The sequence below is a fragment of the Melozone crissalis genome, unplaced genomic scaffold, assembly GCF_028551555.1.
Source record: "Melozone crissalis strain CALT ecotype California unplaced genomic scaffold, PUWL_Pcris_2 ptg000086l_1, whole genome shotgun sequence".
In the NCBI taxonomy this organism is placed as follows: Eukaryota; Metazoa; Chordata; class Aves; order Passeriformes; family Passerellidae; genus Melozone; species Melozone crissalis.
This window is the reverse complement of record NW_026535863.1, coordinates 300,234-410,488: the sequence shown is the minus strand read 5'-3', so window position 1 is coordinate 410,488 and position 110,255 is coordinate 300,234. Positions and strand designations below refer to the sequence as shown.

The 110,255-nt window shown below is 48.1% G+C and overlaps 4 protein-coding genes across 6 annotated transcripts; 2 read left to right on the top strand and 2 right to left on the bottom strand.

Moving 5' to 3' along the window:
* Positions 1–12,820: 12,820 nt before the first annotated feature.
* Positions 12,821–25,105, top strand: DENND2D (DENN domain containing 2D). Its single transcript, XM_054290637.1, is given in 16 exon segments — positions 12,821–12,872; positions 12,875–13,031; positions 13,033–13,203; positions 13,205–13,278; positions 13,281–13,472; positions 16,551–16,735; positions 17,241–17,353; positions 17,473–17,542; positions 18,616–18,693; positions 18,782–18,922; positions 20,812–20,960; positions 21,079–21,256; positions 21,717–21,758; positions 22,381–22,471; positions 22,878–23,117; positions 24,372–25,105. Coding segments are annotated over 16 exon segments (1,995 nt in total). The 3' UTR covers positions 24,434–25,105.
* Positions 25,106–30,209: 5,104 nt separating this feature from the next.
* CEPT1 (choline/ethanolamine phosphotransferase 1) lies at positions 30,210–62,600 on the bottom strand. Of its 2 annotated transcripts, XM_054290644.1 has the most exons (9): positions 62,528–62,600; positions 60,678–61,078; positions 57,267–57,414; positions 56,065–56,206; positions 48,431–48,515; positions 34,927–35,058; positions 34,115–34,273; positions 32,759–32,884; positions 30,210–31,085 (listed from the first exon to the last, which is right to left on the bottom strand). In XM_054290644.1, the coding sequence occupies exons 2-9, from the start codon at positions 61,014–61,016 to the stop codon at positions 30,966–30,968; spliced, it is 1,251 nt and encodes a 416-aa protein (XP_054146619.1). In that variant the 5' UTR covers positions 61,017–61,078; positions 62,528–62,600; the 3' UTR covers positions 30,210–30,965. The 2 variants fall into 2 exon arrangements, with proteins under 2 accessions (XP_054146619.1, XP_054146618.1); XM_054290643.1 differs by lacking the exons at positions 48,431–48,515; positions 62,528–62,600 and adding an exon at positions 39,789–39,873 and having other exon boundaries at positions 30,211–31,085; positions 60,678–61,039.
* On the top strand, positions 62,592–79,905 carry DRAM2 (DNA damage regulated autophagy modulator 2). Its single transcript, XM_054290648.1, has 9 exons — positions 62,592–62,652; positions 67,275–67,366; positions 70,770–70,927; positions 71,882–71,949; positions 72,505–72,644; positions 74,814–74,991; positions 78,293–78,375; positions 79,057–79,149; positions 79,606–79,905. The coding sequence occupies exons 3-9, from the start codon at positions 70,797–70,799 to the stop codon at positions 79,711–79,713; spliced, it is 801 nt and encodes a 266-aa protein (XP_054146623.1). The 5' UTR covers positions 62,592–62,652; positions 67,275–67,366; positions 70,770–70,796; the 3' UTR covers positions 79,714–79,905.
* Positions 79,906–89,448: 9,543 nt separating this feature from the next.
* Positions 89,449–100,411, bottom strand: LRIF1 (ligand dependent nuclear receptor interacting factor 1). 2 transcript variants are annotated; one of them, XM_054290635.1, is made up of 5 exons: positions 100,305–100,384; positions 96,424–96,494; positions 92,805–94,329; positions 91,189–91,464; positions 89,449–90,002 (listed from the first exon to the last, which is right to left on the bottom strand). In XM_054290635.1, the coding sequence occupies exons 3-5, from the start codon at positions 94,314–94,316 to the stop codon at positions 89,535–89,537; spliced, it is 2,256 nt and encodes a 751-aa protein (XP_054146610.1). In that variant the 5' UTR covers positions 94,317–94,329; positions 96,424–96,494; positions 100,305–100,384; the 3' UTR covers positions 89,449–89,534. The 2 variants fall into 2 exon arrangements, with proteins under 2 accessions (XP_054146610.1, XP_054146611.1); XM_054290636.1 differs by lacking the exon at positions 96,424–96,494 and having other exon boundaries at positions 100,305–100,411.
* Positions 100,412–110,255: the final 9,844 nt, after the last annotated feature.

Here is a 110,255-nt window from a genome sequence, read left to right as displayed (position 1 = left end):
ACCAACCCAGCTGCCCACACCCCTAACCCACATTTCTGGGGAAGATAAATCACTCATCAGCCCCATGCCATGCTCTCCAGCCCTCGTTCTGCTCAGTCAGCCATCGTTGTCCAGGGAGCATGTAGACAAGGGGCGTTATGCCACCCCAGAACTCGTGACCAGACACCCTACTGTTACCCCCAAACTCAGATTCACCCCAAATCCCCCCAGTGACCCAGGAAAGCCCCATTAATTCTATGGGTCATAAACCACTCACCCTCTCCTTGCTCCTGTTCCCTGATTTGTCCTCATGCTGTGCATGACACTACTAGAAGTGTCTCTGTATCCCTAACCTTCCTGCAATTAGGGTTGAGAGAGTATTTTTCCCATTTTCCGGCTAGTTCCCATCTCCAGGGATGCTGCTCTGAAGTGGCCAAGCAAGCCTGGCTCTCCTGGGTGCTGGTCCATGGGCTCACAGTTCTGTGGTCCCCAGGAAACATCTCCAGACATGGACAGGAGGGTCAAGAGGAATCTCCAAGACAGCCAAAGCATGAGGCACATTCTCTGCCAGGGCCAGACAATCCCAGCTTTGCTAACAAGGGGCTGGTTTTCCAAGCTGGGGGAGCTGTGGTCACCCAGGAATGGGAGAGAGAGAAATAAGAGCAAAGCCCCATTGGCCAGGCTGGTCTTTAAATGCATGGTGACCCAAAGACGAGCCTGAGGAGTGCACCCCAGCTGGAGCAGCATGACCCTCGTGCTTCAGGAGGGATTTTGTTTTTGTCTCCTGGTTATTTGGCAGCAGGACAAAGCCAGGATACCATGAGATAAGGTTGGTGCCTCAGGGAGGGTCTGTTTGCCCCAAACTGTGTGATAACCCAGATGTTCCTTGATTATTTCCCCAGTGAGGAGGAATTTGAGTAATAAAAGTTCTGCATTACCCAAAGTTCCCTTGGAATGCCTGAGGGATGAAATCCTTGAGGCAGGAGGGAGTGGTGTGGGGCTCCCAGGCATTTGTGGTGCCTGCATGAATGGATCCTGGCAGTTCCTTTTCTGCCCAGAGCACCTTGGAGTGGCTCAAAATTGCCAAGAGGGTCATGAACCAGAAAATTCCCTGCAGCTGCTCCAGCCAGAGAGAGGACAAGTCCTGCTGCCCAGCAGGGCAAGGAAGGCCCAGAGAGGATCATCCATCCATCCTGCTCCAGGTGTCTTGGGCTCCAAGGGGCCAAGTGGAGAAGCTCTGGTTTCTCCACACCTTGGCCCACCAGGATTCCATCGTGCCTTGGATGACCTTGGCCTCCTCCTTGGCTCCTCTGCTTGACCCCTCCACATGGACCATGCCTTGATGACTCTTTCCATCAGCTCACAGGTGGCCAATTCCAGACTCCCCCAGACATCTGCTCAGGTATCTTCCCTGTGTCTTTCTCAACCATGATGTCTAATCTGAACAAAAACCCCACTTCATCGCAAAAAAAAAGGGCTTGTTTTGATTATATCTTAAGAGAAGCAATTTTAAGAGCTCAGAAAGAAAAATTAACCAATACCAAAACTCCAATTCATAAGGAAATGAGCACTCAGATTTCTCTCTGATTTCAGTTTGGGGGAGTGCAGCTGAAAATCACATACTTCCCCAGGAAAAATAAAGAACATCAATGCAATAATTTCCCTTGAAGTTCTTGATTTGAAAGAAACTTGGGTCTGTCAACCTGCTCCATGATGTTTGGATGCTTCTGCTCTGTTGACTCAGCGGATGACTAATAGGTTATGAGCAGATGAATCAACATGGTTTATCACCCACTCTTATCTGGGCCATGTTACTGGAGTTTATTGGCATCTTGTTTATTCACATGTTGGGCAAGTGCTGGGTGCTGAGCAAACCCAGCAGGGAAACACTGAGGAGCTGCTGCTGTTGATGGCAAAGGTCCCAATTCCAAGTCTAAGGGTTTCCCACAGGCTCCAGAGGTGGGATTGACCTTTCCTTGCCCACCATGATGGCTTCACTTGTGGATTCTCAATGGGGATGGAGAAACTGCTGCCAGGAGCCGATTTCACCTCGGGACAGAGCGGGGCTGTCCCAGGCCCCTGTATTCAGTGAGGAAGCTCAAATCAGTCTGGTGATGGAAATGAAAATCACATGGAAGGGGCTGTCCCTGCAGGCAACTGGGAGGGTTGAATATTAAAAATTTAGTGATAATTTAAATATCAGCACATTTTTGCCTGAAACTCGAAGTATTTCAGAATTTAGCTGAAATACAGGTTATCCATGTTTTTCAGTGAGAAAAAAAATCTCTTCCTACAAAAACTGGTACTTTTATAAATTGGCTTTGACCCACATTTCCAGCCCACCAAGTCACTGATACATTTCCTTACTTATTTTCCGAGTGAGTATAGGTCTAAATATAGGAAATATCATTTATGCTAGAAAGGATCAGATCCTCCTCATGCCACTGTTATTCCAAATCCCCCTGATGATGCATCACAGTGGTCGATCATATTCCAGCAGGAAAATGTTTGTTTGACAGGATCCCATTGCAAAGAGGTGAATTTGTTCCCCCAAAACATCAGATGGGCCCATCCAGCCAGAGTCCCAGTTCAGGAGAGCAGAATTCCATTGCAGATGGGATGGGGGAGGTCCCCACCACGACAGCTGATGTGCTGCTGCAGGGAGACAGAAGATGCCTCTGACAGCTGGGGCAAACCATGGAAGCCCCCAGAGATTAGGACCATCCCCTAAAGAGGGCTCCAGGATTAGGCAGGAGGTGGTGAGACCTTCCCATTGCACATCGTAAAGCAAAGGGAAGATCCCAAAGGCCTGGAATAAACAAGGAGCTCCCTGAAGCTGTCACGTCTTCTGTGCTCATCCTCTCCTGTCCCTGTCCCCATGAACACCTCTGGAGATTCTGGTGGGCTCTTTGTACCCCAGCAAGACTGTGAAAGCAGCAGTGGATGTCACACCTGGGCCACCACAGGCTCTGGGCATGGCATCATTGGGCCCTTGTCACAGCCATGGGTTTGGCCAGGGCAGAGGACAGAGCACCAGGGCATCAGTGTGGCTTTCAGCAAGGAGAGCCACCCACAGCTGGATCAGGGGAAACCTGGGACTGACAGGGCCCCCACTGCCAGCCCCAGTGTGATAAATTCAGAGTCACCCAACAGGACAGAGGAGAACCCTGCCCACCTCCCTTTGGCCACATCCAACCCTGCACACATTGTGTGGACTGTGAGTCCATGGGAGACATCACAGAAGGCCAGAAAAATGCCCAAATCTGAATTTCAGCAGAAAGGAGGTGTCCATGCCCCATCAGGGAGGCTGTTGCTGGTGGTTACTGGAGCTGATTCCTGTGTGGGTCTGTGCCCTCCCTTCAACTGCTGTACCTGCCTTTGCCTGCCCCCTTCCAGGGTTAATTCAGATCTCCAGAAAACTAGAGAGCTCATCTGAAAAGCACACAGTGGCCAACCACAAATGCCAGCAGGTTGTTTAGGTAGGCAGGCTCAGTGCCCTACCTACCACCTCCCAAATCCCACATCCCTGCTCAGCATTTCCAGCCTGCTGTCACTGCGATATTCACAGAGCACTGAGTCAAGCAGTCAGGGCAGGCAGCAGGTGGGCTGGGACCAGGCTGGATTTCCATTTGTCTGTCACACACAAGTGGACACTTACTTCATCCCAAAGCAATGACTGCAGGCAGGGGCTCCAGCCCTGAGCTGGGACACAGCCCCAGTTCCCCTCCCAAAGCCCCCCAGGACAGGGCCTGTCTCCTTGTCACCCTGGGAAAATAATTTTAAGCAAGTATTGCTTTGAAATATCCTTGTCTGGTCCAGAAAAGTCAACCAGGTAACAAAGAGACATCAGCAGGAGCATCTCTGAGGTGCTGAGGGGCGTTTCTTGCCTGATGGACATCCCTTGGTGGGCACAGGCCTCTAACAGCCACTGGCTCCAGAGCCGTCCCTGTCACTGGGTGCAGCCCAGCTCACCCCAGCAGCACTCAGCAGCACCAGTTTGATTCACTGACTCTCCAGTAACCCTTTCTTCAGGGAAAATGTTGTTCAGCCCTGACACAAGCTGCCCAGGGCAGTGGTGGAGCCCCCAGCCCTGAGAGATTTCAAAAGCCATGTGGATGTGGCAGCTGAGGACAGGGGTTAGTGGTGGTCTTGGCAGTGCTGGGTTCAGGGTTGGAGTCTTTGACCTTAAGGGTCTTTCCCAACCTAACTGATTGTCTAATTCCATGATCAGTCAGGGTTCACTCACCTCCAGGTGCCCAACATCAGCTCATGGAGCAGCAGGGTGGGTGCCCAGACCTGCACTGTCCCTGCTGGGATCAGGAGCTGCCAGATGCAGGCAGGGGATGCAAACACCCAGAACCACCTTTTGGGCTGCTATTTTGGGGCTGTAATGGGATCATTCTCTTCCAAGATGGATGAGGTAGAAAAATAAGAAAACTCATGCAGAGATGTCCTGATTTTGCCCCGTGACTTGCTGGGAGCTGAGCCAGGGAGCTCCATGTTCCCTCCAGCCTGAGACAGCACTGCAGTGGAAAAACCATCACAGAGAGGCATCAGCTGCTGCCCACAGCCAAAATGGTTTCCCCAGGGCCACCTGTGGGGCCACCACAATTACAGTCACTGCAGGAGGGGACAGCAGAGCCGAGCAGGAGCTGCAGGGCAGGAGCTGCAGGGCAGGAGCTGCAGGAGCTGCACCCAGGGCCAGCTGGGGCTGAGCGTGCCGGGCCAGCAGGAGCCCTCACGCACCTTGGCACCACAGCTGTCACCTGCAGTGCCAGCCCCGGGGCAGTGCCAGCCCTGGGACAGTGCCAGCCCTGGGGCACTGCTCTGCCTGGGGTGGGTTTTTTCCAGCCCTGCTTTACCTCTGGAGCTGCCAGCAGGAGCTCACCTCGGACAGGGAGCCTGCAGGGACAGGGCTGTGTCAGCCCCTGTCTCTTCAGCCTGTGCAGAGTCACCTCTACCAAGGCTTGGGGACGGCAGCTGGAGATGCCAATAAGGCTCTGTCACCACCTGTCCGGGCTGGCCCTGCCCTGTGTCATGGAGAAACTGCAATTAGCAGCTCAGGTTTTCCTTCTTTATTAAAACTAGGAGCTCAGGAACGCCTGAATTGTTTCAAAGCCCCTTTGCTGGTTTATTCTGAGCATTTGCACCCAGGGACCAGAGCCACAGCAGCTGCTTCTCTCTCCTGAGCAAGGAGCTGGGAGGCTCTGCAGGAGAAGGGGGAGGGAAAAGCTCAGCCCCAGGCTCCTCCAGCACCAAGGACGAATTTCAATATGGATTGGGACCAGCAGGGAACTCAGTGTTTGCCCTGCACAGGACAGGCACCACTCCTCAGAGCCTGCTTTGTTCCTCTCCTCGCTGCAGCCCCAGGCAGGAGCGGGCACTGCTGCTCCCCAGGAGGGTACCCAGCCCTGCCCGAAGGACTGTGGGAGACTGAAACCCCTGCCAGGATGCACGGTGACATTGGCCACAAACAGCCCAGAGTCAGACACTCATTTGACCTTCAGCATCCCCTTCATCAGGTCCCTGCTCCTCCATCAAGGACTTAAGGCCACCTTGAGTGTCCTCGAGGCCACTGCTCCTACCTAGTCCCTCCTGTAGGACCAACACTGGTGTTTCCACTTCCCCTCCCAGCTCTTCCCGTATTTCCTCTCATCCAACACCTCCTTTCCTTGCCTTACCTGCTTTCACTGGCACCCTCACCTTCCCTGTGGTCTCCCCATCCCCTCCTCCCCCCTGCTCCCTTCCACCCACTCCTGGTCCCTCAGGACTCTGCCAAGCTCCATCCTGAGCACCCCTGTTCAGCTGAGAGCAGCAGAACCAGCAGGATGTGCTGCAGCCAGACCTGCCCCAGCCCTGGGGACACTGGAGCTACTGGGACCAGCCAAGTTCCAGATGGGGCACTGATATCCCAGGGCAGTCCTTGAGGCCAGTGTGGTGGTGTCACAAGGGCTGCCTGCACCTTGCTGTGCCCAGGGTGTTTGGGAAGGGCTGTCCCTTCCCAGGGTTCTTGGAAGAAAATGAGATGTGCTCCCTTGTTGGGAAAGCATGCCCTGGCCCAAACCACAACCCTCCCTAACCCAACGACCTTTATTTGAGAACTTCCCTACTGTTTCCCCCTCCTGGGAAGGTTTTCTGGGTTGGAGGGACTATGAGAGGGTTTGGAGCATCCCCAAATCCCAGTGACTTCCACCAGGTCCCAACGAACTGGGAATGCACACCAGTTTGGGTTGTCCAACAGGGCCCAGCTGCATCCTTTCCCTGCTGCCACCAGGGAGCATCGTGGGGACGTTCAATCCTGCTGTCCCTGGGCTGGGGGACGCCACTGCAGACAGTGAAATCCTCCCAGCCAAGCTTTGGAAATGCCGGGTCCTTGGAGCCCCTGGTGCACCCAGAGCCAGCTGTGGCCCAGCCCTGTTCGAGATGCAGGGGTTTGCACCCAAAGCTGCTCCCTGCCCTGTTCAGCACAGTGTGACAGCCCCATACCATCCCTGGGGGAAGCATTTCCCCAAAACACCTCCAGAGCAGCTGGGCCAAGAGATGGTGCTCAGAGAACAATGAGGGGTTGATCTGTTGATCCAATAATCTGCAAAGAAACAGCCATGGAAGATGCTCCAATCTCATCCTCCTTGTCCATGAGCAAGTCAATGCCAAAAGGACACTTGGACAATTGCATGGAAAGGCCAAAACCTCCAGGTGGACGTGACCAAGGACAGTGAGAGCCAGGGATGAGGCTGGAGGTGGCTTTGGCTCTTACCCAGCTCCTGGCAGAGATCTCAGGGCATTCAGAGACAAGAGGAAGAGGCGGGGGATCTTCAGCCTCCCAAGTGCTGACTCTTAAGAAGGAGGAGAAATTCTCAGTCACACAAAATCTGAGAGCAGCCCTGGGAGAAGGGCTTGGGGTGTTGGTGCTCAATGTGCCCCAGCCGTGTGTGCTGGGTCTGACAGACCCCCCAAGCCCTGGGCTGATCCCCCAGGGGCAGCAGGGGAAGGGGAATTCTGCCCCTGTGCCCCACTCAGGTGAGGCCCCACCTGCAGAGCTGCCCCAGCCCTGGGCCCAGCACAGGAAGGAGCTGGAGCTGCTGGAGAGAGCCCAGAGGAGGCCACGGAGCTGCTCAGAGGGCTGCAGCCCCTCTGCTCTGGAGCCAGGCTGGGAGAGCTGGGGATGTTCACCTGGAGAAGGGAAGGCTGCAGGGAGGCCTCAGAGCCCCTTCCAGAGCCCAAAGGGGCTCCAAGAGAGCTGGAGAGGGACTGGGGACAAGGCACGGAGGGACAGGACAAGGGGGAATGGCTTCCACTGCCAGAGGGCAGGGATGGATGGGCTGTTGGGAAGGAACAGGGACTCCACCTGTGAGGGTGGTGAGGCCCTTGCCCAGGTTTCCCAGAGAACCTGTTGCTGTTCCATCCCTGGCAGTGCCCAAGGCCAGGCTGGACAGGGTTGGAGCAGCCTGGGATGGTGGAAGGTGTCCCTGCCCATGGCAGGGCTGGGAATGGGATGAGCTTTGAGGTCCTTTCCAATGCAAACCAGTTTGGGATTCTGTGGCACAGGGAGCTGGGTGCAGGACCCGGCCCCTGCTCTGTGACACAGCAGATGTGCTGAGGGAGCCATCCTGGGCATTTCCATCCTTTCTGCAGGCTGGAAACGCCCCAGGATCCCCCTGGGCAGTGGTGGCTGGAGGCACCGTTCCTGCCCAGCACCTGTAAAGCCCTTGGGATCTCTTGGGGTGCTCTAACATGGCAGGAATGCCAAACGATGTGCAGGGCTCTCACCCGCCCCCGCTGGCACTGAAGGTATGAAGCTGATTTATTTTCACAACCTGCAAAGCCCTGGGGAGGTGGACATGGCCAGGCTCACCACCAAAGTTGGCTCTTTTCTGTCCCTGGCGCTGTGTAAAGCGTTGGGACTCTCCAAAAGTTCACATCTTCCTGCAAGCCAGAACAGGACCCAGCCCCATCCCACCACCTGCACAAGGAAAAACACCTTTGCTGGTCCCTTTTTTAATGCTACTTGTGACCGTGGTTGGCTCTTCTTTGGGGTACAGGAGAAGCTGTGCTGTCCTTTGCACCCCAGCACGGCAGCCAGGAGGGGGGACAGGAGGGAGCTGCCAGGAGCAGTTATCTGATCCCAGCAGCTCCAGTGTAAACTTAGCATGGCCTTTTGGAAAATACTTGCTGTGGCAAAACACGCAGTAAATCACTGCTCCGAGTGCCAACAATATCTTGAGATTAGCAAATCTTAAACTCGCTTTAGGGTCGTGGGTTGGAGCCCTGCCAGTGTAACTGGGGGGGTCTCCCTCACCTCACACCCTCCAGCGCCCAGGGATTGCACCAAGCTGCAAATCCTTGCTTTTGGAAGAAGATGGGATAAAGTCCAGGGTCAGCAGTGAATGTGGGGTCCTGCAACCCTCTCCTGTGGATTCTCACCCTTTGCTCCCAAGGAGCAGGACTGGCCCTCTGATTTCTTTGCCTTTTCCTTTCCAGACTACCTTGGAACATCCCCAGTTTCCTCTCTTATTTTATCAAACAAACTCAGCTCCCACCAGTTGCCCCGTCCCTTTCCAGCATCATCCTGTGTTCCCTGGGACAAATCACTGTGACCTCCAGCCCCATCACCCTCCTCCTCCTCCCTCCCCAGAGCCCCAGCACCCCAGCACTTCCCACTGTGCTTCAGGGTGAGAATGCCCAGGATTTAAAAACACCCAGGAGCTGGGACCCTGGTGCTTCCAGAGAGGCCACAGATTGTCCAAGCCCAGCTGAGGGCTCATTCAGCCTGTGAGACAAAAAGAAGGGAGAAGCCCTTGGAACTGAGCAGGAAAAGGGGCATCAAGTACCTGGGAGCAACCAGGTGTATTCCAATGGAAAATCACTACAGGCTCTGCATCCTGCAGGAGACTGACCCCTGAAACACCTTCCCAAGGACAAAGTGTCCTGGAGATGGCATTTTAACCCAGGATAAATCACTGGGTCACCACAGGAGGTCCTAGGGAAATCCCAGGCCACACCTGAGAGTTGTGTGGCTCAACCCTTTCCAGGCCATTTTGTAGTTTGGATGCAGCTGTCTGTGTTGAGAATGCCAGGGAGGAAACCAATCCAGAGCAGCATTCCATCAAAGTTCTGGAGGAATGTGGGACTGAAACCCCAACTGCTGCTTTCTTCCATCCATGCTGTTTGAGTGAACACCCTGATTTTTTTCAGGTTTAGAGCTGCTGTCACTGAGTTCTCAAAAAGATTTGTGTTGGCCACAGGTCATTCCTGTTTGTATCAGGGAGAGCAGAACAAGTTGCTTGTCAGAAGGACATTGTCAGTGTAGCTGAGCTCCCATTCCTTGTGAAAATATTACAGAATAAAAAGCTGCCAAGGTCAAGTGCAACAGGAACACCGGCTGATATTAAAAATAATGTTCCTGCTTATTGGCATTGTGGGACAGCTCCCACCTGTGATGCTGTATGGAACTGTCCTCAAAGTCAGGGAAAATAATTCAGCAACAGCAGCACAGAGCTGTGCCAGGGCAGGGTCAGGCTGGATTTCAGGAAAGGCTCTTCCCCAGAGGGTGCTGGCACTGCCCAGGCTCCCCAGGGAATGGGCACAGCCCCGAGGCTGCCAGAGCTCCAGGAGTGTTTGGGCAGCGCTGCCAGGGATGCCCAGGGTGGGATTGTTGGGGTGTCTGTGCAGGGCAGGGGTTGGGCTGGATGGTCCCTGAGGATGCTCCCAACTCAGGAGTTCCTGTGATTCTGGGATCTGTGGTTGCCCCTGTGCCAACAGCAATGCCAGCCCAGCTGGAAGCCTGTAAGCTGAGATGTCTCCTGGCCAGCAAACAGCCTTGGAGCATTTGCCCTGCACTGTATTTGCAGAGGGGCTGCAGCCCAGCATGAACCTTCCCTGCCCACCCATCACTGCACAAGCCTGTCTGCCCATCACCACGTCCATGAAATCCCAAAGGTGGGTTGAAATATTTGGGGTTAAAGCCATGAGGTGCAAGGAAAAGTGGCCAGACTGTCTTTGTTTTCCGGTGCCTGGGAGCTTTGGAGCCTCCTATGCAACCACCATGGAAAAATTGGGCCCAAATCTTTTTCCATGCAAAAATGGGCCATTTTTGGGTACGTGACTTTCACATGGGGGTCTCTGCACCCCAGTAATTGGAACATGGAGGGCTTTGGGCAGATAAGGGATGTGCCTTACTAAGAAATTGTGATTTTGGTGTACCGTGAGGGCTGATATCTCTTTTCCTTGCCCAGTCTGGGTCTGATATGCTCCTGGTTGTGGCTCAAAGTGCCCCAACTGAGCCCAGCAGGTCCCTCTGCACCCACAGGGAAGAGGAGCTGGCAGAGGATGCTCCATGGCTTCCTGTTTGGGGTTCTGGAAGGGACCATGGAGCATGGAACAGGGCAGAGAGCCAAGCATCAATGGTAGGAACAGTGCAAACAAGAGTGTGCTGAACTCACACATCCTCAGCCCGAGAACCAACGTCCCGGGAGCCAGAAAACCAGGGGGGAAAGTCCCTCCAGGGAAGGTCACCTCTGCCAGGGAGATTTCTTTGCTCTAATGCCGCCATCCAGTGGGAGAAATTCCCTGGCATGGAAAGGCTGGAAAAGAGGGCCTTGGGTTCCCCACCACCCTCGGGCTGCCCTCCCTGCCGGGGATGATGCGGCTGCGATTCCACCCGGCGGTCCCGAGCCCCGATCCCAGCCTGGGGGCGAAGCGGGAACCGGAGCTGCCCCGGCACCAGCGAGGGATGGGGAAGGAGGGAGGGAGGATGCCCTGGGCGGGGGCTGCCAGCCCAGAGGGGAGGAGGGAGCCGAGGTGCGAGCAGGGTCCGTGCGGCGATGAGGAGCCCGGGGCGGAGCGGGCGCTCCCAGCGCTCCCGTCCCGTCCCGCGGGTGTTTGCAGGCTGAGCGCACCGTGCCTGCAGAAAGCCGAATTCCAGCGCCTGTTCAGCAGCACCGGCACTTCGAGGAGGGAAAAGCAGCCAAACACAAAACTCCCTGGGGCTGATCAGGGGAGCGAAATGACTTTGGGAGCGGGGGAAGCGGGGCGGCCCCGGGGCCCCACAATGCGCCCGTTTGTTGTCCCAGGGGCGGCCGGATTCCCGCAGAAAGGAGCTTTCAGTGGCAATATTCAAAAGTTCAACCTCTCTCAGCAACGCAAGGTTGGCTGGATTGTGCGATGGCACAAAGGGACAGTGTTTCCCCGGGAGCGGGAGGTTCTGCGGCTGGAACGCGGCTTTTGCTCCCGCCTGAGCGGAATCGCGGCGTTATCGAGGCGGGATCTCAGTCAGAGACTTGCCTTAAAGGGAGAAAGCAGAGGAAAAAAATCTGTTTATGGGTATAAAATGAAAGCATTTCGGGGGTTTTCTTCTGGCTGAAAGCAGCAGTTGTTTTCCTAAGGTGGCGCCAGTTTCCAGGAAGCAGGCCTATGTCTCCAAAATCCAGGGGAAACCCCCTAATTTTTTCTTTTCCCTTTGTGCCAAGAGGAAATTTGTCCTGGGAACCAGCCCTGTGCACAAACAAACACACTGTCCTCTCCTCCGAGAAGCACAAATGCTTTCCCACCCACTCAAAATTAGCCAGTAAAATGACTCCTGCACCAGCAATTCCCCGATAAGCCCAATGAGGAGGCAGCATCCTGGTTGAATCAGAGGCACGTGTCCCGGTGGGGATGAATTTTGGAAGCATCCACCACCTCTGCAAGCTGGCAAAGGCCCTTCCTGGCAGCTGCAAACCCATCCTCAGGCTCCAGCCCACACTCGGCAGAGGAAGGGGGGATGTTGCAAAATAAAAGAGATGAGGACATTTGGTGTAGGGAATCTGCTCTACAGCTGCAAACGGCCTCATGCTGGCACTGGGGCTGAGAACTGGGCTCATCACACCTGCAGTCTGATAACCCATAGCTGTGCCCGAGGTTCCTCTGCATGTTTAATTAAGATCACAGAAGATACTCATTACTTCAATTTTTGGATCAGAGAATTGTTTGGTTTGGAATGGATCTTAGTTACTGCATAAGCACTACCCAAAAACAGCGGAGGAAATGCTGATGGATAGGCTGAGAATGGGAAACCGGGATTTTTCTTTTAAAGATATCATTGTTTTTTAAGGGACTTTCCCTGTTGGTGTGTGCAGAGAAGTGAAACCACCCAGCAAAGCCGAGCAGCTCCACAGTGTCCTGGCATGCCCAGGACAGGGAAACCCCCGGATGGCAGCACCAGGACACTGCTCCTCCTTCCTTCAATAGAGGCAGAGGGCAAGGAAAGGGCAAGGACACAAGCACCTCTCAGTACCTCTGGGAGGGAGGATGAATCTCTGAGCGGTGAGGAAACGCCAGCCCGAGGCAAAGCACAGCCCAGCTGCCATGCCTGAGGGGTCAGGACGAGCTCGCAGCCCATGGCAGGGGATTAAAGCACGGTGGAGTCACCGGCGGGGGGGGGGGGGGGCGGATGGGCTGGCTGCAGAGCGAGAGACACCAAACATCTGTACCCTGGAGACACACCTGAGACACATCTGTACCCTGGAGACACACCTGGGACACATCTGTACCCTGGAGGGGACGGGTCAGTGCCATCTCCGACCCCGCAGAGGCTGTGCTGGGCACCACTCCTGGCACCGGTGGGGTCCCAGGGAAAAAAGGGCTTGTAGGAGGCCGGGAGGCTGGAGCAGGGTTTGAGCAATGCTGCAGCACTGGGGAATGAGTGTTCTGTCCCCTGTAATGGCAGGGCAAACCTTGTTCCAGGTGTCCATGCCCTGATGCCCACCCTGTGCCCCAGCCTATGCCGGCTCCCCACTGGGATGGCCAGCTCCGTTTGAGGGGATGCTCAGCTCCCTCTGTGTCCGGTGCTCGGGGTGTCCCCATGCCGGACTCTCCTGGATGTCCCACGTCTGGCTCCTCCTGGCATCCTTATAACTGGGGTGTTCCCAGCTCCCCCATTCCCGCTGCCTCCACGACCACCGTGCCCTCTCAGACCCAGATCCCAGAGCTCCCTGTACCCCCGTGCCCGCTGCTCCTGCTCCTCTGCACCCAGCTCTTCCCGCCTGCCCCATTCCCGAGGCTCCCAGGACCCCCATCCAGGTTCCTCCCAGGACCTCCGTGCCCGGCGCTCCTGGCTCCTTCTCCCCACGGACTCTCATTCTCAGTTCTCCCCTTACCCCCATGTCCTGCACTCCCGGATCCCCCATCCCGAGTTCCTCCTGGCATCCCCGGCTCCCTGCTCCCCCCATGCCCGTTTCTCCCGGTTTCCCAGATTACCCCGTCCCCAGCGCCCGCTCTCCCCGGACGCGTGTCCCGTGCCCCGCCGGTGCCAGGTGTTGCCCGGTCCCCGCTCCTCCTCCTCCTCTCCGCCCCGTGCCGTCCCTCCTCCCCCGGGAAAGCGAAAGCGCGGCGGGCGGAAGCCGAGCCCTCCGCGCCGGGCCGTGCCGGGCCGGGCCGGGGCCGAACCGAGACCACCATGGCTTCTTCCCTCGGCAACTTCTTGCGACGGAGCCTGCGGCGCGCCGGCCGCAGAGGTGAGGGGCGGGAGGGGCTCCGGGAGGTGCCGGTGTCGGTGCCGATGCCGGTGCCGGTGTCGGGACAGGTCCATCTCCGGTGCCGGTGTCGGTGCCGGTGTCAGGACAGGTCCATCCCCGGTGCCGCGGCTGCGGGAGCCCTCGGCTGCCAGCAGAGCGGGGACGGTTCCGGGGGAGCGGCGGCGGCGGCGGCTCGGTGCCTCAGCCCTGCCCGTTCGCTCCGCACCGCACGGAGCCCGGCTCGGGCCGGCTGCCCCGGGACTTGCCGCATCTCTTGCACCGTTCTCGGGGGCTCAGCTCATCCCGAGCGCTGCCCGCCATCTCCCGGGAGCCCAGCCCTTCCAGCTGAGCCCGCCCCAGCCGCAGGGATCCCCGGCCCCACAGATCCCCTGGCTCCCCACAGCCCCGCTGAACGGGGGTCGCAGGGCATGCCGTGGCATCTGGGACAGCCGTGAGGGTGTCCGTGGGGGGACCCACGAGGGAGACGGTGCCCCTCAGGACAGCTGGGAGTTGCAGAGCCTTCAGAAGGCGCTGCAGAAATTGGTCCTTTGGGATTTGTGTTCTTTTCCGAGATACCGAAATGTTCATCAGAGTTTTCTGGCTGCCGTATCTCAAGGCACAGCAAAGCAGGTTGGAGCAATCCATGGACTGGGGGGCTTACAGCGCTCCCCTCCCCGTCTGTTTTGCACTGGCTCTGGCTCCGCAAGTGCTCGGCGTTGCCCGAGGTTCGATAAAGCCAAAGCCGGGGCAGGTGGGCACCGGGCGGCGCGGGAGACCGAGCTCCCCCGCAAACCAGGTCGGGAAACCTTGGCACACTAGAGGTCGGGAGTTTTCCGGGAGGAAAGGAACCGGTTGTGCCACAGGCAGAGCGGGGCTGAGCGCAGCCCTGGGCGATAAGGAGAGCCCCGGCAGCCTTTGCCCTCTCCGTGCCCGGGGGATGGAAGGTGAGGATCCACGTCACCAGAGCCACTTTCCATCCGGGAGCGGCCACAGCACCCCTGGCCACCCTCCTCCTTCCCTTCCTCGCAGGAGATGCTCCCACCCACTGCTGGGGGGCTGGGGGGGCACCCCGAATCTTCCTGGCACTATGGGCTATGGGAGAGTCATCGGCTCTTGTGAGCCCTGCTGGGCTGGCACAGCGCTGGCTTCTCTGGTGCCACATCAGCCTGCCTGGCAGTTCACTCCTCTCATCCCTGGAGCTCGCCTGCCAGCCCAGGGATGGAAGTTGTGGTCTTGGAGGGATTCAGGCTCTGCCAGTGAGGGCTTTGCAGGCAGACCTGGCGCTGCTGGGGGATCCACGGGGGAGAGGCAGAGCTGTAGCCTGGCAAGGCCAGGCTCTCCAGAGCAGCAGGTTTGGCTTGTTTGCTTCTAAACCCCATGGACAAAATGCAAATGCAGTCCTTGCTGAAGAGCAGATCTGTCTTTCTATGAAATGCAGAATGAGACTGGATTGGCAGGAGTTAACTGCGCTTTCATCTTGCCCTGGTGATGGGAAAACAGCCAATGCCAGTGTCCAGCATTGATGGGGGACACCAGCAGACCCCCATGACACAGCCTTCTTCCCTGGGGTCCCCCCAACAAGAACCCCCTGCCTGGGCCACAGCTGGGAGCAGACCAAAGCCATTGCTAGAGCATCCCAAGGAAGAGCAGGAGAAGCAATCTTGTGAACCTTTTTCCTGGCCTGGAGCCCCTCATTGGTCAGGTCCAGGATGATTCCCAACGAGGATAAATCAGAGGTGTCCTCAGCCAGGTCTCATCCTTCACCTGCTGCAGAGGGTCCCCTTGGGGATGGATTTCACCTTGCCAAAGGGAAAGGACTTTGTGTGTGGAGGTGGGGCAGCCCCAGGGTGCACAAAGGGGGGGCTTTGAGCATTCCCCCACCCCAAGATGGAAAAGGAATTTCTGGTCCCTGGGAAGGAACACCCTGATGGGACCATGAGTGTCACCTCCTCCTCTGAGCCTTCTGTTCCCATCAGCTCCCTGGAACAAAGGCTGGACAGGTGATTCCAGACTGAAGGAAGCAGCTCTGGAGCTGGAGGGACATGTGGGCAAGGTGTCCACCAGCACTGCTTTTGGAGGAGGATGCCATACATGGAGAAGGATAATGGGAATGGCTGATCACAGCCATGCCTTGCCCTAACCAGCTCTGGCACAACTAGAAGAGCTCAGGGACAAACTCTGGGGTCTGGGGACAAACTACAAGTGCCACTAATCTCATCCAGCCACATACTTATTTTCCTTGCTGTTCCTTTTAGGAGCAGCTCAGCTTTTCTGCTCCAGCTCCCCACCATAATCAGAGATGGGGCAGTTTCTGTATCAAGGACAAGGGAACAAGGTATAAAGGGAGGCAGAAGTGGCCTCTGGCAGAGGGAAGAGCTATGGCCTGGCCTGGCTCCAGCCTCTGTCCAGCCCTCGGATCTCACTGTCCCACCGTGGCCATCCCAGGGCCCTTGGATGTGCTGGATGGGGCTCTTTTCCCTCCTATTCCTGGTTGTTCAGGGTGTGCCTGCTGATGCTTCCCGGCTGCCCTCCCCAACCAGCCCAACAAGAACTGGGCTGTAACCTCCAGGAACTGCTTTGCTTTGGTTTAGGGAAAACCCTCCAGCAGCTCATTTGCAATCTGCAGTTCCCAGGACTCCTGGCAGGGAGAGGCTGGGATTCACCTGGCTGGAGCTTTAGGAGGTGCTCAGACAAGATCTGGGCTGTTTACTTGTTGCTGTTTACTTCTCCTAAGAGAATTAAATTAACTGCTATGAACACATTCCCACACCTCCCTGCTGATGTTTAATGCAGAGCCCATCTGCTCTCCTCGTTCCTGGTGTCTGCTTTGCTCTGAGCATCCTTCTGCCCTCACTGGGCTGGGGCAAAGGAAGGCTGGAGGTGTCAGGATTTTCCCTAAAAGACTCATAAAAGCCATTTCTCTTTCCTTTTCATGTCCCCATTTTTGGGGGCCAAAAGTCCTGGGCACCAGGGCCTGGTTCCCTTCAGCCAGTTCACATGTAACTGCAACTCCTCCCTTGCCCTCAGACCTGTCATTGCACTCTGATCAGATTTTTTTGGGGATCTTTTTGGTTTCAGAAGGAAAAGATGGGGCCTCTGCTGCAGAAAACACCCCCCCACAGGCACCACAGGGGAAGCAGGGGGAGCGGAGCTCAGTCTTCTACTCTGCTGGACAGTTCTTCTTTGAGTACCTTGTGGTGGTGTCGCTGAAGAAGATGCCAGATGGACGTTATGAGCCCAAGATAACCTACCAATTCCCAAAGGTATTTAGTCCTGTGTTTCTGATAAGATTAGTTTTCCACATTTAGAGGAGAAAGGGATGTTGTTCCTTCCCCATCATTAAAGCTATGGAAGGAGAAAGGTGCCCATGCTCTTGAGTCACAGTCCCAGACTTTGCCTGCCCTGGGTTGGGGTTGCTGGGACCATCTGTCCCTCCCCGTGATCCCAGCCCAGGAGGAAACTCCAGGGGCTCTCCGTGGCCTCCTGTCCCAAAGGGGAGACCACAGTGGGGAAATCACGTCTCAGGGAGGTGGCACAGGAAGAGATCACATTTGCAGAGGATCCCTCTGCTTTGCCTCACTGTCCATGGGGTGAAAGTCAAAATTTGGATTTTTGGGAGGTGCTTGTCCAGACATGTGCAGGCCCCTTCTGCATCACTCAGAGGCAGGGGTAGCTTTGGGACAGACCTCATTCCACTGAATCCCACCCCATTCGGGGTGACAATGGGGACCCTCCATCTCCCTGACTCTTGGCATCGCTTCCACCCAGCGTGAGAACTTGCTGAAGGGCCAGAAGGAGGAGGAGGAACGTCTCCTCCAAGCCATCCCCCTCTTCTGCTTCCCCGACGGCAACAACTGGGCGCCCATCACGGAGTTCACCAGGTACCTGCCCCACCGCAGGGTCTGGGCTGGGGTCCCCACCCCTGCTGGGCTCCTGAGGGCTGGAGGGAGCAGCCCAGCCCAGCCCAGCTCTCCCAGCCCCACGTTTTCTCTCCTTGCAGCGAAACCTTTTCCTTTGTCCTGACCAACGTGGATGGCAGCAGGAAGATTGGCTACTGCAGGCGGCTGCTGGTGAGCCCTGCCCTCCCCACACCCACGGGGGTGTCACTGTCACCCCCTCCCCACGGGGGACGCGTCACCTCCCACCAGGTTCAGCTTCTCAGAAAGCCATCGGCCTTGGCCACAGTGATGGGGAGCAGCAAGAGGGACCCAGAGGGGTTTTTAGAGCTCTCTGCTGAGCCATAACTCAGATGGAGGAGACAATGAGTGTTCCCAAAGCCTGTGGATGTGGGGATACGGTTTGGGGGTGGATGTGGTGGTGCTGGGCTGCTTTTGGACTTGGAGATCTTGGAGGGCTTTTCCAAACTTAACAGTTCTGTGATTCCCCACTGGCTTCCACAGCTTCCCTGGCTCCTTTCCCATGGCTGCAGTGGTCAGGATGGCTGCAAATCCCACTTGGGATCAGGATGGGAATGTCAGTGCAGCCATCCAGGTACCAAGGAGCTAGGAGCCCTCAGCCCCATCCCCAAAGGCTGCATCTGAGCAGTGGCTGTTTCTCAGCTCACGGGTTTGACCAGCTCAGGGGCTCTGAGATGCAATGGTCTTCCGTGGCTGCTGCTTTGAACAGGGACATAAATCCAGGACATCCCTGTGCCACAGCTGGATCAACCACCCCTTCATCCTGGAGCACCTTCCCATTTCAGCATCCAGGGATGAGCTCAGGCTGTTGGAACTGGATGTCTGGAGGGCTGAAAAGAGCAAACAGACCCAGGATAATCCAGTTGGAAAGGGAAAAAAGAAGCCAAAGAACTCATCCCAGTGGCCCCTGTTGCAGCAGGAGGCAGGATTAACCCCAAGGATGGTGGGGCAAGGTGTCTTGGAGAATGTGTGCCTGGGTGGGAGGACAGTTTGCAAATATGCCAAAGGATTTTGCACCAAAATAATTAACAGCTTAGGCACCCAAATCACCTTCTCTGGGCATCCCCTGCTTTTCCAGCATCAGCTGCATCGTTGGCCTCGGCCCTAGCTTTGAAAATCTCCCAGTCAGTGACTGGGAATTTGAGGGGAGCAAGTGAGGATCCCTTTTGGAGAGTTTGGTGCAGGGGGCTGGGAGATGCTCAAATCCTTTTCCCACACTCTTGCAGCCATCCGGGCGCGGTGTCCGACTCCCTGAGGTTTTCTGCATCATCAGCTGCCTGGGCTGCTTTGGGCTCTTCTCCAAGGTAGGGACGTGGTGCTCTGGCCTCGTGGCGGCCGTGGCAGCTGCTCCTTTATCTACTGGGGATTCCCAGCTCACATCTCTCTCACCAGATCCTGGACGAGGTGGAGAAGAGGCGCCAGATCTCCATGGCAGTGATCTACCCCTTCATGCAGGGCCTGCGGGAGTCGCCCTTCCCTGCCCCGGGGAAAACTGTCACCATCAAAAGCTTCATCCCGGAGTCGGGCACAGAGGTGGGTGGGGACCCGGGGGCACCTCCTGGTCCACACCTGGGAGCATCTTCCACCCTGCAGCACCCAGGGGTGCTGGCCACAGCAGGGCAGGGCAGGGCAGGCTGCCAGGGGCCTGGGAAGAGGGGAGTTACCTCTCCCTGATCCAGGAGGAGAGCAGTGAGGATGAGGATGGAGCCCATCCCTCTTTGCAACCTCTGCAGCTCCCCCAGCCTGAAGCTGGAGCTGCTGCACAAAAGCCTCTCCATATTCTGTGCTGGGACTTGCCTGGCCCTGATGCCAGAGCAGGATTTGTGCCAGGGGCTGGGAGCTGCTCCTGAGCCAGCGCCTGCTCCTCGGGCAGGCTGGGGAGCACAGTGGTGCCAGGGCTGGCTTGGGCTGCAAATTCCTTCCCAAAAGAGGTGGTCAGGCACTGGCACCGCCTGTCCAGCGCAGTGGTAGAATCACCATCCCTAGAAGTGTTCAAAACATGTGAATGTGGCACTTGGGGATGGGAGTTAGTGGTGAACATGGAGTTCATGGCCTTAGAGGGCTCTTAGAGGGCTTTTCCAGCCCTGATGATTCCATGGTTGCATGATTATACTCTTCTCCATACCACTCTGCTCAACTCCCAGGCTTGATTCCTGCCTGGTTTAGCCCCCAGGCAGGTGCAGGTGTGTGACAAGCCCAGTCTGCTCATGTAGAGAAAAGATCTGGTCCAGGCATGGATGAGATGATCTCATTGCACCCACACAAAGCCCAGACTCGCACAGGCAGAGCTTTTTAATTTGCTTTTTCTTTTCTTTGGCAAAGCCAAGCTGGAAAAATAGGTAAGATCCACTCTGGCACTGGGTAAAATCTCCTCAATGCTGAGCATCCCGTGGACGTGCCAGGGAGGGCCTGAAAGCAGGATCCCTGCTCTCCAGAGCAATTTAGCAGCTGGTGATCTAAGCGATTTCCTAATCCAGGGAGCTTGTGCAAGACTTTGCAGGTTGCTCAATGCTCTGTCCCAGGGCCATGGTTGGAAGCACAGCCTGGGCTGCCAGAGGGAGGAGGAATGAGGATGTTCTTCGAAAGAGCTGCACTGTGGGGCTCTGGGCCGGGTCTGGAGCAAGGAGAGCACTGAGACCAGGAAAGGAGGGGAAATAAATTCTGGGTGCTGCCTGGGCTGAGGTGGGGATGGGGCAGGGTTTGTGCTGGAAGGGGCTGTGGAGCACAGCCAAGCCTGATGCTGCTGGCTGGGAAGATGCTGCCTTGCTGGAAAAGCATGTGGAGAAGGGAATTTTCGTCCTGAAAGATGGGGAGAAGGGCCAGGACTGTGTCATAAGCTGCACATTCCTGTTAACCCTTCAGTACTCACCAAGTCTGGCTGCCATGGGGATTGATGGAATTGGGAGGCTCGTGGGCAAATGCAGCTGAGTAGCCAGCCTGCCTGCAAACATCCATTAGGTCCCTCACTGTTGGGGCACCTTAGCCAGGAATTGCCAGGCTGACCCTGCCAGAGAGACTTTAGAAGAAGTTTTGTGGCATTTGTAGGAGTCCTGCCCTCCCCACTCCTCCCTTTGCTGGCAGCTCACAGATGACCTGTCAGACACTGAGATGGGACACGTCCCTGCCACCCTCTGCCAGGCACTTGGGAGCACTGGAGAAAAGAGGCATTTGGGTTAAAAATCCAGTGCCCAAATAAAGAGCCCCACAGTGCTCATCACTGATGGCTTCCCTGAGCTCTCAGTGCTGCACAGGCTGAATCCCCTGGCAGGGTGAAATGGAGTTTGTCCCTTCTGCATGGACACGGTGCAGATGCTGCCACACTGGGTCATGAATTGCTCCCAAATCACCTTCTCAGGAGGCCAGGGCAGGACGGGGGAGTGTTGCTCCTCCTGAGCTGGGCTTCCGTGGTTCTTCCTCGGCAGCTCATCGAGCTCACACGGCCTGTGGATGCCCACCTGGAGCACGTGGAGTTCCAGGCTCTGCTCCAGCGGCTCAGCCCTCACCTCATCCTGCACATCTTCGCCTCTGCCATGCTGGAGCGACGGCTCATCTTCCTGGCCGAGGAGCTGAGGTGGGTCCTGATCTCTTGGTTATAAAAACGCCCTTGCAGTGGCACAGGGCACAGCAGAGCTGGGGGTGGGATGTTCCCTCCTCGCTCCGTGGTGTCACTGCTGGCTCCTGTCCCGCAGTGTCCTGTCCCAGTGCATCCACGCCGTGGCTGCTCTGCTGTACCCCTTCACCTGGGCTCACACCTACATCCCCGTGCTGCCCGAGTGCCTGCTGGACACCGTGTGCTGCCCCACGCCCTTCATGGTCGGCATCCAGATGCGGCACCTGCAGAGGGTCCTGGAGCAGCCAATGGAGGAGGTATTTCACCTGGAGGGGAGGGCAGCTGCGTGGAGCCATCAGTTCATCCCTGTCCCCAGGTCTGGCTTGGCCCTGGGGCTCTCATTGTGCCCTTTTCCCATCCAGGGAGGCTGGAAATGAGGGTGTCCTCCCTGTCCCCTCCTGTTGGCACTTGGGGTGTTACCTGCACGTTCTCCTGGGGGCTGCTCTGCCCCTGTGCTCCAGGAGCTGCTGTCGGGGTCATCCCAGTCTTGAAGCAGAGGAAAGCTGTGTGGGGACAAGCCACCAAACCTGCAGCAAAAATTGTCCTTGTGGGAAATGCCCTGGTCCCCCTTGCCCAGGTCCCTCCTGCAGACAAGGGCTGATCCCTCTCCTGCCACCCTCACGGGCTGGTGACACACCAGTCCCATCCCAAAATGGGTGGGAGGAAGCCCAGGTGCCTTGGCAGGGCTAAAGCTGCTCCCTCCCCTCTCTCTTTCAGGCTCTGATAGTTGATCTCTGTGAAGGGAAGATCATCCGGGCGGTAGGTCCTCCCTTCCTCCTGGCTGGGGCTGGGGGTGCCTGGATAACCCCAGAAGGACCTTTTCTCCTTTGTGCCAGCTACCTGGCAGCTTCCACATCTTTAAATGGCTTCAAACTGCCAGAGGGCAGGGTTAGATGGGGTTTTGGGAAGGAATTCTTCCCTGTGAAGGTGGTGAAGCCCTGGCACAGGTTGCCCACAGAAGCTGTGGCTGCCCCTGGATCCCTGAAAGTGTCCAGGGCTAAGCTGGCTAGAGCTTGGAGCAATGTAGTCTAGTGGAAAATGTCCCTGCCCATGGCAGAGGGTGGAATGGGATGAGCTTTAAGGTCCCTTCTAACCCAAACCTCTCTGGGATTTTGTGGTTCTATGGTTTTGGGGGCAGAGCCATCTTCAGTGCCACCCTCCCAGGGGGAACATCCCAAGTGGGGATGTCTACAGCCACTACTTCTGGCTTTGGAGGCAGAACAGCAGGGTCCATGCCCTGGATACCCCACACCCACATCTCTGCAGAACATTGTGGTGATGATTAATTGATGAGCTTTGAAAGCCCCTCTGATGAGCTGCACCATCCCTGGCCCCCTGAGCTGGATTCTCTCCAGTGCTTCATGGCCCCATTGCTTTCCAGATGGGGGATGAGGAGGAGATCCTGCCTGGGAAGCTGCAGAACGAGATGCTGACATCTCTGAACAGGCACAACAATAACAACAACGTGCACAGTAAGGATGTCTGTGATGGTAAAAGAGCCCTGATCTGCCCTCTCCATGGCTAGAGACTTCAGCCAAGGGATTTTCCTAAAGTCACCTGGTCTGGGATGTTTCTGCCCCTATTTGCAGGGGTAATCCCTTGGGTTTTCCTCTGTCCTTTTAAACACGAGAGCAGGAACAGATAATTCTGCTGGAAAAATGGATTTTTGCTAATATTTAGAACATTAAGATGCTGCCACCCTGGAATGGTTCCCTCAGCCAGGGTTCCCTCAGCAAAATTATTCTGATCCTTGATTAGTGGCGGAGAAAGGCTCTAAGCAAGTGACCCCTGGGGATGCAGGCACAGGCCAGGATAGCAGAAGGCCATGCTGTGTGTTCAGGGGTCTCATCCCCACCTCTCGTGCTCTGTGTCCCCCAGCCTCGGAGCAGGTGAACGCCCTGGTGTCGGAGGCCTTCGTGCAGTTCTTCGTGCGCCTGGTGGGGCACTACGGCTCCCACATCAAGTGGGGCAGGAGTGGCTCTGGCAGCTTCCAGGAGCGAAACTTCTGCAAGGCCATGGCCTCCAAGAGCTGCCGCCGGCTCCTGAAGAAGTTTGTGAAGACAAACATGTTCTCCCTATTTATTGAGGAAGCGGAGAAGAGCAGGATCCCCCAGGAAGGTAATGGTCCCATTTCTCACCCCTGCCCTGTGGGGTGGGCTCTGTGGAGCCCTGGGCTGGTTGGTTTGGGGGCAGAGATGCCTCGTGCCTGGTGAGGGGTGGGATGCAGCCTGAGCTGAGGTGCTCAGGGTGCTGGGCAGATCCTGTTTGCTCTCAGCGCCCTCATTTCTCCATACCTGTCAAGCAAAAAATAAATCCTTATTTTGTGACTCCCCATCCCTGGAAGTGTCTGAGGCTACTTTGCATGGGGCTTGGAGCAAACTGGCCTAGTGGAAGGTGTCTCTGCCCAGGGCAGAGTTTGAAATTGGATTACCCTTCCAACTCAAACCAGTGTGGGATTCTGGACTCTATGATTCATTTTAGATCTTGTCCCTCACCTGGAGCTGGGGCTGGCTCACTGGGAGCTCTGTGTTGAGGCAAACAAGTGGCAGCAGCACCAACATTTGCCTTGGGCACAGCAGCAGCTGCCAGGTTCCTGACTCAGCTCAGCCCCTAACTCTGTGGCAGCAGGGCTGCTCCTTCCCCCTTCCTGGGGATTTGCAGGGCACAGGGCAGAGCTGAGCCTCCTCCCAGCCTGGCACACAGACAAACGGGCAGTGCAGGTGCAGGAAACCACCCAAAAACTGTATTTCTGGATGGAGACATCCTGGCCTGGGATCTGCCACCCCACCTGCTGGTACTGCCTCAGGTGCTGCTTCTCTGCCCTTTCATGTGAGACCTTATGGGGCAAACCTGGGGAGAAAGAGAGGGACAGCACAGTGCCTGTTTTCTTATTGTATTCCCAGTCTACATCACCATTCTGGTGTTTTGCTGGGTCTGCTGCTTTCTCCCTCCCTTGCTGGTGGGAAACACAAAACTGAACAGGAGTGAACACATGGGTTAAAGCCTCTGGCTAACCCAGCATAATAAAGCCTATTTTGGGTGAGAGGGATGGGTGGCATTGCAACCACCCCCATTTCATAGACTTACAGAATCCCAAAATTCCAACAAACTGGGTTGGAGGGACCTTTAAAGGGCATCTCGTTCCACCCCTGCCATGGCAGGGACACCTTCCACAATCCCAGGTTGCTCCAAGCCCCATCCAACCTGCCTTGGACACTTCATTTCCACATTTGCCCCAGGTCCTCTGTGGGTGCAGGTGTCCGTAACCCAGGATGGCTTGGGACAGAAACACTTCCAGGATTTAGGCTGGGCAGCCCTGTGTCCTCCATTCCAAACATCAGCACCTCACCCATGACCTTTTTTCCTCCACAGCATATTTCCAGAAGAAAATAATAGAGTACCATGAACAGAAGAAGCACAGAAAGGACTCCTGAAGTCCAGAGTGGGAGAAGGGGAGCAGGATTGGGATTAACACATCCCTGCCAGCAGCACCATACTGGACTCTGTTCCTGCTCACCTGGCACTCCTGGGCAGCACTGAGCACCCTTTCTTTCTCAGGGCATCATTGCACTGGAAAACTCTTTGCACAGAACCAGCGCCAGGCTGGGATTTCCTTCCCACTCTTGGTTGCTCCAGGGACAGACTGTGACTCCCAGTGCTTGGCCCTGCACAGCTCTTGTCCCCCCAACAGCTCACACAGAGCGAGGGCAGCCAGGGCTGGCTGCAGGACAGCAGGGGTTTGGAGTAATTATTAGAAGGGAGAAAAAAAAGGGATGAGTAGGAAATAGTGTTACTTCTCATTAAAACAAACCAGGGGTTTGCAAATAAGGAACATCCCATTGCACAGTTCCTGAGGGTTTTTTATTAACAACTGGTTTATATTGTTTTAATTTATATTGTTTTATTAAGCCATTGTTGAACACCAGCAGGAGCAGGTGGGGGGGATGGTGTTTGTGGTTTCCTCTCTTGCAGCTGCTGCATCACTGGTGCCATATAGAGCCAAGTTTGGCTTTCCAAGGAAACAAAAATACTCATTTCCAGGAGGTTATTTATTTGTGCTGGAGCAAACTGTGAAGGCCACATGGCTGTGGGGGGTCAAGGGGAAACAGCTGATCAACAGCTTCAGGGAGGGAGGAGGGATTCGTTCCATCCCAGAGTAAAACGTGTCACCATCCTCCTTGGGTCTGATTTTGATGCCAGCTTCTCTTAAAACCTCGCAATTCCTCTCTGAAATGTGAGGCCAGCAGCAGATTAAAGCTAAATGACAGTTCTCCTTTCTGAACACACTCACCCAGGAAATACATATTGCAGCAGGGAGGCTGGGCTGGGGCTGCAGATCTGACTGGTCCCATCCACAGAAACCCAACCCAGGTACTTCTGCCAGCAAAGGCTGGGAATGAAGGCAGAGCTTCATTCTTCTCCTCTCTGGGATGTTACAGCCAGGCTGTCACATCACTTGGTACCCACCAGGCATCAAAATATCAAAAATATCCTGGAATCATGGAATCTCAGGCTGTTTTGGGATGGAAGGGATGTTCATGATCACCCAGTTCCACCCCCTGCCATGAGCACACCTTCCACACCTTTCACTAGCCCAGGTTGCTCCAAGCCCCATCCAACCTGGCCTTGGACACTTCCAGGGATCCAAGGGCAGCTGCTCTGTTGTGCCAGGGCCTGCCCACCCTCACAGGGAACAATTTCTCCCCAATATCCCATCTAACCCTGCCCTTTGCCAACGGGAATCCATTCCCCTTGTCCTGTCACTCCAGGCCCTTGTCCACAGTCTCTCTCCACCCTTCTTGTGGTTCCCTCAGGTACTGAAAGCACACACTGAGGTCACCTCAAAGGTTCTCTTCTCCAGACTGAACAACACCAATTCTCACCTCTCCTCACAGCAGAGCTGCTTCATCCCTCTGACCACCTTGATGCCTCCTCCCCTGGCTCCAAATCAGTTTAACACAACTTCTGCAGTGCTACTGGAAGCCCCAGTGGGGGATTTAGCACAAGAAGTAAAATCCACCAGGCTGCCAGTTGGCTTTTACTCTCTGAGCTGGGCAACATCCACCCAAACAAGAGAGATAAAGGATATTTATTTTTGAACCCTTCGTCCAGTCAGGCTCAAATGTGACAGAAACACAGCTGAACATAGGGCACAACCAGCAGTGAAAATCTCCAACCCTGCTGAAAGAAAATTGTCAATTTGTTGTTCAGCCTCCACATGTGTTTGGAGGGGGAGCAGGAATTATATGTTGGAAAAAAGGGGATTTTTGGCACTGGAGGTGTCTTCTCTGGCTCCACAAGTTCCCCCTCATGGGTGGAGAGAGCACAGGGTTAACTACAGGAAATTAAAGGTTAGTGGTTTTGTTCTGGGGGGTTTTTATCATATTTATTTTTCAAAGTTCAACTGACAGCAGAAAATGGTGTGGAAAATCAAGGGCACATACCACAAACAATCCCTTTGTAAAAGGCCACTTTGCCTCACTCTTCTCCTGCTTGTTCATTATGTTGTGAGGAGATGTCAAACCTTTTGTTTGTGAAGCCAAACACCATCTCATTGAGAAATTGGGAAGTGGTCATCGTTTTGGGAGTAGTTCTTTTGGAAACAATTACAAATCACCCAGGGGACTCGACTGTGTGATTGCTTAATTCCTTCTAGAGAAAAAACTGACAGTTTACTCCTCAACTGCTGAAAACAGATAAACAAAAATGCATCCTTAAATCAAAAAATATATAAATTTTCAAATGCAGTCAGTGCTCCAGCTGCTAGGCTAGGGTTTACTTCAGCTTCAGAAGGGCAAGAGCTGCCTTAGAATCATCAAGTCCCAGAATGGTTTGTGTTTGAAGGGATGTTCATGATCACGCAGTCCCATGGCAGGGACATCTCCCACCACCCCAGGGTGCCCCAAGCCCCATCCAACCTGGCCATGGGCACTGCCAGGGATGCAGGGGCAGCCACAGCTGCTCTGGGCACCTGTGCCAGGGCCTGCCCACCCTCATAGAGAGGAGTTTCTTCCTAACATGCCATCTAAAAATCTCCTATTTTAATTTAAATCAATTCCTCCTTGTTATAGCACTGTTTCCTTGTGTAAAAAGTCACTCTCCTTTTTTATAGGTATTTGCTGAGTTCTGGCTTTAATACCCTCCCTTTAATGCCCAAAGGCCGGACAGACTGTTTGCTGGGGACACCCTGGCAAGGCTCAGCTGGGACTGCTGGGAGCAGGGACACTGGGGCTGGGTCACATTGCAGCACATCAGCACAACCCACTGTGTATTTTTAAATCCTTCTTCCTGCTCGAGATTTGCTCAGCACTTGATCCAAGCCTACAACAGTAAATAAAACAGCGCCAAGAAATGTTTCCCTGAATTGGAAAGAGCTCATTTATTCTGCTAAATTGTTAACATAGTTCCCAGCAGAGCACTGGCCAACTCACACCATCCAAACAACTTGGGGCCTGGCCGGCAGGCAGCTCAGCCCCTGCTGCTGATTTGGGACTCAGTCCCTGCTATGCAGCTGCTCTGGGGAAGATAATTTCATGCTCTGGCATGTGTCACCCTCTGCCAGTGGCCTCGGTGCCAGCAAACAGTGCTGGGAGGGTTCACCCTGCTGGAGCCAGCACAGAGGTGACAGCCCAGTGCTTCCCACTGCTCCCACCCTGTTCCCAGCCCACCTGGCCATAGCCTCTGAACTGCTGTAGTCCTCACCCTCTGGAAATGATTAAACTCCTCTGCAGCTCCATTCCACACTCACAGCTAGGTCACAGCAGCACTGGAGGTACCTAGGGCAAGCTGGGTAGGATGGGAAGAGAAAAACAGTGCTTTGAAACAAAGCTGAGGCTTTGGTGACACGGAAAGAGGCCCTGAGGTGTCCTGACCTGCCCCTTTCCTGTGTTAAACTTCTTATCAGAGCAAGGGAACTCTTTCAGCAGCTCTTAAAGAGCCAACACAAAACCCAGTGGAAATTTCCAGCTTCTCTTTACAAACTGAGAGGAAAACCTGAAGAGCAGAACTTTGTTGTTTTAGCAGGGCATGTTCTCATTCCCAGGTGCTGCTGCTGCAGAAGTTCCCCCTCAGGTCTTCTCAACACAACAGAAAGTGAAAGGGCCTCATAATGAGATCAGGCTGAGCCCACAAATCCCCTGTGCCCATTCTCAACCCCACAAGCACATCTGAGGTGACCCATGGCCACAAACAAGGCAGGTGGAAAGGTTGTTTATTCCATTATCTGTCACCAAACTCAGAGCCATAGCAGCACTTTAGAGGGCTTGGATTGCTAGCAGTGACTGTTCCCTGATATCACTGAAACTACATCAGCAGAGAAATGGAATTTTTTCTTGGCTGGAGGCATCCAAACTTCCAGGGAGTGAAAAACTCAGAAAAAGATGTCCTACTGCATTTCTTGAACAGCAACAGGCTTTAGCTTTGCCCATGGAAGTCTGGGCCTGCGCAGCCTTTTAAAGGCTTTGGTTCTTCTCCAGTCTCAAGTATTAGTAACAAATTATTTGGAGTGGCCTAATCTTAAACCCCTGAGGACTGAGAGCAGGAATCTCCTTGTTTACATGGCTAAGTGAGCACGGAGGTGTTTGGTTAAAGGCTGGACTTGACGAACCAGCAGATTGATTCTGATTCGAGGAAACTACTCACACTCCAGGGAGGGACTTTCCAAGCAACAGTTCTGCACCCACTCTATGCTGATGAAAGGAAACGCATGATTTGTAAAGGGCACGTTCAAACCCTCCCACTCTTCCTTTGCAGACTTACCTGCTGCCCTTGAAGGACAGTAGCAGAGGCTGCATTGTCCAGATCAACCCTTTCCTGCTCACTGCTGTTAAAACTCAATGAGTTCCCTGAATTCCACTTATATCTAAAAATGTCATTCTAGAGCTGTCACCTCATGCATGGAGATGCTCCTGGCACCAAGGTACTTGGAGCAGAGCTCCAGGACACTTGGGAGCTGCCCCAGGTGTATCAGGATGCAGGAATCAAACCCCCTCCCAACACAGAGCCAGGTCCCTCAAGAACCCTCAGCTGCTCTTGCCATAAAACTGCTGCTCACAAGATTCAAAGTGGGAGGGCAAAGGTGGAGTGGGGAAGCCTTACAGGAGTCTCCTCCTCATCCCAAGCATGTTCCTGATTCCCCCAATGCCCCCAGGCTGACAGATGACCCCCACCTCACCTGCTGACACGGTGCCCCTCCATGGGAAGGAACCAAGACTCTCCCAAGCACAGAAGACACAAGACTGGGCACCTCCTGTGCCAAGGCTGAGCCAAAGGACTTGGCACCTCTGCTCCACGTGCTAGCACAGCCCAGCAGGGCCAGCCTGGGCTCTCTCCACAAACACTGCAGCCACTAAAGCAGACTCACCTTCCTTCATGCTCCCTCCAGTCCTGTCCCTGCCAGGACACAAACAAGCTCAATCTCTCAGTCCACAGCAGCCAGACACTGAGCACTGCCCAGGGAGAGGGCACAAGGGTTTCCAACCTCTCCAAGCACTGCAGGAACTGAGTTTTCTCTCCACTTCCTGAGCACAGTTTCTAATCACTGGGGTATCACAGGAAATCCACATCAGCCCTTACAGGAGCTCAGTGAGGTTGTGATTTACTGAAGTGTGAAGTTTTTTGGTTCGGATTTTTTGACCATGAGCTGTGTTTAACTCCTTCAGAGCTATGTCATTGTCCACATGCACTGCTTTGGCCTGAGCTCCCAGTACAGAGGATTTCCTTCCCACCTTCAGAGGGACGCTCCATGGTTAGAGGGCTGGCATTTCAGAAATGGGATCCCAGCATTCCAGCTGTCCACAGCAGCTTCCCCACAGCCAAGGCAGATCCTGCTCAGAGTCACTCCCTGCTTGGTACTTCAGCCCCTTTGCTCAGGGGGGAAGTTCCCCTCAGTGCCAGGGCCTGTGGCACCACATGAACTTCATTATCATGCAATTAAACCCTCCATTAATCTTAGTGGTCCTCATGCAGTTCATGACAGTTAAAATTGTATGAAAACAATGACAGAAAAAAGAAACCCAAACTTACTGCATTATATAGCAAGCAAAACTCTCAGAAATCCTGGAATGACATGATCCACATAAAAGCACTGGAAAACTACTCTCTAAGCCACAGGCAGGTTTGTCATTCACAAGTCTAAGCACAACAGAGCAACATATACATCTCAAGACAACTGTTGCTCTCAGAATTCTTATTTATTAAGAGCAGAAAGGAAATTTTGCTTAAGTTTTATACATAAAAAAGTAAACAGTAAATTTTTTTTTCTTATAGTCTTTTCCACTGAAGAAAATTGAGAAATAAGTTGTCTTTTTAGATAATGTTTATTTAAAAAAATAAAATTAATTGACAAAGATACCACACTATTTTGCATGCCGGGCACCCCTTGGCTCGCAGGACCCTGTTCAGCATGAAACCGCTTTGTCAGCAATGCACGAGCAAAAACCACCCCAGCCTGGCTCCCACCTGGCAGCTGCTGCAGCCACACAACTTAGTGAGATATCTCTGGGTTTTTACCAGCTCAGGTCTTTAGTAAATAAATTCCAAGTGGACACTAAACAAGTATTTCACTAAGAGATGATGAAATATTAAAATTAAAAGCAAGTCAGATTGCAGCTGTAATTATACTACATTAGAAACTTCAGTTGGTGGGGATCCATTCACCATAGAGAGATTAATTTGTAATCAAGGTAATTACAAAGACAGAGCATTTTCTTCCTGCATGCTTTCCCAGGCTTGGAACCAACAGAGTTGACTACATGGAAAGTTGACTAGGGTGTACTTAGAATTCACTCTCTCAGGCAGGAGACTAGTTAAGGAGTGTTACTGATAACAAAGAAGAAAAGTTATACAACATTGATTATTATAAATTACTTTGTTCTTATCTGCTTTTAGCCTTAGTCTCCTACAAGTCTTCATCCACTCCTGTAGAAACCCAACTCCCCCTGCACTCCCCCGTGGCAGCTCCCATCCCTAGTGGTGGTTCGAGTGCGTGGGGCAGCCCTTGATGCGGAACACGTGGATGTGCAGGTGCGCGGCGATCTGGTTGCACACGCTGACGCAGTATCGCAGCAGGTCGAACAGCGACAGGATCTGCACAGGAAAACATCACCCACAGTTATCCCACATGTTCCTTACGTGCTGTTATGTGTGTAACAGCCCACACTGCACAACCACAGCACTGTGGTCCATTGAGCTGAATCTCAACTCCAGGAATAACCACAGAATCCCAGACTGGCTTGGGATGGAAGAGACCTTAGAGCCCATCCAGCTCTGCCCCTGCCACGGGCAGAGACGCCTTCCACTACACCAGGCTGCTCCAAGCTCTGTCCAACCTGGCCTTGGACACTTCCAGGCATGGCGCATCACTCCCTAAAGAATTTCTGAGAACTGTGGGCTTTCTTCCAGCCTAAGACAAGACAGACTCTTAATTCTACAATCAGAAAGTGGAAAAGAGTTACAGCAGCTACAGAGATACTGTGAAATGCCCCATTAACTCAGAATGGTGAAAGCCACACACAAAATATCTTTTCCCATCACACCAACACAATTTTACCAAAAGGTTGACACTGTTTTTGTACATTAAACTTGTGCATTTAATAGGCCCAGACAAGTTGAAATTATGATGTTTATCCCGATGGGTGCTGGAGTCATGACAGATATTCCAGACCTTAAGCCACAGCCAGAGCACCCTGGCATTGCCCATCACAAGGACCCTGCTAATGAGGCAGCAACACTCAACTGCAAAATATTCTAATCTAAGCTTTGAGTATTTGCTACAATGCTTTGAAATTTTAAACTATCACAGTCATCAAGGCTGGAAGTGACCTTCAAGATCATCGAGTCCCACCATGACCCCAGAGTCACCATAATCGTCCTTAACCCATGTCACCAGGTGCCACATTCAGACACCTCTTGAACTCTTCTAGGTATGGTGACTCCATCACCGCCCTGGGCAATTTATTCCAATGCCTGATTAATTCTTTCAGCATTTTTTTTCAAATATCCAACCTGAACTTCCCTGGTACAGCCTGAAGCCACTTCCTCTTGTCCTTGCCCCTGCTGCCTGGCAGCAGAGCCTGACCTCCCCCGGTGGCACCTTCCTGTCAGGAGTTGTGCACAGCCAGAACTTTGCTCCAGGCTGAGCCCCTTCCCAGCTCCCTCAGCTGCTCCCGGTGCTCCAGACCCTTCCCCAGCTCTGTTCCCTTCCCTGGACACACCCCAGCCCTCAGGGTCTCTCCTGTCAGGAGGGGCCCAGAGCTGCCCCAGGGCTGGAGCTGCCCCAGCAGTGCCAGCACAGGGAACCACACTGGGCCTCCTGGACACACCATGGCTGTGACAGCCCAGGTGCTGTTGCCTACCTGGGCTCATGTCCAGCCACTGTTACCAGCATTCCCAGATCCTTTCCCAGCTTTTCAGCCACTCTTCTCCCAGCCTGGAGCATTTCATGGGGCTGTTGTGACCCGAGGACAGGACCTGGCACTTGGCCTGGCCTCAGCCATGGATCCAACCTGTCCAGATTCCTCCAGAAGATCTACATCCCACCCAACCTGATGTCCTCTGCAAACTGACTGGGAGTGCCTCGATCCCCTCACCCAGACCATCCCTAACGACAGTGCCCAGGACTGTCCCAACACCAAACCAGGGACACTGTGACCCTGTTCAGCTCTGCACCAGCTTCAAGTCTACTCCAGGGGATTCAGCTGGGCACAGCCAACACAATGAATTAGTGGCAGAGCTAATTAATAAAATTAGCTTGGACTCACCAGAGCAATCCAGAGGACAATATACTCATCAATAAAGCTGTTAAAATACTGGTCAAGGAACAGCAATGCTGGGCCTATGAATGCTGTGTCATACAGATACATCTCACTCTTGGTCATGTGGGCAACCTGCAGTAAAACAAAAAAAAAAAAAAAGAAAGAAAAAAAAAAGAGAAGTTTAAGAAATAAATATATGCCAGCCAAGGCAGAGTGATTTCAGAACACACAAAGCCAAAACCATACAGTTCAAGCCACATTACTGAAAAATACCAAATACTCAAGTGGCCGCAACAATATTGTTTGAACCATGGTGCTCCACAGCTACAGAGATGCAAGGTTTGCAGAGAGGCATCTTTTATTAGAGCAGAGAATGTAGCACAGGAAAAAAACTAATAAGTTTTCCAGCTCACCTCTTCCTCCTCCCAGAAACCAAACAGTGAAATGGAAGCAGACTGGTAACTTTTAAAGTTGAGCCTGGAAACAAAAACTCACAGCTGCTGGAGCTCAAAAAGCCAAGGACACTTGGTGTTCCTCTCCCTCCACCTCTTTTTCTCCCATTCCATGAGGATCACCACCTCTCTCTGGTTACAATTTGATGACCAGTTTTGGTGTTCATGTGTGCCCTTCTCACTTCCCTAGGTGCAGAGAACCCAGCCCACACTCATCCTCACTGCACAGCACAGCTGGGATGGGACTGAGCACCAAAGCAGGCCTCGTAAGAAAGAAACTTTTCTTCTACTGCGAGCTTAAACTCTTCCTCCACTATGAACTGAAACACTTTCACTGTGAGCTAAGTCCAGCATTGATCCAGCTCAAAATAGCCCTCCAGAGGCCTGCAGAACTGGGATGGCCTTTGAGGCAGGAGCTATTTAACCCTCATTCAATGACACCTCTGCCCTTGTATAAACCTGTTAACTATTTTAACTCCTATTTTCCTCCAATTGTTCAAGTCAAACCTTCACGAAGTGTTCCAAACCTCAGCAGCTCCATCACCTCCTCTCCTTCTGCCAAACCTTCCTCCCCTTTGCGTCTGAGGGGGATTCCAGCCCCCTCTGTTCCAGCCCAACTCTTCACACGTGCACAAATACATTGCAAATGTGTGAATTAACAGCTGGAGAAGGGGGAGAAACAGCTCTGAGCTGCCTGGCGCTGCCTGTGCAACCACAGCATCAACTCCACATTTACACTGCCCTTTCAAACACAAAAAGACTCTGCTATACCTCCAGGCCACTCAAAGCAAAGCACAAGTATCTCTTCAGTGCACACCAAGTGCCAGTTACTCAGTGGAATACCCAGAGAGCTCCATAATCTACAAAAGTTCTCCTGCAACAAGACTGGGGAAGGTTCTGGCACACTCACCACCAGTTTATTTGTGATCTTGGCAGACACAAAGCCAAAAGTTAGGATGTAGAGACAGGGGTGCCTCTCAAAGAGCTGCACAGCAGATTTCTTGTAGATCATTGCAGCCAAGGCGATCACTGAGCCAATATGGAGAAAAGGTGAGAGGACACTTGTTCCCTGTGGTGAGATTAAAGCATGAGGTTAATAAAATGTGCACATTGCAAAGAAACCTCAAAGAGCCCCTCATGTGGTGTGCAATGAGGGGTTAAAAATAAAATCACATTAGAAACATCTTTCTGAATGCTGGTGGTAAAAGGAACAAAAAGTAGTGAAACTTGAGCATGCAGCAGCTGAGAATGTGGTGGAAACTTTCTGGTTCTGGGGAAAAAATCATATTTTAGGCAGCAAGAACACTGCAACAGAAGGTGCTTGTGCAGACACATCCACTCATTCTTTTATATTGGTAATATAAACAATATAGACCTGTCAGAAGGATCAAACCCAGAATCTTTGTGAAAGATTTCGTTCTGAATGGATTTTTGCACAGGATTTTTCTAGGAACTCCTCAGTGACGGGTGTATTTGTATAACTTCATTTATCTCATTAATTCAAAAACAAATACCAAAGTACAATGAGTACTTTTAACAAAAAATTTTAAAACTTTGACTCCTAAATCTACTATTCTTACACACTCAATATTAACTTGTTTTTCCCAAGCCAGCAAGGAGCTAATGGGAAAATATTTTCCATGGAGGAGGGATTATGTTAAATAGAAACTGTGGCTGAAGAGCCTCTGTGCTGAGGAGGAACTGGCAGCCCAAGGTACTCACTGCTATAGTGGATCCATTTTTGCCAACTCCACCCGTGAAGATCACACCAAAGTAGTTTGTACAGGAGAATATAGTTCCTGCCACAGTACAAAGAGCTGGGAATATTTTCACCTGAATATTCAGTATTGGAATCTTAATGGAAGAGAGACAAGAAGTTACAATATGTACAAACTCAAATTTGGGTTAGTATTTCATGTGCACTCAAACACTCCACTTTTCAACATATTTGCTCTTCTCTCTCTGCTATACAGAGATTGACATTTCCAGAGAGAAAAATTTATTTTCCAAAAGCTTCCATGAAGCTTCCCAGAAAGCCAGACTTATGTTCAGTTACCAGAGAAGAGACACCAAAAGCAGAGAAATGGAAAGAAACCAAGAGCTTGCTCTAAATCACCCCAGGGGAGAGAATCATCACCTTTCCTGAAGCTGCAGTCAAGATCAAACTGGGCAGAAGAACAGCCACTTGGGGATGGTCAGATAAACCCTTTCAAGCACTGGATCCAAACTTTTGTGCAAGGCAAGGCAAGGCAAGCAAAGAGATCAGACAAGTCAGAACAGAGTGACCTGGAGAGGAAGGATGAGGTTGCTAAAGAAGGAGAGAACGATCACAGGCAGTTTCGAAAGTTTCCTTCGTTTTTTAACAGTCATGTTTCAAGCAGAACAGGAAAAACTAGAAATGAAGAATAGTCCAAAGTAAACCACAGGAGATATGTTATGGGAGCAAGTGTTTAGAGATAACTACCCAAAACCTCCCAACTGTATCTATTCAACTACTAAAAGCTCTTTATTCAGGAACTGAAGTCATGGCACTCAACTGAATAAATGCTTGGCTCCCCAATGAGTCCAGCCAAGAACAGAAGACCAAAGGAGGTCAAATTGCTTCTCTTTTTCTTTAATTACACTCTCAGAGTAGCTTTCAGCAGATAAACAATGAAATGCTATGAGTTGGAAGGGACCCATCAGGAGCATCCAGTCCAACCCCTGTTCCTACACAGACAGCCCCACAATCCAACCCTATGCCTGAGAGCGCTGTCCAAACCCTACTAGAGCTTGAAGATTGTTCTTGAAGATCCTAAGTTTTCTATTCCACTCAATAACTCAATGTCTTCATCTTTCCAGGTCATGATCAAGAGGCAGAGGAGCTTTACCCCTTCATGCTTTGTTCAGCCCACTCCCCAAACCCTGCCCAGTTGCATGACACTCAAATATATTTCTCCCTTGCTAAGGCTACCCTGTTAAGACAAAAAAAAGGCATTTCCTACAAGATTGTACAGAAAGAATAAAGACAAATAAAGAGAAGGCCTGAACTGCCAGACTAGAGCACTACTTGTAATCATTCATTAATGTCAGGAGGCTCAGGATTCCTCAAGCTCTTCTAAAAGCAGGTACCCATGCTGGCCTCTGCCTCAGAACTTTGGTATTTAAAGAACAGGGTGGATTGACTTTTACAAGCAAAAGGAAACAGTAGCAAACTCCATTACAGGAGTCAAAAGACATTAAGGTTGACATTTCCCCAAGACAAAGGGAACTGGCTGGGAAAAACACCCTGTGAACCCCCAGCTACCACTCAAACACTGGAGAAGGATGCTCAGGGAAGGAGAAGATAAGGCCACACTGTTATAACACCCAGTTTGGCCAATTTTAGGTTCTTAACACCCTCCCTTGGGCCTCCACAGCAGCTGCATCAGTGCAAAATATGTCAGAAGAAAAAAATATTGAGAAGCAGCCACATAGAGAAATTTGGCAGAGGAAAGCCAGGAGTGGATTAAAAAGTCAGCACCTGCTGAATTTCTCTGTGTACAAAATGGGATCAACAAAGCCAAAAGTGGGAAGCAGCAAAACCATGCAAATATCAGATTACTTTTATTTCTTCCCTCTGACTGGAGGGAGAGAGGGAAATGTTCCTAGAAAGTAGCACCACAACCCCTGAATTTTAACTCAGAGGACACTGGAAGACAGCTGCAAGGCTTCCCTGTCTGGTATTCCATGTATCGCTATAGTTCCTGCAATTATTCTGCCTTTCCTGGCGATTCCAGGGGCTTCATCCAACGCCACGTGCAGGCAGAACTTCCCAAAACCATGTCAACAATGCAGGGAATCATTACCAGCAGTTACATCTTTTACGGGCAAATGTAAAAGATTTTTCTCTTTTAAACCCTTTGAGACTGATCACAGACGGAAAGCTGCATTGCCCAGAGAGCTGCAGAATCCAGGTAAACCCTGGGAAAGAAGCATTCCAGGCTGGACAGGGCTTGGAGCAACCTGGTCTAGTGGAAGGTGTCTCTGCCCATTACTGGGGGTGGGACTGAATGAGCTTTAAGGTCCATTCCAAACCAAACCATTCCATGATTGCAGATTTGGTTTGGGAAGAGCCCAGGCATGGCAGTTACCAAGTGGCAGCAGGCAACGATGGAGTCGGGAGCGGCTGCCAGAGCCAGCATTAAAGCAAGTCTGGAACATTTTGCCAGAAAAAACTCCCAGGATTCCAGAGTACATTTAATCAGTTTTGTGCAAAATTAATTGGGATTTAAAAAATAAAATTATGAGGGAATAGGCCAGAGCAGAGCCCAGCTAAGGGCTCACGGAAGCAGCAGGGAGGGAGCATGGAAGAGTCTCGCTTCCTCCAGGAACTCCTCCTGTCACCAATCCCACAATTACCAGAGCCAGCTGGGCAACTCAGACCCTGGAGCCTTTCTCACAGGGCTGTATCCCAGCTGTCCAGATAAACTACAGTCACATCTGCCCAAGGAACAACTTCCAGAGGGCTGAATTCCATCTTCATATTCCCAAAGTGTTTGTGCTTTTTCATATTCCAGACCCTACGGGAGAAAACTCCAACAACTGTATCACTTTTCTTGCTTCAAGCAGGAAAATCAACTCCAAATATACAATCTATTAAACAAGTTACCCTAAACTTCCTTGCTTTACTCACATGTCCCAAATGATACAAGCTGAGCCATACTCAAGAGTCCCACAGGAATTACCCAGCTCCAGGAGCATGGGGAGCAGCATTTAACAGGCTTTGAAGAGAATTTCCACTGCCAGAAAGGAGGGAGCCAAGACAGGCACACACAGTTTCATGGAATAAAAGAAAGGTAATGAAAGCAACAATTTCCAAAATTCACAACTCTACATTTTGACTGTTCAGAGTATTTTGCTTTTCCCATGAAAAGTGGAATGTTTGAGCACACAACCACATCTACTCCCCATTTCCCCCACACAGAAGCAAACAGAAAATACCAAACCACCAACTTTGCAGTCACATCAAGTATTAAAGGATTAGAGAGGGCTGGGTGAGAAGGGGTTGTGTGATTTATTTTGCTCTGCAAGCAGTAAGATTTATCTCTAAATGAACACAAAATCTCACTCATTGAATTAAACAGAATTGTCATGGGAGACCTGATTAATGTTGTTCTCTGGAGAGATGCTCCTTTAAACTAACCAAAATAGTTTAATATTTTTGGGAGCTGCCTTAGGCAAATGCTGCTCCAACCCAGAACTTCTGATAGATTTCAAGATTTTGCTGAAAAGGGTTATTTAAAAGGCCATTTTGGAGTTATTTAAGCTATTTAATAACAAGAGATCCATTTCTAAGCTCACACAAACATTACTGAACTGTGCCAGAGGTTGCTGTAGCAGCATCCCCTCCCCCCCCTACTTTTTGTTTTTTAAAGGAAACTGAGAACAGGAATTGATAAATTCTCTTGATAACACAGAATATTAAATTATAGCTGTATCGGGATGTTGGCCACATTAATATTTCTAGATATTAATGTCACCAATAAGGTTACATGTAGCCTTATTTTTATTCTGTAATCAATCCTTCCCACCCTCATTCCCTATAGATAGTATTTGCAGTTTATAGAATTAATTAAGGGCTTTAGGGTTTTAAGCCTGAAAGCATAAGCAGCAAAATCAGGATGGCCACAATCAGCTCATTTGGGATCCTTTCCACATACTGTGGGTTCATTGCACAGAGCACATTAGAAATTCATCCATTTGGGGTGAAGCTTTTCAGGGACTTTTGACCATCTCTTGGTGTTACTGAAATCAAGATTTCTTTCTCCTTAAGAATTGCATTTACCAAATACAGAGAGAGGATAAATAACCAGGAAGGAAAACTAGGAAAACCTTTCAGGAAATCAATGCTTTGGATTTTATTTCCAGTAAACTTATTTAATTTATGTATGCGCATACATGCTTTTCTGTGGAAAATGTAATTTTGATAGCTCAATGTGGCTTCAGTAATACTATTGTATTACTATTATTATAATTATTATTATTAAACTGTCAGCTGACATGGCCTGGCAAGCCTATATCAACATATATATATATTATATATAGAAAAATACATAGACATAGATATAAATAAAAGTTCTGCAGCCAGGCTGTGCCAGCAGCTCATTTAATCAGGATCATCTTAGTTTAAAAGGCAAAACCTGACAAGTGGGAGTTGTCCCCTTACACAAATCAAGAGTCATCAGCCACATTCAGGCCTAATTATTTACTGATGGCTCCCAAGAGTTCCCCCAAATCCTCATCTCAGTTTAATATTCCTCCACTGTTTATTGCATGAAATTCATTCAGGTTTTGGCCAGGATTTCACCAAAGGTTTAAGTTCATTAAATGTTTGATAGCTTTTCACCAGCACGCACAGGGTATAAAATAACCTTGTTTTAATGACTCTGGTACAGACAGAACCCACAGCTCATTCCATGGGATCTGAATTCAAAAACCTGTTTCCATTTATAAGGAAAAGTGAAACCTTCCTGCAGAAGTGAAACTGTCTCAAGATGTGCAGGAGTGCTTCAGTGATCACTGGATTATTAAAAAGGATAAAATAAGAACACAAGCAAAATTACCAGAGATTGCCAAAAAGGTGGTCCTCCAATCACTGCCAGTAAATGCATGATTATTATGAAGATTTGTACTTCAGTCACATCAATTCTGATTAGGTATAAAAAGCCAAAAAAAAAAGCAAAATTATTCAAAGCAATTTCAAGTCAGTTATTTGCAAGCTCAGCAGCACAGCTCTGTCATGCACTGTATAAAGGCTGAGGAAAAGAGGAAAAACTCACCAATAAATTAGAAGGCAAAAATGTATTTAGCTTTATTGTTCAAACTAAGAGCAATGTTGTACTATAATTTTGTTTTACTTCACAGTGCAATAACAGAAATCCATTTTATCAACCAGAAACATTGGAACTCTTCCCTGCCCAGTGGCAGCTGCAGAAATAAATATTCAGTTTTAACCTTGTCCACCAAAAAAAAAAAAGAATTTAGTAGAGATGATAAAATTCTAAAAATGTATTTTTAATCCCTATTATATTCCCTACCCTATCTTAATATGAATATCCTGTGAACAGCATCAAGCTTTGAAAAGAAACACAAATCCCTAAAGGGTTGATGGAAATGGTGCAGTGGCAGCAAGAAGAGAAACCACTTCTGGTTCCAGCAGAGCCAGGATGTGCTGCAGGAAGAATGGGAGAAAACAGAAAATTTATGGCTTTGTTTTAAGGAGCATGTAAAAATCTTGGAGGTAGAAAGAGGGGAAAATGGGTGTACAAATGAATGCCAGAAATAGGAGTATATAAAAATACAAGTGAAATGAAGAGGATGGACTTGCTGGTGTGAGATATATATAGGTGTGTATATGTATATATATATATATATATATATATATATATATATGTGTGTGTGTGTGTGTGTGTATATATATATGTCTGTGTGTGTGTATATATATATATATGTATATATGTATATATATATATGGGGTGTATATACACTATATATGTTATAAATAGGGACACACATTCTATACATCTATATATATGCATATAGATGTATGTTATATATAACTTACATATTATAGTCACATAATAGTATCTTGCCCTGAAGTGCTGCATCAAAAATAATCCTTCAAGTCAGTTTGAAACATTTCTGGTTTATCCATATTTCCAGTTAGATAGTTCTACCCAAAAGACTCCAAATCCCTTCCTGCACACACAAGCTTTGCTGTGACAAAACCCTGCTGATATCACCTGCACAGGGAAGAAGCATTATGGGCTGGGTTTTCCTCTGTCTGCCTTAAATGAGCTACAAGACCATGGAATTGATTTTAGTATCAGCTCAGGGTCTCTCCATAGACTTTGCTTCAGTTTGGGAGTGGATCCTCTCATTTGAGGATCTCCAGTCTGGTCAGCAGCAGAGCCACATGCACAAGGAATCATTCCAAGGCTGCACCTAAATCCCATGGTGGGTATCTCCATGGCAGGGGTTGGAATGAGATGAGTTTTAAGGTCCTTCCCACCCCACTCCATTCCATGATTGCTTTGCCAATTTGCTTTCCACTACACAAACCTGGAGATGGAACACCCAGGAAGCAACCTTTGGAGCCCTCCTATATTCAATTTGCTCAATAACAATCCTGCAAGGCAGTCACAATTGGCTGGGGAAAAAACTGACTTCCACTGAGGAAAGAATGCTCTAAAATATCTCAGGTTTCAGTCCTGATACAAACAAATAGAGCCACTGACATACCTTGCAAGAAAAAAAAAAAAAAAAAAGGTTAAGCAGAGATACACAAATCAACTGATTTAATGCAAATTACTTCCTCCCAGCCCTTGGAGTCAGCATGGAAATGTGTTCTCAGTGTGTCCAGCCAAGGAAGGACTGGAGCAACTCCATTCCAGGAGTGCAGGAATGCGTTTTAGCCCGTTTCACTACTTCTGACAATCTCCTAAAGAACAGAAAGAAACTGAGAAAGTTCACAGAAACAGTGACTAATAAGTCATGGAGGTAACTTACAGCTTTCCTGGGATAGGAAACCAGGTTTCTTTTGGCAGCAGAAATCTTATGCCCAATAAAGTCATGTATGGAAAACCAAGTTATTCTGCCAGACAAACCTCTGCACAAGACTGAGAGCCCAGCAGATACACGAGGAGCAGTGCCTGGATTGAGGTAGGGAAACAGTTTTATCTTTACACAGCCATGGCACAACCTTTACTCCCCTGCCCAGGGCTCTGCCCTTCCAACTCAAACAGAAACAGTATCAGGCAGCCAAGGATATTTGTTAAAAACTTGCCCCTGACTTACAGTAAGAATCTCCTACTGAAGAACAAATATGAGTTTTAACTTCAGTTCCACCTTAATATTCTGTATTTTTAATACCAAATACCTCCTTAAAACAGAAGACAAAAGCATTAAGACCTACTGAGGAGAAACTAAACACCAAACTATCACCTAAAGAAAGCATAAATTCTTAATCCCAAGGAGGAAAACGGCCTGGGAACATCCCATGCCCATTAAAACTACTGTTAGATGACTTAAAATGATATGCTTGATATCAGTAAAGCACATGCCTGATGTTGGAATTATTCAGTGAATCTTTTTTTTGCAGGATGTCAAGTGGCCTCTGGAAAGAAATCTAAGAATCCAGACATCCACAGGCAGCTCCTCAAAGCTGGATCACAGCTTGAGAGCACAAAGTGTGAAAAGGGGCACATTGTTCCTCTCTGGGTTCAACCTGAATTCAAGATAGCTGTGCAACCACAGCATGAACCAGATACATCCATGATGCTGCTACATGCAGTAGTCATCCCAAGGTCCTTAAAATCCAATCACTTTCTTCCCCCAAAAACACCTGCTCAGCCCCACCTTCTCTCCTGCCATCAGCAGGGTCAGGACATTGGCTTGGCTAAAACAGTCCAACCAAAAAAGAAGAAATTCCTGTCCCAATTGCCAGCCCATCAGCTTTCCTGGTGTTTTTTGTGACCTTGGGAATGCTGGGAGCCCTGAGGAGGCAGCAGGGAAGGTCTGCTCAGCCCCTGGATCCACACAACCCAGCACTGAGCCAGTGGGACTCGGCAGCTCCAGAGAGGGGAGGAATAAATGGAAATGGCAGACAAGTTGATTGCTACTTGCCTTCATAAAAGTCCTAAACAGCTCCCTAAAATGAAAAAGAAGTGAAAGAATGCCATTTTAAACCAAAGCAACAATGGTTTTGTCAAGACAGACGTGAGCAAAGCAATACCTACAGTGCCTGGAAAACATTAACACATCAGGTGATCCAGAGGACATTCTTACACCTAAATGATTAACTTCAATTTATGCATTGTATCCAGGTAAAATGAGCTAGCAATCAAAAAAATCCATAAATTGCCTAGGTCACCATAATGCTTTTAAACCCTGGTAGAGCTGGGAACTTACCCAAAAAATGGGAAGGCAAAAGCACGGCTGCAGGAAAGCACTTGCTCCACTTAGAGGGATATTGGAACCCAGGGCACAGGGAAAATTTCTCTGCCTGTCCTGAGATGTTCTGATCCTCAGGAAAACACTGCTTTTAACCTTTGTCCTTTTAGCTTTGGAGAAAGCTTCCAAGACTTTGGGATTAATTGGAACCTATGAGTGTGTAATAGTGTAAAACAGATAGCAGTAGAGTTTATCACAGGGTGAAAAACTTAAGAGTTTTAGGTTTTTAGTATGGAGGTGGATAGGATACAAGACAGAAGATTATGGGCATTGTCTGATCTCCTTCTTGCTCTTCATCTACTCCATTTTCTACAGTGTTGGGAGCACAGAGCAATTGGTCAAAAAAACCCCACAACACAGATGTTGTGTAGACAGAGAAATAATTAGTTATTGGTAGAAAGGTTGAAATAAAGTACATTCTAAGAGTTAATTGGACAAAATAGCTTTAAAAGTCCTTGAATCTGTGTGTCTTGTGCCTTTTGGTGCCTTCTCTTTGTATGCTAAGTCTGAGATGTAGACAGCATGCAGAACTTCTGATAAGACAAAAATAAACAACAACCTGAAGACCAAAAAGCCAAGTGTTCCATCTGTGTCTCATTCCTAGCACAGAACTTTTTAGGGGTCTCCCCATCAGGGGGCCCCACAAGGGAGGTTTCTACAGAGGGAGTTTGATCAATCCCTTTCTTTTTGAGGGAAAATACATCCAACTTGCTTTAGTGGATGGGGAATTTATTCACAAACTAGGGTGATAATGTTCCTGCTTAGATATGACATCATTAGTACTGTATTTTATTCTACATCAAGTTCCATTGCATATTCAAGTGACTCTCCCATGGTAAACATTAGACAAAACATAATTTTGGAGCAATGGATCATGTATCAAACCATAGTAAAAAAATAAGGGGAAAAAGGCAGAAAATTTAGAAAGGCCTTTGTTCTTCCAGACTGCCTCATTTAATTACTATAATCACATTTAATTACACAGAAGCAGGTACCACACACAGAGCTGTAAGAAAGCAAAACCATTTCAAAGCAAGAAGAAAATCAGCCAGTTCAAAGATTCTATTTTCAACTTGTGTTTGTATTTATTTACTCATTTAAATACTACAGTGGAAATCCTAAGAAAAAACAAATGGGAAGAGCAAGCAGCATGAATTCTGCAAGAGGTTCTTAAAGCCTCTGAACTGGGATATTTTTATTATGTGGGTTATCTTCAGGCACCACTGGAGCCACACTTCCCCCCAGCCTGACAGGTTTGCTGCCTGATGTTTCCTGACAACTGAGTCATGGCAGCACTGCCCTGACTCTGTGCACATTGTGTGGAAGATCATTAAGGCCATGAAATGAAGAAAATGAAACAAACCCTTTTCCCAAGACATTCCCACACGACAACAGATGGATGGAAAGTTATTGTACAAGTTCAGAGGACACAAAGAATCAAGTTCCAAAAATCTCTTCTTCAAATAAACCAGGGGCTTTTTCATCTTCTATAAAATAAACAGAAGACCCTGTATTGAGGTTTAAGATCAGCAGGAACATCCAGGCAAAGAAGAAGAACAAAGGGCTGATGCTGAAAACAGAGCAAAGAGCCCAGACTCAATATCTGACAAACTAAAATGCCCAGACAGAACATCCTGTGGCAAGGCTGGGGAGAACACTCACAATAATGCTCAGAAGTACTGATTCTGCAGCAAAGTGATGCTAGGGAAGAATAATAACCAGCAGCACTGTCGAAGGCAGGGACAGGGTCAGGCAATGTCAGCACTGCACTGGGGGTAACCACAGCCTAAAAACCAGAACACCCAAGGATTTAATTCAAATGAAGCCAGAGAAACATAGAAGTTTGAGTTTTTAAATGCACATTTCAACCCTCACTCCCTATCTGCCTAAATTCACAAGACAGGAAAATTCCTGCAGAGTTTCCAGGGGCAGCTGCAATTCCTGTGGTGACACTGCCATCCATGGATTCTCCTGCACACACTGCAGGGTTCTCCTCTATTGATCCTCCTTTCCCTGTTGTGACAAATTGAAATGCAGATTATTTGCCTGTCTTCAAAGCTGTACAGTCTTCCCAGATAAAGAGAAGATCCAGAGAACCCCCAGCATGGTTTGAGTTAGAAGGAACCTCAAAGCTCATCCCATTCTACCCCTGCCATGGGCAGGGACTCCTTCCACCATCCCAGGGGGCTCCAAGCCCTGTCTAGCCTGGCCTCAGACACTTCCAGGGATGAGGCAGCTGCAGCTTCTCTGGGTAACCTGGGCCAGGGCCTCCCCACCTCACAGGGAGGAATTCCTTCCCACTATCCCATCTATCCTTGCTCTCTGGCAGTTTGAAGCCATTCTGCCTTGTCCTGGCACTCCATCCCTTGTCCAAAGTCCCTTACCAGCTCTTCAGGCACAAGAAAAGGCTCAAAGGTCTCCCCGGATTCTTCCCTTTTACAGGTTGAACATCCCTAGCTCTCCCATCCTTTCCTCTTAGGAGATTTCCATCCCTCTAATCACTTCTGTGACCAAATATTGTTAGGAACAGTATTATTTTAACATTTTGTTTTCTATAAAATGATGAGCAGTCTCCAGATTGACTCATCCTCAAGACCTTTATTTGCAATTCCTCTATACTGTTGTGCTAAACTGTATTAAAACAGCCCAATTCTGGTCTTTGAAAAATCACCAAGGCAAAATATTCCAAACCAAAGTCACATTGCATCAGTACAAGAACTGCTGGGTGACACTGCAGAGCTGCAGGGAGAGGGAGGCAGGGCTGAAACTCTGGCACTTCAAGCATGAATGTGGGGAATAATGGACTAAACCTATTTTGATTCCCAAAATATTTTTATTTTCCAGCTTTTTAAGCCTTCAGGTTATTCTAATTAATTTCCCATTGGTTACAGGGATAAGTAAACTTCATTAATTTAAGATATTTTCCCCTCCTTGGTGAACATAAAACTTTCCTGTCCAGCCAAGTACAAGGTTTAGCTGTGCTGCAAGAATTTGAAGCTACTCACTTCATACTGTCCCAGTACCTGTATAATTTTCAAGACAAGTTTATATTCTTATTTTCTGAGTACAAATGTTTGTCACATGAAACAGCCAGAGTATGAATACACATTTTCTGTAGCTTACCCATCTGAGATGTGCAGTATTGACCTTAAAAATCTGTTCTGCCTCACATCTGAGTGTGTAAATAAGTCAGTGAAGCCTGGTGTGTCTGAGTAAACCACTTGGAAGCAGCAGCATCTTTAGTTATGAGTTAAGACTAAAACTAAAGATGCCAGAAGGCATCTGAAATTACTCATGAAAGAATTTAAATAGATTTAAAAGTCTATCCTGTAACTCAGTGCCTAAAACTGGGTTAAAATAAGTGTGTGAGGAGACCTGTCAAAGGCAACACCTGGGGTTCTGTCTCAGGAGCCAGTGACAGGAGCCTGAGGGACAGGAAAAGGGGGAAGTGCTTTCCCAGTTCCAGAGGGCAGGGACAGATGAGACATTGGGAAGAAGTTCCTCCTTGTGCAGGTGATGAGACTCTGGCCCAGGCTGCCCAGAGCAGCTGTGGCTGCCCCCATGCCTGGCAGTGCCCAAGGCCAGGTTGGACAGGGCTTGGAGCAGCCTGGGATGGTGGAAGGCGCCCCTGCCCATGGCAGGGGTGGGATGGGATGAGCTTTAAGGACCCTCTAAACCAAACCAGTCTGGGATTCTGTGAAAATGCCCTGCCTGGCCCATCCCCTCAGAGCCTACTCCCCAGCTGGCTGTAAACCAGTATCACCAGCATCTCCTGGAATGGCAAAGGCCTCCTTTGCAGGGGGGGTACAGATGGACATCCTCAGCAGCTCCAGGTCCTCTGCACCTGCCCTTCCTCTCTCTTCCACCCCATGGTAATTTGTCCTACTCTAGTTCAAAGAATTTCCTTTCATCACCCAATCTGAGTTATTTCCACACTACAATCATCACACCAGGGAATAATTTCAGACACTCAGATTCTCTGAGTGTTTCAGAACTATGTGATTTTATAATTTTTTCCGCCCTAAGTGACTCCTTGGTCAGTTGATATTACAGGCTAAAATCTTGATTTAACCTCTCCCTTCCTTTGCATTACTGTTTGCTAAATTACCACTTCCTGACACTATTTCCAGCCTTTCATAGACTATGAACAAAGTATTTTAAAAATTAAGTTACTGCTGTTACCTGACTCCCTTTAGAGCCACCCAGCTCTCAAGGTCAGCTGGAGACACATCAGGATTTACCAGATTGCTGATGGTGCTGCACCTAAAGCAGAGCCAGTAATTCATCTTCCTAAATAACCTCCTGGAAGCAGAGATTTTGCTGAGCTATTACATGAAAAAAAACAAAAGAACTATTAGAAAATAATTAGCATCCACACAGGTTTAACAAAGGCTGTGCAAACCAACCATCAAGAAATAACCTCACTTTTGTTTAACATCTGATGCAGTTCTAAGAAAGAGATCAAAAACCTATTATTATATCCTCAAATATTTCAAGGAAAAGTCCAGACTAAAAATGCATCAACAGTAATCATAATCTATTATATATTTCAAGGAATCCACTTTTAATGATAACATTTTATTGGGTGGGGACCTCATCCACATGCAATGTATTAGCAAAAAAAGAAAAAAAAAAAAAGGAGAAAAAGAGGTGAAATAAGGAAGAGAAAGTCTTTAAGGCTAGCAAACTAGAGGGGAAAAGGACTTATTTAGCACAGACATAAGGAAAAGCATTTTAAAAATAAAGACAAGCTGGAAAGGAAGTTACTTCTTCATGAAGCTACAAGCACAGGGATCAAGCTGCACAGCTTAAACCAGACATTTTTAACCAGACTTTTTAGAGTTATTACACAAGACACAGTTCCCTGAAAGAGCCAAGAAATTCTTCTTTTTTTGGTGGAAAGGTATTGAAATGGCAGCAACAAAATAATTTTTAAAAAGTAGTTCCAACAACATTCTACACCCACACTTAGAGCTGCTTCCACAGCCCTGCTTGGCTTTTAGGTGAAGCCAAAACCATGATAAAAAGTTTAAATCAAACTTCTGTTGAACAGGCAGGTTTTGCTTTGGTTTTAAACAAAATGAGACGCTTTCAAAAAATTTGTTTCCAGTGAAATCAAATTTTTCCCACTCATTGAAATCTTTTTCCTCCTTGTGTGAAGCACGAAGACATTGTAGAGGCTGCTTTGCCCAGAGCAGTGCATGACAGAGGTGCTGTCCTGGCCCGTGCAGGCGCTGCCCAGCGAGGGCTTTACCGTGAAATTCCAGAACGAGGGCCCCAGCACGCCTGTGAGGAGCTGGATGGCCACAGTGCAGAGCATGGACTCTGTCACATCAAATCTACATGTGAGGGAGAGAAACAGTTCAGAGCTCTGTCCTGAGCACTCCTCTGAAGGGGAAGGAACCATTAAACAACTTCAGTCAGGATAAAGGACAAAATCCAGGATGGGGATGACTCAAAGGGCAATTCAGGGGTGGGATTAACAATCACAAAACCCAGGGGTATTAATGAATTAACAAAACCATTCTAACCCATATAGTATTTTACACATTTAAATCTTCATTCAGAACTTCTGCAGTTTACAGTTTTACCGTATCACTCCAACACATGAGAAAAAACAATCATTCTGTGTGTGCATGAGGGAATAAATGAAATTCCTTGCTCTGAGTCATGGTGAATAAAACCCATAACCAAGCACAATCCACAACTCTCATCTCCTGACCTCATGCTCGTGTCTGCAAACAACACTGAATATATGAATTCTTTAGCTGAAGATGCTCCTGCATGTTTCAGTGGAGCAGAAATGCAGATTGTATTTCAGTTTGACACCTCTGAGGAAAAGGAAGAAGTTTCGCCTCCCTCCTCATGCAGCTTCTTGTCAAATAATGCTCCAAGAAGTGAGCTCTGGACCCCTGCTCAGGGGTAATCACACTCCATTCTGTATCTATTTATTTCTCACCCCTGACAGAAAGGGATAAAATTATGCTGGAGCCAACAGAGCCACGGAAACCACCCTTTCTCCTAATACAGTGCCATAAATCTGCATTTTATCATAACAAAAAGATTTTTAAATGGGTTCAAATTTAAAATTCAAACCATCTAGTTTAAAAAGAAAATAACTCAGCAGCAACAGCAGGGTCAGCCAGAACACAGCTCCTGTTTATGGCTGTGCTTATCAGAGTGTGCTGGAACAGACACCCACCATGCCAAGGGATTTCAAATGGGCAGCACAGAAAGGTCATTGCGGCCCCATTGCAGGGCTCAGGTGCAGTGATGATATGCAGACACCAGGCCTGAGGAGAGGGGCCACTGAAGTTCAGCCTGATAAGCATTTTCAGTGTAATTATCACAGTACATAACACAGTAAATAGCTAGGAGAGGTAATAGTTGGTATTTTAGGGAATACAGGAAGAGAAAGCCCCATGCCCAAACCCCACAGCTAATTTGGTGCTTCACAACAGCTGCAGTTTCTATTCCTTTTTTCCTATGTTATTTTAGGTGATATTTGTAATTCAGACATGGATCCATCTTTTAAACATCATCTGGCAAGTTCAAGAAGGGGCATTGACCTTGGCATGTGCTTCACCCCACAGAGATACTGGCACTGACAATCCCTGGGCCTGCTCTGCTGGGAACCCTGTCAGGCTCCTGAGTCTGGAGCCAATTAACACACAGGGGATTAGTGCTGCATCCAGAATATTCCCTTGTCAGTGCTAATTTATTGAGTGTATTCCATGGGCAATTCTTAAAATGCTCTGTTTGACTAAACAAATCATTAGGCAATTCAAGAGCCACCACTGGCTCAGGGCTCAGAGACAGCTGCAGTCAGTCCCCTCCTTGTGCTAACAGGGAACCCAAACTGAATTCAAATGGAGAAATGCCCTGAGAAAATGAGCCAATGACAACAGGAAACAGACACTTACACTGAGGACAGCCCTGAAATCAAGTCAATCTCCAGACACACGGCTGATCTGATACAGCTTTTTAAGGCTGTGTAAAACTACGGTGGAGGTTTATGCATCATCCTCCTCCTCTTCTCCCAACACACAAAACCCCATGAAAAAGTCCCAAATCACAGCAGACAAGAAAAACACTCCTGCCTCAACAGAAAACAGAAGTTAATAGGACTGGAAAACTTACAGGGATCCATCTACCAGTTAATTCTCTGGTCTGGAAAATGATGATTCTTCCATCTGTCTTGTCCATATCTACTGAGCGTGCAAGTGGGATTACTAAGGCTGAGCAATGAACTGGGAATCTGAGCAGGAGACAAAGGACTGTTTTCTTAGGGGAACTACAGCAGCAAGAAAAGAATGTTCAATATCAGAACACAAGAGAAAGAAAGGCTGAGAGTCACATGCCAGAAGTGCAAACACTTCGTTATAAAGTTATTAGAGTTTTATCCTAACTCATTCCAACCCCGCAGTTTCACTTGGATGCCATGAAATACAACAGTGTGAATAAAGCAAACTGTATAGAAAAAATGAGAACATGAATTAGAATTAATTCCAGCACCAGGAAATTCATGTTAAGGAAAAAATAATACTAAAAATTAAGGGAAAAATAATTTAAAATAAGCCACCTTCCTTGTTATTATACACATCACTATGTAAATTTTTCCTTCTGTTGCTCCCAGAGGCACACAGAAGTTGCATGGGTAGGCAATAGCCACATGCTTGTTATGCTGCAGTTCATTATTTCACAGGAAAGTGAGAACTCCAACGATTTATCAGAACAATCAGGAGCAGCATCTCCACACATGACCAATGGGATTGTGGCTGAAAATGCTGTTGAAGGACTTGTGGGAGGAAGAGGAGGAGGATGTGGAAACCACCCCCCACCTTTTCTGTGAGCCCTCACCAGCTGCAGTTTCTGTGATGCTGCCAGTGCGACTGAGGGAGCAGGAGGTGCAGGTTACCAACACCAAACTTCACACCCACCACAAAGACACTTCAACACATCCTGCTTGCAAGTACAGAGAACCCAACATCCCCTGACATCAACAGAGGCTCTACTTAGCCTCAGACTCTCCTCTGTAAACAACCTGGGTGTAAAAGGTCTCCGAGAAGCGTTGGAAAGTTTTAAGCTCTACAATCATGGGAATGATTGCCTTATCTCAGAGTGGAGATGCTGAGGCTGTTCCCAGGAGCAAGAACTCAACATGCTAAAGTCTGACTTGGAAGGCTTCCATCCCTGTATGTCAGTATTTGGTGTGTGTTGTCTATGCAAGATAGAACAGCAACTCCTCCTCTGCTGAGGCTGAAGAGGAAGGTTTAGTTTTCTGAAATGCCCCATTTCCTCACCTCTCCTTCAGACTTTAGTGGCAGCAGTGGTGATAGGACTCAAGTGAACCAACCCATTATCCCACAGGACGGCTGCTCCAGAGTCACTGAACAGGAGTGTTTCCCCAAATTCTCCAACTCTCATCAAGAAAGGTTGTTTCATTCAGCAGCCTGAATAATTTTGCTTTCTCTGGGGATTATTATTCAAACAGCAGTGTAACCATGTTTGACTTTTCAGTTATATGAAAGGTGGTAAAAACTGATTCTTCATCTCATATTTATGATATTCCTTTGTGAAACCTCCTTGGAAACTAATTTCCATCTCATTGTGTCTACATTTACCCACATATATACACAGTTATAATTCCTACCATCACAACTTTTGGTATTTTCATTAAAAAAGGTTGTAATAAACCAGAACATGCAGTAACTTGTAGGAGAAATGCTGGAGCCCATGGTACAGCCCTCATGTCTCTGGATGAACCCTTGAGTGTTCAGTGCCCACTGGGTTATTTCAATATTATTCAGCACCTCCAGCACTTCCATCATGAACAAATGCACCAGGACTTCACCTGAGCAGTTTGTGTCTCATGTCTCTCAAGAGTACATCCAGGTTGGGCAAGGGGGAATGGCTTCCCACTGCCAAAGGGCAGGGTTAGATAGGATATTAAGAAATTCTTCCCTGTGAGGGTGGTGAGGCCCTGGCACAGAATGCCCAGAGAAGCTGCAGCTGCCCCATGCCTGGAAGTGTCCCAGGCCAGGTTGGACAGGGCTTGGAGCAGCCTGGGATAGTGGAAGGTGTCCCTGCCCATGGCAGGGGGCAGAATTGGATGAGTTTAATGTCCCTTCCCATTCAAACCAATTCCATGGTTCTGTGATTCTGAGCTGTGCTGCAGAATCCAGCTCTGACAGGGATAGACAGCCCCTGCATGTGGGACAGCCCCTGCAGTCAGGCTGTGCTCTGACCTTGAGCAGCTGGAACATCCTGAGCCTGCACACACTTGCTTCTCCTCCTGCACTTCCTGCAGGGACCAGGACCACTACTGAATCCAAATGAGGTAACCCTGGTTTGGGGAAGAACCAGGTGATCACACCTGGGCTCCAGATAACATCAGAAAAATCCTTTCAGGATTTGTACTCCCTAATGATCTGTTTTCTGCAGCATGTTCCTGAAGCACCTCTCATCTGCTTCCACAAGGACACACGGAAGTCCACTGCAGCTTGGCAGTTTGATTTTTGGGATATGCAGGAAAAAATTCTCTGTTTCCAAAGCAGAGGGGCCCCTGTGATGGCACAGCTGCCCCAATACATGACTCAGCTCATCCTCTGCTGCAGCACAGCAAATCCACAACCCAGACAAACCAGTTCCTGGGCTGGAAACCAGGTCAGGAGAACAAAGTCATTATTTGGGCTGCTTCAATTCTAAGTCTCTCTGCCATTCAAAATCACCTTTCTCTTTTTCAAATGTGCTAAGTACTCCTGGTTTTCCCTAAGATCATTCCCAGATCAGGTGTTTTAAGTAAAACTTCTGCATTTAACTCTATCCCTGCTGTTCCCTGCTGCCTTTGCACTGCTGATATTGTTACAGTGACTTTCCTGGAGCCTGCCCTACTTGCCTTGAGACACTTCCTGCTTCCTGCTGGGGAATGTTTAAGCAATACTGACCTCTAGCTATTTGAGCTGTTCAATCAACACCAATTGCTTTTTGAAGAGTGGTGGTTGCCAGGATCATAATTAATGGAATTATGTGATCAATTGAAGATGGAGACAGATCATAGAACTTTATTGACTCAACTGATTATTCTAAATCCTGGAGTAGCACAGGGACATCCCCTGTCCCTGTGCTGTCAGGCAGAAGATGAAGAACCCACACAGCTGATGGATTCATTAATTGGGCCCAACTGAACAAAGTTTTCCTCCTCCACCTGCAGAATGTGTAGGAACCTCACAGAATGGATCCCATTTCCTCCTCCCTCGGGGGAACTGATCCTGCCCTGCAATCTGACAGGCTCTGCTCAGCTTCAGGGACTTGCCAAGGTTGGCGCAGTGATACCAAAGAGAATAATGGAATTGTTAAGGTTGGAAAAGCCCTCCAGGATCAACGAGCCCAGCCTGATGGATCCCCACCTTGTCACCAGCCCTCAGCACCACATCCAGCTGTTCCTTGGGCAGGGATGGGGACTCCAGACCTCCCTGGGCAGCCCCCTCCAATGCCTGACCACCCCTCCCTAGGAAGAAATTCCTCCTGATGTCCAACCTGGCCCTTCCCTGGTGCAGCTTGAGGCCGTTTCCTCTCCTCCTGTACTTTGTTCCCTGGGAACAGAGCCTGACCCTGTCCAAGCTGCCCCCTCCTGTCAGGAGTTGTGCAGAGCCACAAGGTCCCCCCTGAGCCTCTTTTTCTCCAGGCTGAGCCCCTTTCCCAGCTCCCTCAGCTGCTCCTGGAGCTGCAATCCCTTCCCCATACACAAACCACACACTGTTCCACGAGCACACGCCTTGTTTGACACACTAATTTCCCTGGGTTTTTTTAAGATAGATTTTTTCAGCAAGACAGGCTGATTCTATAACTCAACAGTTTAGGCCTGTGTGGAAGGAGGGAAATACAATCTCTCCCTTTAGCACTCTCTGCTCTTCTCCAAGCCATTTCATTACCAAGCTCTCTCTGCACTGAAATACAATTTCTTGGACATAACACAAATAGAGTAAGTGATAACCAGCTGTCTACTCTTTCCTGCTGCTTCAGAACTCAGGCAAGTCAAAACCACTGTCACATTCCCTAAAACAGCACTACCACACCCTCTCTCTGAGGATCACAACAGGGGATACAGACAGGAAAAAGCTCCTGTGCACAAGGATTTTTTGGCTCCTTTCAACAGCTGTCTCTGAGCCCACTTATTCAGGATTAAGGATACCTAAGTGTGTGCACTGCAGTGAATCTGAAAGAGTTGATAAAATACTGTTTTTTCAGTTTTAGATTAGTGAAATGAAAGCTTCATAAAAAAGGTGTCAAACAGTGAGAATCTGTTAACTGGATAAATAGTCTCATGGTTTAGCCATTAAAATGAACATCAGCTTATGACAGTCTATTAACCTTGTGACAGAGGGCAAAAGAAGGAACAAATATGTTTACTACACAGCGCTGTGTTATCTAAATTAATGTTACACACATTTAGGTGCTTATTGCCTTATATGAATTAGCTACATATTAAAGGTCACCACATTCTTATATTATTATAAGGCCAGGCAGAAAAATCAAATCTGCTGAAAAATGCCTCCAAAATACAGACTCCTCACAAAGGAATGTCCCAGTCAACACCAGCACTGACCCAAACACTTCTCTGCAGCACAGCAGCAGTTTGGGGGGGGCTGATACTTCTATCTGTAAAGTCAAGCAGATGCCAAGGTCAGGCTTTTATGTTCTTTGATCAATATCCAGAAATCTTTGATTATCAGGGCCCTGTAAAGTCTGAAGGGAGCTAAAAGCATTCAGACTTCTGGTACAGCATGAAAGTGAGACTCCTAAAACAGGAAAGTATTTGAGCCACATGTCTTAAAGATTTAAGTACCAGAAGGGGATAGTTTCAGTCAATATGCTTTAGCGTAGCCAGAGTTGGAACAGAAGCCTAGATATTCTTATTTTCTTCCTCTAATAGACATTTAAAACTGATCCAACATCTTAAATTTTTGAGCAGAAACACATAAGTTTCTCAAGAACATCTGCATTATTGAAACAGTATCCTGCCAATAAAAGCTGTCATATACAGGAGACTCACATTTATACTGTTTCAGCCTATAGACTAGCAATTATAGACCATAAATAGCAGTCTAGTAGACATCTGTATGTAGTTGTTCTAGAATTGTTTCAAAATCCCACAAACTAAGGGCAAACTTCAGTTTCCAGATGAAAAAAAAAAATCTCCAGTACATTTATTTGAAATATGTTTGTTTACTCTGCAAACACAGAATAAAAGAATAAATTCTCACCATAGAATACATTTATTTCCTTATTAAGGTTAGAGAATCCCACAGCTCACCAAGCCCTTGTGTTGCACCTCCCACCCAGCCTCATCCAGCAGGAAACAGGATTTCTGCTCCTGACCTTCTTGGCATTGCAATTTTGGTTCCATTTATTGACAGAACCATGATCTGCACTAACCAAAAGGGATTCTGAACTCTAAATTGGAGGCACAAGGGTAATTAATACAGTATATTTTAAGGGCTATGGTTAATATTAACGAATAACTGCACATTACAATCAAGCAGTATCAAGACAGAGTTTAATGAATGCTAAAGCCAGACTGCCACCATCTGACCAAAGCATTCCAGTCTTAGGATAAAACAGCAGGTACTTTCCATTACTTATTTAGCTTTACATCACAACAAAAGCTCTAATTAACTAACAGGCCAAAATTATATTTCTACCACTCCTAACACAAGCTAAGGGACGTTCACTATTAATTACAGATCCAACACCTGCCAAAAGCTCTAAGGGTGTCACTATGGATAAAAACAATTTGCTACTGCTCTGAGAAGATGCACTATGGGCACACAAGGTGCAATTCAGGAGAACAGGGTGCCTTTCCCTTTCTCTCAGCCAGGTACTTACATGCCAAAGCGCAGCGTCCCCGAGACGTACGTCTGCCAGTGCGCGCAGTAAAACATGAACGTCCCAGCAAAACAACAAAAGAACATCCAGTCAGGGTTGGTGCCCAGCTGCACAGCAATACAAGTTCCCAAAACCACAAAGACTGCAGGAGAAAATCAGTCAGAGTGAAAAGGGTGGATGTGTGTAAGCATCCTCACCAGAAGCAAAGCTAACAACAGGGCCCACAGGAGGGACAGTGGGAAGGTTTATCCTGGCACGGTTATTTCATAGGAATAAGAGATTAATGCTTCCACTTACAAATACACAGGCTGCACAACACAGATTTCAATCCATATCAGTTATTGGAAGTCATCAATATTAAGGGTTTCTAAGTCTCCTACATTTTTATTCCTTATGATGCCTAATGTCATTAATAAACTTGAGTAATTCCTGCAGCTGCAGCCTGCAACACGTTTTGGGGTTTCCTCCTGCGTTTGTCAGATATTTTTCCCTGTCTTCTGAATTTCTCTGATGGCATTAAGAAAATCAATGGTCTGGATACATTCAGGATGAGTAACATATCTAAGCTTTCCCCTCCACCCTTTCCATATACAACTCTGATAAAGAATTCATAAAATTTAAAGCCTAAGACCTTTAGAGCTTAAGGAACCCAAACATCCAATCAGGAGTTGGACTCAATCTTGTGGGACCCTTCCAACTCAAGATATTCTATGATTTTACAATTTTTTTGCAATGGGTTAAACTTCAGACTGGTTCAACAAACTCCACCTACCCAGGAAATTACCTACATGATTAAAATCCTAAACTCTGACTTGTAGAGTCCCACTGCTTAGGCTTAGACCTGCCTTGGTATCACTCTGTATCGAGTCAATATGAAATAATATAGCAGAGTATTATGACGATTTCTTACAGAAAATACTTTAGAACCAAGACTCTGCTAAAGCATCATATAGAAGTGCTGGCTCAGGTTGAATTAGTTACATGCTTAGTTTTGTTTTCAATGTAATACAAGAGAAGACATTCAGATGATCCAGAGCACTGTTCTATGGAAAGAAAGGTGACTTTCTTGGTTGAAATTGATACATTCAACACTATCAGTTGTCCTTTCTTCAGTAAAGAAGCTTTTTTTATTGTATTGCAGATTTGATCCCTGAAACAGAGCAATTTAATCCTCCTACTTCAATTAAAAATGACAACAATACCTGTGGACAATGAATCACAGCCATGATCAAAAAGCTCTCCTAACGGAGTGCTGCTGTTTGTCCTTCTTGCTTGTTTTCCATCTATAGCATCCAGGGACTGGTAGATGAAAAGGCCACAAGCACAAGCAATGTATGCCCAGGGAGGTGCCTAAGAGAGAAAGGCAATCACATTAAGGTTTAAAATAGATAAAATTCTCTTTAAGAAAGAGAAAACCTGCAGCTGTCCCACAGCCTGACAAAACAGTTTTCCCTTTGCACATACATCCTCCTCACCCAGGGACCTTTCAGCATCTGGTCCTTGCAAGGACAGACAGAATGGTTGCTACATGTGGAATGTAAATAAACCAGTGACAGATTAATAGCTACAGTCCCTGTTCTGAAGTAGGAAGTTGCACTGTACAGCTGGAAAAATTGTAATACTACATTTGCAAAGCAGTGCATAACAAAGTTACATTAAATATATGCAAGTTGTCACTGTGATTTCAGAAACTTGGGAACTTTTAGCCCCCAACTTTGTCACAAACACTTCAACAGTGTCCATTTTCACCAGTCCACCACCATTTGAGAGCTGTGTCACTACCAGTGCCCAGACTTTGAGTCCAAGAGCATTTCTGGAGCTCTGCAGCACAGCCCCTCCACCACCAAGTGTCCCCTCCAGTACGAGGCACCAGCAGCTTTGCCAAATCTACATTGAGAATCTTTAATGGTCACATCCATGAGAATTATTTCTGCTCAGACGAAAACACAAACAATGCCAAAGCCCTGCTGGAGCAAAGATTACAATCCAGGCTTTTTTATGCTTTCTGAAGCATAAACCATTAAGAACACAAAAGCCAGGGAGGTGCCATTACTCCATCTGCATTTACACATCCATAAATCAGATATTATTGGCTATTTTGCAATCTTCACATTTGACACACTTTACAGAAGTGAGCATTTACAAGCACCTTTATTTTACAGACCACACCAAGAAAAACCAAATACAGCTTAATCTCAAAAAGCCCTGAAGTCCAGCTGGTTTTGGCCAACACAACCATGACTAATTTGTAGCACATCAATTTCAATGCATTTCCTTCTACAATTTGCATTGCTCCTGCCATTTACCGAAACAGTTCGTTCTGCCCCAAAAGCTGCTGCTGTGATGTGCTTTCAGTACTGTCTGTACAAACAGCACAAGGTGAGAAAGGGGAAATGTGTCACCCAAGAGCAGAGCACCACATTTAGCCAAGGTTCTGATGCCACACAACTCCCTCTCATTTTTATCCCTCTACGTATAGATTTTATCTGCCACGTTTAAGTTAAATGGCATCACCCTGAAGGTTTCTCTATAAACTTAAAAATCAATCTGCTGGCTCTCCTTTCTTAAAAGCTCCTTTCATGAGCAGTGTAGGTGTTTCCACTTAGACCTATTTATATCCAAGTAAGATTTCACAGCTCTCTCCTTATCCAGATTATTTTTCCTTTTTTTTTTTTTTTTGAACTCAGGTACCATTCCATCAGTCAGCACTTTTCCAGCTGGGTCCTCCCAGCTAAGCAGGAAGTATTTGCATCTCCTTTACTCTCTGGTTGCATGAGGCCCTGAGTGACAGCCAACTGCCCTGGCTGCACCTTTCAGCAACAGGAAGGGAGGAGTCACCCTTGAAAAAAAAGCAGAACTAAGGCTCAGCTACAAGGAGGAGAAAATCTACATCAGAAATCAGTAGTGGTTTGGGGGGAGGAGGAGAAATTCTGCTCCTGGAGTTTCAGAGCCCCATTTTCTTCCCCACACAGCTCCTTGACACTTAAAAAGCACCTCCCTGGTCATGCTGTGCCATGTGGCAAATCTGATCAGGCCAAAGCTGCCTCAGCACTAAGTTATTTTTCAGTTCAAGTGAGGAAAAAAAAAATCTCATTCACCTCACACAAAGTACTTCTCAAATTGTTAAACACCAAACAGTGCTTTCATACAGCAGCCTTCAGCTAACACTGAATTTCTGATGCTCTGAGTGCACTCCCTGGGCACTTCAGAAGTTTAGTTATCAACCAAGATACAACTCTTCTCCAAATTCTAAATTCTGCTCTGGTTTAGTGACTCAAACCACCTCTGGGGTCCTGAGAGCTGAAGTCTCTTTCAGACCAGATTTCAGAGTCTGAGCCCCCACATAACCCTGCTCAGAAGTAAACACAAGTTAAACCAACACACACCACAATGCCCCAGCCTGGAAAAGGAGGGGGCTGCTCCAAGTATTCCCTGCTCAAACTGAATAGTCACTGTTTATTTTACACCCGCCAAATTCCACAGATTATTGTGAAACAATCTATTTCAACAGATTTCTAGGAGAGGCAAACATCCCTTTCCCATGTCATACGTGGAGCAGGGATGCAGTGCTGACTGTGCCAACCTACGTGAGATTATGGAGACTGGTGGGGAACAAACTGTGCCCTGCTGGATTCCCAACCTCAGCTGGGAGACTTGGTTAGGAAGGAGTTCAGGTGTTTTAAAAGCTGGAACTCTTGAGACATTCCCAGCCATGTGGTATGTAACACATTTCTATACCAAATAACTCCCTTTCTCAGTGCACACACAAAAAAGCAGCTTTTAAGATTCAACACTCAAGTGAAAACTCTTCCAGTGCACAAAAATGATTCTTCAAGTGCCTTATGAGGTAAGTGGTGCTAGTGGGAAGTTGAAATGCCTCAAAAAGACTTTTGTATCCCTGAAATCAGGTTAAAACAGTTTTGCTCAGAGCAACTGGGGAGTTTTAGAGCATTCAGAACAAAGAATAAAACCACTGACTTTTATGCGGCCTTCTCACAGCACAGCCACAGCTCAGGAACACAACTCCACCATGCTGTGCCAAAGTCCTGACTGAGCTGCCAGGACACCTGTGGGGCCCAGGAAGGTGTCCCTGTAGCTCACTAAGCTGGGTTTGGTCACACCAGCTTTGATATCTTAAGTGGCACCACTCTAGAGCTCAGTGCCTTGGCTCTGGTGCAGCCTCAGCATGTCCAACCCACCCAGCTCGTGTGGCAACTCTGATCCCTGAGCTGAGGGGGAGTTGCCCTGCTCTGGTCACAGAAAGTAAACAGGTGCCAACTCCTCCTGCCATGCAGGCCAGGCAGCTGCAGAGCCACTGCTCCAACTCCTGGCAGGGCTGAGCTTTGTGCAGCAGGTCCCTCATGGCTGCTTCGGTGTCAGATCCTGCTCCATATTGGTGTGCTGGCCCCAGGAACTGCTGGCTCACTCCAGCATCCACACATGCTCTCTCTGCATGCCAGCATCACAGAGAGGCACAAACATTTACAGAGAACAGGTTACAAAGCCGAGGACTGTGGGCTGAACAGCAAGAACCAGCTCTCCCCAAAGCCACAACCCATCCAAAATCAGTGACAGCAACCAAAACAAAAGAGTGCCAGGAGTCCACAACTCACCTGCTCTGTAGCTGTCGGGCAGTAACATACTAATAGCAGAGTTGTAAATATATTTATTAACAGTCCGATGATGGTGATCAGGTTGGGGGCAATCCAGGCTGGAACTCTTCCCACTAACCATTCCCAGTAGCCCTGCATGAGGGGCTCAAGCAGGGAGCGTCCGGCACTCTGGTACTTGTGCTCCTCTAACCGTTTGAGCTGGTGCTTGGACAGGGGCGGCGTGGGCAGCTGCACCAGCTTGCTGAGCACGCAGGCAGCGCTGGGGCCGTGGCCGCAGCCCGCGGGGCCCTCCAGGTGCGACTCCCCGCATCGCCTCTTGAGGCTCCGGTGCCCACTCATGGGTTGGGTGGCCGAGGAATTGTCTTGGGCAGGCAGCAGCTGGGCTGGAGAACCATAAGATCCTGCAACACAGAGGAGCAAGACACGCCTGAGCACACAAATGAGATTTTAGGACATCAAAAGTTCCCGGTTGCTGCCCTAAAGAGCATTTCAATTGCCACCAGCAAAGCAAGATGATTTCATAGGACTACTCCTTTGAAAGAGAAAGTTATTTGGAGAATTGCTGACAGAATGACAAGAAATAAATGCTGCAAATGCAGCAGTAAAACCCTGCAGCCACCAGCTGAAATTTCCAACCCCAGCAGTGAGTTGTGTTACAGACCCCTCACACCTCTCCCAGGAGAGCAGGTGACACCATTCAGCTTCTCAACTGAGAGCACCAAAAACTGCACTAAGACTGAAAAGTCTTAAATTGGTTTGGAGCAGCTTTGTCTTTCGCAGTGATGCTGGACAACCACTTAAAAACAGTTATGTACATTTTTTTCAGATTTCTGTTCCTTATTTCAGTTTTGCTATAGCTTTTTTCTTCTCTAAATTTAATCTAGCTCATTGTCTGTTCAACTTTCAAGAGATACAAGAAAACATGCAGGAGCTGGAGAGCTTTTGTTGGCCAGAGACAGCATGAAGCAGCTGTGAAAAGAAAATACAGGGTCAGGAGCAACTTTTTCAGCACAAACAAGAACCCTCACAATGTTCCATCTCCCTTGAAAGGAGATGACCAGGGACATGTAACTCTCCACAAGAAGCAGAGAAGCAGCACAGAAAGGAGACTCAAAATAAGAGTTTGCTGTTTATCTGTAGGAGACAACCATGGAAAGAAAAAAAAAAAGAAAACTCGGTTGAAGGCCAGCAAATAAAGCAGAGAAAGGAAGACAGAGAGCTCTAAAGCCATCTCCACTGCACGGGTAGAGAAAGCTGCGCAAATCAAAGGTCATCACTGGCCTAAGAACAAGTGATCTGAGCTCCACTCTCCACTCCCTCGGCAAGGCAAATTCCAGCAGTGAAAAGCCACCTCAGGCAGCCCCGTCAGAGGGAGGAGAAGAGAAAGTGACAGGGCCTTCGCTGTGTTCGATAAGCTCGGGAGGAAGCCGAGCTGCACCTCTCCAATGGCCAGGAGACCAGAATTGGTCACCGCGGAGGTCCCTGTGGGCGTTGCCCTGGATGACCAGAAAAATTACTCCCAGTGCATTAAATTGGTCTTTTCCCTCATCCTGAGGGGACGAGCCGGGGAAAAACAGCCCAGGAGCGCCTCATTCTCCAAAACAAACGCCCGGTCCGGCTGCCGCGGGACTCGCCCCGGGCCTGGCACACACCCGGCCGGGGAGGGGCCCAGGGCACCCCCGGCCCCGCCGGCGCTTCGCCCCCGCCCACGGCGCAGCCCCGGCTCCCCCCGGACCGCGGCCCAGCCCCACCTCGGGGCCCTCCCCGCTCCCCCCCCACGCCCCCATTTCCCGCCCGGCCGGGGCCCCGCGCAGACCCCGCTGCCGCCGCCGGGGCACCCCCAGCGCTACCTCCGCTCCCCGCACCGGGCGGCGCTGCTTTTACGCCCCTTTTGCGACAGCCGGAAAGGAGGCGGCGGCAGCGCGCGCCGGGGGCGGGGCCGGGGCAGCGCGAGGACGGCGCGGGAGCGGCTGAGGTGAAGCGGGGGGCGGGGGGACCCAGACACCGAACCCCAAACCCGCGTTCCTGTCAGCCTTGCCACCCCCTCAGAGAACTCACAATCTCCCCAGCCACCTTTGTCACCCCTCAGCGACCATCCCCCGACCTCTTAGCGGCCGCCCGGTGTTCCTGTCACTCCCTGTTACCCCCTCCGAGATCCTCTGTCACCCCCTCAGGGACCCCTCTTTATCCCCCTCAGCGACCTTCCGATGTCGCTGTCACCAGGTCAGAGACCCCCCTTGGAAACCCCTTGTCATCCCCTCAGAGATCCCCCATCCTCAGTGACGCCATGGCCTCTCTGTCAGTGACCCCCCGGTGTCCCCTGACCCCCTCCATGTCACCCACCCCACTGCAGCCCCCCCCGGTGCCCTGCAGTCCCAGCTGCCCTTCGGGACCCCCAGAAACCTCAGCTGTCCTCCCTCCCTCTCCTGACAAATCCTCCTCATCCCCTTTGTGCCCGCCTGTCAGCCCCAGTGACCCCCCCACCTCATCCCCAGTGAACCCCCATCACTTCCAGTAACTCCTCTGCCCCCAGGCCCCCACTGAGCCCCTCTGCCCCTTCCTCTCTCTGCCTTCAGCCTCCCGTTTCTCCCCTTCATTCCCTTTTCCTCCTTTCCTAAACCTCCCTCCATCCTGGTTCCTTTTCCCTTTGCTCTCTGATTGCCCCCAGCACCCCCACTGCCGGTGTGACCTTGCAGTGACTCCAGTCCCAGCTGTCCCCTGGGAATCTCCCGGTGCCTTTGCCCCGAGGGCTCGGCTCAGGCAAGTGGGATTGGCCAGGGCCGTGACACGGAGCACCCAGCCACTGTCACCGTGTGCCGGGTGTCCCAAGCAGGCTTGGGGACACCCTGTGTCACAGTGAACTGGCACTGTTTGGGTTGGCTCCAGGCCTTGCTGTGTCTTCCCAGCCAGGGAACAGGAGCAGGGCCAGAACATGGAGACCCCCTGGAAACTGTCCTCCAGGACTGAAAGATTTCATGACAACTTTTTTGGTGTCTGTACTGAGAAAACACCCAAAATGAGTCACCTGTCATTACCCTGCAGCAGGGACAGCAGAGGTGACACATTTCCTACTTCTGACGTCAGTGCTTTGAGGATCAGTGACCTTTACCCGTGGCTTATCAGTAGGACCTAACCTGTGCACGCTGTTCAGACACAGCCCCATCCAGCCTCTGTTTGTTTAGGAAGGCACAGACAAATTCCTCTGTCCTCCCCTCAGCACTGTCCACTGGACAATTTGCTGGAGACAACAGAAGTGTCCCTAGGTAGTGCTTCATCACTGCCTGGCTGGCAGAGCAGGAAAGAGGCTGGTTGACAACCCAGGTATCATCCGCAATTCAGGAATTTCTCTTTTCCCCACGTAATTCAACCAGGTAACATGAACTTCCTGCCCTTGATGGTCTTGCCCACCTTTCATTTTCCTTTGGAGATTCTATTCCACATGCTCCAGCCTGGTTAGGGTGTGGCTGCATTCTTGCACTGGGAGAAACACTTCCAGAGGGTTAAAATCTCCTTTGCTTTTGAAACACTTTCTTCACTTGCCCTTGATATTGGAAACAATCTGTGATACTCAAACTGGGCTTAAAAAAAAACCTTTAGAGCCTTTAAGTGCCTGAAGATCAGAATGGATGTTTAAGAAAATCATAGTTATATGGAAAATTGAGGCTGGCCATTGCTGTTGTATAATCTGCTTGCAAAGGAGCTTATGAAAAAACGAGTTTGAGGGTATGTTTTCCTTCTCCCTGTTGAAAACAAGGGGATAGGACAAGGTGTTGATAACAATTTATCTCAGGACCTTGCATCTGGCACATGGCAATTCCTTTCTGCCTCCTGGTGTTTGGAGGTGCCTCTTTCTGTGCCCAGACAGAGCCTGGGAGCTGGCAGGGATGCAGGGCAGCTGCACAGAAGGAAGCTGGGACAGCCTGGAGCACACCCTGCCCTGACTGTGCCCAGGGATTTGCAGAGTGAAGCCTGTGTTGGAGATGTGCAGTCTGCACCAGAACACTGGGAAAACTGACTTGATTCCACTGTAAAATATTTAATGAGGAGAGAGATGGAGGGAGAAAAGAACTCAGGGTAGCTCTTGACTGACATAAGAGAATTTAAAGGAGGAGAAAATTATAAAACTCCTTTTAGTGTAAGGAGAGTTAGTGAGAGGGTTTCTGCTGGGGAAGGCAAGAGGGGCAGAGCCCAATTGGTGCCATCAGGATGATCCTCCTGAGGGGCTGCAGATTCCTCCTGAAGGGCAGCTCTGATCGCTGCTCTCTGTGAGCAGGGACAGGACCCCAGGGAGCAGCTGGAGCTGGGCCAGGGCAGGGTCAGGCTGGGTATCAGAAAAGGTTCTTCCCCCAGAGGGTGCTGGCACTGCCCAGGCTCCCCAGGGAATGGGCACGGCCCCGAGGCTGCCAGAGCTCCAGGAGTGCTTGGGCAGCGCTGCCAGGGATGCCCAGGGTGGGATTGTTGGGGTGTCTGTGCAGGGCAGGGATTGGACTGGTGTGACAGTGTTCATAGGGGTCCCAGGATGAGGGAAGAGACAAGGATCTGACTCCATGTTTCAGAAGGCTTGATTTATTATTTTATGATATATATTATATTAAAACTATACTAAAAGAATAGAAGAAAGGATTTTATCAGAAGGCCAGCTAAGAAGAGAAAAAGAAGGAATGATAACAAAGGCTTGGGTCTTGGACAGAGAGTCCAAGCCAGCTGACTGTGACTGGCCATTAATTACAAACAACCACATGAGACCAATCACAGATTCACCTGTTGCATTCCACAGCAGAAGATAACCATTGTTTACATTTTGTTCCTGAGGCCTCTCAGCTTCTCAAGAGGAAACATCCTAAGGAAAGGATTTTTCATAAAAGATGTCTGTGACAGACTGGATGATCTTTGTGGGTCCCTTCCAGCTCAGGAAATTCCACGATTCCACCAGCCTGCACATACACTCTCAGTAAGCAGCTGTGCCTCAGCAGAGCTCTGTGGTGTGACTGAAGGTGCTCTTTGTACCAGACCACATGAAGATGATGATAAGTCATGTGCAGGGCTCAGCTCTGGGCTCAGTGACAGCTCAGGGTACAGAGATTCCCAGTCCTAACAGAGTGAGGGCTTCTCTCTGCCCAGCTTGCGTTGGAGCAGACAGTGCTGATGAGCTGCCTTTATTTTGTATGAAGGGCAGTGTGCAGGGAGAGGTTGGGAATAGCTGTTCTGCTTTACTAAGCTTGTCCTAGCCCAAGTAAATCAGTCTGCACAGGCACATAAATACCATCAGCAGGTAGAGAATCTGCATTGTCTGTGAGCTTCATCCCCACAGAGCTTCAGCCCCTCTGCATCCCCAAGGCAGTGCCTCAAACCTGTGGGAGGAGAAGTCAGGAGTTATGGAATGTCTGATTAAATGGACAGGCAGGATCCATGGCTGAGGCCAACAGGGGAGAGTCAACAAGACCAATGCCATGTTCTGCCCTTGGGTCACAACAATCCCATGGAATGCTCCAAGCTGGGAAAGGAGTAGCTGGAAAGCTGGGAATCGATCTGGGAATGCTGGTAACAGTAACTGGACATGAGCCCAGGTGGGCAGGTAGGCCAGTGGAATCTGGGCTGTCACAGCCATGGTGTGTCCAGGAGGCCCAGCGTGGTTCCCTGTGCTGGCACTGCTGGGGCAGCTCCAGCCCTGGGGCAGCTCTGGGCCCCTCCTGACAGGAGAGACCCTGAGGGCTGGGGTGTGTCCAGGGAAGGGAACAGAGCTGGGGAAGGGTCTGGAGCACCGGGAGCAGCTGAGGGAGCTGGGAAGGGGCTCAGCCTGGAGAAAAGGAGGCTCAGGGGGCCCTTGTGGCTCTGCACAATTCCTGACAGGAGGGGACAGCCAGGGGAGGTCGGGCTCTGTTGCCAGGCAATAAGGGCCAGGACAAGAGGACAAGACAAGAGGAAGCTGCACCAGGGGAAGTTCAGGTTGGATATTGGGAAAAATTTCTTCCTGGAATATTTTGTCCAGCACTGGCACAGGCTGTCCAAGGCAGAGGTGGAGTCACCATCCCTGGAGGGATTTAAAAGCTGTGGATGTGGCACCTGAGGATGTGGTTTAGTGGTGGCCTTGGCAGTGCCAGAGGAATGGTTAGACTTGATGATCTTAGAGGCCTTCTCCAGCTTAAATGGTCCTATGATACTCAGGTTGCTCCAGGCCCTCTCCAGCCCTGTATTTAGCATTGTACCAGCAGGACATTGGGATGTGTGTCCACAATGAAATGGGAAGTCTCCATGTTCTGTTCCCTTTCTTATGTGAAAGCCATGGTCTTAGACACTGGTTTTAGTTGCATTCACTTCATCTCTTGAAAGCTCTTCAGTTCAAATTAAATGGTTGTGTAGACAACTCCTAAAATCAAGGAGCCTTAATCACCAGTCTTTCTTCATTTCTACCTCCCCACCAGACACAAGCTTCACTCCTTAACCTGCTTGGAATGCAGGAAAAACACTGTGGGGCAAGCCAACAGTCAAACCTGTGTCCAGTCAGCAGCACTGACTAACAGAAGGTGCTAAGAAGAATAAACTTGGCAAGAGGTACAGAAGAACCTCACATCTTGCTTATTTTCCTTTATATCTCAGAGTGAGAAAAATGACACGAACGTGGAGCTGCAGCAGAAAAATGACCTTGGATTCCCCTTAAGTGACATGTCTTGTGATGCCCTTTTTCTCAGGTATGTGGAATGTGGTTGGTTGGTTTGTTTGCAGGGGAAAGTATGTTAGCTCAGAAATAAAATTAAGGCACTATGAATATTTAAATGTGAAATGAAAAGTATATTCAGACTGACTGGTTGGAGCTGGGAATTACATACCCCGGAACATAACATTCATAACAGAGAATGTCATGCAAAATCCTCATTTCTCTTTCAAATTCCCAATTTACTCATACTAGAGGTGGGATTGTGAGGTTACAGTCATTACTGCTTGCAGCCTTAACATCATGATCAGATGGCAAACTTTATATTTAGCTTAAAAATGGGGAAGAGATCAGGCAACTTGAATTCTGTCAATCTGTTCTTATTCACTACATATCCTGTTAGACACCTTTACCTGACACCAAGCAGCTTTCTCACAAGCAGCTGAACCTTCACCTTTACAAGGCTGTAGTTGTCTATTCTATGCAAGGGTTGTGAAGGTTGACCAGCTCTGACCTCTTGCAAGATTCACCCACTTTTGTTTCAACTTTTTTCTGGCCATGAGACTTTCTAGTCTTGGTGCTTCCTCTTTCTTCCTTTCTCTTCCTCCTTTCTTTCAGCCTGTCCACCCCAGGCCATGCCCTTCTAAAATCTCTCAATACTTCCTTCTAATTTCTTTCAACATTATTTTGCTTTTCTCACATACAGATCTTTGCCTGGATGCCCCTGGATGTTCACTCTCCATTATTTGCTCTTCACCTTTATCTTTTTTCATCTTCCATTTAGTGTCCAGTTTTAACCATGTTGAAACACTTTTTCTCCTCTTCTCTCCAGTGACCATCAGAAAACACTTTTTCCCTGTGAGGGTGACTGGCACTGGTATTCCCAGGCTCCCCAGAAAGGTTGTGATATCTCCATCCTTGGGGTGTCATCCTGCACTACTGGCTCTGGTGGCCCTGCTTGAGCAGGAGGATGGTCCAGGTGACTCCCAGAGCTCCTTCCCCACCTCAGCCATTCTGGGAGGCTGAAATAGCTCTGGTTGTGTTTGAAGCTAGTAGCAAATTACTTTGCTTTTGCAGCAAAAGTAGGGAGGAGTCAGTTCTCTCTATGTGAGCTCACTAGGGTGGCCCTTTGTCTTGGTTTGAACAGACAGGTGTCTGCTAAGGAAGGCAGAAGCCTCCCCTGAATGGAAAATGTAAACCCCCTCCCTCCAAATTATAATTTTGAAATTAAGGGGGCTCTCAGGCAAAAGTATGGGAGCAGGAATAACAGTTCTTTATTAGGGAAGAAAGTAAAATTAAAATTAACAATGCAGTAATACAAAACAACAGGGACAGAGTCAGGTGGCTGCTGCCACCTCCCTGTGGGTCAGGGAGGTGGCAGCAGCCCCATTCAATGGTGGCTCAGCCCTCCTGCAGTGCCAGGTGTGGTTCTGTTGAAGCAGGGATTCTGTAGAAGGGTGTGAGTCTTCCTCTGAAGATCCAGGGGTGGTGTACATGGGCCTGGTCTTCCTCTGGGAATGCAGTGGGGAAAAGGCTGCTCCTCTGGGAATGCAGGGGAAAAGGCTGCCTGTGGCCTTCCAGGTCTCTGATTCTATCCAGGTAGGAATGCTTGGCTCCTCCCTCTGGGCAGAGCTTCTCCCAATGGGATGATGGAATTTGATCAATCATGCAGTGACACTCAATGGCCTTGTTAACAGCACATACCTCCTGGAGGGAGGATGGGTTGTGGAAGAGATGAAGAAAAACTGCCCAATTAACAGAAGATAACTCTTCCATCAGATAGGAATAGAATACACCCCTCATTTCCAACCTAAGATACCCTTCTTGCTCTTAGAGAAGAGTTGAGACACAGATTTGCTGTCAGGCTGAGATTTAGGGAACTGGACAGTGTGAGTACATAGTGTGAGTACAGGGTCATAATTTCACTGCACTGCACATGGATCTTTTCCTCTCACCTGTAAAATAGCAACTGCTGTGAGCAACCCTTGAGTGCGAGGGTTGTGGTTGGTAGCAGTGAACTCAGATAGCTGAGAGGTCATGAAACTAGGCTGGTTGGAGCTCAGCAACCTGCTCTAGTGAAAGGTGCCCCTGCCCTGTTAATATTGTTATTATTGATATTACAATCCATGGGAAAGTTCTGATTCACTCGCCACAAAAGAATTGGGTTTATGTTCTGAAACCTCCGTCAGTGATATCTTCCAAAAGTTAACTTCACAGCATAGAATAAATAGATCTAAACATTACTTTATTTTTTTTAATCTAAACTATGAAGTATTTTCATATTTTCACTGATATTTCATCCTAAACATTGATAAATTAAAAAAACAAACTAATTCTGAAAAATTGTTGCTGAATGGCAAAGTAATTTTCTGTCCCACTCTGTGAGGTACCTCAGTACAGGTACCTCAGTACAGTCTTCTCCTTGGCAATACCCAAATCAAGATAGGATGGGAGATGTGGGGAAATTGAGCTGTTTGCTCAATATTAACACAGTGAGCCCACGAAACTCCCCCAGTGCTTTGAGAGAGCCCATCAGCATATTATGGAGGGACAACAAAATGAGACTGTGAGACAAAGAGGACTCAGAGCAGAAAATAAAACATATGTGTGTGCAACTAATGGCAGGGTTAGTGGGATTTTGGGATTTTCCTCCCTGTGAGGGTGGTGAGGCTCTAGCACACGTTGCCCTGAGAAGCTGGGGCTGCCCCATTCTTGGAAGGGTCCCAGGCCAGGTTGGACAGGGCTTGGAGCAACCTGGGATAGTGGAAGGTGTCCCTGCCATGGCAGAGGGTTGAACAAGATGGAGTTTAAAATCCCTTCCAGCCCTGGGACTCTATAACAGATGTCAAGTCACAGAGTCTGACAGGGAATAATTGAGGGCAGGTATTAAAGTAATTTTGGGTCATTTCCTCCACATCTGCCCAGCTAAGTGTTAATAGAAGCTGGAGACTCCACCATCAGTTGCAGTGTCAGTGCAGAGACACATTCTCTGTCAGCTCACTCTACTGACCTGGGGTTGTGACACAAGGCAGAGAAGAAAATGGAGTCACTTATTCAAAGTGACCCACTTGACCCTTTTCTGGCAGCAAAAAATCCAAGCCACATAGTAAAATGACAGTGCTGGTTTCTAATGATACTCTAAGAATTTCAGAATTAACATTTCCAGATTTAATTCTGCTTATTTATGATTTCTTCTGTGAAGTCAGTGTTCACTTTGGGTTTGCAGGAGGGAACTGAGATATATCAAACTGCTTTATGGGAAGCAGCCTGCCTCAAGGAAAGCAAAACTTCCGAGTCCTCATAGTAAAATCCTAGATAACCTTTGAGAATCTCAGCAAACCTTTGAGAACTCTCAGTAAACCCTTGAAAACTCAGTAAATTTGAGAATCTCAGTAAGTGTTTGAGAACTCTTAGTAAACCTTTGCTTTGGTTCTTGCCAGTGTCTGGAGGCAGAAGTCAGCCCTGAGATGTGGTGGTTCCAGCAAGGCCTCTCGTTCCTGCCCGTGGCGCTGGTTGTGTGGTCAGCAGCATCGTTTGTGTTTTCCTACATTACTGCAATTGTCCTGCACCATGTTGACCCTTTGGTGCCCTACATCAGGTCAGTGATGTCCACCCTGTGACAGAGCACTGAAATGACCCCACTCCTGTGAATTCTTCCCAACTCCAGACTTAAATAGCAATTCTTACCCAGCAGCTCCAGTTCTAAAGTTACTCTTTAGAGCCATTATAGATATAGTTATAGGTGATATTAAACTGACTGAGGGGAAATTCAGGCTAAATGTTAGGAAGAAATTCCTTCCTTGTGTGGGTGGTGCATCCTGGCACACTTTGCCCAGGGATACTGTTGCTGTCCCATGCCCGGAAGTGTCCAAGGCCAAGTTGGACCGGGCTTGGAGCAACCTGGGATGGTGGAAGATGTCCCTGGTTGGAATGAGGTGGTTGAGATGAGCTTTAAGGTCCTTCCCAACCCAACCCATTCTGGGATTTATGTGTTACTCTATTTAAAGGTGTCTGTTTTTGTGCAAAACTCTTAAGCTGTGGCTCTGTGAGCATAGCCTTAAAATGATGATGAACTGGGGGTGCCTCACCACATCCCTGGGGTGCTTCACCACAGCCCTGCTCAGAGTGAAGCCACTTGCTGCCACCAGGTTTGTTGCACCAGAAAATCCATACTAAAATCTACATTGCCAACTTTATTCTGTCAAGGCTGATATATAGAACTCAAGCTTTGCTCTTTCAGTTTTCCATGTTCTTCATTTTTCCAGTTTTAATCCTTTTTATTCACCTTTTATGGCATCAAGACCAATATGAAAGGAACATTTACTCTGAGCATGATCATTCCCTGTGCCAGGGAGGCCTTGTCTTTACTCTGATGATTTCTACAGCTCTAAAACCAGCACAGCATAGTTTGAGTAATGAAAAATTCAATGAAAATCATGTGGGAGGCACTTTTTTACATGTCCTTTGTAGACTGAAATAAGTGAAGTTGTGTTGGAAGTATTTATAACATAAATAATATAGGATATGTTATCACCACATTTATCTTTTCCAGTGATACAGGGACAATACCACCTGAAAGATGCTTATTTGGGATCATGTTAAATGTTTCAACCTTCTTGGGTGAGTACAGAAAACTGTCCTCGGTGAGCTGCAGGCAGTTCTGGAATGCATCAGCTTAAAAAAAGTTCACTTCCTTCTCAAGATCATTAAACAGCCCAGAATTCTCACTCAAAAACTAAATACTGAGCAATAAATCTCACTCCTCTTAAGCAATTCAAAGTGTTTGTCAGGGATGTTATCCATTCATTGCCAGTATGGCAATTGCAGATTCCAGAAGGACAAAAAATGCATTCAAAAAAACAAACAGAAAAGTAAAGCAATAAAAATGCAAATTTAAGGCAGTCACCTTACCTGTGCTGCAACAATGGAGGCAGGGAAAACAACCCAATATGGCTTTTAAATGAAATAGATCAGAAAAATCTATTCATTTGACTAGTTTGCCATTATATTATTTCAATTTTCATTTCCCGCCTTTCACCTTTCCTATTTCACTGTGCCTTAAAAAAATTCCTGTATTTTAAAAGTTGCCTCTGACCCTCAGCATCTTCCCAGGTAAGCAGGGACACTGCAGGATTCCCCTGCAGGAATCTCACTGCCTGTGCCTGTCCTTGGCAGGGATGGCCACCATGTACGTCCGCTACAAACAAGTGTCTGCCCTGAGCCCAGAAAAACCCAAGATCCTCAGGCTGAATAAGCTGGGCCTCACACTGGGATGGATGAGCTGCTTTGGACTCTGCATTATTGCAAATTTCCAGGTTTGTGCTCTGCCTGCACTGCTCTGCCCCTGCCAGAGCTGTGTCTGTTCTGAGATACCCGATGTCACACCTGATAAACTGCAGAGTTACGGAAAGCAACTTTCCGTGGCAAACTGCTTCTTTGTGAAATTCTCTACAGAGAACAGTTGAAAGATATAAGGTTTGACTTTTAATTTGTTATTTATTCCTTATTTGCTTTGGGACTAGTGAGAAGCTGTTCATGACATTTCAAAACATTCATAACCACCAAGGATTGCAGAAGCGGCACTTGGATTTCCTTCCAGGCAGGTTGAAAGCCTGAGATCCAGATTGAAAGCCCACAACTGTGGCTCAGGGAAATCAGATATCAAATAGTATAAAAGGTATCAAAAACTTGTTACAACTAGAAGTAAAGCCAACAAAACCACCCAACCCCACAAGCCCAGCTCTGGAAGAACTGCCCTCTTGGGTAGATCTTCCTTCAAACCTTCTCAAATTCTTGAAAATTCCGCAACATTAATTTTTCTGATTTTCTCCATCCCAGGCCTCTATTTTTTTTTTCTATCCAATACTTTCCACTCCAAAAAAACCAAATCTGATATTCTCACTCATCACACCATGAGCAGCTCCCCTTCGTTGGCTTTATTTGCCAGGTGATTGTATAATTGCCAGCCTTATCACATTAATTACCTGATGGATTTTGGGGCTCTGTTGTGATGCCTGTAGCCACCACAGGCTATAGTGTCACCTCAGGCTCCTGCTGGATTAGGGACAGGGAAAACCAAAGAGGAAAAGCTCTTGGGAAGCTCCACCTTTTCCCTAGCACAGCTCCTCAAGTGCTTTAGCACCCCCTGTCTTAGAAATCTCAGCACTCTCATTTAGGCATTTTTTTCTTTTGGAGGCCTCAATCTATTTACTATTTTCTAGAGCCCTCAAAGGTCCCAGCCTCCCATTCCACACTTCCACACGACAAGAATCCTCCAGGGTCTGCTCAACTCCATTATTTCCCTCCACTGCCCTCAAGAAAGGGTTTTTCTACTTTATTTGTATTTCACAACAGTCAAAACCCAGTAGGTGCATGTTAATCTCATAACAGTTCGTGTCTCGTTTAATCTTGAGCAAAACAAAAGTTGGAAGTGATGCATTTGCATATTGCCCTGAAATCCACTGGTGATTGAAGACCTCAAAGTGTGAAAATAGAAAATTTCTCTCTGCTGACACCTCCCTGCACAGTACATGATTTTGGAGCGAACACCTTTGCAACCTGCTTATTTCTTAAATAGAAATTCTCACTGTAGATGCAGAACTTAAAATTCGTTTGTGCACAGAAAGGGCACAAGGAAAAGCTTGATCTTAAGAGTTACTCAGTAAGATACACAGAGAACCTCATGTTTTAGGGCAGGAAACATCTGCATGATTGGGGTGCAGGAGGCTGCCAGGCTTTGCCTCGTGCAACAAGTCAGATGACTACAACAACTTTTTGTTCCCTGTCTCTGGCTCATGTGCTAAGCTGGGCATGAGAGTAAAGGGGTTAGCACACCTGGGTTTTCACACACATATATTTTATTAATAAATTTTTAGTTGGGTTGGATTTTTTGGAATATCTTCTGGTTTTAGTTATTTTTGCTATTTTGACACTTGGTCCTCCTGGTGGTGTTTTTAAGTATTGCTGCTTGATTGAACCTTGTTCCTTCAGAGTACTAAATTGACAAACAATCTTTATTCAAACCAGAGTTCATTCAGAGAAATGCAAAACCTCATTATTTTTAATCCAAAATTGGGTGCCAGAATCATGTTGTGCCTGTCCTGTATTACATAATCTTTCACAGACAGGTTCCTGGGGTAGAAACGTTATCACTCCCACTCCCTGCCCACCTGCAGGGATTCTCTCACCCAATTCCTGTGATATTGTCCATTTATGAGAAGAGCCCTCACAAATTCCTGTACTGAAGGTACAGCTGTGACCTGTAACTTCACCACAAGAACTTACCAAAAGCAGAAATTCCAGAGGCTGGCAGGTTCTGGCTTCTAGACATCTTACAATGGTGCTTCCAAAAAAAGTCCCCTGAGGACTGGCACAATCCAGAACTGCTTAGCTCAGAATGGGGGGAGGTCACTGAGGGGTAGATGCCAGAGTTTTACAAAAGAAGATGAAACCAGGTTTTCACAGGCAGCACTTTCTCTCCCTAGAAATGCATCCTGTACTACATCCACGTGCTGGGAGCCTGCCTGACCTTCGGGGTGGGCTCCATTTACATGCTGGTTCAGACCATCCTGTCCTACCTGATGCAGCCAGAACTTCACAGCAAAGAAATCTTCTGGGCCCGCCTGGCCGTGTTCCTGTGGAGCTGTTCCAGCATCCTGAGCAGTATCCTTTGTCTGGGCACTGGCACCAAAACCCAACAGTCTCCACAGGATTTACACCTACTTGAGCTGAACCACCATGCCACAAGAGTCCTTGATTGTACACCCCATAGTGTGCCCTGTTCTGTATTTCAGCCTGGAAATTTCAGGGAAAATGGTTAATCCCTTTAATACTTGTAATATTCCCCCCTGGATGTTAAAAAAAAAAAAAGGTAAGAGGGACAGTTACTACCCTTTCTCCTCCCCTTTCCTACTGCACACCAGAGACTGAAAACAGGAAAAATAGGAGTTTATCCCCAAGAGGTCTGACTAAATTAAGAAATATGGGGCCAAAGGGAAGTGTGCTTAAAGGATGGGTGTTTTCAATGGGGGGAAAAAACAGGTAAGAAATAAAAGTGTGTTCCTAAGGACAAAAATGGTGCAGAGTTGGATACAACTGAAAAAGAAAGCCAGAATGTAGCACAAGAGGAAAAGAGACCATGTGGAGCAGGGCTGCCTGTGCCAGCTGGCTCTGGAACAGGGATGATGTGCTAGCACTTGCCAGGGAGAAAGTCTGGAGCACTTTCAAGGGTGACTCAGGGGGGGAATTTGACCTCTGATCTCCTCCTTGCCCATCCTGCAGTTCAAAAGACAAGATATTTCTGACTGGCATTCCCTACCACCTTCCCTCAGCATCAGACTCCATCACCCCCTTTAGCTCTGAATTCCAAGTGCTGGAAGCAGCTGTGGGGTTTAGAGAAAGAAAGGAACACAGAATGGTTTGTGTTGAAGGGACCTCTCAGTGGGAATCCATTCCCATTTAGCCATACATTTATATAACAAATGTGAGAAAGCTCAATCAGAAATAGAGGCCTTTTCCTCTCCCCAGTCATTGAAACAGTCAGGAAACTCCACCAGAACAGTTCTCCTGCTCACCACAATGGATTTGGAAATTGGATTTTAAAATTAAACTCAGTTTTTGTGTCAAACAGGACAACAACACCAAAGTTCCTGAGTTCCAGAGACACAAATTGCAAAGCCCATTGCTTAGACACTGTCTCTCTGCAGCTGTAGCCAGGCCACTGATTTAATCCCCACCAATCCCACGTATTTCCAGGCTGGCAGCCAATACCAACACTAAACCCTATGTCCCATTTCCCAAGGTTGGAGCATCTCACTGGGCTCCCATCCCTGCTGCTGCAGGATTATAGAATCTGTAGGAGTCATAGGAACAGGGACAGTGGGGCACAGGCTTGTTATCCATCATGAAGAACCTTCACCTGCTGAGCGGCCTTGGCAGGCAGCAAGGAAATCATCCGAGAAACTTTGAGAATTGTTGTATTTAACAGAAATTTTTGGTATTAGCAAACAAGATTTTCAGCTTTGAATAGGGAGGAACCAAATGGGTGAAACTAAAATATGTTCTATGAACAATGTGATCTGCTGCAAGTTATGTTCCTCTTACAGATGCCAAAAGCTCACAAACCTCAGATTTATAGAGGTTTTTGTGCCAATGTAGTCTAACCAAAATTATAGGGAAGTTATAGAAGTAATGATGTGTACATATATAACAATGAAAGAGGAAGAAAAGGGAAATTATTGTTCTAAATTAACATAATGTAATAAAGGAAAGAAAGGGAAAGGGAGAAGTCTGCAGCCTTGGGTTAAATGGTTGTAACAGGTACTGGCAGACAGAAGGAAATGTATTTTGTGTCAGCTCTGGGGTCACAGCAGTGCCCATCCCCTGTGCTGGCACTGCTGGGGCAGCTCCAGCCCTGGGGCAGCTCTGGGCCCCTCCTGACAGGAGAGACCCTGAGGGCTGGGGTGTGTCCAGGGAAGGGAACAGAGCTGGGGAAGGGTCTGGAGCACCGGGAGCAGCTGAGGGAGCTGGGAAGGGGCTCAGCCTGGAGAAAAGGAGGCTCAGGGGGCCCTTCTGGCTGTGGAGAACTGACAGGAGGGGGCAGCCAGGATGGGGTTGTGCTCTGCTGCTGGGGAGCAAGGGCCAGGACAAGAGGAAATGGCCTCAAGCTGTGCCAAGGGAAGTTCAGGTTGGATATTAGGGAAAATTTCTTCCTAGAAAGGGTGGTCAGGCACTGGCACAGGCTCCCCCTCAGGGCAGTGGTGGAGTCACCATCTCTGGAGAAATTTAAAAGGCATGTGGATGTGGCACTTGGGGACATGGGTTTGTGGTGGCCTTGGCCTTGGGGAAAAATTGGACTCAACCTCAGAGGTATTTTCCAACCTAAACAATTCTCTGAATCTATGAAAATACTCCTGGTCCTGTGGTGGAGTGTAACAGCAGAACTGCCAGCCCAGAGCAAGGCAGTTGATGACCCACTGTACTGGGGGACAGGGGGGAAATGGGAACCAGTTATTTTTATATCACAGTGATTAAATTCTTCCCACTGCAGCAGGAACTCAGGCAGATAACAAACAGCTTCTAGAGCTGCCCAGTTCAATTAAGCAGAAAATTGGCTTTCTTTGGTCCAATCAGTAATCAGAGCTCCTAAACCACTCACATCCATTTTTAAATAAGCTTTGGAAGTCTAGGTTCTTAAGGCCATGTTTGTGCTAGGAAGTCCAGCCTTGTTCACCACCAAAATTAATTTTTAACATCAGGAGGCTCTTCATGTTATTCTCATTAACCACTGAAGAATTTAATATCTTAATCCTATGAAAATCAGGTTGTCTATAAATTAATGATCTGAATTCTATTTGTTGTGTAGCAAGAGCACTTTTTTGGGTACCTTCCCCCTCTAAGATGTTGAAGAAGTGACATTAAACACTCCAGAAAGATCCAGGTCTTGGATTAAATGGGGGATCATTGTCACATGGGATGAAATCCAAAGCACTTCTCAAACCTTGACTAAGAGGGAAACAGAAAAGCCAAAAATCCTCTCTGCTGCAGATGATACAGAATTCCAACCTGTGGCCCACGCAAGAATGCAAGGTAGTTTATACATTGACAAGCCATCAGAGGAAGAGATCTAGACTCTTGTTAGGGTGGGAAATACCAGTAAAATGCTCAGTAAGTGTGCAGATCTGATCATAGCTTAAACACTTCCATGAGTGCTGTGTTTGATCAGAGGAATATTGAGAGGCAGCACACAGAGAACAGAAATAATGGGTTTAGGTTCAAATTAACCTTTTCACGTGACAATAACCAGTGGGTTGGGACAAGCTACAGGTTGAAGGGCACAATATGAACAGTCCTTGGCACCATTACTGCTCCTCAGGCTGAGATCTCATAGCCTCAGCTCAACACAGTCTGCAAGTTCCATGTTCCTCATTCTTGGCCTTGAATCTTCCTTAACCTCTTCCCTCAGTGTTTGTGTCCTCAGTTGTGTTGTACAGTGGCTTGTATGGACAGAACCTGGTGCAGAAGCTGCACTGGGACCCCCAGGAGAGAGTAAGTGATTGGGGAGGGAATGGAGACCAAATCCAGCTGGATTTGGAGGGACAGGTGGGAACTTCCTGCAGTTCACAAAACAGACTGGGGTGGGAGAGGAGTGAGCTGTGCCAGCAGAACCAGCCAGCAGCTCCTTGGAATTGTGGGATCCCAGACTGGGGTGGGTTGGGAGGGACCTTTAGGCCCATCCAGTTCCATCCCCTGCCATGGGCAGGGACATCTCCCACTATCCCAGGTTGCTCCAAGCCCTGTCCAACCTGGCCTTGAACTTCCAAGGATGGAGCATCCACAGCTGCTCTGGGCAACCTGTGCCAGCACTTGTTGAAGTTCTGATTGCACAAAACTGTTGGATCTTCAAGTGTAACTCTAAATTATTCCCTCCTGCATCTTGAGGAGGGCCTTGAACCTCCCTGGTCTTTGTTAGTTGAGCTCTGGATTGAGCCTTCAGGTTTTGCAGGTGCATATTAGAAGTGGGCATCATCCCAGTTGGAGCAGGTGTTTTCCTGGTCATTTTCGTTCTTCAGTACTTCATTCTTGGAGATTCCAGATACAACAAGGTGTCCAGTGGGAATAGTTCTAGATGCAGGATCTCACATGGGATGTCACGAGTCACAAGCCATCCTTGTGCCACTGCAGGTTCCAGAGCAGTTCTCACACAGATTTTTCCCCTCTGTAACACAGGGCTACACCCCCCACATGATCAGCACCGTCTCCGAGTGGTCACTGGCATTCTCCTTCCTCAGCTTCTTCCTCACCTACATCCGTGACTTCCAGGTAAAATGAAGTTAACATTCTTTGTGTCTGAATAACCCAGTGTGGTGCTGCAGGGCAGCCTTAGATTTTATGGGATCATGGAATTGTTTTAGTTGGAGAAGACCTTTAAGGTGATGGAGTCCAGCCATTAACCTGGCATGGATCAGTCAGCAGGGCTGGAGACCCATGAGCAGCTCTGTGACCCCCACAGAGTCTGTCCCTGCTGTGTTACTGCAGCTCCAGCATGAGGCTGGCTTTAACTGGCCCTGCCTCTGACTTCACTTCCAGGCCTGTCACAGCCACAGGGGCCTTTACCTCCAGGACAAGGCAAATGATGGAGCCAGTCCAGAGCACAGCTAGGAGCCAGGCACATGGTTCTGAGCTGATCTGTTGGTGTTTCCTCTGGCCACTGAGCTTCCCAGTGCCAAGGCAGCGAGGGAGCCACTGACAGGAACCCCCTTTGCTTTTCCTCCACAGAAAATCTCCCTGCGAGCCGTGGTCAGCCTGCAGGGCCAGACCCTGCACGAGAGCCCAGGGAGCTTCAGGGCAGAAGACCAGGCACTGCTCATAGCAGGGAGCATCTGATGGATGGAGAGAACTCAGGAATTTAATAGCAATAACAGCTGTTATTTCTAAACATTTATTTTATATAAAAATGTGTATGAAGCGATTGTCTTGTACTTGACATCAAGGGCTTTGCACAGCTTTGCAAGTGTTACCAATACTGTGAATGAGTCTGTGACATTTCCAAAATTTCCAATGTCATGAAGGATTAAATGAAGGCTATTAATGAGTTGTGTCTCTTCGTCTCTTCCTCCACACGCAGTTTGACCTCCCTCACCCTCCTCTCTCCAGTGCTCCTCAGGCCAAATCCTTTTGGATGCCTCCACCCTCACCTCTGTTCCCCTTGGGCCCAGGGGGCTGATCCATGCCCTGTAGTTTGAGCCAGATGGAATGGACCCCAAAGCCACCCCATCCTTTGAGCAGCCCATAGGGAAAAACCTCTCCACAGCACAGCCTGCTCTGGAGGTCAAGAGGCAGCTGAGCAGCTGTGCTGGCTCTGGAGAGCAGTGACAAGGAGCAGCAGGAACCACACAGCCATGGAATCCCAGAAGGGTTTGGCTCAGAAAGGGACTTTAAAGCCCATCCCATTCCATCCCCTGCCACTTGCAAAGACACCTTCCACTGGACCAGCTTGTTCCAGGCCCTGTCCAACCTGGCCTTCCTTCCCTCCCTCTCCCTGGCAGTTGTTGGAGCTGACAGGCAGGTTGACCCAGGAATTCTCATGCCAAGCATCCCTGTTACACAGGTGGAAGAGTTGGCCAAGGCAGCCCATGTCCTGTTCCCACTGAGCCAAGAGCTGTCCCTAAACACCCCAGAGTGCCACCCCTGTCCTCGTGTTCTCGACATCCCTAGTGCTCCCTGAGAGCCTCCAACCTGAGCCAGCTGCTCCTTCCTCCAGCTGCTTCCAGCAGCTCCCAGGGTGCTGACAGCCCTTATCCCAGCCCTGTGGAGTGTCTATGTGCTCCAGAGGCCAAGCTCCATGAGCTCCACCAGCTGCTTCTAGGGTCAATCCATAGGGACAACCTCCCACACTCATGCCCAGGGCCAAGTCAGAAGCCTTAAAAACAAATGTCTCTAATTCTACCAAAGTACAGCAGATTGAGGGGATATTTGATTGCACACAGACCTACCAAGTACCTCCACAGCTGCCTCTGAGCCCTGCTTGGCAGGAATAGCTCGGTTCCCTTCCCAAGTTACTGCTCAAGGCCTGTACATGAGTTCCAGCACATTCCCTCCCACTCCAGAATCCTTTACTTTGACATCTTCCCTTCCTGGAGAAGCAGACAAAGCACATGGAGAGAAATTAATCTAAGCTGGAGGCCTCCTGGAAACCCCAGTTTTCCCTGAGTAGCTTCTTTCTTCCAGATTTAAACGGGATGTCTCCATCCCTGTTACTGCACCTCCAGCCTGGTTCAGAAAATCCACAGAGTGGAAACAACATTTGGGGCCAAAAGATGCCATACTACTGAGGGCAGTGGGGTAAGAGGACAGGGGGATGTGATTCTCATGGAGTCACAGAGAACCCTGGGCTCAATGGCCTGGGAAGGTTTCTCAAGTACTCTATTTTACCTGCTGATGAATCCTGAGGGATCCCAGCCACCCTGAGGAGCTGCACACTTGGCCACACACTTCCTAAGCAGGGAATAGGTAAAGCCCAGTTCCTGATTAACTGCTCCAATGTAGAAATGTGATGTTTCAGTTGAGAGAATCCTTTGTCTCCTCCAAGGCTCATTAGACAAACGGTTTAAGAAAGAGATGGTGCCAACAGTGATGGGATCCCTGTAGAGAAGGAGAAAGAGAGCTCTTTGCCTGATATGATGGGAAGAGAAGAAAAAACCCCAATTGATGCACTCATGTAGCTCTCAAGGAGGCTCTAGAAGGCATCTGCCTGCTCACAGTGCTTTCCTCACCTTCCCTTCACTGCTTTCTCCATGGATCCCTGTGAAACACAGAGAGGTTGATCCTGACAACAGATATCCCAGAAGCAATCCCTGCCCCAGAGAGCAGGAATTTCTCTGCAACTTAATGTCACTGTGATGAGCCAGCCAGGGCAGACTGAGGTTTAGGTTGGACAATAGGAAAAATTTCATCCCCAAAAGGGTTGTCCAGTCCTGGCACAGCTGCCCATGACAGTGGTGGAGTCACCAGTCCTGGAAGGATTTAAAAAAACCATGTACATGTGGCACTTGGGGGACATGATTAATGGTGGCCTTGGCAGTGCTGGGGAGAATTTGACTCCATGATCTCAGAGGGCTTTTTCAACCTCAAAGATTATGATTTTACTGCCTAAACCACTACATTCCTGGGTTTACAGGTAAAGCCCCCAAACCTCCCTCACTGCTCCCCTATCAGCCCAGCACTACGTGCTGGGATTCCTGCTCAGCTGCAGATCCATGGAAATTCAGCCTCAGAGTATCCAACTCTTCTCTGTTTAACAACAACAACATTGAGGGGCTTCCTCAATGCCAGCAAAACCCCTTTCCTGCTGTCTCACCCTTTGCCAAGAGACGAATGAGCAGCAACGAGGAGCAGCTCCCTGCTCCCAGCTGCTCCAGAGTTACACACTACCAGTGAATCCCTCCCTGCCTTTTTCTCTTTCTCTGCAGTCCCAGCAACAGTCATGACCCAGGGTCTAGGTTGGGTCCGACCTCCCATAGAATCACCATGGTTGAAAAAGACCTTCAGGATCATCCATCCAAGTCCATGCCATACTGCCAATGTAGCCCCATAACACCTAAATCGCATCACCCAGCAAGACCCAGACACCCTTTAAACAACTCCAGGGATGGTGCCTCCACTAACTCCTTGGGCAGTCCCTTCCAATGCCTGACCAGCCCAGCACTGAACAGACTGACAGGGTCCATTAAAACACCTGAATTGCCCTGACCAGCCCCCTGGGACCTCCTCACACACTCATGGCCCATGAGCTCCACATGAGCCCAAGCCTGAGCATCCAGTCCTGGCCTGGGCTGTTGTGGGCAGCCCTGGTTCAGCTCTGCCCAGGCATTCATTCTGTGGACAGTCCTCAGATCTTGATTAATAGAATCCCAAGATGGTTTGGGTGGGAAGGGACATTAAAGATCACCTCATTCCACCACTGTGTCATGGGCAGGGCACCTTCCACTATTCCAGGTTGCTCCAAGCCTTGTCCAACCTGGCCTTGGACACTTTCAGGCATGGGGCAGCCTGGGTCAGGGCCTCCCCACCTTCACAGGGAACAATTCCTTCCCAATATCCCATCTAACCCTGCCCTCTGGCAGTGGGAAGCCATTCCCCCTTGTCCCCAGTTCCTCTCCAGCTCTCCTGGAGCCCCTTTAGGCCCTGGAAGGGGCTCTGAGCTCTCCCTGGAACCTTCTCTTCCCCAGGAGCATCTCTCTCCAGGTGAACATCCCCAGCTCTCCCAGCCTGGCTCCAGAGCAGAGGGACCCCAGCCCTCTGAGCATCTCCGTGGCCTCCTCTGAACTTGCTCCAGCAGCTCCATATCCTTCTCCTGCTGTTGGGTCCCAGGGCTGGGGCAGCTCTGCAGGTGGGGTCTCACATGAGTGGGGCAGAGGTGCAGAACCCCCCTCCCCTGCTGCCCCCTGGGGGATCAGCCCAGGGCTTGGGGGGTTTCTGGGCTGAGGCATATCCAGGTCTCACCCACCAACACCCCCAAGTCATTCTCCCAGGGCTGCTCCATCTGCTCACCCCCAGCCTGGATCCATCCCAGGGTCACCCTGACCCAGCTGCAGCACCTGGAATTTGGCCTTATTAAACCTCTTGAGGTTCCCATGGGCCACTTCTGAGCTCATCCAGGTCCCTCTCAATGACTCTCCCTCAGGAGTGTCCCTGCCCCCTGAGCTAAGTGTCACCTACAAACCTGCTCGGGGTGCCCTAGATCCATTTGTCATTAATGAAGATATCACATTTTGCTGATCCCAGTACAGACCCCTGAGGGACACCACTGTCATTGATGTCCACTGGGACTCTGAGCCATTGACCAAAACCACCTGGATGTGACCATCAACCAGTTCCTTATCCACCTGGCAGTCCACCTGTTAAATCCTTCTCTCCAATGTAGAGAAGGATACTGGGGGAGAACCACATCAAATGATTACAGAAGTCTAGATAAATGACATCTGTCAGCTTTCCCTCATCACTGATGGAGTCACTCCTGTTGAGCTTCTCATCCACCAATAGCCCAGGGTCCTTCTGTTCAGGGCTGGTCCATTCATCCCCCAGCCTGGAGTTGTGCTGGGGGTCACCCCAACCCAGGGGTAGGATCTCATCCTTGGCCTTGTTGAACTTCATGAGGTTCACACACTCCCACCTCTCCAACCCATCCAGCTCCCTCTGGATGCCCCATCCCTTTCCTCCAGTGTGTGACCCCACCAAACACCTCACTGTCAGCACCATGCTGAGGGTGCCTCAATCCCACTTGTCCATGTCACTGACAAAGACAGCACTGGCCCCAGCACAGACCCTTGGGGCACCACTTGCCACTGGTCTCCACTCAGACATACTCGCTACAGCTGCAGACCACGACGCTGTGAGTGCCACCATCCAGCCAATTCCTTATCCACTGAGTGTCCCACCCATCAGATCCATGTCTCTCCAGTTTTGAGACAAGGCTGTCCTGCAGGACAGTGTCAAATGCTTTGCACACCCCAGGTAGATGGTATCAGTTGCTCTGCCCTCACCTATCAGCACTGTCACCTTGTCATAGAAGGCCACCAAATTTGTCAGGCACAATTTGTCTTCAGAGAAGCTATGTTGGTTGTCACCAATCACCTTTTATTTTCCATGTGCCTTAGCACAGTTTCCAGACGGATCTTCTCCATGATCTTGTCGGACACCAGTGTGACTGACTGGTCTGTAGCATACTGCATCTGCCTTCTCTTTTGAAAAATGGTCAAATTTTCCATTTTCCAGTCAGTGGGAACTTCACTGAACTGCCACAACTTCTCAAATGTGATGGAGAGTGGCTTAGGAACTTCCTCTGCCAGTTCCCCCAAGGTCCATAGACACATCCCATCAGATCCCACAGACATGTGCACCTTCATATTCTTTAAATACTCCTTTACTGGCGTATTTAAGATACTCCAGTAGAAGATACTTTATCTTCTCAAGCCCAGAGAAAGGAACAGAGCTGGTGAAGAGTATGGAGCATGAGTCCTCTTAGGAATGGATGAGAGCTGGGGGGCTCAGCCTGGAGAAAAGGAGGCTCAGGGGGGACCTTGTGGCTCTGCACAGCTCCTGACGGGAGGGGACAGCCAGAGGTCAGGCTCTGCTCTCAGGGAACAAAGGACAGGACAAGAGGAAATGGCTTCAAGTTGTACCAGGAAAGTCTCAGGAGAAATTTCTTCCTGGAGGGGGTGATCAGGCATTGAAGGGTCTTCCCAGGGAGATGATGCAGTTGTCCAAGGAAGGTGTCCAAGGAATGCCTGAATGTACCACTCAGTGCTCTGGGCTGAGTGGCAAGGTAGGTGTCAGTCACAGGTTGGACTCGATGACACAAGTTTGACTTGATGACTTTGGAGGGCTTTTCCAACCTTAAAGGTTCTGGAATTCTGTGGTTCTACTAGTGTGGATGGTTCTTCCTTCTCCCAGTCCCTGCCTTTGCCCCTGCAACTCTGGCAGTGGGTCACTTCCCAGTGAAGACTGGGGCACAAACATTGAGAACCTCAGACTTCTCCATGTCCTAGGAAAGCAGGTGTCTCGTTTCCTTCTGGAGAGGGCCCACATTTTCACCAGTCTTCCTTTTATCACCAATGTACCATTTACCCCAGTCTTCCTTTTATCACCAATGTACCTATAGAAGCTTTTCTGTTGCCCTTGATGTATCTGGACAGACTTAACTCTACCAGGGCTTCAGGTTTCCTAACCTGATCCCTGGCTGCTCAGACAATCCCTCTGTATTCTTCCTAGGCTGCCTGTCTTTGCTTCCACACTCTGAGTTTGTCCAGGAGCTCCTTGTTCACCCTCACAGGCCTCCTGGAGTTTTTGTCCAAATTCCTTGTGCTTGGGATGCATCACTCCTGAGCTTGGACATGATCCTTAAATACGAACAAGCTCTCCTGGGCCCCTCTTCCCTCCAGGGCTTTATCCCGTGAGACTCCTGAGTCCCAGGGCTCACTGTGCCCTCCTTGTTGCCCTGAGGATCCTGAATCCATCATTCCATGTTCACTCAGCCCAGGCTACCCTCGAGCTTCTCGTTCCCTACCAGGTCTCCTTGTTGGTGAGCACAAGGTCCAGCACAGCTCCTCTCCTTGCTGACTCCTCTCGCACCTGGAGTTTATCCTCAACATTCCTGAACCTCTTGGATCAATTATGCTCTGCTGTGTTGTGAATGTGACACTGCTATTGTCTGTCCAGAGCTTCATCTGATGGGTGTTCCTGCTAGAGCCCCCCAAAAGCCACCCCCAGTTGGCTTCCTGGGCTGCACCTGGCAATGCCCACATCTGGGTCAGTGCTGGGCTTGGCTACCTCAGGTTTATGGTCGGACTTGATGATCTTGAGAGCCTTTTCCAATCTAAATGATCCAATGATTCTATGTCTAGGACAGACCTCTGTGAAGGTTTGTGCCTCACATAGGAATTCTGGGTCTGTGGTGGGTCTCCAGTACAGGAGACAGGTACAGGGACAGTTCTGGCCAGGGACTCCAAGGCACCAGGTCTGGCTGATGTTGGCAACTTGCCCAGCACCATCTTCACTTCCTGATCCATTCTGTCCAGCACTCACTGCCACCTCTGCTCTTTGGACTCTGAAATTCCTAAATGGTCTTCCACTGATTCTTGCCAGGAATTTGCTTGAAGTTGTAATTCATCCTAAATCCATGGATTTCGTATGTACTTAGCACAGCAATCCCAGTGTGTAACAGTTTCCTGCCAGGCTGGGCTGCACTCAGGGATGGCCACCAGTCACCTTCACTCCTGGGGTGACAGCCAGCATTTCCAGAACCCTTGTTCTTGCCACAGACTCTTCATAAATCGCAGGAGTTCATGGATTAACAGAGCAGCAAAACCCAATCCATTCTGCAGATGGCGAGTCTGGATGAGGAACAGCTCCAACAGCCTCATGGTCCTTGGCTGTCAGAAGCCCCTTTGCTCCTCTTGGCACAACTTTCCCCTGTTGGCACATCAAGAGGCTTCTCTTGGCTCTCAGTGATCCCTGCAAACTTGCACTGGTGCTGTTCCAAGGAAGATCTCTCTCTTCCATACTCGGTTTCTGAACTGCACCAGGTGTTTTCCATCATTCATCTTCTTCCATCAAATCCTGGTCACATTTCTTCAAAATTTTGCAGTGAGGATTCTTCTCCAAATTTTGAGTACTTTATCATCGCTACAAAAAACTCAGGCAAATGGACTACTTTGTTAGGGTAAAAGAGGTTCTGGGAGAAAGATGGTGCAATTGTAGAATGTCAGTGCTGGAATCCTCAAGTGAAATGAGAGGATAAGAGAACTCACCTTCATTAATTTTTTTTTTTTTGAGATCATTGGAAAATAAAGGAAAGACATTTATTAGGGGACAGTGAGCAAAACCTGTTGGAAGAGTACCTACCAGGTGACTGCAGCACCAGAAACACAACACAGGGCTGCCTCCATCTCCTTCCCAAGTCCCATTTCATCCTTTCAGGTGAGATGGAGTCAATGTCCTTTGCAGTAGCCCCATATCATGCCATGTCTGGGATTTTGAGGAGACTGCTGATCACACACCCGTGTTTTGAGGAGAGCTCCCATGACATCCAGATTTTTTCCTTCTCTTGCTGTGCACCCCCTAGCAGGCTTCGGATGGATGGGAATTTGGGGATGGACAAGAAACTGGACAGTATTCCTAGACTGATCAAAGGGATATTCCATACCACAGGAGGCCATGCTCAGCAAATAAAAGCTTTATGAAAGCAGGAGGATGGAAGGACATTTCTGGTCACAGTATTGTCTTCCAAGTGAATACTGTGCACACGGAGACCCCAGAAATGGCTAATCTTCTGCCTGCTGACAGGACGTGGTGACTGAATTCCTGATTTTACTTTTTGTGCAAGCGGCTTTTGCTTGACCTGTTAAACTCCTTTATCTCCACCCACAAGTCCATTCTTCCATTTTCCCACATCCCGCAGGAAGGAAGTGAGTGGAGCAGGTGAGTGTCTGGGGTTGGCCAAAGTCAATTCTGTCCCAAAACACCCATTCCATACACAGTGAGCCCATGGATACCACACTACCATCCTGACTTGCTTGTTCCACCACACTTCCCTCCTACCAAGTAATCTCAATCACTGCAGAGTTTATTTCCATTATTCACCTTCCTTCTTCACCCACCACTGTGCATCTGGGCCATCATCCTGGTCTAGCTTAAGATCTCCCCATTCCTGGGAGTGTCCAAGGCCAGGATGGACAGGGCTTGGAGCCACCTGGGATAGTGGAACGTGTTCCTGCCCACGGCAGGGGGGAGACTGAGATGAGCTTTAAGAACCCTTACACACCAAACCTTTCTCTGATTCTGTGATTCTTCAGAGCAGGAACTTCATTTTTCTTCCCTTCTAAAAACCTCTCCTGCCTCTCCAATCCATTGGAATTTTTCCCACTGTGAAAACTTACATAAATAAGGAATACAGGACTAAGCTCTCCAAGAAACATTCATCCTCCACCAAAACCCTATAGATAAACTGGGCATCCATGGGATAATAAATGAAAACCCTGCAGATGAGAATTTGATAAAAATTAAACAAAATAAGAATAAAAACAAAAGTAAAGACAGCAAAAAAAAAAAAGCCTTCCATGAACACAAATCTGCAGCAGAGCTTTGCCAGGATTGGTGATGTTTAACATAAATATAAATAGACAGGAACAAAGCAATAATAAACTCTGTTGGCAAAAAAAGTTATTATTTGGTGAAAGGGAAACTGAAAAACTGCAGAAGGAACCTGCAATGATCAGACATGGACAACAGAGGACAAGGAAAGGTGTCCCTACACATACAACAGAGCATGGTGGGGAAATACACACAAAGTTCTCCAAAAATTAGGATGTAAAGACCGTCTGAGGGCACATTCCCTCCTACAAGGCAAACTAAGGTACCACAACTGAAGGTGGCAAGAGACATGTTCAAACAACAACAAATTAAAAGACACTCATTGAGGATTGTTAAAGGTACCACCCAGGGATAAAGTCTTTTAGCTTCAAGAAATTATTATTAACAGAATTCTGCTTAAAAAAAAATACATCCCACTCTTCCAAAACAACCCCACAAACTAATTTCCACATTGCACAGCTGGCCATGGCCTTATAAAGGCTCACAATAATGACAGAGAAACCATGAATCCAAACAACTGTCACAGGGTTCCTCCTGCCTCTGTCTTCACATCTGCAAGAGGTTTTGTACAAATATCTGCACTGTTACTGTCTAAAGTCCAATAACCACTGACTGTTGACCTCTTCTGAAAATTAACAGTTCTCAGGAGTTATGAAAGTTCTCATGCACATAAGAAAAACAAACAAAAAAGTATCTACAACGAGGGTTTGCAATTTTCATTGGGGTTCTAAAAGCCAGGCCATGGAATTCAAAAGGGGAAAGTTTATTTGCTAATACAGGACTCCCTCTATTCAAAATATGGGGAATATGCTGGTAAAAATGCCCTTTGTCTGTGCTCTTGGATCACATCCTAGAAGTAGAATGTGATGGTCAAGTCTCTTATTTCTGGCATTTAACAAAAACCTACAGTTCTCTAAATACACACATACTTAAAATTCATCTAGTTCTTCCATACTTAAAATTCATCTACCAGAAATACTCATTTAGGCAAGGGATTTCCTCTTGAAGTCACTGCAGAGGTGAAGCACGAGGCTGGGACCCCCAGGGCAGGGGGCTCAGCTCTGCTGCCTCTCCCGGCGCAGCTCCTCCAGCGCCGCGTTCTGCTGCCGCAGCGTCTGCTTCAGCCGCTTGATTCTCTCCTCCCGTATCGTCTCCTCCAGGTCTGGGGGAGCCATAGGGAAGGCATCATCTCGGAAAGAACCTTCCAGAATGGAAGTATCCTCTTCGGAAGTGACTAAAACTGAAATCCCTGGGTGGGTAGTGTCACTGTACTGGGGGAACGTGTCCTGCTCCACGTCCCTCTCCTGGGACACTCCGCCGAAGCCAGCGGGAACGCTTGGCTGTGCTGGGGCTGGTGCAGGTGAAACACTCCTGTTACCTGCACTGGAACCTGAGCTGGTCACTTCTAAACTGGGACTTGTGGCTGATTTGATTGAAGTTCTCCTCCTCTTGCCACTGTCTGACAAAGGTGAGGATTTTGTTTTCCTTTTCCTAACCAAATCTTCTTCCAGATCCACAATGATCTGCAGTTAGAAACAGACAAAATGCACTTCTGTTAAAGTTGGTATCAGTTACAGTATAACATCAAGTTCTCTAAGCACAAATTATAAGTTATTTGTTGCAAGCTTTTTGAAATTACTGCCTGGAAGAAGTTTCTTTCAGCAAAGGAACAAACATATTTTTGTGTTTGATGTTTTTCTAGCAAAGATTCCCCATTAACAATTCCAGACACTGAATTCCTTCTTTAGTCAATGCTGCATGTCTGCCTTTCCTGGCCTCATCCATCATCTCCTGTGGCTGTTTAAGTTAACAATACTGCAAGAAAAAAACTTTTTAATTTGATGGGAAAGTTCAGTGTAGAAAAACTTTTCATGTCTACATTTCCAAAACCTCAATCTGAGGAGTAATATCCATTATCACACTAAATTCCTCATAGATGTTTTATTATTTGAATCGTGGAATCACATCCTGGTTTGAGTGGGAAGAGACCTTAAATCCCACTCCATTCCACCCCTGGCCATGGGTAAAGACACCTTCCACGAGACCAGGCCGCTCCAAGCTCCATCCAACCTGGTCTTGCACAGTTCTAAGGGATGGGTTAATGACAATGTTAAGAGCAGCCATGGATCTGCTCAATTATTAGCACAAAATTAGTAAACCTGAGAAAGTCTTTGAGTTGAGTACAATCATACAGAAGAAAACGTAGCTGAACAGAAATACTTAGATGAATAAAATCCTTTCCATGCATTAACATGGAAGTTCTTCCATCCAGAAGTACCCAAACAATGACGGAGTTTGTAATAACATTTGTAATTCTAAAGATTGGACAGATCCACAAGTAAATTTCTTTTAATGTCAAGTAAACCCACTCCTCTGACCGTACCCACTGCACTGCTAGACAAACGCAACCATCTGCAGAGGCTTAAATATAAATCAGGATCCCAAGGTCAGGTCCCTACTCCAACAAGGACCATTACCATAGTAGTAGAGACAGTCTTCTCAAAAGCATTTGTTGCTCAAATTTCCTCCAGCAGAACCCAAAATTGAGAATAAAAATTCCTAGAGGGTGCTGGAGTCATACAGAAATCTCAAACAAGTTCAGGGAACAATTCTCATAAAGATCCCAAAGACTCCAAACACCCCCATCTCTGTACTGACTAAACATACACTGTTTTCTGAGTGTGTTTAGCACTGAAAAATCTCAGGTACCTTTTCTTTAACACATTCCTGATGATGACTCATTACTTCCACATCCAATGAGGATGAACTGCAAGACTCATTTTTCCTTTCCAAGCTGTCACTGGAACACACGCCTCCTTCTGGATTCTCACAGAAGGCCTTTGATGGTATTCTTGTAAGGTAAACTCTCTCCTCCTTAAAGAGACCAAACTTTTTCCTTAATTCCAAATATTGTCTCCAGTGTGAGCGGTCTTGGTGATTGTTTGGAATAACCTTTCCCAGTGAATCCATCTTTACACATTGCATCTGAAATACAGAAATGGTGAGAGAGCCATCAATCACTCTCTCACTATATATATCTATAAATAGATAACATAAATTAATATACAAAAAGTAAGTACTAGAAAGACAGGTGAACATTTTTTTTTGTCATTCTCCAAGAGCTACATTTAACACAGGTAACATTTGACACAGATAAACTGATTTTGATAAATTATATGCACATTATTATAGGTCTAACACTCGTTATTTAACACCTTAAGTTATGGAACATCCCAAAAATGTCCAGGCCAAGCAAAACCCACAGAAATAAAAGAAGCAACAAGAGAATCACTTGTTCTACCTTTTCAAAGTACCAAAGAAAGAGGAGGGAAGAGCAAGCAGTGTCTACTCTGCAATACAGAGCTTTGCAAATTTAGGGACAAGAACACCAAATTTGCTGAGCTATTTCTCACCAAGGTTAAAGCAAATGCTGAGACTCAGCATCACACAGCACTGAAGAAAATAAATGGTATTTCAACCATTTTTCAGTTGACAAACAATAAAAAAACTAGGTATTACAGTCTGTTGCAACAATTAAATGTCTACCATTTGCAAAAATACATTCAGCTGACAATTCTGTTCTTCCTGGACAACATAAACAAATTTTGGATTTTTTTTCTTTCGAGACAAATTCATTCTGGCCTTTGGAGCTACTAAAAACATGATCCCCAATCCTGTGTAGGGAGTTTGAGGAACGGAGGCTTACAATTTTTAACATATTTTCAACATTATGACCTTAAAAGAATATGTCAATTCAGCCATTAAGGATCTCAAGAGTTCCTTCTGCCTGGCACGGACCGAGGAGCGAAGGAGGTGGACCCTCCCCACCAGGGCAGGGGAGGAAGGAAACACAGCTCCTGCCCATGGCTGTCAGAGCCTGGAGCCTGTGGTGGCAGTGCCACACCAGAGCTGTCTCTGGAGGACAAACTCTGCTCTTCCTACTTATTTTCCTCTTGTGAAGCCACAAACTTGTCCTTCTCTACCCTACATCACCCCTACAGCCCTAAGGTTGTGCTGTAAGCATGTGGCATCAACATCTAAGAGCTCAAACCATGAACAGCCTCCCTGGAGTCCAGTTATTGCTGACCATTTATCTTGGGAGGAAATCAAAAGCCATCTTTCCTCTGCCCCTTTCTTTTCTATGCATTTCTCAGTCTTACAATGCAAAATTATTGGGGAAAAGGCCATTTATTGACTAGAACCAATCTTAGAGCAGCATTTCCAAGATACCTAGTTACAAAAATGTGTGAACTCATCAAGAGTCATTTTATCCACCTAAAACCAGGACCACAGAACCACTCAGCAGCATGTTTATGATTTATTACCTTTGGCCAGTCTTCACTGACAGCACATTCCTGCTTAGCCTGAGGTAACACAGGCCCTGCTGCTCTCGGGGAATGACTCATGTCTTTGCCATTTTGCCTCACACTCTCCTGCATCCCTACTGCTGGAACTGGGATCACTTCACTGCAAGAAACGCTCTTGGTGGAGGGCAAAATCTGTCTCTGGATTACAGTAGGATCCTGCTGATTAGCACTTGGTGTCAGCAGAGCTGCAGATGTGGATTTTAAGACATTTCTTAAGCTAATTGGTGATGAATTTTTGGAAACTGTACATGGTTTTGGGTCTTTCTGAGACAGCACCACTCCTTTGCTTTTTGTCAACACCAGATTCACCACTTTACTGGTTATTTTACTGACTTCAGTAGAATCAATTTGCTCGGGTGTCTCCTTTTTAAGTAAAGCATCAGAAGAAGGAGATGCCTGTTTGTCAGCCTGGGCTGACAGAACATCAGAGCCTCTTTTGGTCAATAAATAGACTTTCCCATTGTACATGACCAGAGCATTATCTTTTAAACGTGTGATTTTAGTTTGGCTTCCACTAGGACCATTAGAACAGAGTGGTAAAATATTTGCAGGGTTGACTTCTATATTCTTCGTGTCTGACAAAGTTTTCAGGATCTTGGAAGCCACATTACTTGAAGACTTTACAGGGATACGACAAGCAGCTGAGAGCGGGGCAGTTTCTTGCACAATCCATTTCATGGGAGTTTGCTGGCACTGCTGCCCCTTGGATGTGACTGGCTCAGGAGAAGAACCAGATCCCTTCTGGGCAGCTGTCACTATCAGTGTCTTTGAAACTTCCGTGGCAGGTTGAGGGCAAAAGCTCTGCAAGTGCTTGGGCAGGACTTGGGAGGTTTTCACTGTGTTTACGGGTGACACGTAAATCACTGTTGGTGCTTTTGTACTGTCAGCCCCTCCAGACACATTGGTGGCTGCAGCTGCCAGGATTTTTTGCTGTATTGCAGGTGGCAAAAGAGATGCTGGGACAGATTTCACTTCTGCATCAGCTGGAATCTGGAGGTGGTGTCCGGAGGGCAGCATTGGAGACTTAACAGTCACTGGGAGGGGTTTGGTGTTCACCACTGTGCAGGTTGGGCTGCTCTGGTGAGAGGGGCTCGTGATGGCCACGTTCTGCAAGGACACTCCATCCATGGGCACACAGCTGCTCTGGGCATTGGCAGCTGCGTTTGGAATCAAGCTTTCCTTTTCAGAACCTGCCCTAGCACTTTCCTGCTTGTCTAATGTCCTTGTAAGAATAATCTTTCCAGGATTAGGAGACTGAAAAATCGGTATCTTAACAGATGAAGGTGCAGCAGTATTGCCAATCTGTGTCGTAATAGTAAGATGGACTGGGCTAGAAACATTTGCGTTAGAATTATTTGGCATGGCTGGAGACTGAACTATTGGCACAAAGCTTCCAGAAGTTTTAGAAATGGGAAGCAATTTCAGAAGGTTTTTTCCATCTGGTCCCGTTGTCTGAATGACTCGGTACATACAGCCTGCAATGCTTAACAAAGAAAAGGGAAAAGAGAGAAAAATGAAAGGCAGTGTAAGTGAATAAGCATAGGTACTATAATTCATGAGCATCAGTGAACTCTACACCCAGGGCTGAAGCATATTAACACCTGGAAAATGATTGAGCTAATCTTCAGGAGCTTCCTACTGACCTACCCAGGTTTTCATTTGAGACCACCTCAGACGGTCTGAAAATAGTGTCCAACTTCAACACCCCAGAGTAACAAGAAATGGCATCTTTTTCAGATTAAAAATAAGTTAAAAGACCCCAGGAAACACCTCATATTACCTCTGCTTCCCCTCACGGGGCCTTTCATTTTGAAAATGAAACCACTAACTCCTGATTTCCCAGAGAAGACATATTCTTCCCTTTCCCACCTCCCTGTTACTAGTTATATCCTTCCTGAGTGCTTCAGGAACACTTCAGGAAAATACAGGCAGAGTAGTTGCAAGGCAAGATGGAAGCAGAAATTACTTCAGACACAACAAAGGAATTTGGAAGCAGGATGTGTTTATCTTGTGGAACAGGTGGCTCCTGTCCCTCCATCGCACCTGCCTGGCCATTCTTGAGGCAGATACAGACCACAGAGGTGATTTGTCCTCAAAGAGATGGAAAACCCTCAAATACTACTGGGTTATAAACATTTCTGAGAACAGAAGTCTAAGTCTGGGAAGGAAAAGGCTCCAAAACCAAGGAAGAACACATGGAAACACTAGGGACATCTCAAAGAGAAAACAAAGATTTCTTGCAGGTGAAGGTAAGAACTCACCAAGAGACCAACAGATCTTGTCAAAACACAAGTTAGTTGTGCCAGTTCCAAATGCCAAGATTTTCTGAGTCCATGGCAAGACAAAGAACCTTTTCCACTCCGGTTGAGTTTGCCCAAAGCAAGCTCTTCTGCAAAGAGCTCCTGGACTCTGAGCAGAACAATCTACTGCCCAAAGCACTGCAGAGAAGTGTGGGTAAACAGAGCTGCCCTCACTGGAATGAAGAGACCAAATCACTGGAAGTTGTTTCCTGACAGCAGATCCAGAGTGATTAACAGGCAGAGCTGCCAACTCCACCTGGAGCCACCAAGAGCACCAGCTCCATCCCATCAACCTCCCACATCAGTAAGTGCCTTGGGAACACAAACATGGAAATGTTCCCAGTCCCATCCCAATGACATCAGTGCTGTGTTCTGCTTTCAGTCAGGCAGTTTTGAAACCAGCATTTTTTCTGTCTTTTTGGGCTTCTGACTCAGCTTGGAGCAGTGTCTGGGAGAGCTCAGTCCTGCCTCCCACCACTGTGCCCGCTCAGGAGTCAACCAACCTTTGCCTTTTTGCCTTTTCCCATCAAGAGAGTAGTCACAGGAATGCTCTTCACTCCCAAAGCTGGGCAGTTGCTGCTGTGGGTCCCATTCCCCTGGGGACTGACACAAACACCCCACTACTGACTGCCCAACACACAAAGGCATCAGGGACACAGAGCTTTCCTTGCTGTGACCTTGGAATTAACTCCCATACCTAGTATTTTGGTACAATGCCTCATTTCTGGTCACAATGTGTGAAAACTGAGATTTTACATAAGGTAACAGTGCAGTGGGCAGGAAACTCTGCAGTACTTTTGTTTTTAAGGTACTGAAAATTAAAATATGGGCAATATATCACACAGTTCCTAATGGAAGCTGTCATTGAAGGGCTTAGGAGCAAAATGGCATTGGATGCTTTGGAATCAGAAATTAGAGTTGAGATGGACTAGCACCGACAGGCAACAATCTGAGAGAAAACAGTTGTACTTAATGTACTTAAAAGAAGAGGAAGTAGAAATATTTGTGTGTTTGAACATAATTAAAGCAGAGAAAAAAGACTTTTGAAGAACTTTAAACCTTCTAGCACTACTGACAATGCAAATGAGGAACAGCAGCAGCTCCTGGACAGCACTTTGTCTGTTCTGTGCTTTGAATCTCTCAACACTTCTTCCATAACTTCATGATCTACAACCTCAACTGTGCTTCTACATATAAGAAGTAAAGGCAAATCCAGAAGGATTTTTTCAGCAAGTCACACAAACGTGGAAGTGCTGAACAGAGAAACAGGCACTTACCTGCGCCCTCAACTAACTAGGGCTGCAAACTGGCACCAAGAAGAAACCTCCAAAGAGGCTTGTTCCTCCACCTGTCAAAGCAAGGGGACATTTCTAACTTTTGGGCAAGAGGAGGGGGAACAGATCAGAGGGAGAGGAAGCAATAAAAACAGGGAGCGATGAGCTGATGATATATTTGCATCAATATGTTCCTCTGCCAGTTTGCAGTGCTCACCTCATTCCACCTGGAATCACCACTCACCACCAGCTCAAAGGACTTAAAAATTGGTTTTGACTTGCTACAAACAGGAACTTTAAAAGTAGGCTGGGGGAAAAAGCATCAGTAAAAAAATCTCATTTGTCTGAATTTCAGATCATTCTACTTTTAATGGTTACAGAACACAACTGTAGCTTTTTATCTCCATGAAGAAGAGCAAGATGCCCCAAAATCATAATTGTCTAGAAAATAGCATTCTTTAACTTGAAACAAATATTAGGTATTTTCATGTTTGGAGAATGACAAAAAGCTTAAGGATAGGCAGGAGAGAATGAAAAGTCCAACAAGATACCGAGTAACCGAGTAGTGGAATTCACCATATTTACTCCAACAACAGAGGAAAGAATCACGGCAAATCTTTTTAGCTCTCTTAAGTTGAAAAGGCTTCATTGCAATAATTTCACATCATAAAGCTTTTCCCAGGTGATACAAAAAAAACCACCAGGAAAAAGTTTCATGTTACCAGAATAAAATAAAGCACTGTCGCACTGTCTCCATATATTTATGAGTGATGAAGAGTTAGAAATTGTTTTGCTTCAGTCTTCAAGGTTACTGCTTCCTTGAATTAATGAATCTTTAAAAATATCTTAAGCAGAATGAAAAAAACTCACTCAGTATTCCCTTTTTAGGGTGTCAAATTAATTTGGTTAAAGAACAGGTTAATTTCTTTTCCTAACCAAAAAGAGGAAAAAAAAAAAAAAAAGTAAAGGAAATCTGTATCATGCCAGGTTGTCCATGGGGACTTCTCCCATAGTTACTGAAGTAGAGTTTTCTTTCTCCTCTTCATCCTCCTTCGCTTCCAACCCCATAAGAATAAACCTCCTCAAGTCTCATACACAAACACTCAGAAATAATTGTGTTGTTATGAATGCCTTTAGAAAGGCCTAAGGCAGATCCATAAACAAACCTTGAGGGAAATAAGCTCATGGAAGACCAAAAAATAGTGGAGGACTGGAGGAAATCTTATTTAACATCACCAAAGAAATTATCAAATTCAATAAAAACAATAGAATAAAATTCTGTGACATTCACAGAGGGATCTTTCAACCACATTAATTTTTTTGATCCAAAAAGGAGATTTCTTTTGGTGAACAGTCTGTGTGTGGCAACACTGACACCTCCCTATGCATGTGGCATTAAGGAAGGCAGGAAAGCCAAGAGAACAGAAAGAAACTGGGATATTTATTTCTTTACTCATTTCAAAACAGAAAAATTTAAAAAAATAATCTACATTTCCTTCAGTTCACCAGAATTCCTGTTTTCTTGACCAGACACACCAGTTTTACTGTCCAAACTTCTCTTTCTGTTCATTACTCTCAGTAAGCAGCACAAAACACAAAATACTGAGTATTCAACCATTCACCTTCTGGCCTTTATGCTTCCATTAACAAAAACACGCACGGAATATTTTCAAGAAATAGGAATATTTATTTCTGTCAAACAAATTCATTCACCAAATCCAGTGCAAACACCAGCACATGATTCCCACAGAAATCCTGACAGTGCCACTAAAAAATGCATCAGCAGAGACCAGAGACTGGCTCAATTTTCCTGCAAAGTCCTCAGAAGGAACAATGAGCTACTTTCCCATCTGCCTTCACTCCCAACTACTCCTTTAGGCACAATTTTCACCTACAAATGTGAATAAATAACCAGGGACTATGGGCCACTTCAGAGAACCAAAAGAATTTATTTTAATGGGTTCAGTTGGATCCAGGAAGTGACAAAGTAACTATTTATTGTCAATTGGAAATGTGCACCCAGGGACAAAGTAAAATTAATTGACTGCAGTTGATACATATTTATTTTATACAGCTGCATTCATTCCATGGATTATTTTAAAATTGTAATAAAATAATAATAGTAACGATAATAATAAATACATAGTAATATATAATCTAGATAATATACAATAACCATAATTATTATCATCATCTAAAGGAAATCAAGAAATTGATGTTGAATTTGGAGGAATCCTGACCAGAATTTCAGTTCAAGCTATCTCATGATCTGAGGTTTTATCCTAAACCAGAAGCTTTCCATAATGGCAGAGAAAACACTTTCTGTTTGACAATAATTGTTTCTGGGAACTCTTTTCATCCACTGTGTAATATTCCCTGGAGTAGAGACAATCGTGGATGTGCAAAGTGCCAGGAAACAGCCCCGGAGCTCTGCTACCAACCACAGCTCTCCTGATCCACGACCGAATCCTCCTCCACCACAAAAGCACAGGAAGAATCTGTGACCACCACAAACACCCAACGTGGATCCCATGGCAGCCCCGGGATTCAGAAACCACCCAGAACTCATCCCAGAACACACAAAGCACCCTGAGAACCCTGAGAGACCAGGGAAGGCAGCAGAGCCCCAGCAGGAACGGAGGCACAGAGAGCCGGGCAGCCTGAGGCTCCCTGGGCACAGCTGCAGCCAGGACAGCACAGCACAGCACAGCACAGCCCAGCCCAGCCCAGCCCAGCCCGGCCCGGCCCGGCCCGGTCCAGCCCGGCCCAGCCCAGCCCGGCCCGGCCCAGCTCGGCCCAGCCCGGCCCGGCCCGGCTCAGCCCGGCCTAGCCACCTCTCGTGGTGTGATCTAATGAGGGAAACCGACACACAGAGCCCAGGGAAGAGAACAGGGCTGGGAAGGGGCTGGAGTCCCAGGAGCAGCTGAGGGAGCTGAGGGGCTCAGCCTGGAGAAAAGGAGGCTCGGGGGGGACCTTGTGGCTCTGCACAACTCCTGACAGGAGGGGGCAGCCGGGTGATGTTGGGCTGTGCTCCAGGGAACAGGGACAGGAGGAGAGGGAACGGCCTCAAGTTGTGCCAGGGGAGGTTCAGGGTGGATACTGGAGAAAATTTCTTCAAGGAAAGGGTGGCCAAGCATTAATAAAAGGCTTCTCAAGGCAGAGGTGGAGTCACCATCCATGGAAGCATTTAAAAAAATTAGTGGATGAGGCACTTGGGGACATGGGTTTGTGGTGAATGCGGCAGCGCGGGGGGAATGGCTGCACTCATTGATCTTCAAGAGCTTTTCCAACGGAAATAATTCCGTGACTGTGAAAGGTTCAATTCCTCTCCCATCCCCACTGCCCCTCTCCCGCTACCTCCAGCACACCCCACCCTCACCGCGATGTGGCAGCAGCGACAACAAACACTAAGAGCCGCCGAGAGCAAAACGCAGCCAAAACTCAACACAACCAAAACTCAACCAAAACACATCCAAAACACAACAAAAACTCAACCAAAATACATCCAAAACACAACCAAAACTCAACACAACCAAAATACATCCAAAACACAACCAAAACTCAACCAAAACACAACCAAAACTCAAGTGGCGTCAAGCCGGAGACGACACCGCACGCGTTAGGAGCTGGAACTGCCCCCGGCCGCTCCGCCCCGCCTGGAACGGAAAAAGGAAAGGAGAAGGCAAGGGAAGAGGGAAAAGGACAAGAAAAGGAGGAGACAGACCAGGATAAGAAAGAGACGGGAAAAGAAGGATAATAAAGGAATGGAGGGGAAAGGAATTAACAGGGCGCGCTCCCCGCCGCCTCCCGCCAGTCCCGCCGGGGCCGCCGCCCTCCCGTCTCCGCCCACGGGTCGCGGCGGGCGGGGAGCGGCGGGACCGTACCTGGCGGGGCGTCCCTGCGAGGCGGAGCCCCGGGCCCGCCCGTACTCACAACTGCGGCCGCCGCCCCGGGCTCCGCGACATGGCGGGGCGGCCCCGCCGCGGCTCCGCATGCGCGTCACTTCCGCCCGCCCCGCCCCTGCCGCCGCCGCTGCTTCCCGGACGCCGCTTCCGGGAAGTGGCGCCGCCCGGCGGCCGCGAGCGGCAGCGCGGGGGTGACGCTTCCGGTGCGGGCGGAAACGTGCGGGGCGGGGCCGGCTCGGGGGGAGGGGCCACAGGCTGGCCACGGGGCGGTGCCACTGAGGGCGGGCGGGCGGCCACAGGGCAATTTGCATATGCAAATATTGCTATAATGTATGCAATAGCCGGCGTCTGTCAGAGACAGTGGGCTGAATACATGCACACGTGAGAAGCATTGCGTGCTGTCAGTGACCTCTATATGTAATATATGTTATGTCATATATAACATGAATAACATGAATAATAGCTCATCTAATATTATCATTATATAATTGTATAATTATAATAAATCGTGGTAAAATAATAAATTTAAATTAAAGTCATAAATAACGACATTTATAATAAAATAGAATGAAAATTTATCATTATTGTCTTACATTTTATATAATCTGTACTGTAGATTACTGAAAGTACATATATTATTATATTCAATATATTACATTATATTATATTATATTATATTATATCATATCATATTATATTTCATATCATATCATATATCATATCATATATCATATCATATATTACATTACATTGCATTAAATTACACTCTATTATATTTATGATTCTGAGATTCTGTGATCCAGAATCACTTATGTTGAAAAAGATTTCCCAGACCACCAAATCCAACCTGTGACCAGTCACCAGCTGGACAAGACCACTGAGTGCCACAAGCAGCCACTCCTTGACAATGTCCAAGGACAATGACTCTACCAACAACGGAGTCCCCATTTCCCTCCTCCACCCCAAGCAAGAGAATGAGTCAAAACTCTCTGGATTTGTGAATGTCCAGACTGTGGTAACAGCAGGGTGTTGGGGTAATACAGGAGAAGGTGGGTGTGCCCTGAAGAAACCACCCCCATCCCATGAAGTACCCACCCTGCAGAAGGAGAAAGGCAAGGAAGGATGAGCAGCAGAGGGGAGATTTTATACACTGACCACATCCCCCTTTCCCCATCCCCACTGCACCACCCAGGCTAGAGGGAAAGGGAGCAGTTGGGGATGTGAAGCTGAGCCTGGGAAAAAAGTGGTTTAAATCTTGTCTTGGTTTCTCAATATCCAAACATCTTTTAATTTGCAATAAACTAAATAATTTTTTCCAGCATCAAGTGTTTGCTCATGACAATTATTGGTGTCATGTGAAGATTATAGGAATTTGGCAGAAAATAATCCCCCTTTGTCCCAGCTGGTCCTCAGAGGGAACAGCTGGGTTAAATTTCCAATCATGACCAGTTGGGCACCACAAGTCTGGTCTTGTGCAAAAAGGACTTTCATAATCACAGCAGTAGGAATTATTGCAACAACAGAAATACAGGTTTGGAATTGCCATTGATAAATGCACCAGCACCAATAGAATGATGATTGATGATGATGGTGACGATGACAATGATGAACAACAACCATACTAATAATGATGTGCTAACTTGGGTAATTATAATTGTATGCAAAATGTTACCAAGAAGGCATCCTCAGCTGGGAGGGACGAGAGCAGAGTCACCCACTGATTCTCTCTAAGGTCCTCCTCCTCACCAGGGTAATTTATATCCAACCCAATCATCCCCCTCCTATTTAATGTACAGCATGATCCAGGCAAAGAGTTGAGTTTTAAAGTCATCCACAGAACCCTGGAATCAATCAAGTTGGAAAAGACCCCCAAGATCATTGACTCCAACCTGTGAATGGTCTCCACCTTATCAGCCAGATAAAGCACTGAGTGCCATATCCAGGTATTCCTGGGACACCTCCAGGGATGGAGACTCCAAACCTCCCTGGGCAGCCCCTTCTAATGCCTGACCAGCCTTTCCATGAAGAAATTCCTCCTCATGTCCAACTTGAACCTCCACTGGCACATCTTGAGGCTCAAGACACAGAGGTTTAGACCATCTTCTGATCTTTGTGGTTCCTGATACACCTAAAAAATTATAATCTTTAGAGTTACTATTCCTTAATACAGTAAGACTGAGTTTGGAACCTGCCATGAAACCAGTGGGGGGCAGAGAGAGGTGTCATGGGGACACTTGAGAACAGTGTCCGGCATGTGACACAGGCAAAGGCGCCATGACCAGTCACAGTGTGTCCATGTCACTGCTCTGAGATGATCCTGCCCTGATCCAACCCCTGGGCTGCATCAAGAGGTTACCTGGAGAAACACCCCACCATTTCAGCCAGGGAAGGAGCTTTACAAGCCCCTCTGGGTACTTCTTGGCCAGCAACTTGTCAATGGGATTTGCTTATGCCCAAACTCATGTTTGCAAACCTCTTTCCATTTTTCTACAACACCTGTATTCCTAGTCACAACCCAGAATCACTGGACCATGAAACCATTTTGGTTGGAGAAGCCCTCTAAGATCATTAAGACCAATTGTTGACCCAGCACTGCCAAAGCCACCACTAAACTATATCCCCTGAACACCTCCAGGGATGGTGATTCTACCTGTGCCCTGGGCAGCCTGAGCCAGAGCCTGGCCACTTTTTCCATGAAGAAATTTTTCCCAATATCCAAATTAAACCTGCCTGGCACAGCTGGAGGCTGTTTGCTTTTGTCCTGTCCCTGTTCCCTGAGAGCAGAGCCTGACCCCACCTGGCTGCCCCCTCCCATCAGGAGCTGTGCAGAGCCACAAGGTCCCCCCTGAGCCTCCTTTTCTCCAGGCTGAGCCCCCCAGCTCTCATCCATTCCTAAGAGGACTCATGCTCCATACTCTTCACCAGCTCTGTTCCTTTCTCTGGGCTTGAGAAGATAAAGTATCTTCTACTGGAGTATCTTAAATACTCCAATAAAGGAGTATTTAAGGAATATGAAGGTGCACATGTCTGTGGGATCTGATGAGATGCGTCTATGGACCTTGGGGGAACTGGCAGAGGAAGTTCCTAAGCCACTCTCCATCACATTTGAGAAGTTGCAGCAGTTCAGTGAAGTTCCCCCTGAGAAGACCAGGCACAGGCGTGATTTGTCTAAGATACTGTGACTGTCACAACAGGAAAGGTGTGATCAGAGCAGGTCCTGTGGACCTGAGCCAACTCTCAGAGACTCATGCTCAGCTTCCCCTCTCGAGGAGGACTCAAAGGGTTGGCTGTGCATTTGTGAATAAAACAGAACGAAAAATCTAATTTACATAAGAGGCTGCACCAGGTTAACTATGAAGGGAGGTCAATTGGGACCCCTAGTTCTCTTTTTCCTCTCTTTCACTTTGTCTCACAAGCCCAGCTCCAGGAATAAGGTGAGATCTAAGGACTAGTGGACTCTGCTTTTGTTCTCTTCCTCACTCTTTTCTGACTTTATTTCACAGAACCACAGAATGTTCTGCATTGGAAAGGACCCACAAGAAGAGTCCAACCCTTGTCCTGCACAGACCCCCCAACAATCCCACCCTGGGCATCCCTGGCAGTGCTGCCCAAACACCCCTGGAGCTCTGGCAGCCTCGGGGCTGTGCCCATTCCCTGGGGAGCCTGGGCAGTGCCAGCACCCTCTGGGGAAGAACCTTCCCTGATACACAATCTAAACCTCTGCTGACACTCCAGGATCCAGCCATTCCCTCTGGTCCTGTCCCTGGTCACCACAGAGACAAGATCAGTGTTTGCCTCTTCCCTTCACATGCAAATTGTAACTGTGGTTAGTCTCCTGTCAGTCTCCTCCAGCTGAACAGAGCAGCTGCCCTCAGCTGCTCCTCATATGTCTTCCCCTCAAGGCTGTTTACCATCTTTGTTTCCCTCCTTTGGATGCTCTCCAACAGCTTAATGTCTTCTTTATCTTGTGGTGGACAAAACTGCCCCCAGCACTCGAGGTGAGGACAGAGCAGAGCAGGACAATCCCCCCCCGTGCCCAGCCAGCCATGCTGGGCCTGATGCCCCCAGGACAGGGATGTCCCTCCTGCTGCCAGGGCACTGCTGGCTCAGACCCACCTGGCCACTGACCAGCACCCCTGAGCCCCTTTCCAGGCGCTGCTTTCCAGCCTCTCACTCCCCATTCTGTCCATACATCCAGGTTTGCCCCATCCCAGCTACAGAATTCAGCACTTTCCCTTGTTTAATTTCATACATTTGGTGATTGCCCATCTCTGATTTGTTGAGGTGTCTCTGCAGGGCCTCCCTGCCTTCAAGGGAGTCAACAGCTCCTTCCCAGATTTGTATCATCTGTGAACCTGCTCAGTATCCCTTCCAGTCCTGCATCCAAGTCATTTATGAAGGTGTTGAAGAGCACAGAGCTCAGGCCCTGTAGAACCCCAATAGTGACAGGTCCCCAGTTTGATGTCACCTCAGTTATTGTTACCCTTTGTGGCTGACCCGTGAGCCAGTTGCTCACCCATTCCATGATGTTTTTATCCAGCTGTGGGCTCGATATTTTGTCTAAAAGGATCCTGGGAGAGACAGTGTTGAAAGCTTTATTGAAATCCAAAAATATTCCATCAACTGGCTTTCCTGAGTCAGCCTGGTGGGTCACCTTGTCATGAAAGGAAATCACATTTTATAAGCAGGATCTTCCTTTCATGAAGGAACGAATGACCAATTTTCCATACACAGTAACCTTCTCCATAACTTTACCAGGCACTGAAGTGACACTGCAGGTCTGTAGTTTTCAGGGTGCTCTGGAGTTGCTCCCTTGCTTTGCCTGGGCAAAGCATGCTTTTCACATTCCATCCTGTGCTCTGTGTGGAAGTTTGATGTGGGAGTTGGGAGATTGAGTAGTGGTACCATGGCTTGTGAGCCAGCTCCTCTGAGGAGTTTGTTGTGAGAGTTGACAACTCACTGAAGAGAAGGGCACAAAATTAAGGGCTTGTAGCCACCACTCCTGTGGAAGTGCATTGTAAATATTCAAGAGCTTGTTGGTCAACACCTTTGGAGTTTAGACTCAGCTGGCTGGTTGCTGGAACTGAGGCAACACTACAGTAAAAGCACAAGAGCTCCTTGACCTTTGTTCAGCCCAATGAGGATTTACAATGAGCCAACCAATGGGTCATGGCATCCCACAGCTCCCTCAGCTGCTCCTGGTGCTCCAGATCCTTCCCCAGCTCCATTCCCTCCCCTGGACATGCTCCAGCCCTTTGGTGTTTCTCTTTCCAGGAGGGGCCCAGAACTGGACACAGCTTTGCAGCTGCCTCACCAGAGCACTTTGTTCTGCCCAGTCAAAAGGTTTTTCTCCTATTTCCTTATTTTCCCACCTGGTTCCTAAGCCTAAAAATGAGGTTAGGTGTCTGACTGAACTGGAAATACAGCATGTTCTGTATGTCACCTGTCCAGCACAGACAGGTAAAGGCTTTGAGAATAAGTTTTTGCTATTTCCCAGGATCACTGTCTGCCAGCAGTATTTACTGCTGGTCCTTTTAGCTAAAGGATGCTAGCTGGTCTCTTGGAAAATTCAAATTCATTCAGATTTGGATAATTTTTGCTAAGTCTTTCAACTCTCCTGAATTGGCAGTCCTCCATCCTCTGAAGGTCAATCTTTGCCTTCCTCATTTATGAGATGCCAGGCTTAACAACTCCTCTCGGGTTTTTTTCATGGTCAGAAATTTTCCTCATGTTGAATCCCAACATGTTGAGTGAGGTCTAACTCAGCTTCCTCTAAATTCCTAACCACGGAGCGACAGGCTTCAAACAAACATTTTGGGGGAAAAATATTTCAGCTGAGTGTCTCCTCTCCTGCCTGTTCATTTGGCATCATTTGGGTTTGACTTTGAGGTCTGGTGTCAGCAGAGACTTGTGTGCAGAGACGATTAGCTATTTATTTGTCAGATGTTGGTCCAGTCTGCTCTCAAGAAGGTTGCTTTGCTCCTTGGTCTGCAATTTCAGCTGGAAAAGCAGCCAGACAGATGCACCCACTGCCTGTCAATAGGGATACTGTGGATACTTGCTCTTGTCAAACTTGGTGCTGTCGCAGCTGGCCATTTGTCTCGGTGCAGGGAAGGCTCGAGACCCTCAATATGAGTGTTCAGCAAGCTTCGTTTATTGCAAAGAGCATCAAACTTTTATACACAACAAGTAATAAGCTCATGTATATTCTGTAAGTTAGAAGTCTATTGGTTATATACAGATATCAGCTTCTTCATTCCAAAGGAGTTACATCTGCTTTTTCTCATGTCTCTAGTCTCTCAACTACAGCACTTGTTATGGTAACACAGCGATGCTCAAGGACAGTGTCCTTGCAGGTGCAGAACTTAGATTAGCTGGGTTCTTGTCATGTAGCTATTTCTCTACATGGTGCGACTGAGATATCATGAGATGGAAAATTGAGCTGTAACAAAACCAGTGCCAAAATTCATCTGGAGCCTTGAAAGCATCAAATGATGCTGAGCTGAGTTACCATGTGCTCCCTATTCAATATGTGCTATGTCAATTATAAACTATTACAGTAATCAGTGCAATATTTAGGACTGAGTCAACAAAGCCATGCCTGTCCTACAAGGGCAGGGCTCCACCTCTTTGAGGACACATCTGAATTCATATTTTCCACCACGTAAAGCAAATTTGTATATATAAGGTTGGAAGACTGGCTAAATTCACTGCCAGTTTTGCAGCTTGGAAAGGTAGAGTTGGCATTAGACACACAAAAACCTCATTTAGGGTCCTTAAGCCATAAAAACTGGCAGAGGGCAGGGTTACATGGGATATTGGGAAGACATTCTTCCCGGTGAGGGTGCTGAGGCTCTGGCACAGGTTGTCCAGAGCAGCTGTGGCTGCCCCTGCACCCCTGGAAGTGTCTATGGCCAGGTAGGACAGGGCTTGGAGCAAGCTGGGCTGGTGGAAGGTGTCCCTGCCATGGCAGGGGTGGGACTGGATGGGCTTTAATGTCCCTTCCCACCCTAACCAGGCTGAGATTAGTTGATCCCATTATTTTAATTAAAATTGGACTTTATGGGAGTTCACAATAATTTTACGTTCCACATTTGATTTCTACACATTAAGCAAATGAATGCTTGAAATTCTACTCAGGGCCCACCAAATCCTGGGTCATAGTGCTTATTTTGTTCAAGATATTTCTTTGTCCAATTCCACTCAACCACAAAGAATTAAAATTCAAAACTCATCCCAAGTCTGAAATGTCAATGGGCTGTTTGAGGATCCATCACCATCACGCTTAAAGTTTCAGGATTAAGGCAAACCAGTTGAGTAAAAAAGGGAAGTTACAATTTTGACAGGACAATATGGACCATGAAAAAATTTAATTGTGGGAAAAAGTCCTATTTGGGCAAAAGGCCCAATTGTGGGCCTTGGCTCCACTGCCTCCCACTGGTGTTTACTGCACAGAGGAGGGTAATTAGTGTTCCTGTTAATGAACTGAATAAAATAAGGAATAAATTACTTGGAATTCAAAATCTCATTTTTAAAGTGATATCTCACTTAACCATGTAATGTAATAAGAAACATTAGGATACAGATTTCTGTGGTCTTGGAGTTTAGATATGGGAAAGGATTTAGATTTAGCTCAGACAGAACATTTCTTAGACACAAAAACTCAAAAGATTTTATAAAAAAACTATAATAAACTTATATGAAAGATTAACACCGAGAACTTCTCCCATCAGCAGAAACCTGAGAAAACATAGTTTAGTTATCCAGAAAAACACAATCAGTCTAAAACTCAGCCATTTCTCCCATAAACATCCATCCTAAACAAGACATTGCTGACTGGAGGACAGGCAGGTTGTCCTTCCCTCCCTCTCTGCAGCTGGTGAAGGTTCAAGGGCAGCACAGGGGCACCAGCCCTGCTCAGCTGCCGCTGTGGCTCAGTGCATTGGGCTCACAGGTGTGATAAATAGGTATGATTCGTGCTGATAAAAATTGAAACAGTAATCAATATTGATACAGTAATTAATATTTGAGAATAATAAAACAGTTAATAGCTAAAAGTTGTAATGCCAAAGAAGAGAGGGAAAGGAGGGGCTCCACCCACCTCCCCCCTTCCCAGCAGATGTTTTCAAGGACCACAGGAAAGAAGCTGAAGATACAGTTGCTAAAAATGACCAAGAACCTGGTTGGGTCCAAGAAAATGCTAATTATAAGGGACTTATTGCTTTGATATGTAGATGCACTGATATGTTAGTCTTGGCTTACATTGTACTGGCTTGGTGCGCATGTGTAACCCAAAGGTGAATTAAAGGACAACGAAGAAGACTACAGAGCCCTCATCAGTGACGACCCCCAAAGACTTGTGCGACCACCAAACCGAGTGGTGGCGCATGCGTGGTAAAGGTGGTGAGGAGGGCGGAGACAGAAAAGTGACGAACCGAAAATAGGAGGAGATGGTATTGACACATGGCATATAAGAAGTGACTTTCACTTGGCAAGCATGTACGTGAAGTGGCAAGGGTCATTGAACCCTGCCCTCCGTACCCCGTGGTTGTTTTTGCTTATGCGCTATTATTTGAACCAAATTATCCCTTGTTTATATATTTTCTAAAGTATTTAATTAAAATTGTTACTACTTTTAATATTGTTTGGCCTTTTTATGATGGGATAATTGGGCAAACATAACACAGGGAACAGGTTTGTACTGAAAAGTGCTTCGCCAGCAGTTTATATACAGCCACAAACAGGACGTGGACACCTGAAATCAGCGTCTAGAGCTTTTATTTTCCCAGCATCAGTCTAATTACATTGTTATGAAAAAGGAGAAGAAAGATGCTAATAGCTCACTGATCAAACAGAGTGCTAAAGAGACGTACTGTTGCAACACAGCATAAGACAATCTCAGTCCAAGTTTCAGCCAATCACACATAGAGCGAAAGTAAATTGAGAGTAGTTCTATCCAACCATATGAAGCACATGTAACTGTGGTTAAAACAATAGTGGCCTGTTTTCTCATACAATGGTTCGTTTATAAGAGACAAAGCACAGAGCCCTATTGATACTTAACCTTCTAAATGAATACTTAGATATACTTTTTGCAACTTAGAAAAGCAAATCACATAGGTCTATTGCTCTATTTCTCACGTCTGCACTACAGCTTAGAAAACTTTTTCTACTGCCTTGGCGTTTCACTGTCCTTGCTGTCTTTGGGGCCTGTCTTTTTCACAACTTTCTCAAAACCCTCTAATTTTATGGATTCCAACAAAGAGGATCATCCATGGGAGGCCTGGAGAGGTGGTTCGGGTTTGAGGCTCAGCCATGGCCTCGCGTCAAACACCTCCTGGCCAGGGAGGGCTGTGTGAGGCCCTGCTCTGCAGAAGGGAAGGTGTTGGGACACAAATGCTCCAGCACTGGAAGCACAGCCCCACCAGGGTTGGTCAGAGCACAGCAGACCCTGTGACCTGGGGGGACCATATCGAGGTGAAGGGTGGGATTTCCTTCTGCTGTCACTGCTGGCAAAGTTCCAGCTGTCACCATCCAGGAGCAAGCCCTCAGGGATAAGGTTACATAATTGTTCCTATTTTCAGCCTGTGACTTCAGTCCTCCAACACAACCAGTAGAATTAGTTGAGCTGGTGAATGTTTTTAATCATAGAATCAAAATATTTTGAGTTGGAAGGGACCTGTCAAGTCCAGTCGCTATTTCTGCACAGGACACCCCTAAGAATCCCACCATGTTCCTGAGAGAAAAGGGACTTCCAGCAAGTGAAGAACCAGTCAGGTGGAGATGCAGCTGGCGCAGAGGGAGCAGGGCCATCATGGAATACCCCATCCTCAGGGACACCACAGTGGAATACAGAGGTGCTGTGGAGCCAGTGCCACACCAAAAGCTCTGCTGTCACCATCATGTGTGACATGGCAGGATGCAGAGAGA

Bases quoted from the DNA above. Each gene is read 5' to 3' on its own strand.
- CEPT1 (XM_054290644.1), bottom strand. From the start codon at position 61,016: ATGAGTGGGCACCGGAGCCTCAAGAGGCGATGCGGGGAGTCGCACCTG. The intron at 32,885-34,114 runs GTGAGTGTGCCA...GTTTTACTGCAG, and splicing joins AGATCACAAATAAACTGGTG to GTTGCCCACATGACCAAGAG. The intron at 31,086-32,758 runs GTGAGTCCAAGC...TTTCCTGTGCAG, and splicing joins TTGTCCTCTGGATTGCTCTG to ATCCTGTCGCTGTTCGACCT.
- LRIF1 (XM_054290636.1), bottom strand. From the start codon at position 94,316: ATGTACCGAGTCATTCAGACAACGGGACCAGATGGAAAAAACCTTCTG. The intron at 91,465-92,804 runs GTAATAAATCAT...TCTGTATTTCAG, and splicing joins TCAGTGAAGACTGGCCAAAG to ATGCAATGTGTAAAGATGGA. The intron at 90,003-91,188 runs GTACCTGAGATT...TTCTAACTGCAG, and splicing joins AGGAATGTGTTAAAGAAAAG to ATCATTGTGGATCTGGAAGA.
- DRAM2 (XM_054290648.1), top strand. From the start codon at position 70,797: ATGTGGTGGTTCCAGCAAGGCCTCTCGTTCCTGCCCGTGGCGCTGGTT. The intron at 72,645-74,813 runs GTTTGTGCTCTG...TTCTCTCCCTAG, and splicing joins GCATTATTGCAAATTTCCAG to AAATGCATCCTGTACTACAT. The intron at 74,992-78,292 runs GTATCCTTTGTC...CTCTTCCCTCAG, and splicing joins CTGTTCCAGCATCCTGAGCA to TGTTTGTGTCCTCAGTTGTG.